The sequence below is a fragment of the Choloepus didactylus genome, chromosome 1 (assembly GCF_015220235.1).
Source record: "Choloepus didactylus isolate mChoDid1 chromosome 1, mChoDid1.pri, whole genome shotgun sequence".
Taxonomy (NCBI): Eukaryota; Metazoa; Chordata; class Mammalia; order Pilosa; family Megalonychidae; genus Choloepus; species Choloepus didactylus.
The window spans coordinates 146,530,722-146,674,900 of NC_051307.1; the positions used below are offsets into that span (position 1 = coordinate 146,530,722).

Sequence of the window (144,179 nt, forward strand, 5' to 3'; positions counted from 1 at the left end):
TTTTTAAAACTTCCACTTCTTCCACCCACATTTGAGCCAACTCGCACCTGGATTGCTGTAACAGTCTCTTCTCTGCCTCCCAGCTTCTGCCCTTGCCCCACCAAAGTCTGTTTTCAACCCACATCCAGAGTGAGTCTTTTAAACAAAAGCCAGATCATATCACCTGTCTTGTCACTCCTTCCATTGACTTCCCATCTCACTAAGAGCAAACATCCAAATCTCCAAAATGACCCCACCACCTCTCTAATCTTCTCTCTTATTCTGTTCCTTTTGTTCTGACTGCTCCAGCCACATTGGCCTCCTTGCTTTTTCTTGAACATGCCAGTGATCCTTTCATTTTAGGTCCTTTGCACTGGATGTTCCCTCTTTGTGGAATAGTCTTCTAGATACCCGTGAGGCAAAATTCCTCACTTCCTTCAGGTCTTTGCTGAAATGTCACCTCAATGAGACCTTCCAGGACCCCTCAATTTAAAATTGCAACCTCCTGATCCCATTCCCTTTCTCACTTCTCTATTTACATAGCAATTATTACCCTCCAACATACTATATGACTGATTTATTTATCATGTTTTTAAAGTTCATCTCTCTCCATGAGAATGTAAGCTCCACAAGGGCAGTGATTAATTTTGCTATTTTTTAAATTAATGTATCATTGAATGAGTTCCTAGCAAGTTGTCAAATAATGAGTCACATTTGATTCACCAGTTTCACTTCTAGAAACTTATTCTATGACATACTTGTATATGGGCAGAAAAAATATATACATCGATAATCATTGCAGCAAAACATTGAGCAGTTATCCAAAGAGATTGAACATTACATAAAGGGACTTTTTTTTTAATTATTCATTTTATTGAGATATATTCACATACCACACAGTCATACAAAACAAATCGTACATTTGATTGTTCACAGTACCATTACGTAGTTGTACATTCATTACCAAAATCAATCCCCAACACCCTCATTACCACACACACAAAAATAACCAGAATAATAATTGAAGTGAAAAGGAGCAACTGAAGTAAAAAAGAACACTGGGCACCCTTGTCTGTTTGTTTGTTTCCTTCCCCCACCTTTCCACTCATCCATCCACAAACTAGACAAAGGGGAGTGTGATCCCTATGGCCCCCCCCAATCCCACTGTCCCCCCTCATAAGCCACATTTTTATACAACTGTCTTCGAGATTCATGGGTTCTGGGTTGTAGTTTGATAGTTTCAGGTATCCACCACCAGCTACCCCAATTCATTAGAACCTAAAAAGGGTTGTCTAAAGTGTGCGTAAGAGTGCCCACCAGAGTGACCTCTCGGCTCCTTTTGGATTCTCTCTGCCACTGAAGCTTATTTCATTTCCTTTCACATCCCCCTTTTGGTCAAGAAGATGTTCTCTGTCCCATGATGCCGAGTCTACATTCCTCCCCGGGAGTCATATTCCACGTTGCCAGGGAGATTCACTCCCCTGGGTGTCTGATCCCACGTAGGGGGGAGGGCAGTGATTTCACCTTTCAAGTTGGCTTAAGTAGAGAGAGAGGCCCACATCTGAGCAACAAAGAGGCATTCGGGAGGAGGCTCTTAGGTACAATTATAGGGAGGCCTAGCCTCTCCTTTGCAACAACAGTCTTCCCAAGGGCAAATTCCGTGGTAGAGGGCTCAATCCATCAAACCACCAATCAAAGGGACTTTTTAAATTAAGGAATTGGACAGAGTTTCAAACCAGAAAGGACTAAAAGATGATTTTGGTTCTGTTACTAAGAAGTTGGAGTCTGATGAGGAATCAGTTCGGTTATGTCCAGAACAGTTAGAGTCAAAACGAACTACATTTTTTTTGCACTTTTGAATAAAATTTTGTAAAATATACATGCCTATGGAGTTGGGATTTTCTTATTACTCCCTGTTTTGGTTTGCAAAAGCTGCCAGAATGCAAAATACCAGAAATGGATTGGCTTTTATAAAGGGGATTTATTAGGATACAAATTTTTGCAGTTCTAAGCCATAAAAGTGTCCAAACTAAGGCATCAACAAGAGGATACCTTCACTGAAGAAAGGACAGTGGTATCCGGAACACCTCTGTCAGCTGGGAAGGCATGTGGCTGGCGTCTGCTGGTCCTTTGCTCCTGGGCTCTGGTTTCAAAGTGGCTTTCTCCAAAATGTCTCTGGGCTTCTGTTTTTACTTCTCTCTCTCAACTCCTGTGCATCCTAGCTTATTCTCCCGGGGCGTTTCTCTCTTAGCTTCTCTGGGGCAAACTCTGGGGCTTCATCTCTTAGCTTATCATCTCCAAACATCTTTCTGTTTGCATCTCCAAGTGTCTGGGTCTGTGGTGGCCTCTGAGCTCTCTTGAGGACTCCAGTAAACTAATCAAGACCCACCTTGAATGGGCAGGGTCACACCTCCATGGAAATAATCTAATCAAAAGGTCTCACCCACAGTTGGGTGGGTCACATCTCCATGGAAACAATCTAATTAAAAGATACCATCCATAATAAGTCCATATCCACAAGATTGGATTAAAAGAACATGGCTTTTGTGGGGGACATAATAGATTCAAACCAGAACACTTCCCAAATGGTGAATGAGGCCCAAAGTTGAGAACAAAAAGTGCTAATTCTCCACCTACAAGAGAGCTCTGAACACTTAGGTCTGGGACTTCCCTTTGGGCTTACCAAGAGGGGCTGAACTAGTGTTGCTATCCACAACCATCAGTCCTGCTTGTCCCCAACTGTTTATATTATAAGATTAGGGAAGAAGCCAGGTGATCAAGGTTCCCCCTCTCATGGAAAAATGAAGGGGCTCCAGGAGACTCACTCAAAGGGATAAGCATCTTGTAAGAAGGGAGGAGGGTGCTGGCCTTTCTTCTTCTGGATGGAAATGGTTAAATCTGGAGGCCCACATGGTATTACTATTGGGGTGGTGGCCACATCTTGGGAGAACGTGACAGGTGATCCAAGGGTTTGGAGGCACTCTGACCCCAAGAACTACTACTTACGTAGAGATTTCTGCAAGCAGGAGGCCTCCAAGTTCATCCACTGGAAAGAGGTGAGAAGGAATGTGGTGTAGTTTGTATGGGAAGAGGAAAAGGGCAGCCCCGCCCACAGCTCCCTGTGTCCTTTGGAGAAATGGGAGATGAATTGGCAGGATACCGCATCTCCATGTAAATGAGCATGAGGGAGAGTTGAGAGTACAGGCCACACGGTCGTCTGGGCAGCCTGTAGTCTGAGTGGATGTATTAGGGAGTTGGGCACCTTGTCGTTTAGTGAGGCTGAAGGGAGACACAACTGCCCTTTCCTGAGGTGGCTCTCAACAATACAGGAAAACATGGGGAAGCTGAGCACCATTCCATGAAAGTCATCTCAGCTGTTGGGGAGACCTCCACACCAGCAGAGGCCACAAGTAGCAGGTGGAAATAGTTTGAGAAAGAGCAAGACCAAGGGAGCCCTGCAAACATGCATTGTTTGCCAATAATAAGAGGCTCCCTTCTCTGATTCCTTCTCTCCAACCCCACCCCAAATCCCAGGGATGTCTGATCCAGGAAAGGAACCAGTCTCTCCTTCCTCCACCTAATTAAAGAGACGACCCTCTTCCCAACTCCAAGTCCCTTGAGGCAATGCCACATCTTAATTGGAAGGAAGAGAGATGACATGTAAATTGGATACGAAATAGAAGGTTTAAATTGAACTAAAGGGAACTTTAATTGAAAGTGGTAAACAAGTTATAGGACAAGGCCAAGAGGTTTATAGGAGGAGGAAGGGGATTCTTTAGAGCTCAGTTGAATTTAGTGATTGGAAAACATAAAACCATCTCAATTTAAACTCCACAGAGTTGATACTTCTCAATAAACTGGTTATCTCTATCTACTTACCTACCTGTCATCTATTTAGCATCATCATCATTATCATCATCTTTTTGTCTTCTCCTTCTCCTCCTTCTCCCCTCCCCCCCTCTCTCATTTATCTGTATAAATAGAGGACAATGTCTTGCAGAATACAGGAAACTTTTTAGCACTTATTTCTGGGGAAGTGGGATTAGGGATTGGGGGTTGGGGTGAGAAGGAAATGTACTTTTCACTATACCCTTTGAACTTTTTTTTTTTACTATACTATGTACATATATTACTTTAAAAAGAACTCACACAATTTAAAACTAAAATAACTAAGGCAGTATAATACTGGTGGAACAGAAAACTGAGTTAAGAAATAGTTCAGAAATATTTCTGTTAACTCTATATGTGTCAGAGGAGCTTCTTACTAGTGGGCAGAATAAATGTTGTAGGGTGTACTAGGGAAACCCATAATGGAAAGAAGGTGGGATGTGGATTTGGTGGCCTTGAGGAGGGAACATTTTCTATGCATTTGGAGGAAGACCTATAGAAGATGGAGTGGAAAAGTTTAGACCAGAGCTCAGAGGTAAAAAATCACTGTGAGCTGCTGGTGCTTTTGCTTGAAGGGAGATAAATGTTGTGACAGATGCCTGCAAAACTCTTGGCACGGAATTGGGTTCCATTTGGTGAGATGCGTTTCAAGGTTAAGTTCTTTAGTGTCATGTAGATGTGGCATGTTTTTGGCTCAGTGCTGAACCATGGGGCCTGGCGCTTATATAACTGTGAAGGCATTAAGTCAAGAGGCAATGAACAATGGCTTGGCCAGTGAAATTTGATATAATTCCTCACATATATATTTAAGCAGTAGAAACCACCCCCAAAGTGCCAGTAAAGGATTCCTGCAAAATAGAAAGAAGAGAGAGGTCATTTAAATTTATGCATGTCATTCAGTTCACCACACATGATTAATTCTATTCTTGGGTGTGTTGGGTAAATCAAAGTTGTGAAATCATCAAAAAGGGATTCTGTGTGTATGGAGAGTAGCTTGGCAGGGAAACTAGATCCATCACCTTCCTGGGACTGAATTAGGTCCAAAGAAAGGAGTTCTGATAAAACGAGGTACAAAGCTAGACAGACAACAGACTGGATGAGGGTGGGGGAGTCTATCCAGAATCGAGCAATATAGAGGAAGCATGGAGTAAACTGCGTCCTGATGAATGTTTTGAAACTTTTAATCTAGCTATGCCTGAAACCAAGCCTAAAGGTGGTATTTTCAGTAATGTGAGTTAATATATCACCTCCTCCCTTTATTTTGCTTTAGCCATTTTGAGTGGGTCTCTGTTACGTGCAACAGAAGGATTCTTACCTGTCACTATAGAAAATTATGAGATTAAAACAAAAATTTGAGAGATGGGAAGAAATTAAAGGGAAAAATGTAATCTAAAGACAACAATTAAATCTCAATAAAGACAAGAGGTTAAGAAGTAAAAGTATAGATAAAATAGATAATTTAAAATAAAATATAAAGTCAAAGATTAAAGATATTAAAGTAACAGAGATTAAAAATTAACATAAAAGGCTAAAACCCATGATACAGAAATTTAAAAAATAGAAGTAGTAGGGATTACGAGTTGAGAAAAGGAACTGAGAACAAATGGAATATTAAAAAACCTTAGAAGGAATAAAAATGGTAATGGGGAAATACTTCACAAAAATCTTAAAGATTAGCGAGGTAGGAAAAAGAAAAACAGTTCAACGCAATTCAGTGAGAATCCATACAAAGTTCACAGTGCTGAAAAAATTCTGTTGCTGTGATGCTGTTCCTTGCAGGCAAAGAGCAGGAAGACAGAACATGTTTAAATTGAACAGTTAACTGTAAATACACAGGGTATGTCTACTTACTACTGACATTCTAGGAAACTTCTGAAGAGGAAAAACATTCATCTCATCCTTGGGAAATTTGAAAAGCAACCACCCTCCCCCCACATCTCCCTCTGCCACCACCACACACATGACTTGCTCATCCAATTTTTTATTGACTGGTCCTGAAAATTGACACATTATACATAGAGGCAACAAGGGACAATTATAGTGAAGTAGACAATTGGCAGGAAAGCAGGAGCCACTGGATAAATTCTTTCAAGCTATTTAAAGAAGAAATAATTGGAAAAATATGGTCAGTAATCAAATAGCCCAGCTAAAATTCCAAACATTCATAAGACTATTTATGATTCCATTTGAGTTTTTGTAAGTTGGATGCTGATTTTGTTTTGCATTCAACAGTCATTCAGTTCTTGAAATGCAAAAACAAGAGAGAGGTTCCATATGCAATGGAAATGAAAAAAATTTACACTAATTTTGCATAGTTGATGCCAGAACAATGTGAAATTCAAATTTCTTCATTTTCTTCTGTTTAAAAAATATAATCTAGAATATTCAGGAAAAATATCCATTTACAAAAACTATTTTTTTTTTTTCTGTACCAGCATATACTATAGAATTTATCCTGTTACACATAGGGTTAATTTCTTTCCTGGTGGAAGTATTTCCTGAAATATTTTACTGATGTTTCATATATTTTATGAAATTTATTCAGAAGAAATATCTGAATCTTTTCAAAGGCAGAGAATTAAAGGAAATTTATTTTGTTTTATGGGAAATGCACTTGGCTCAGAAAAATAAAGATCAATTCTGATCATTAGAGTGCAATGTCATAGTGATATTTATAGCACCTCTGAAGAACATAAGTAGCTTACCTCTTTTCCTCCATTAAAAAATTCTTTAGTGAAACACTCTGGATTAACTTCTTAAATTATTATGACTAATCCCTGGGATTTAAAAAAGCAAAGCCATATCTCCTGCTCCCACCCCAGCAGTCCCTTATGTTCTCATCGAGTTCCAAGTAGAAGAGTTCCAATGTTTTGCTGATACCTGCAGCCATTTGTTTAACAACATAAGCCATTATTTAACATTTTTATGCATTAATTTTTAACATTCTTTATATTACTTATTTAGAAAATATAATTTAAAAATATTGTTTTTCCTCTAAATATTAAAAAATTCTCTTGAAGTTATTCTATTTAAGATCTTCTGGTCCAGTCCTTCATTCTAGGGGAAATAGAATTCAAAATAATATTTGTTGGATTAATTAAGGAATAAATGAGCTTTGTTCCTCAGTTTCTGGGTGAATTTTGGACAGCATTTAACCTTAGGTTTCTTACTGATTGATATTTATCACCAGCAGTTTGGTCACTTAATGAAAGTTCAGCTTCAGAAATAAATAAAAGATTTTTGATACTATTATCACTGTTGAGCTATCAGAAGACAGAACCACACAGATGGCATAATACAAAATTCATACGTATATTTTAATTTTGGGATTTAAAGAGGGTTTTAGGATGGAGTATAAACTGAATAAGAAGATACAATTTTTTAAAAAAAACTAGCAGTGTGTTCAGATATTACTGAAGTTAAGCTGGTATCAAAGAAAACAAGATTGCTACAGATTTAGGATGTTAAATTTAAGCCTCATGGTGACCACAAAGAAAATATCAGAGAACGTGGAAGTTCAGGGCAAACAGAAAGTAGAGTACAGATTACCAGGAGTGGCTTGCAGTGGCCATGGGAGTTAATGCAAAATGTGTTTAGGTTTTCTGTTGGGCTGAAGGGAAGGTTTAGTAATGCACGGTGGTGAAGGTACTATAATGCTATGAATGTGATTAATCATGGTGAACATTATGCTTAGGAGGGATTTGGATGGGAAGCTCTATGTTGTGTGTATGTTTCCACGATTGAAAAAAAAGAGAGAAACTGAAGAGATGACAATTAAATGCTGGATGGGATTTAAGAATGAAGGAGAAAAATTCAAAAGTACATTTTTGGAACATAAGAAAAAATTGAAATATAGAATGTAAGGTTTATATCAATGCTAAATTTCTTGAACTTCACTGCATTAAAGATGATTATATAAATGAATATCCTTGTTCTTAGGAAATTTACATGGAAGTATTATGTATTCAAGGAGTTTGATGTGTGCAACCTGCTCTCAAATGTTCAGAAAATAGATATATAAATAGATAGATAGATAGATAGATAGATAGATAGATAGATAGATGATAGAATGATACAGAAAATGTGGTAAAATGTTAAAATTGGTGGATCTGGGTATCTGGTGGTGGGGATAGGGGTATATTGTAGTTCTCAGTATGGGATTTGTATTATTTTGGCAACTGTCCTGAAAGTTTGAAATTATTTCAAAATAAAAAGTTAAAGTCTAAAAAATCAAGTATTATTGAAGATGAGGGAAACTAGAAACTCTATACACTGCTGGCAGCAATACAAATTGATATGCCATAAAGGAGACCAATTTGACCATTTCTAATAAGATTGAAGACAATGCTTACAAATATGCTCTTTGGAATAGTACTTGTAATAGACAAAGTGTATATGCAACATATTAGTAAAGGAACAAATAAAAATTGTGGCATATTGAATAGATATAGCAGTTAAAGTGAATAAACTATTGTAAGCATCAGCATGAATAAATATAGAAAAATTAGTTTATTAATTGAAAAAATATTCTGCAGAAAGATTCAAAATACAGCTTTTATGTAAATATTTAAAAATACTCTATATTAATATATATTATTTTAGGGCAAATATACATGTAGTAAAAAGCATAACAATGTGGACAGAAATAGACACAATCTTCAAAGCAGGGGAATAGGGAGGGGTAAAGGATTTGGGAAGTTACTGCTGGGAAGTCACAGACACCTGCTCTGGCCATCTCCTAGCCCTCGCCTACTTCTTCCTACTCTCCTCCTTTTCTATTGTTTCAGTATGTTTCCATTAGGCAGCCCAGGGGGAGATGTTAGATCTAATGAAAGGGCCTGACCATGGCTTGAAGTTGGAAACTGGGAATAAACAGCCCCAGCTGCTTATCAGGGTGGGAACTCTCAGTTCAGGGCCCCCTCCCCCTGGGTAATATAAATACCCCACCTTTGGCAGCACAGATTTTTCTCTGCTGTCCGACATGAAGTGGTGCATGTGGCACTGCCATTCACGGACACTGACGCAAGTAGTTTGGCTTCCCAGGGAGACTGGCCATGATGGGATCTCTTTCTCTGCTCTTTTGGACCTTTGGGCTGTTAAGTAATAAAGCAGTCATTTGCTGAAAGTTTCTGTTGTTCCTGAGCCTGTGTTCCCATGACATACCGTGTAGAACAGCCCCCCCCCCCAGTTACGAAAAAGGTTTCAATGTATCTGTAAAGTTCTTTTTCTTAAAAAAAAATCTGATGATGATGGGATGGAAGTGGAGGAGGAGGGAACAGACCTCAAAAGCTGCTTTGCAAGCAGCACTGTAGGAGTAGACGAACAGCCGCTCTGTTTTTGTTTGGCAGTGCCTTTGCATTCCCAAGCCAGGACAGACAGCGGGGAGGGGCAAAGCATCTTTCTACCTTCTTTTAAGTCAGCCGGCTTTCTGAAACCCAATGCCAACACATTCTTGAGCAACCAATTATATTTCTCAATCCAATTCTAAAGGTTTGGCAAATAGTGGACATTTCTCTCAGATTTCAGCAATTGAATAATTGCAAGTTCTTAGTCTTCACTAGTGAGTTTCCACCATCTTCTCTGTCATTTAAAATACTACATAGTCAAGGGAGAACCTAAGATGGCGGCTGGGTGAGACAGGGCAAAAAAACACCTCCGTGAAAAATACTAGATAAAAGCCAGAAAGTGACCCAGAACACCAGTTCCAGCTATGCACCAGCCAGACAAGGTCTGATAAATCCACAGGGGCCGTGCATTTGGTAAAACCAGGAGTCTGCATTCTGAAACGACAGGCTGGGAACGCCACTGCATGGCCCAGCAGCCCAGGGCTTCCCTGGAGGGCTGGTGCACACTTGTGACATGGCACAACCTTCCCTCAGCAGAGGTCCTGGAAGAGCACAGCTGAGAAGGGGGACCTGCTTGGAAATCCCGGGGACCCATAGCCAATACCAAGGACTTGTGGGTCAGTGGCAGAGACAATCTGTGGCAATACTGAAATGAAGGCTTAGACTCTTGCAACAGCCTTAAATCTCCAGGAACACCTAGGAGGTTTGATTATTAAAGCTGCCCTGCCTCCCTAACCACCCAGACACACGCCCCACATTCAGGGGGACAGCACCAACAACACACCCAAACTTAGTGCACCAATTGAACCCCACAAGAATAAGATCCCCACACACCACAATGACAAAGTTCGGGAGAACTGACTTCAGGGGAATAGATGACTCACGGATGCCATCTGCTGGTTAGTTAGAGAAAGCGTACGCCACCAAGCTGTAGATCTGATAAATTAGAGATCGGTATTTTTATATCCCGAAAGAGCCCTATCAAGTAAAGCAAATGCCAAGAGGCCAAAAACAACAGAAAATCTTAAAGCATATGACAAAACCAGATGATATGGAGAACCCAAACCCAAACACCCAAATCAAGAGATCAGAAGAGACACAGTACTTGGAACAATTAATCAAAGAACTAAAGACAAACAATGAGAGCATGGCACAGGATATAAAGGACATGAAGAAGAGCATGGCACAGGATATAAAGGACATAAAGAAGACCCTAGAAGAGCATAAAGAAGAAATTGCAAGAGTAAATAAAAAAATAGAAGATCTTATGGAAATAAAAGAAACTGTTGGCCAAATTAAAAAGACTCTGGATACTCATAATACAAGATTAGAGGAAGCTGAACAATGACTCAGCATCCTTGAGGACCACAGAATGGAAAATGAAAGAACAAAAGAAAGAATGGGGAAAAAATGAAAAAAATCAAAATGTATCTCAGGGATATGATAGATAAAATGAAAAGTCAAAATTTAAGACTCATTGGTGTCCTAGAAGGGGAAGAGAAGAGTAAAAGTCTAGAAAGAGTATTCAAAGAAATTGTTGGGGAAAACTTCCTAAACCTTCTACACAATATAAATACACAAAGCATAAATGCCCAGAGAACTCCAAATAGAATAAATCCAAATAAACCCACTATAAGACATATTCTGATCAGACCATCAAATACTGAAGAGAAGGAGCAAGTTCTGAGAGCAGCAAGAGAAAAGCAATTCACCACATACAAAGGAAACAACATAAGACTAAGTAGTGACTACTCAGCGGCCACCATGGGGGCAAGAAGGCAGTGGCATGACATATTTAAAATTCTGAGAGAGAAAAACTTCCAACCAAGAATACTTTATCCAGCAAAACTCTCCTTCAAATTTGAGGGAGAGCTTAAATTTTTCACAACAAACAAATGCTAACAGATTTTGCTAATAAAAGACCTGCCCTATTTCAGATAAGATCTGCCGTATTTCAGATACTAAAGGGAGCCCTACTGACAGAGAAACAAAGAAAGGAGAGAAAGATATAGAAAAACTTAACAGACATATATAGAACATTACATACCAAATCACCAGGACACACATTCTTCTCTAGTGATCATGGATCTTTCTCCAGAATAGACCATACGCTGGGACATAAAACAAGCCTCAATAAATTTAAAAAAAAATGTATTTATTCAAAGCACATTCTCTGACCACAATGGAATACAAATAGAAATCAATAACCATCAGAGACTTAGAAAATTCACAAACACCTGGAGGGTAAGAATGAGGGGGAGATGAAAACATTCCCAGATAATCAAAAGCTGAGGGACTTCATCACCAGTAGATCAGTCCTATAAGAAATGCTAAAGAGAGTTGAGCAGGCTGAAAGGAAGGGACACTAAACATTTGACTGAAACCACATGAAGAAATAAAGATTTCCAGTAAAGATCCCATGGTAAATATAAATACCAATACTACTGTATTTTTGATTTGTAACTCCACTATTTACTTCCTACAGGATCTAAAATACATAAACTGTAATGAGAAATCAGTGGTTTTGGACTCAATGTAAAATATGTAATTTTTGACAAGGACTACATAAAGGTGGGGGAATGGAGGAGTATAGGAACATAGTTTACGTGTCCTATTGAAGTTAAGTAGGTATCAAGAAAAACAAGATTGTTATAGATTTAACAGGTTAAATTTAAGCCCCACGGTAAACACAAAGAAAGTATCAGAGAATATGACCATAGAGATGAAAAGTAGAGTGTGGGTTATGAGAAGTGGGGGAAGGGGCAATGGGGAATTAAGAAATGAGTATAGGATTTCTGTTTGGGGTGAAGGGAAATTTCTAGTAATGGATGGTGGGAAGGTGATGGCATTGCAACATTCTAAATGTGATTAATCCCATTAATGGACTGCTAGGGAGGGGTTGGAATGGGAAGATTTAGGCTGTATATATGTTTCCACAATTGAAAAAAAAAAAAAAAGGACAGTCTAAATAGATAACGACAATTAAATGCCAAGGCTGATCCTGAATGGGATCTGAGGATGGAGGAGAGGAGGCTCAAAGGGACACAGCTGGGACATAAGGGAAAAAAAAAAAAGGAAATATAGAATGTAAGCTTTTTATCAATGTTGAATTTCTTGAACTTCTTAGCTGTGCTTAATGAGATTGCATAAAAGAACGTTCTTATTCATGGGAAATGTATATGTGAATTATATTGTTTGTTCAAGGATGTGTGCAGCTTGCTCTCATATGTTCAGAAGACAGAGCAATAGATGATGGATGATAGTGAGGGGGGGAAAGAAAGAAATGGTGGTGTGACAGGATGTTAAAGTTGGTGGATTGGGTATCAGGGGAAGGGGGTTGGGTATGCTGGAGTTCTGTGTATGGGGTTTGTATTGTTTTTGCAACTGTTCCTGTAAGTTTGAATTTATTTCAAAATAAAATTAAACAAAAAATAGGGAGAGGAGAAAGATACCAAAGGGGAAAAGCAGGTTATTGCAAGAGGAGAAATTCCTGGTATTGCCAGAAAGAAAAATATGTGTTAGGGACAGGCAGTTTCATGTGCTCCGTGAAAAGTCACAGCCAACAAAAAGCTGCATGGCAGTATTTAAGTGGTTGGGGGAAGGGAGTGATGTAAATACAACCTCTCCACCCTACCCCAAATTAATCACTTAATTCCCCACACCTAGAAAATATATTTTAAAAGGACACGGCTGGTGCTCACTGCCTAGACACCCCTGAAGATGGGGAAAGAGCAAGTGAAAGGAAAGGGTAGTAACAAACAAGATTAGATTTAACAAAGTTCTTTAAATACTGAAACTTTATATAAATATATGTATATTTTTAGCTATTGGGATGTTGGAATATCTGGAGGGAGGTACATAACATAGTGGAACTGTACCCTGTAACAGCCTTGAAATTTGCTCTATTGCTACTCCTTGAATTGTGCTTTGAAAGTCTTCACCTTTCTATATATACCCTATATTGCATAACAAGGAAAGAACTAAAACTGTGGAAGAGTAACCCATAACAATTTTTGAAATTACCTATATAACTGCTTGTTGAGTTGTACATCAAAAGTTAACACCTTTCTGTATGTATGTTATATTTTACAACAATGGAAACAGCTGCAGTTGTGGAACTGTGACCCATGACATTCTTTGAAATTTATTTTCTAACTTACTTGTTAAATCATACTTTGAAAGTTGTCACTGTTATGTATATATTTTAAAGTTGACAATAAAAAATTCATTAAAAAATACTACATTAGTCAGGTTATGCCAGGCTATGTTTTAGTAATAAATAAACACCCATATTTCAGTGGCTGAACTCAAAGAAGGTTTCTCTCTAACTCTTGAAAAATCCAATTGAGATATTCTTGGTCAGGAGGTCTCCTGGGTGCTTTTGCTTCAAGGAGGGAACTTAATTATCTGGACTTTATATATCATATAACTGCCACTTTAAGAATGGAGGAGGAAGATGATAGAAGATTGTAAAGGATGTTTTATGGCCAGGCCTGGAAGTGGTGCCCTTCATTGGCTGGAGCTCATTCACATGGTTCCACCTGGATACAAGCTTCTCTCCATACTTGAAAGGAAAATGAAACAGGTAAAGGCATAACATTGCCTAGCTACCACATCTTATAGGGAATATAAGACCCTGAGAGAGATGACATTTAAAACCACTATCATTTTAAATGCAGTTTTATTACGTATATTCACACACCATACAAACCATCTGAGTGTACGATCACTGGCTCACAGTATCATCACATAGTTGTGCATACATCCCCATGATCAATTTTAGAACATTTTCATTACTCCAGAAAAGAAATGAAGATAAAAAGGAGAACCTAAATCCTCCTATGCCCCTTATCTCCCCCTATTATTGACCAATAGTATTGGTGTGGTACATTTGTTACCACTGATGAAAGAATATTAAAATATTATTGTTAACTATAGTGCATAGTTTGCAATAGGTACATTTCCCCCATATACCTCTCTATTATTAACTTCTTGTAATAGTGTCATACAGTTTTTCTAGTTCATGAAAGAACTTTTTTTATATTTGTACAGTTAATCATTGTCCACAAGATTCACTGTTATACATTCCCATGTAAAACCACTATCTTTTATCAACTTTTTGCTTTTAATTATTTAATTATTATTAATTATTTTTAATTATATAATAAGGACCTCAAAACCTACCACCCCAAAGAAAAGCTAGGATCTTGCTACCAATAACCTACAACTAATTACAAGGTATTTATTATCTTTTCCCATCCCTTGCGTCCCTCTACCCAAGCTAAACATCATTCTGAAATTCGTGTTTATCACTCCATGGCTTTTTTAAAAAAAACGGAGTCTTTTATTTTGGGGTAATTCTAGATTAACATTCAGTTGTAAGAAACAACGCAGAGAGATCTAATGTACTCTTTACTCAGATTCCTCCAGTGGTAACATCTGCTAAAACTGTAGTACAATATCACAACCAGGATGTTGACATTGATGTAGCCAAGATACAGAAATTTCCATCACCACAAAGGTCAGTCCTGTTGCCCTTTTATGGCCACACTATTTCCCTCCTGCTTCTGTCATCTCCTTGACCTTACTTGGTAACTACTAAATTGTTTTTCATTTTTATAATTTTTTCATTTCAAGGAAGTTTTATAAATGAATCATACAGTAATAGCCTTTTCGGATTGGCTTTTTTTTGTCAGCATACTTCCCTGGAGATTCATCCAGATTGTTGTGTGTATCTCATTCCTTTTTATTGCTGAGTAGTATTCCACTTGTATTAATTAGGGTTCTCTAGGGAAACAGAATCAATGAGAGGTGTCTATGACTATAACATTTATAAAAGTGACTCACACAACTGTGGGTATGCAGAAGTCCAAATTCTGTAGAGCAGTCAGCAAACTGTCAACTCCAAGGAAGATGTCTGATGAACTCCTCAGGAAACGAACTGGCAACTTCTACGAACTCCTCAGGAAATGAACTGGGATCTTTGACGAATGTGTCCAATGAACTTCTCAGAAAATGAACTGGCAACTTCGACGAACTCCTCAGTAAACACTTTGCTGGACAGCTAAAGAAGAAGTGAAGGTCCTCTATCTGTCATGCTTAAAAGTCTTCAACTGATTGATTGGATTAAATCCAGCCAATTGCATTCTCTCATTGTGGAAGACACGCCCTTTGGCGAGTCATCAGTCACAGCTGCAGTCAATTGACTGATGATTTAATAAACCAGCCCGTTGATTTATTAACCAGCCACAAACATCCTCACAGCAATTGTTAAGCCAGTGTTTGCTTGACCAGACAGCTGGGTACTATCACCTGGCCAAGTTGACACATGAACCTAACCATCACACCATTGAAGGACTTCTGGGTTGTTTCCAGTTTGGGGCTATCCACTAAAAACATCCATGTACAGATTTCTGTGAACATAAGTCTTCATTTCTCTGGAACAAGTACAGAGGAGTGCAATTGCTGGATTATATGGTAGCTGCATATTTTGTTTTCTTAATAAGCTGCCAAACTATTTTCCAGAGTTGCTGTACTATTTTACATTCTCACCAGCAATGTCTGAGTGATCCAGCTTCTATGCAATCCTCATCTGTGTTTGGTATTGTCACTATTTTTCATTTTCATTATTCTGATAGATGTGTAGTGATATCTCATTGTGGTTTTAAGTTGCGTGTCCTAATGGCTAATGATATTGAACATCTTTTTACATGCTTATTTGCTATCTGTATGTTCTTTTTGGTGAAATGTCTCTTCATGTCTTTTGTCCATTTTCTATTTGGATCATTTGCATTTTACTGTTGATATTTGAGAGTTCTTTACATATTCTATGTAATAGTCCTTTGTCAGACATGTGTTTTTCAAATATTTTCTCCCATTCTTTAGCTTGTCTTTTCATCATGTTAACAGGGTCTTTCTTGGAGCAAAAGTTTAAAATTTTGCAGAAGTTTAATTTATCAATTTTTCCTTCTATAGATTGTGCTTTTGATGTCAAGTAAGAATTCTTCATCTAGCTCAAGGTCCCAAAGTTTGCCTCCTATATTTTTTCTTACAGTTTTATAGTTTTACATAATCTGTAGTTCATTAGTTCTCGCTGCTAAGTATATATCAAATGATCTATTCATCCAGTCTCCTGTGGGTGGGAATTTGTGATGTTTCCAGGTTTTTGCTGTTGTGAACAATGCTGGCAGAACAACCTTGTACATTGGTCTGTTGTACATGTGCAAGAGTTTCTCTTGATATATACCTGCAAGTGGAATTGCTGGGCTACAGGTTATATAAATAATTAACTAGAAGATAATATCAAATTATTTTCCAAAGTGGTTGCACCCCCCACTAGCAATGTGTAAGTGTTCCTGCAGATCCTTTTGAGTCTGAAAATTCCGTCTAGACAGTAAGCTGAGGTAATTGTGGGGCTGTCCTCACTCATTTCCTCTCTTTCAGGGATCACTCTTGGGTATTGCCTGATGTCTAATATCTGAAAAACCACTTTTTCATATATTTTTAATGTTCTTTTAGTTGTTTCTGGCAGGAAGGTAAAGCTAGTCCTTAATTTTCCATCTTGGTTGGAAGAAGAAGTCTTCTTATTGGTTTAGCCCCTAATTTTTTCTGTAGTTTTTCTGTCTACTTTCATTTATAAAATCATGGTATGTCCTCTCTATTCTGATCTGGATTAATTTTGCCAAAGTTGTTTATTTGTTAGTGTGATAGTTTGGAGCTGTTATGTAACCCAGGAAACCCCATGTTCTTTTAATCCATTCTTATGGGTACAGAACTATTGTGGGTGGGAACTTTTGATTAGGTTGTTTCAATTGAAAAGTGACCCAGCCCATTCAAGGTGGGTCTTAATCCTTTACTGAGGGGATAAAAGGCAGAAACAGTTGGAGAGAGCTTAGAGAGAGAGAAATGCCCCAGAGATGCTAAGAGAGAACCCACAGATGCTCAGAGAGAAAGCCACTGGAATCAGAAGCTGAAAGCAATGAAACCTGGGAGTGAAGGACCAGCAGAAGCTGGCCATGCATCTTGCTATCTAACAGAGGAACCCTGAACGCCAGCAGCCTTTCTTCAGAGAAGGTATCCTCTTGTTGATGCCTTAATTTGGACACTTTCATGGCCTTAGAATTGTAACTCGTAACTTAATAAATCCCCATTGTTAAAAGCCAACCCATTTCTGATGTATAGCATTCCGGCAGCAGTTTTGGGCTTTGTTAATGTTTATCTTCTTTTTTTCTTTCTGCTAACACTTCCTTTGTATTTTCTTTGGTTTTATCCTGTTGTTCTTTTTCTAACTTTCTAAGATGGAGAACTAATTCATTACTTTTGAGGATTTCTTTTATTCTTTAAAAAAATGCTCATGTTTAAGGCTATACCTTTCCCTTGAACCACTGCTTTTGCTTCATCACACAAATTTTGTTATGTAGTTATTTACTTAATCAGTTCTAGGCATTTAAAAATTTCCATTATGGTCTCATTTTAACCCTTGAATTATTTATCAGGGCTTTTTAAATCAAATAAGTGGGAATTAAATTTTTTTTTTTTTTTTATGAGTATATAACAATTTTATGCCTACTTTTATAAACTTCTTTATAATTTCTTTATTGCTAGGTAAGTACACGTCTATAAATAATCATATGTACTTTAGAAAATTACATACTATTCTAATTGTTGGGTATAGAATTCAGTATATGTTCATTAGGTAAGGATTTTAAATTGTGTCATTCACATCTTCTATATCCTTGCTGTTTTTTTTTTTTTAATCAACAATTGAGAGAATTGTGTTGAAATCTTTCATTACAATGGTTGATTTATTACCCTCTACCTGCAGCTTCAATAAAATTTGTTTCATATACATTAAGGCACTTTTTAAAGGTACATACATATTTAAAATTAATTTATCTTTTTGGAGAATTGAATTATGTAGTGAATTGAATTATCTATCCATAACAATACAGTTTACTTTAACATTTATTTCATCCATTATTAATATAACAACAACAACTTCCTTTTGACTGTATTTGTGTGGTATGCCATTTCCTATTCTTTCATTTTTAAACTTTGTGTGTCCTTATTCTTTAGGTATGTCTTTTATAAACAATCTATTTTGGATATTTATAAAATCTTATTTGTGAATTTTGTGTTTCCAAGTTTAGTCAATATTCTTTTACACTAATTTTGAATATATTTGGAGCAGTTTCAAATATCTCAACTTATTGTTTCTGTTTTTTTTCTTTTTTTTTAACCTTCATTTTATTGAGATATATTCACATACCACGCAGTCATACAAAACAAATTGTACATTCAATTGTTCACAGTACCATTACATAGTTGTACATTCATCACCTAAATTAATCCCTGAGACCTTCATTAGCACACACACAAAAATAACAAGAATAATAATTAAAATGAAAAAGAGCAATTGAAGTAAAAAGAACACTGGGTACCTTTGTCTGTCTGTTTGTTTGTTTCCTTCCCCTATTTTTCTACTCATCCATCCATAAACTAGACAAAGTGGAGTGTGGTCCTTATGGCTTTCCCAATCCCATTGTCACCCCTCATAAGCTACATTTTTATACAACTGTCTTCGAGATTCATGGGTTCTGGGTTGTAGTTTGATAGATTCAGGTGTCCACCACCAGCTACCCCAATTCTTTAGAACCTAAAAAGGGTTGTCTAAATTGTGCATAAGAGTGCCCACCAGAGTGACCTCTCGTCTCCTTTTGGAATCTCTCTGCCACTGACTCTTATTTTTTTTTTTTTCCCCCAGAAGCATTATTTTTTTTTATTTTTTCCATTTTTATTGAGATTGTTCAGGTACCATACAATTATCCAAAGATCCAAAGTGTACAATCACTTGCCCCTGGGTACCCTCATACAGCTGAGAATCCATCACACTTAATTTTTGTTCAATTTTTAGAAACTTTTCATTACTCCAGACAAGAAATAAAGTGAAAGATGAAAAAAGAAAAAAAGAAAAGGAAACTCTAAACCTCCCCTATCCCTAACCAACCCCCCTCAATTGTTGACTCCTAGTAGTGATATAGTACATTTGTTACTGTTTATGAAAAAATGTTGAAATACTACCAACTGTAGTATATAGTTTGTAATAGGTATATAGTTCTTCCCTATATGCCCCTCTATTATTAACTTCTAATTGTATTGTCATACATTTGTTCTGGTTCATGAAGTGATTTCTAGTATTTGTACAGTTGATCATGGACATTGCCCACCATAGGATTCAGTTTTATACATTTCCATCTTTTGACCTCCAACTCTCCTTCTGGTGACATATATGACTCTGAGCTTCCCCTTTCCACCTCATTCACACACCATTCAGCGCTGTTAGTTATTCTCATATCTTGCTACCAACACCCCTGTTCATTTCCAAACATTTAAGTTCATCCTAATTGAACATTCTGCTCATACTAAGCAAGAGCATCTACATTTCTTCCACAAGGCAGGAGGGAGAGTCAAAGAAGGTAGAGAGGCAAAAGAAAGAGGAAACAAAAAAAATGACAGCTAGGAAGCAGCAAAAGGAAAAATAACCTTAAATCAAAGTAGAATAAAGAATCAGACAATACCACCAATGTCAGGTGTCTAACATGCCTCCCCTATCCCCCCCTCTTATCTGCATTCACCTTGGTATATCACCTTTGTTACATTAAAGGAAGCATAATACAATGATTCTATTAGTTACAGTCTCTAGTTTATGCTGATTGCATCCCTCCCCCAATGCCTCCCCATTTTTAACACCTTGCAAGGTTGACATTTGCTTGTTCTCCCTCGTAAAAGAACATATTTGTACATTTTATCACAATTGTTGAATACTCTAGATTTCACCAAGTTACACAGTCCCAGTCGTTATATTTCCTCCTTTCTTGTGGTGTCTCACATGCTCCCCACCTTCCTCTCTCAACCGTATTCATAGTTACCTTTGTTCAGTGTACTTACATTGTTGTGCTACCATCTCCCAAAATTGTGTTCCAAACCACGTACTCCTGTCTTCTATCACCCTGTAGTGCTCCCTTTAGTATTTCCTGTAGGGCAGGTGTCTTGTTCACAAAGTCTCTCATTGTCTGTTTGTCAGAAAATATTTTGAGCTCTCCCTCATATTTGAAGGACAGCTTTGCTGGATACAGGATTCTTGGTTGGTGGTTTTTCTCTTTCAGTATCTTAAATATATCACACCACTTCCTTCTTGCCTCCATGGTTTCTGCTGAGAGATCCGCACATAGTCTTATCGCTTTTCTCTTGCTGCTTTCAGGATTCTCTCTTTGTCTTTGACATTTGATAATCTGATTATTAAGTGTCTTGGCGTAAGCCTATTCATATCTCTTTTGTTTGGAGTACGCTGCGCTTCTTGGATCTGTGATTTTATGTTTTTCATAAGAGATGGGAAATTTTCATTAATTATTTCCTCTATTATTGCTTCTGCCCCCTTTCCCTTCTCTTCTCCTTCTGGGACCCCAATGATACATACATTATTGTACTTTGTTTCATCCTTGAGTTCCCGGAGACGATGCTCATATTTTTTCATTCTTTTCTCCATCTGCTCCTTTGCATGTAGGCTTTCAGGTGTTTTGTTCTCCAGTTCCTGAGTGTTTTCTTCTGCCTCTTGAGATCTGCTGTTGTATGTTTCCATTGTGTCTTTCATCTCTTGTGTTGTGCCTTTCATTTCCATAGATTCTACTAGTAGGTTTTTTGAACTTTTGATTTCTGCCATATATATGTCCAGTTCTTCCTTTACAGCCTCTATCTCTTTTGCAATATCTTCTTTAAACTTTTTGAATTGATTTAGCATTAGTTGTTTAAATTCCTGTATCCCAGTTGAAGTGTACGTTTGTTCCTTTGACTGGGCCATAACTTTGTTTTTCTTAGTGTAGGTTGTAATTTTCTGTTGTCTAGGCATGGTTTCCTTGGTTATCCAAATCGGGTTTTCTCAGACCAGAACAGGCTCAGGTCCCAGAGGGAAGAAATATTCAGTATCTGGTTTCCCTGCGGGTGTGTCTTAGAAAATTGCTCCACCCTTTGATGCCTTGGGTCACTGTGCTTTTCTGCCCAGCAGGTGACGCCTGTTAGCCTATAATTCTTGACTGGTGTGAGGAGGTATGGCCGTGTTCCCCCAGGCTCTGGGGTCTGGTTCTGAATGGAAAGGGCCCCACCCCTTTCCTCCTAGAGAAGACAGACCCCCCAGGTGGAGGTCATTAGCATTTCAATGGTCTCTCTCTCTCTGCTTGTGCTGTCTCCACCCTTCTCCACTTCACAGCCCTGGAAACTGGAAATGACTGGGGCTTTCTCCACTGAGCCGAAAAAGAAACAGACAGCCCGCTTCAGACCCAGTCCAAGGCTCTCCAAGGTCAGTCGTCACCCAAAGCCTCTGTCTGTTTTTTGGGGATGCGTACCTGTAGTGAGCAGTTCACACTCGCTACTTAAAACCCCAGTTGGAGCTCAGCTGAGCTGTATTCGCTTGCTGGGAGAGAGCTTCTCTGTGGCACCACGAGGCTATGCAGCTCGGGCTATGGGGGTGGGGGTCTCCCGACCTGGTTCCGCAGGTTTTACTTACAGATTTTATGCTGTGTTCTCTGGCATTCCTCCCAATTCAGGTTGGTGTATGATGAATGGATGGTCTCGTTTGTCCCCCCCGCAGTTATTCTGGATTATTTACTAGTTGTTTCTGGATTTTGCAGTTGTTCCAGGGGGTCTACTTAGCTTCCACTCCTCTCTATGCTGCCATCTTGCCTGACCAATCTGAAGCTTATTTTTAACTCTTCCTTTCTTTTAAATTGACAGCTATATCTACTCAAATTGGTAATCAAGGAATTGTCTGTGCTGACCCACAATGAGGTAAGTTTCTTATGCTGGAATGTAAATTAAAGTGCTGCTTCTTTCATTAAGAAAGTCTTCATATGGAAATCATGTCAGCTGAACTAAGCAGTGTTTAGTGATGTAGTTGATACACATTCTAGAGCAGGATCCATATCTTGTCAAGGACTGATAACAGTTTACAGATCAGCAATGGCAGACTACACTTTGACAAATACTGTTTTAGCATGTTCTTATATTCTTTGTCCCTTCCCTCATACTCAACCTTTAACATACTGATAGTATCTAAACTTTTAAGGGAGTTATGATTATTTCCTCTTTTCCTTTGGCAATAGCTTTCTTTCTCTCTTTCTGTCTCTCTCTCTGTCTCTCTCACTCATTAAGATAACAACCAATTTTGCCAAGGTATTTGATCCCTTTTATTATTTATATTTGCAGCATCTCTTGTATTTGTTTCTTTCCTTATTTGAGAATTTTATCCTCACATTGTTTTCAACATGGGTCTTTGTGTGGCAAACCACTTGAGGCCTTACAAACCTGAGAATATAGAGTTGATGCTCATTTGTGTTTGTTAGGTCCTATGAAGTCACCACAAACACTGAATTAGTGAATGCTGAAATATCGCTCCTAGGGGAAATACAGAGTCACGTTACTGTGGGACTTTGGTAACAATATTTCACCAACTGATCAATATAAAACCTTGTTTTATGTTTGTTTCTGTTTAAAGACACCTAATTTAATACAGTTGATTCATTAATATTGACCTCATGGCCATTGGCATTATAACTCATGCCTGAATGTGGACTGTCTAACACATATTTTCTCTGTAGGGTACATCACAGCCTTCTTGCATTTTGGGACATTAGGCAGCATGTCAGCTCTATGCCTGGGGGCCATTTTGAACAGCAAAATCACCAGTAAAAAGCACAAAACTGCAAAAAATGTGGTACTAAATATTCTGTGATAAGGATACTTGTTCATAGTATGAGAGTTGAAACAAGAAGACAGGTTGTCACTGTTTTAGTTCCCTGCCTGCTCAAACAAATATCATATAGTGGGTTGGTTGAAATAATGGGAATTTATTGGCTCATGGTTTTAAGGCTAAGAGAAGTCCAAAATTGAGGTGTCAGCAAGGTGATGTTTTCTCCCTGAAGACTGTGGCATTCTGAGGCTGGCTGCTGGAGATCCTTGGTCCTTGGCTTTTCTGTCACATGGCAATGCACATGGCAGTATCTTCCCCTTTCTCTTCTGGGTTCCCTTGACTCCCAGCTTCTGGCTGCTCCTCATGGCTTCTCTTTCTGTGTCCAATTTCCTTTGCTTTTAAGGACTTTGGCCATTCGGTTTGGGTACAGCTTAACTAATAACATCTTCAAAGGTCCTATTTACAAATGCATTCATACCCACTGGACCAGGGGTTGGGTCTTGAACATACCTTTTGTGGGGGACATTATTCAATACCTAACAATCAACTTTTTTGACCTCAGCTGGGAATGCGCATGTTGGGTGACTAAAATTTTTTGCTGCTCTGTGTACGTCTACAAATGACTGTGAAAGAGCTGCGACTATTGACTTTGGGATTATGAACAAACTTTAGTGGGTAGGTGAATTTGCAAATATGGAATCTGTGAACAATGAGGATCAACTGTATTTATCAAGTGCTCAGACTTGAGTCATATTTGGGCTAGAAAAAACTTTTTAAATTCTAAGCTTTTTTCCTTCAATTATTTGGAAATTCTGCTTTCATTGTTTCCTTGCAGTCAGTGTTGCTTTTGAGTAATTTGATTCTTATTCCTTTAATATGATATGCTTTTCTTTTTGTTAGCTTTTAGAATTTTCTCTTTATCTTTGTTATTCTTAAATTTAAGTATAATGTGTTGAGGTATTGTTCTAGTTTGCTAATGCTCCCAGAATGCAAAACAGCAGAGATGGATTGGCTTTTATAAAATGGGGTTTATTTGGTTACACAGTTACAGTCTTAAGGCCCATAAAGTGTCCAAGGTAACATCAGCAGTCGGGTACGTTCACTGGAGGATGGTCAATGGTGTCCGGAAAACTTCTGTTAGCTGGGAAGGCATGTGGTTGGCATCTGCTCCAAAGTTCTGGATTCAAAATGGCTTTCTCCCAGGACATTCCTCTCTAGGCTGCAGTTCCTCAAAAATGTCACTCTTAGTTGCTCTTGGGATGTTTGTCCTCTCTTAGCTTCTCTGGAGCAAAAGTCTGCTTTCAACGGTTGTCTTCAAACTGTCTCTCATCTGCAGCTACTCTCTCAGCTTCTGTGCATTCTTCAAAGTAACCCTCTTGGCTGTAGCTCCTCTTCAAAATGTCACTCACAGCTGCACTGAGTTCCTTCTGTTTGTCATCTCATTTATATGGCTCCAGTGATTTAATTTAGACCCACCCTAAATGGGTCGGGTAACACCTCCATGGAAATTATCCAATCAGAGTCATCACCCACAGTTGGGTGGGGCACATCTCCATGGAAACACTCAAAGGATTCCAATCTAATCAGCACTTAAACGTGTGCCCCACAAGATTGCATCAAAGAATATGGCTTTTTCTGGGGGGCATAATACATTCAAACCAGCACAGGTATGGATTCCTTCTTTCTGCTCTTGGCACTCCACAGACACTTTCAATACTAGGCTTTTTATCTTTTTAAAACACTGGTACACTTATCTACATTATTTCTTCACTATTTACTTTTCTCTTTTTATTTGCCATTCAGTGATTCCTATTATGATTTTAGCACTACTGTTGCTATTCTTTACACCTACTGAGTTTTCTTTTATATTTCCCATTTCTTTGCCCTTTTCTTGTTTCTTTTTCAGGTGTGGCCCCCTTTTTGAACGTTTCTTATCTTTGTGTTGTTTATTTCCACTATTGCAATTTTACCTGCTTGGTTCTTTTTTAATGTATTTTTTTTCTTTTATCATATTGATACATTTTTTCATTGTTTCTTTTAATATACTCTTTAAGCTGATTTAAAAACCACTGGTCTAAATATTTCTGCTTTTAATAAGATCTGAAATCCAGATAGTTCTACTTCTCAAATATCTTGTCCTTTTGGCTCATAGCTTTGTCCCTAGAGGGTATTTTCTACTCTGTCAAGTGATGCATATGGGGGAAGGACAGACCCCTGTATCTATACAAAAATCAGCTCAGGAGGTGGGCGTGGGGGCATGAATGAGCCCTGGTATGAAGATACACAAACAGTGGAAAACCACGGTTAATCAGTGCTTACAACAAAAAATTAATTCAAAGCAGGGATTTGTTCTTTGTCCCTCAGAGAAGCACTGCTTTAGGCAGGGCTATTTCTTAAGCATAGCAACTCTGCTGTAGATGTGGAACAGGCACTATTTCTCCCAACGGTGCCTTTTCTGTTTTATCTTCTCTATTCTCCACTGGGCTTCCTCTTGTGCTGACCAAAACTATGCCTTCCCTCCCACATCAATCAAAATAGACCTTTGCCTTCTTCATCTCCAGGAGTTCTCAAGCTTCTCTTGCTGTCTCTTGGTCATGGGGGAGAGAGCCAGTGACAGCACCGGTTCACTTTTATGGTAAGATCTACACATGGACCCACCCATCATTTGCTACTGTTCTTAGGAACCAACATTTATTTTTCAGCACAAAGTAACATATAGGTTTGTCTGATGGTTTTATTTTTAACAAAAGGTGTTTGCATCATTATAAATTTAGAATATAAAATACTACACCCAAGCTCTTTTGTTTGTGTTCTATTTCCAATCTTTATCTACATGCAATCATGTTTTTTTTTTTATGCTGTGAGTTTATCACCTTACGTTATTTTCAGTATGCTTCTTTTGGCTTATTTTTTGTTTATGTTCATGGTTCTATAGTGCTTATTTTTAATATATTGCATAATTTTCTTTAAAATTTATATACCAAAGCTCACCAAATCTCTCTTTTATTGTAGAATGTTTATATTATTTTTACTTTTTTACCATTAAATAATGAATCTAAAATCTTTGTAAAAAATTTTTTTCTTTTGATTTATTGGTTTAGATTTATTCCTAAGAATGAGATTAAAAGGTCCATTAATGTAAACACTTTGACTCTTGATAAGTATTACCAAATTGCCCTTCAAAGAATGATGCCATTCTTTGAATGCCTTTCTATACACTTATTCTGATGTATACTTAATTGCATATGCATAAAATTGTTATATATCACTTAAGACAAATCCTCTTCTGTCTTTGGCACTACTCTGATTACATTTTTTAAGGATACATTAAATTAAAATGGTGATAGACCATCTCCTTTTTTTAAAACCACTATTACTTCCAAATAGCCCTGTAAAATCCTCTTAATTCTAATTCTAATTGAAGTAATTAGGAATATAAGTATAAATTAGGACAATGGATGACATTTATACCCTCAAGAGATACTAGCAATACAGACAGCATGTGTTACACATATATTTCAAGTTCTTAGGTGTCCCAGAAAGGTAGAAAATATTTTTGAAATCAATGTTATTTCTATAAATTGTCTTAAAGTCTGACCCACCCCCTCTCTTTGGAACTATGTAAGACTCAGGGTTTGTTTTTTTTTTTTTAATTTTTTATATTAGAGAAGTTACAGGTTTACAGAAAAATGTCGAAAATACACCGTTCCCATATACTCCCTCTCCCTCTATTATTAACCTTTTGCTTTAGTGTGGTAGCTTTGTTACAATTGATGAAAGGATATTATAATTGTATTATTAACTATAGCTCATAATTTACATTAGGGTGTATTTTTTCCCCATATACCCCCTATAATTAACACCTCGCATTAGTGTGATACATTTGTTTTACTTCATGAAAGAACATCTTAATTATTATACTATTAACTATAGTCCGTTGTTTACAATAGTGTTCACTATGTTGCACAGTCCTATGTTTTCTATTTTAATTTTTATTCTAGTAACATATATACGACCTCAAATTTCCCCTTTTAACCTTATTCATGTCTATAATACGGTACTTTTAATTACCCTCAAAATGTTGTTCTACCATCACCACCATCCATCACCAAAACTTTTCCATTGTTCCAAAAAAAAAACTTGGTACATTTGAAGCCTTAACTCCCCATTCCCTATCCTGACCCCATCCCCTAGTAACCTATATTCTATCTAGATTCTGACCCTATGAGTTTACTCATTCTAATTATTTCATATCAGTGAGATCATACAATATTTGTCCTTTTGTGTCCGGCTCATCTCACTCAACATAATGTCTTCAAGGTTCATTCACGTTGCTGCATAAACCAGAACTTCATTCTTTTTTTAATGCTAAATAATATTCCATTGTACGTATATACCACATTTTGTTTATCCATTCATCAGTTGATGGACACTGGGTTTCTTCTATCTTTTGGCAACCGTGAGACCCAGTGTTTTGCATTATGCAAGGGAGGACAATGGTACTGAAGAAAAGACAGCTATTAGACTTTTTATCAACCCTAGTGCCTGGTGCTTAAACTAAATTTAACTTGAATTTTAAAAATGTAAAAAATGTGACATTTTGTATACTGAAGGTCATGCAGTACTTCAGACATGCTATAGACCCATCTTGAAGAAAAGACTGAATGTTATCTACATTTTTATAGTGCAATACAATTTATAAGATTCCTAAAATAATTATGTTTACTATGTGCCAAGTAATGTTTTAGATGCTATACATGATTATCTCATTTAATCCTTGTGTTAATTTTTGCTGCATAACCAATGAGAACCAGATCACAGTATTGCTAACAATGAACATTCACTTTCTCTCATGGATCTATGGGTTGTTTGCTGGTTGGCTGAGCTCCAGAATTGGCTGGTCTTGGTTCTTGGCTGTGGGTTGGGTACAGATCTGCTTCCCCAGTGACATGGCTACCTGGGGCAAGCTCTCATGGCAGATCACAGGAATGCAGGGCCAAACCATGAAAACACATTTTGATCCCCCTTTTAGGTCATGCCTGCTAACATTCCATTGACCTAAGCAAGTCACATGGCTAACTCCAATATCAGCGGAGTGGGATTTATACTCTGCCCACAGTGTAAGACACTACGTAGTTGTATGGGAGAGTGTGGATGTATAATTCTATTAAGTAGGCAGTGAAGAATTGGGAACAATAATCTTATGCATGACAGTCCTCAAAGCCTTTGCACTGTCTGTCTATTGTTAACTCATCATCATCCCCATCATCTATATTTTATTAAAGGGGCCTATAACGTGGCATTTTAGGGGAGAAAGCCTGGGGACAACATTCCTCCAAATCTTTGCCAACAGGGTTCTGGGTTAGAGTCTGTCATTGAGAAACACATGAGATATCGAAAGTAGAAAATTAAAAGGCAGTATACTCTGCCAGAGGTGGTGGGCAGAAAAATGGCAAATGGCAGGTGCATGGGGTTTGCTTTGGCTTCTGGGCATTCTTCAGTGAGCCACTTGGTTTAGTGCTGCAAGCAGCTGGGATCATCAGCAGGAGTTTTCTGTAATTTCTTAAGTCTTTTGACCTCTGAAAACCAATGATGGCCTTGAGAACTTTGCTTCTCCAAACCTTTCAATTATTTTGTAAATGCTTGTCATATTTTATTGAGTTTAAGATGCCATTGATTGTGTCACTAAAAAAGAAAAAATGCTATTAATTCAATTCAAAGTCTCTTCTTATCACCAAGATTTTTATTCTATATGTTTTTTTTTTTTTTTGAGTGTTATGGTAAAAAGGATGTTTTTATTGTGGAGCGTAAAATACATATAGAACAGTGGATAAAATATGTCTACCATTTAACAAATAGTTTTTGAGTTATACTTTGTGTATTGTGCTTGCTTGCTTTTATTCAACTTTTGTTTGTAGGCTGCAGCTCTGCTGTTGCTTTAGCATTCTCATTGCTGTGTAGTAATCTATTTCATTGTATTTTTGTGTGTGTTACTGTAATTTTTTTCCCTGCAATTTTATTGAGATTTAGTTGCATATCATACAATCATCCAAAGTATACTTTTTAAAAAGACTCTTTTAGATATATTCAGACAGTTTAAAAGGCATATACCACATTGTATATACATAAAAATACAAATATGAATGCAATAAATTTTTTCGGTTATTCCTGAAATAACTTCACATTCAGAATTTTACTCTTGTGAATCATATTTTCACTCAGAGTCACCAGCGTCCATATTTTTCCACTCAGCCGGAGGCATCAGGACAATTGATAATGGATCGTTTCTTAAAAAGAGTGCTACATTTTTATCTCCTGGCTTTTTTTCCAAGCTTCTAACACCTATTTTGCATGTTTTGCTGGTGTTATCCTGATTTTTACCAGATGCCAACTCATATTCCATCCTCAAAGAGACCTTAAATGGCTTGTGGATTGAAAGTTTGAGATTCACAATTGTTCAGTCATGCCACCAGCAGACCCCATAAGGTTCTACACTTTTTTTTAAATTCAATTTTATTGAGATATACTCACACACCATATAATCCATCCAAAGTATACAATCAGTGGCACACAGTATCATCATATGGTTGTGCATTCATTGCCAAAATCAATTTTTGAGCATTTTCATTACTTCCAAAAAAAAAAAATATATTAAAAAAATAAAAAAAAAGAAAAAATGAAAAAAATGAAAGAACACCCAGGCCATCCCACACCCCTTATCTCCCCTATTATTTATATATTTTTTGTTATTATTTTATTACTCATCTTTCCGTACACTGATTAAAGGGAGTGTCTGTCACTAGGTTTTCACCATCACATGGTCACACGATAAAAGTTAAGTAGTTATACAATTATCATCAAGAATCAAGTCTACTGGATTACCATTCAACAGATTCAGGTATTTCCTTCTTGCTATTCTAATTCATTAGAAACTAAAAAGGAGTATCTATATAATGTGTAAAATAACCACCAGATTGACCTCTTAACATTATTTGAAATCTCTCAGCCACTGAAACTTCATTTTGGTTCATTTCTTTTCCCCTCTTTTGGTCAAGATGGCATTCTCAATCCCATGATGCCAGGTCCAGGCTCATCCCTGGGAGTCATGTCCTGTGCTGCCAGGGAGATTTACACCCCTGGGAGTCATGTCCCACGTAGGAGGGAGGGCAGCAAGTTTACCTGCAGAGCTGTCTTAGAGAGAGAGAGGCCACATCTGAACAACAAAAGAGGTTGTCTGGGGGTGACTTTGAGGCATAATTATATGTAGGCTTAGTTTCTCCTTTGCAAGAATAAGTTTCATAAGGGCAAGCTTCAAGATTGGGGGCTTGACTTATTAAATTGGAATTCCTTAATGAATAAGCTTATTTTTTACCTGTCTTAACACGTGTTCCTGAGATGCAGCAAAAACTAACCTAATTGGTGGGTTTTGTGGACTTCTGGATATCTATTCCAGAAGACTTTTAGCTAGATCAGGAGCCATCCATCTATAATTTTTGAGAGCGTACAATAACATCTTTGGGGAAGATCTCATTTTTGTGTACCATGTTGTGATTTAAAATTAAATATAAAATAATAGTATCATTGGCAATTATGCATAGATAAATTGATTTTTATAATATGTCATGATCTCGATCTCTTCAGCACCTTTAGCATTGATAGTATAATTTCAAGAAATACTGGGGTTTCTTTAACATTTTCTCTTTGACTAAACCCATTGTTTTATTATTTTCCTCAGTTGAATGACATGTTGCAGGAAATTAACTTCTGTTCACAGTCAGCAATTTGATACTTGAGGCCTTGGGTGACGTATGGATTTAATCACAAAGCCTCTATTTCACCTCTCCTTTGTGATTTGGCAATTATTTTCTGCCTTCATTTGCATTTTAGATTGGGTTCCCCTGAAAGCAGGGCCTGAGACAAGGATGTGGTATAGAGAGAGCATATTTCAGAATTAATATCTGGAAGCACAGTGAGCACCAACTCTGGGAGCATTGACTTCATCCCTGGAGGCGTTTACTTCCCTCACCCCATTCTGTTTCCAGGTTGCTCTGAGATAGAAAATCAGAGACACCTTTATCTTTTTTAATAAAGGAAAACAGCAATGATGAAGACAGGGAGATGGCTATTGGGAAGCATTTTGCTGTTTTTTTTTTCTCCATGTCACTTTTCAGATCAAATGCATGAAGTTGAGACTTGGCATGATCTTACAGTAAATTTTCTCCCTGTCTGTTTGCATTTCTGCCTCTTAAATAACTGCTTGGATTGGATGCTATCCACTGTCCCAAGTATATCTCTCTGCATTCTCTGATTCACTCCAAACTCCTATCGGCCCATTGTAAATTAATAATTTGGCAGTTTCATGTAGAAGTCAGTCCCTAGTGAGTCTGGTTGACATGCATTCATTTGGAAGAAACTGTTCACTCCTGATCCCATTTCTGGGATCCCATCAAGTTTTGGACTGTGGTTACTCCACCTGGGTGAGGTCACCCCAGGAGACACTGTTGAAGCAGCCTGCCTGTCTCAGCTTTATTTTTACTACATTATAGATGTGTTAGGTGCTGTTTGCAGTAAAAAGAGAGTCCTTGCAGTATTGGCTGATCTCCAGGAGTCTAGTGCATGCTGGGCAGCTAATGAGTATGCACCAAAGTCAATGACTTAAACTCTGGGAGCAGTTGAGAGAGAAGAGTGCTCATGTGGACTGGAACCTCTTGGGAAATTCCCATGTAGAGGCCAGGGCTGAGCAGTGCCTTGAAGAATGGGTAGAATTAGAATTGGGGGAGCTGTACTGATAAGTGTCCCTAGGATACCTTCCATTTGGAGCCTGGAACTCCTAAGCAAATGCTACTTTATCATGTGATCTTATATCTCCTTGGTGACCACACTGTCCAGTAAGTTAGATGAAGCTGTAGGCCTAATATTAAGGGCTGGCAATTTGATTATGGGGCTGAGGTTTGAATGTAGGTCCAAGTCCTATGTTTGCAGAGTAAGTGGGTAAAGGTAACATTTCTCTTTTTTAAAAAATTCAGTTTTATTGAGATATATTTACATACCATAAAATCATCCACAGTATACAAACAATTGTTCACAGTACAATCATATAGTTATGCATTCAGGGTGATGGACTTTTAGCAGTGTCTTTGGAGAGGCTTGAGGGGCTACTTGTTCATGGGAAGCTCAGTTTCTAAATTCCTGACAGCTCTGGATAAGAGCTATAGATGCAGTTGTACTCATAGAGGGGACACCCTGATGGTTCTGTCTCTGGAGCCACTGGATATACACTGGACCCTGAACTTATTGTTGCATATTCTGGAACTTGCTGGGAGGACTTGCTGTCCCTGCCCTGACTGGATGAGGCTGACCAGCTCCTGGGTGGACCTGCCCCCTATGGAGCCGTGCTCAGCCTATTCTTCCCCAGTGGAGAGCTGTAACCATTTGCTTTCCCTTGGGCTACAGTGGGATGGGGAAAGGAATTTATAGGCGGTTCAGAGAGGCATTTATTTTGTTTGCTCATTTCTTGTGAGTCTATTTTGTCTGTGCAAACTCCCACTTGTTAGAGGGAAATGGTTCACTTTCACTTCTAGAAGTTTCAATGCTTATACCACATGAACTTATGCTCACTCTTGGAAGCCATTCTGGTTTGGCCTCAAACATGGGTTCAAATCCTAATGCTGCCACTCTGGTGATAACCATGAATGATTTTCTTAGATTCTTTGAGCCTTGGTTTCCTCCTCTATAAACCATGGTTAATTATGCCTGTCTCATAGCATTGTTGTAAGAGTAAATAAAATTGTGCATAAAGCACCTGGCACAGAGCTCCAGAAACATCATTTCCCTTCTCTTATAGCTTAATATGTCAATTGTGCTACCAGAAGCTAAAGCCTTAAAACATCCACTTTAAATTTAATGAAAAAAAAATAAGATATTTATGCACTATTATAAAAAAGAAACCATATGAGAAAAAATCTTTAGTTTTAAGTTGAAGAGTTTTGAAGGTGGATTTATAATCTTATTTCTTAAATGCAGTTGTTTTTTAGTGACTATATTACTCACTTTATATAGAAAAAAGTATGTCATGTAGAAGAGATAGCCTTGGTACAGAGGCATCTGATGAAATGCAGCTAATTAAACACATAATTTGGTACAGACTGTGTACCCAACATATTTTGGCACATAAAATATTTACTCTGATAGACTGAAGCTGTTACTCTGAACTGGGTCTGAGTTGTTATTGAGACTGAGTGTTTTTAATCTAGTGAACGATAATGACTTCATCACTTCTGACTTTGTGTGTTTCAGCCCGGAATGAGATTTTATTGCTGTGCTTTCAGCTTTTGTAAGAGTGTTTGATAGACTATCGCTGCGAAGATGCTGTTTTTGAGAAGAACATTAAATATTTGTTAATTTATATTTATGTTAAAAATTCTAAATCCCTGCTAACCACAAGCAAGTCTCCTAATTATGAAGTTTTCCCCTATTTTCAATTTTATGTGAGAGCCGTGAACTTGAACAATGCAAAAAGTAGAAGAACTCAAAGTTACTTTTTAAAATGCTTTAATATTTTGTTCTCTGTCCCTCCTCTTTCTGTGGAGCTAGTTGCTACACACTGTGTCTTGAGAACACAGGCTCAGGCACAACAGAAACTTTCAGCAAATGGCCACTTTATTACTTACACAGCACAAAGGGGCCAAAAGAGCAGGGGAAGAGATCCCATCGTGGCTGGTCCCCTGGGGAGGCCAAGTGCTCAGGTCAGGGTCAGTGGATGGGAGCTCCACACGCCCCACTTCATGTCTGAGATGAGAGACAAGTTTGTATTCCCAAGGGGGCTATTTATCCACCCCAGGGAGAAGGGGCCCTGCTACTGAGAATTTCCTGCTGTGATAAACATCTGGGACTGTTTGTTCCCAGTTTCCCAGCTTAAGGTCTGGTCAGGCCTTTTCATTAGACTTAACATCTCCCCGAAGTTGTTGAACTGCAACCGACTGAAACATCATTGCGCAACAGAAGCGCACCACATCTTTCATTAAATTTGGGAAGTTTTCAGCCGTTTTTCCTTGAATATTGTCTTTGCCTCTTTCTCTCTATCTTCTCCTTCTGGCATGAGAGTTACTCTGTTACCTCTAGAATTGGGAACAGGGATCTGCACTGGAAGCGCCGACTGGCTCCACACAGAGATGGCAAGAGGTAGGGGAGGGGCCAGCCAGGGTGCTGGTAGATCTTACCATTTTAAAGAAAACTTTTCCTTGATGAGGTGCTTGCCCTGCCTTGGCAGTCCTTTAACTGTTTTCTAGAGCCCTGAGAAAGATGTTTCTGCCAGTTCTTGCTGTGTTCCGATCTTTTGTAATGGAACCCTGAAACGTCTCACTCTACCATCTTGATTGGGTGGGGCCATATACTTCCTTTTGTAAAATCACAATAATTTAGTGACACAAGTACCATTACCTGCATTTCACAGAGGGGACAATGGACCATGACTAGTAAGTGGTGAAGCCTGTATTCATACCTGTCTTTAATGCATTCTCCATTATATCTATTGTACCTTCAAATGTCGTTCCTGTATTCTTATTTATTATTTGAAATTTTATATCAGAAACATTTGGTTTAAAATAAGATAATGTAATAAAAGAACTTTGACCTCCATAAGGTTATTTAATAAAAAATAAATAGGTAAATAGGGAATACACAGTACACACCAGAATCATGGAATTGCCCTGGCCCAAGGTTTGGGGAAAGGCAACTCACCTCAATTGCTTTCTGTAGACAAAGTGAAGTGGGCAGTTGGGTTAAAATGAGGTTTATAGGAAGAACATCCAGGTAATTCTGGGAGAGGATGGGGACTGGGAGAAGGGGTTAGGGAAAAATTTGAGTTTAGTACTTCCTGATCCTTTTCTTTCCATTCTCCTGCCAAAACGACCAGACTACCTTTTTTTCTTTTCTCTATCTTTGTACAAGATTAATTGGGGTGGATACAATTGAGCTTTGTCAAATGGCAACATCAAGTGATGCCTGAACATAAGAAAGTTCTCAGATTATCCCATTATGCTGTCTGTGATTTTTATGACAGCCAAAGAATCATATCAGCTGGAATCTTCTCCTTACATTGCATGAAACCAATGTTATTAACTCCAACAACATTTCTGCAAAAATTTCTCACAGAATTTGCCCAGTTTTACTACTAAGAAATCTACACAAAATGTGGTATATACACACAATGGACAAGAAAATGTCCAAGAAAAGTTCTCACACATGTGACAACATGGATGAACCTTGAAGATACCATGTTGAGTGAAATAAGCCAGATGCAAAAGGACAAACATTGTATGTTCCCACTGATATGAAATAATTAGAATAAGCAAATTCATAGAGTCAGAATCTAGAATATGGGTACCAGGGTATGGGATCAGGGTAGGGAATGGAGAGCTAAAGCTTAAATTGCACAGAATTTTTGTTTAGTTTGATTATAAAGTTTGAAAATGGATAGTGGTGATGGTAGCACAACATTGTGAACATAATAGCACTGAATTATATATTTGAATGTGGTTAAAGGGGGAAATTTTACGTTTTATATATGTTACTAGAATAAAAAAATATAAAAAAAAAGCCTGGAAATGAAGAACACAAACAGTAAACCCTAAGTTAAACCATGGATTATAGCAATAATGCAATTATAAAGATGTGCTTTCATCACTTGTAACAAATGAGCCACACCGGTGCAAGATGTTAGTAATAGGGTGGTATAATGGAAACCTGTATTTTATGCATGATTGTCTTGCAAAACCACAACTTCTTTAAATAAATACATAAATAAGTAAATAAATGGAATGGAATGGGGGACAAAAAAGAAAGGTACTGCTCACTGCCAGAGGAATTTTTACAATGGTTTCCAAACCAGAGTTTCCTCAGTGGACCTAGCCATAGTGAACCCGGGCCTCAGTGGCAGTCACATTTTTTTTTTGTATTCTAAAAATAGATTTGGATATGGGATTTTTAAAAATTGAAACCTTTTAAAATTTAATAAATTGATAAATAAAATTTTGGTGGTTTGAACCTGTTGTATATCCCAGTAAATCATGTTGTTAAAGCTAATCCATTCCTGTGGGTGTAGACCTATTATGGGTGGGACTTTCTGATTAGGTTATTTTAGTTAAGGGATGTCCCAGATGGGTCTTAATCCTTTTACTGTAGTCCTTTATAAATAAATGAAAAACAGAAACACACAGAAGCTGAGAGAGAAGGACACAGAAAACAGAGAGGAAACCACTGAAGTCAGAAGCTGGAAGCAACAAAACCCAAAAGAGAAGGGAGAGACCAGCAGATGCCGCGTGCCTTGCCACCTGACAGAGAAGGCCAGATGTGATGTGGTGAGGCATTGATTTGGACGTTTCACAGCTTCAGAGCTGTAAGCTTGTAAACTAATAAATCCCCATTGTTAAAAGCCAACCCATTTTATGGTATCTGCATTTCATCAGCTTTAGCAAGCTAAAACAAAAATATAAAATTTAGAAATAATAAGTAAGAAGAAATTAATGCCAATTATCTTAAAATCTGTAGCATGAACAGAATTTCAAACCAGGGACCCTTTATTATAATTATTTATTTCCATATATTTTTCAACTGTTTTAATGTTAATGAATCTAAAATTAAAGATGTGTTCAGATACCTTGTTTTATTATTTACAAACATTTTTATAGAAATTAAGTATTGAGATGGAAATAAACTTTGTTTTACCTATTTAATTTGCCTACAATTAAACTGAGGATAAAATCTATGAGTAAATAAATTTTGCAAACTGCACCATTCAATAAAGAACACTAATTGTATTGAAAACATTAATAATCATTGAAAAACAAAGGAAATCTTGGAATTATTCTGTATCAGTGGTTCTCACATTGTAGTATCAGCATCACCAGAGAACTTGTCAGAAATGGAAATTCTTATGCCCCACTCCAAACCTACTGCATCAGAATCTCTGGGGGTGGGACCCAGAAATCCCTGCTTTGTCCAGCCTGCCAGGTGGTTCCAGTGCACTCAAGTGTGAGAAGCCAGAAAAGTGCCTGGTGGGTCATTAGGGTGATGTACCTTTAGTGAGGCTTGAGAATTAGAACCTAAATTGGTGACTCACAAATTAGTCTCTTTTTCTGCCTACTAGAAAAGCAACTATCAGTGGGCAGTGCAGTGCAATGGAAAGAATTAGAATTTTGAAGTGCAAGGATCTCCTTTCAATTTGCAACTTTTTGTTATGCAAGTCACTCATGTACATTGAGCCAAAGTTTTTAATGTGTAAAATGGGCGGTTGTAATCAAATGAAGACATGCATGTGAGGGCAATTTAAAAATTTTCCAGTGTTATGCAAATGTTACTTTCATATGCTCATTACTGCCAGTATGATTGCAATTATCAAAAATTTCCCTTCTCATCTTCCTTCTCTTTGCCCCATTAAAATTTAATTACCTCTTGAAATTTTTTTCTAAGCAGAATTTTTGAGAAAAGCAATTGGAGACTTTTAAGTAAGTTTCTGTTTAAATAAGAGAAATTTAAGTTCTTGCAATTTATTTTATATAGGAAATAATACCTATGGATTTTTTTCTTTGTTTCATGATAGTCTTTTAAGCCTTTAATCCACTTTGTAAAATGAATCAATAGCACACTTCAGTGATACCATGGCAATAATAATGCATTTGGAAACATTAAGTGTCAGATTTCCTTCACATATTTCAAAAATTGTTTTACATTTTTCTGGTTTAACCTCTCTTGACACCAGTGAACTTATGGCTTGTAATTGAAGGATAAGTGAGCAAAAAGCAGTTCAAGTGATAATATATCCATTTCAATTCCTATTTTCTGGACGGAGACCTTTTATGCTAAGTTCATGTGAGAGTAAATCTTTATGACAAAATTATAACCCTCAGATAGATGTTAGGCAGGCTGAGATCTGTCCTGGTATAATGGATTTTTGTGACAATGAAATGCAAGAAAGTCTCCCAAAAGCTTTGCCTAAGGAAATTCTGACAGTAGCCTATATGCTGCCAAAATTTTCAAGATGCTATTATAACTCATTATAGAAAAATGACTTGGTATCTTAATCATGAAGTACAATTGTGTTATAATGGAGAAAAAAGAATAAAGGCATAATCTCTGAAATGTATTCATGTTAGCCATTTACTCATATTAGCCATTAACAATTTAGAAAATCTTGTGGCTTTTAATGTGTTTTTTACATAATGTTAAAATATTCTTTTGGAAGGGCTCTTGTTTTTGTTACCCCAAATTTAAGTCTCACCCGTAATTTTCTGCACACCACCAGTTGAATGAAAAGGAGGTATTTCTGCAACCACAGGCAATTTAAACTTCATATCATTACTTTCTCTGTAAGCTCATTGTTCCTTAAGTGATAGAATACACTCTTTATTTGCAGTGTTCTGGGTTGATTTTCTAAAGGAAAATACCTAAAGTTATCTCAAAAATTGTAACATGAACAGTTAAAAATACTACATCAATATAAGATCCACAATTTTATCAAAAATAAATTGACAGTATTTAATCATTTTGTAAAATTTTAGAATATTTAATTTTCTTGTTTTTGATAATTGGAACAGTGTTATCTTTTCCAGAAATCAAATGTATACTTGACTTTTTTTCTGAAGACCATTAAAAAAGAAAGTAATATCAATGATAACAAACAACAGCAACAAAAAGAGGTAAATAACTACAAAAACTGTGAAATCCCCTGAGTTGGAGTTAAATGTTGCTTTTATGTGTGAAAATATTATTTCAAATTATGTTGGCTATTGCTTTCATTTGTGCTTAAACTTTTGGAAGTCAATAACCCTCAGATTGTAAGAGTATAATGAAATCTATAGACCCAGGGAAATGTGCACGTGCACATGCCCACATCACCTTGCTACTTATCCACAGCAGAGCCCAAGTGAAGAACCACACTTGACAGCAGGAATTGTGCTGCTTGTTTTTGTACCACCCAAGACCTACCTCAAGCAGGAACCACCTGAGCCAACTCCCTTTAATACCAATGTACTTTCTCTCAAGTAGAATCAAAATAGAGATCAGTGGGTTAACTTGGTGCACATCTATGGTCTCAAATCCTAACAAAAATCTAGGAGATAAGCAGTGGGACAGAGTGGTTAAGTGACTTGCTGGATATCATTTCAGGTGGTAGATTCAGGATTCTAACCCAAACCTCCTGGTTTCTAGTCCTGTGCTTTTGCATAAATCATATCATCCTCCAAGGATTTCTATCCAGGATACATCTGGAAATGTTATGCCAATTGTCCATGGCCCATTGCATCAGTTAAGGTTAGGTTTGGTTGGGAGAAACAGTGATCCAAATCAACACTGACTTAATTGACATAGAACTTCATTTCTTTCTGGCATTTAATCCCAAATTAGGGATGGTCCAAGCCTTGATTGGCGGCTCTGTTTGGTGAAATTCTCAGAGGCCCAGGCTCCTTCTATCATTTTCTCTGCTTCAATCCCTAAGATCACTTTATGATCCAAGATGACTGCTCAGCATCAGTCATTACAATTGTGTTATAGCTAAAAGGAAGAAGGAAGGGAAGAAGAAGAATAGCAAGTGCATGTGACAGAGGTCTTTGAAGTTAGCTTTCTAGAACTTTGTTACATCATGTTTCCTCTTATAACTCATTGGACGGAACAGTCCAACAGCCACCTCTATTTGCAAGGATGATTTGGAAAGAGAATCTTTATTTTGAGTGGCCATGTGCCTAGTTTAAATTTGGGAAATCTATTAGTAGGGAAGAGGAGAAAATAGATTTTAGGGCACGAAGTCCAGGTGACCAGCACAATTTCTGGATTCCACAGTTTCTGGAGTCCATTGCTTCTTATAGATGCTCAAATAAATGAATGTTCAAGTAAGATTGCTTATTGCTGCTGCTTTGCATTATTTGTGTGCAGGGAAATTCAACTTCAATTCAATACTGCAGTGCTTCATTGTATATTTTTGGGACCAATACATATTCTTCTTTAGAAAAACTTCCATTTACATTTCCTATATTAAAGGTAAAATGTTAGCTTATAGTATTGAGAACCATGTGGTGGAATCAACGAGAGTTCTCTGTGCTTGAACTTTTGCCATGTCCAGGAAAACCTAACATCCATCTATTTGGAATGCTCAAAATAATTTAAACATATTTGCTAGTACAAAAAGGCTAGGGGAGAACGAGAACAGAGAGGACTTGTCTGTTCTCAGTGACATGTAAGTTTCTCTGGGGAATACTTTTTTTTTAAAAAACTCTGAACAAAATTGGTCATAGATGTTTTGTTAAATGAGAAACTAAACTCTTGGCTATCAGCCTAATGTTGACTTAACCAATGAGTACTTCTTGTTCACAGCACACATCCACTGTGGAAGGCATGGGGGCCTTTTAAAATCAGTCTGTGCTTTTAAATGTGGATATGACATTTTAAAGCAGTTTGAAGTCAAAGTGCTCACTGGAAGCTCATTAATTTGCACTAGTGAATAATCAATATGATGTTTTATTTTTTATATAATGGGGATATGTGGCTCAGAAAGTAGACCACTCTGTAAAATAATAAATTCTCAAAATAAGATACAATGCCCTGCAAGTATATTTGTTAGTAAGAAAATTGGAAAACTGACTCTTTAGAAGATTTTTTTTGTAGGATATATTGTTAAGAATATTGTAAGAGACAGCACAATTTACAAATTGGGTACAAAGCCCTTTTATTGACAAGGGAGGAATCATATGTAGCATCGACTACTCAAACTTTCTCATAAAAAAAGAAGCTTTAAAAATGTTAGTGTAGATATTTTTCTTCACATAGATATTTTGATAATTCATATGATGCCACAGAAGCTAAATATACTAGGATACAGTTCAAAAACTATTCTCTTAGGGTAGGAAATGGTCTTTTAAGGGTTTTTGATTTTTTTTTAGCCACTCAGATTAGTTGTTTTGCTCCAGCTGAGAAAAGAAGTATAAGACTATGCAATAGCTTAAATAAAATGGTATGGAAAACTTTTGTATCTTTTATAAACTGAATAATGGATGGAGACAGGACAATATTCAGCAACTGGGGTTATCTCCCTCACCTCCTTCCCGTAAAGAGCAGTGGAATTAAGATATTTATGTAAATTTGAGTGTTAGTTTATTTCAATCTTTTCTCAGTTAATTAAGTGTGAATGAATATATAATTCCCATATGGCATGTTTAATGGAACAAAATTTATGTTTCCATGTTCTGAGTCTGCTGGGAATTTTAAATATTTAGGCATAGAAACTATGTTTATAAGGAATATTTAATCTCATAATCATAATGTTTTGTCTTTTCCTTTCTTCACTCTGTAATTCTCCTCTCTTCCACCATAAAAAATTTTGTTAGTTTATATTGGTTTCTTCTACAAAATTTTCCGTGGGAAATTTTGCCAACCCCATGAATCTTAGAAACATCATCCCCTTGTACATTTGATGGCATCCTTTGTTTTATGGGTCTCTGAAGGATTCATGAGGAGTGTCACAGCTTATTTTTTGACTTGGTTTCTCAGGATCTTTCGGGATTCTCAAAAATTGTACCTAGAGTGTTTTCAGAAATATATCTTCAGGAACTCAAGGAACTCTCTATCCCTCAAATTCTGATAAGCTTTAGGGTGGGCATCTGTATTCAGGATTTATGTAACATAGAAACCCTCATTGTCACATGATTAATGATTGAGGAATTGAGATAGAGGAGGTGATATTTTGTCATACCATCTGAACAGTGGAATTGTAAACAGTGTAAAGGTAACAAGCTATTCTTATCGCAACAGTCACATGACTTTCTCCCACTTGTAATGAATTTCCAGGTTTCCTTTCTACCCATTGGGATGGTAGCGGTCACAGCTGGCCTGTCTTGGCTGTGTCTGTAACTACTAAGAGATATTTTGGCAGGTGGTTTTCTCAGATTATGGCAGGTTAAATTAAATTATTTTGAATTTAATGTACATTATTTTGATGAGAACTAAATTGGTTGTTTAAAGGATGGAGATTCATCTTTATACAAACCACTTTATTTCCTGCTAGAACATCCTTTTACTATTGTGAAGACATAAACATTGTCTACTTCTACTGAAATAGAAATAAATATACTGACAAATTACATTTTTGAAAATTGAAGATACTCTTATTAACAGACTAAATGAGAGACATTAAATACTTGATTATTAATGCTAATAGAAAAATGTAAAGGATATGGTTTGTTAAAAACAGAAGATGCATTGTTAAAGCTTTGGAGTGCATTTTATTTTTATTATATTAGCACATGAATTGAGGAAGCCATATGGTGAAAATCTGATTCTGGAGAAAACTGAAGGTTCTCATTTTTTTCTTGTGTCCCACTGTTCATCACCTTTCAAAATACTCAAAATAGTACTTTCTGCTGCATCCAAACTTTACTTGAAGCAAGGAAAAGTAGTTAAAAGCTTTCACTTAAAATTACTTTGCTCGTTGCTACTAAATATAAGTAAAAGCAAATGGAAATAACATAGAACTTAAGTGAGCAAGAGAAGGACATCTTCAGATGATGTGGATGCTGTATCTAAGAATAATTGAAGATTAACATTCTGGTGAAAGGCACACACAGAAAATAATTAACTGACTTATTCTAAACTGAAGACAGTTCTTTATGATGCATGCTTGAGGATATACTTGGCGATAAATTGGACAGCTAGCATGGTCTCTTTACAGGTTGACTTTATCCGAGACTCTGGAAGGAGAAAACAAAATTTGCCTTTATCTCGGAGTTCAAAGGCAAATGTGTGTTTGATGCCCAGATCGTAAGCCCAGTCTAAAGAAGAACCTGATGTCGGGTCTGTAAAACATAAGCAGTAGATATGTAGTTAGAGACAAATGCTAATGTTTTTCTCAAAATGGAAATTCACTGGTGTAAAATTAGCAATAAAAATAATAACATGTATATGGTCAGTTGTACTAATGAATGGGAGTAGTGGTCTGAATAGTAAAGTATAGTATAGTAAAAATAATTGTGGCTTTGGAATCTACCATCCTTTTTAAAATTGTGTTGCATCTTTTAAATTATATTTTGGTTAGGTCAGTGCCAAACTGAGCTTATGTTTCCTGGGCACACATTGTTGGAGATGGAGGTGATCTGAGCAAGTGCAAATATCAGAGAAAACCAATTGAGGAGGAGTCACTGGTCACTGAAAACTAAGGAAAACTACACATACAAGCTTTACAAAACTGCATCCTTGCTAATAGTTCAGTTCTCATGCTATTCATGTTACTAGGATAAACTATTTTATAGTTAAAAGACAAAGAAAGTTTAAATCAGTTATTTAAAGGAAGAAATTAATCCCTAGTCTGATTTTTCTATGTCCAGTTTTATGAAATGTCATTAAGGATGCTATTAGTTGGTAATAAAGATCAAAAAAATAAACACACGTCTAGAGGTTGTATACATATATGATTTACACAAGGGCATATAGATACTATAAAATGCAGTTATGTGTATTTTGCTTTATGTAATAGAGAAAAATATTTTGTTGTAAATAAAATCATTTATATTTTAGAACAAGTAAATGAGTTTAACTGATATCAACATTTTAGGTTTGAAAGATAAGAATTCAAAGCTGTGAGGAAGAAGTACAGAGAAGGAATATTTTGGTGGAAAGCAATAGGGTTGGTTCTTAAATTATTCAAAGAAGAGTTATTAAGCCTTTAATATGTATAATATACCTTACTTGGCACTGCAGGGGTGGGTGGTTCAGGAACGAAGGTGAAGAAGATGCTATTTGTGGGCTTGGGAACTTCCAACTTAATGGGGAGAAGTCAACATGCAAATCAAAAGAGACAGGGCAGAATATACTCAATACTATAGGAAAAGTACAATATCTTATGAAATTTAAAGGAAAAAAGATATTAGGCCTGGTCAGAAGAATGGTATTTCATGCTGAAAGCCTGCTCAAATAGCACCTTCCTGATGGAGATGGTATTTGAGTAGGGCCTTGAAGAAAGAGTAGTATTTTTTCCTGGTGGAGATGGAAGAAAGACCTTTTGGGCAGTGAAATACAAGGATGGAAAAGCATGGAGATCATTTGGGGGGCCAGTAGGACTGGAGTAAAAATAGCAGAGATTTTGTGGGCAAAGCTTGGAATACCTGGTTAATCAGGATTAGGGGTTTAGATTTTGTTTGGGAGGCAATTACAGCCACTTTAGTGCTATAATTTAGGACAGTTAATCTACATGGGAAAAGGCAGAGACCAGTTAGAAGGTATTGTGAAGTGAAAGTCTGAACCAAGATAGAGTCATCACACTGGAAACAGAATTGAGGGGCTCTGTGTAAGAAACATTGGAATAGAAGAATCATAGAATTTAATAAAAAAAATTGAGGGTTCAATATGAGTGGCTGGAAAAAATGGCATATTATTAACAAACAGGCAGTTATCAAGGATTTAGGGTGGTAGTGGGGAAAAGACAGGGCAAAGGAAGATAAAGGGTCACATCTATCAGGCAATCAGTCATTCAAGAAAATGGTGGGGAAAATGAATTCTGAAATTATTGGTAGAAGCATGTTAGGTGAAATTGGTGTGCACACATTTAGGATCATTATGTCTTTCTTGGTGGATGGATCCTTTTAATATCTAATGTCCCTCTTTGTCTCTAGTAAATCTACTTTATCTGATCTTAATATAGCCACTCCTGTTTTTTTTAAAAAAAATAATGTTTGCATTGTGTATCTTTTACCATCCTTTTACTTTCAGCCCACCTAGATTGTTATTTTTGAAGTGAGTGTCTTGTACACAGCCTATTGTTGGATCATGTTTTTTATCCACTCTGTATTTTAATTAGTATATTTAAATCATTTACATTTAAATAAATTATTGATGTGTTGTGGCTTAAATCAACTTAATGTTGATTTAATAATGCTTAAATGTTGCTTATTACCTTGATTTCTCATCTCCATTTTGTTTGGAGAACTTCCTTTAGCTATTATTTAAGGTTAGGTCTGCTGGTGACTAATTCTCTTAATTTTCCTTCATCTGCAAATGCCTTATTTCTCCTTTGTTTCTGAAATATATTTTCACCAGATGTAGAATTTGCGGTTAACAGTTCTTTTCTTTTTCACTCGAGAAATCTTTTCACTTTTTTTTTTTAAATTATATGATTTTATTAAAGTGTCTCACACAACTGTGGGGATGCATGAGTCCAAATTCCATAAGGCAGGAGGCCTGATTCCAAATTCTGTAGGGTAGGCAGTGAACTGGTAACTCTGATGAAGGTGTTCAATGAACTCCCCAGGAGATACTGGCTAGCCAAAGAAGAGGTGAATATTCTCTCTCTTCTCCCTTAAAAGTCTTTAACTGATTTGATTAAATCCAGCTGATTGAATTCTCTCATTGTGGAAGACATACCCTTCATTGAAGTAATCAGTCACAGATGCAGTCAATTGACTGATGATTTAATAAATCAGTCTTCTGGTTTATTAACCAGCCACAAGTGTCCTTGCAGTAACTGTTAGCCAGTGCTCACTTGACCAGATACCTGGGCACTATCACCTGGCCAAGGTGTGTGCTGTCACTTCTTTTTGGCCTCTATGGCTTCAGATGAGAAATCTACTGTCATTTGAATTGCTTTTCCCCTATAGGTACTGTACTGTTTTCTTTTGGTTGCTTTCAAGAGTTTTTTGTCTTTATTTTCCAGAAGTTTAATTATGATGTGTCTTGGCATGAGTTTCTTTGAGTTTATTCTGTTTGGGTTTCACTTGGCTTCTTGACTTTGTTAGTTTATGTCTTTTGCCAAATTAGGGAAAATTTCAGCCATTATTTCTTCACATATGTTTTCAATCTCATTCTATTTCTCCTTTCCTTCTAGGACTCTGATGACATGAATGTTGGATATTTTGTTAACTGTGCTACAGGCCCCTGAAACTCCAGCCTGCTGGGGCAGAGAGCACTTTCCTGAAGGGAAAAGGTCAGAAAGAAGAGGAGGGACCTGAAGAGAGAAACTTGGAGAACATATATATTTTTGGAAAATGTCTACTTTTAGAGGCAATCAGCAGAGACAGTAAAAGGAAGGAGGAGACTGAAAATCAGAGAGTTCAGTGTCAAGGAAACCAAGGGAATGGCAAGAAGGAGCGTCAGCAGGGTCAAATGTTGCGGAAAGTTTATGGAGCATGTGAGCTGTGATAACAGTAATGGCTTCAGTGATCAAGGAAGGTGACATTTTTAGCTAGAGTTGGGTTTATTTTCATTAGAAATAAAGCACATCAAGATAAGTCTTCAGAATTGTGTCTTGCATGATGATTTAGAGTTTAATCTAAATCTAATCTAGCTGCACCAGCTATCCATTTACAGTTAAGCAGACTCTTAGATTTCAAAGGGTTAAAGTATATTTATTCCATTCTGAGAAATTTACTGTATGTGAAATTTCTCATTAATAGTGCTGATTGAGCACATAGATTATTTGTGATTTTTTAATAATTGTGTGATATTGAGTGTAATAGAGTTTCAAGATATCATTTTTGAATCTTCTAAACCTTAATTTTGCAAACAAAAACCTGTATTAAGGCATACAATTAATACAATATCCAAAGCTTTCTTTTGTAAGACACACAATTATAAAGCTTAATTTGTTGAACATATTAGTCTTTTATTTATCTCCATGTGCACCCACTAAAATATGAGTATACCTTTATAAAATGTAATAGCAATGACTTACCATACACAAAGCACCCTCCTAAGTGCCTTACATATGTTAACTCATTTAATTAATTCCTATCACAAGTTTATGATACAAGCACTAATAGGCATTTTATGTCTGAGAAAATTTAGACACAAAAAGATTAAGTAATGTTCTCAAAGACATCTAGCTATCAAGTGGTGGAGTCAGGATTCAAACCTAGGCTGTGTCTCCAGAGTTGGCACTGTTAACCATTGTACTGCACCATCTAATGAATGTCAATCTATAGTACACCCAGTGCAAAGTCTTCATTGAGTTCTACAAGATAATGTTTTGTTATTTTTTGACAATATATTCTTTATATCATTACTAAAAATTGTTTCTACTTATTTCAAGGCACAATCTTAGGCTCAGGTAACTTACTAGTATTCAAGAAAAACATGTTAAAGTAAAACTCTACCAAATGAGAAATACGGTTTCAGCCCCAAAGAACCCACTTAAAGTGAAACTGGTGACTCATGTTTGTTGCATCTACTACCTACTTGATAGCATGTCTTCTAGAAAAGTATAGCTCTTGTTAAAAATATTATGAACATGAATTAAACATACTAGTCCACACTTTTATGTCAACACTAAGTGATAATTCTATTTGAAGCAAGAGCAAATTGAAATATTTTCTCTGTACCTCTGTTTCCCCTTAATGTAATCTCAGAATGTGGAATGCAGAGTTTGGGTTTTGTGGGCTACAAATTTGAAGTCTTGACTTTCTCCTTTTCAAAATGTGGATTGGTATAGAGTAGTGAAAATAGCAGTAGGTTGAGAATAAGGAGCAGATGTAGCAGTTTTGGTGTGTGTGGGACTTTGAAATAATGCAGGCTACCTGATTCCTATCAATTCAAATAACTATTCTTGCTAACTAGGTGCTATGTTCAGTTATTTCTAAGATGGTGAAAGATTGAATGTGTTATCAATGTGCAAATTCAAACATTTCACATTCTTTCAAAATGACTATTTAAATTTTGGTGCCATCTAAATTTTGCCGCTTTTTTTGAGGGCAAAGTGATAGGTAAGTCATTTTGATCTGTAGAGCTGAATTTTGTACCTGGTCTGCTCCAAAGTGATAAAAATCTTTTTGTATCTCAATTTCATAGACTATAAAATGAGGCATTTAGAGTACATGACTCTCAGTCCCAGTTTCATTTTAGAATTACTTGGGGGTACTTAAAATGCTAGTTTCTGGGCTCCACCCCAGAACAATGAAATCAGAATCTCTGAGGATGGGGCCTGGTCATTCATATATTTAAAAAGCTGCATTATTCTAATGGTAAGCCATAGACTAGATCATCTCCTAGCTTTTTCCTTGGTTTCACATTCTATGATTTTAAAACTTATCTTCTGTATTTGCTTCTTATGTTCAAATTGCAAGCTTATATCTACTTTCTTTTCTGAAGGTCAGAGATCTCTCTGCAGTTTGGGTTTTACAAATGCTCTCTCATCCCTGTTCTGTTTCTATCAGTGTAAAAACCCAAGAGAGAAAAAATGCTAGATGTTTTCCCCAAATCTTGGGACTTGGTAAGTGACAATCAGGATATGTAATGACTACACTTTAATTGTGGGGTGGCCTCATTTTCTATTCTTACCAAGTCAACCACTCTCCTACCCCCTGCTTCTCATGAATGTTTGATTAACATTCAATCAGATGCTTTATGAAAGCAGTCACTCCTAGAAATTTTGAACATTTATCAAGCTGCTGCAGCCTGTATGGAAAAGACAATTCTTTCTAAATCTGAATTCTTTTAAAGATGTTTTAATATAATACAATAAAAGATTTAGCAATACTGCTACACAATTGTACAGAATAGTAATTTCTCTTGACCCTCTCCTCCCATTTGCCTTTGCATTTTGCAGGTGTTACATGAAGGTAGGATCTATCAATGTCTATTTGGCCATATACTCCTTCCAGTTAAAGTGAAACTTTCTTGAGAGCAAGTCTTGTGACTTGACTCTTCCCATTTCTCTCTCAAAGCTCCAAAGTGCTTAGGTCAGTGCTACTAATTCTTGTTCATTAGTAAATACTATTGCTACATGTGTAGGTACTACATAATTTATTGTTCATTAAAATGAACAAGTTTATAGGAATTAAGTAATCACAAAAACAGGAATAAAAAGATTGTGATGAGATACCATACATAGTTCTGGTACTCTCACACTTTGCATATAAGTAAAATGATAATCCTTTGAAGCTCTAGCTGCCACTTGCAAATTTTGTTCCTGTTTGTGACTCTTTACTCTTTGCCATGAAGAATATCTTTGTGGGTTTTCCTGGCTCAGGAGAGTTGCTCTTATTTTATGTCTGGATGGCGTATCTGTCCCTGCTCTTTCTCAGTATCCACTAAGCAAATTGCCCTTTTAAACTGGTGTTCTAATCTGTCCTCCTGGTTTTCACTTTGCTCAGTTTTCACTGCCTCATCTTGTTGGGTGTATATCACCCATTTTAAAATCTCATCCACCTGTATATGTAATAAGTCCCCAGCATGGCTATATTGCAGCAAAATCTCTTTGGGTGCTGGAGACTGGCTGTGTCACTTAGTTTCTCTTCGGACTTTTAACAAGGAAGAGTAGTTGATAGGTGATTGCTGATGACTTTTCTCAGGGGATGTCTTGTGTCATCACTTATGACACCAATGGAGCCTCCAAAAAGTAGGGTCTAAATTGTATGTGATGACTCTTGCTTTTTCAAATTTCACAGGAATTGTTGAGGATGAGGACTTTTAGTTCCCAGTTTACATAGCTTGGGCTAAGGAACTGGCTTAAAAACTGTGTCTAGGTGGAGCTATGGGTCCACATGCAAATATTTATTTTCTCAATCCACAGATTCTAAAAGTATAATGGAATTATAAGTGTATGTTTGATGGTGATGGGATGGTCTATAAAATGTTTACAAGTAAAAAAGCAATTTTCATGCCCCAAAATTTTGGGTATTATTGTTCTAGACAGTGATAGGTGCTAACTTAAGTGCAGTCTGCTGTGATTTCAACCCATGTGTACTCCCTTTAGGTAAGCCAGGATACCACTTTCATTGATCAAGTTTACAGAAAACAATTCTGCTATTGTTTCATGCCCCACACTAGGCTAGACATTATATAGGACTCAGAGGAGATCTAAAACATAATCCTTGCATTTGAGGAGTTAACAGTTTTACTAGGAAGTTAAGGTTTTATGAGCAGTTTCATTGGAAATTTTGTGTAAAGTTTGGGATTAAGAACTGAAGCTCAAAATTTGGTTTGGAGAAAAGGTGATTTTACTAAAGTATTCCCAAACTAGGATCAGTAGGGCTTGCTATAAAAGCATAAATGATTTCACCTTTCATGGTCTGAGTAAATATAATAAATTTGAAAATAAAAATATCTTTCATTGTGAAACTGGCTGCCTACCCATTTTCCCACCAGAAAAGGGAAAAGACTAGTTGCATGAGGGCAATGCCAAGGAAGAAAGAGTTAAATTTAAATATTTATAAAAATTAGAGAAAGACATAAAATGTCACCACTGAATGATGTCATAAGTGATGACCCAAGACATCCTCTGGAAAAGTCTCCCTCAGAATCAGCTATAAATGGACAAATCCCATTTGCTTCAAACTCTGAAGTATGATAGAGACTAGAGTAGGACTACACAAATACTGAATTGAAGGAAAAGAAAAAGAAACACCCAAATCAGGTAGGACACTTACTGCCCAGACCTGCTAGTCTGGACCATTCCCTTCATTTGGTCCTGCACAGCTTGGGAGTTGCACAGAAGCAGCAAGGCCTCCTGCTGTGGATGCAGACTATGGAGCCATTTACAGCAGTGAGTTAGAACCTCACACATATGCAGGCACAGAGACCCAGGGCAGAACAAAAGAGGCTGAGGAGTGCTGCATATAAAAGTGCCTCCAGGGGGGAAAAAGAGACTAGATCAATCAAATCACACTCAATCCAGTCTGTCTCTGTTTGCTGGACTGCCTAAATGCAAAATTAGGTTTTCTGGATGGATCCCTTCTGGGTCTCCAGGGCAGGATACTCTAACAGGGAAGAAACTGGAGGCAGAAAAGCCTCACAGAAAAAAAAATTGCGGGTGGGGGGAACACTGAACTGTTGTAAGACAGGATCGGTCACAGAACTGAAAACTGGGATTAAAAGGGGTCACTGAGTGAGGGAGAGAATTTAAACAAATCACAGGAGCTGGGGAGAAAATTCTGTGGGGAAAAAACAAACAAACAAACAAACAAACAAAAACCAAATAGAATAGATAAAGATTCCCAGAGAAGGGACAGACAAAAGGAAACTTTCTCCTGGAGGTGAAACAGTTTCACAAAAAAGGGTAGTCTTAAAAATTTTACTGCATATCCAGGACAAGAATCAGTTCCTCATACAAGAATGGAAGCAATCTGAACAGCCAAATATGGGTTACTCTAAAGGTCCAGAATAAGTTGACCAAGCTTCAAAGAAGATCCTTACCATAAAGCCAATCAACAATAAGACCCTAAGCAAGAGGAAGAAACTGACCTTCAGAGTTTCATCAAAATAATTAGATGACCAGACATCAGCAAAAAATTATAAGCCATACTATGAAACAGGAGGATATGGGTCAGTCAAAGGGAAAAAAAATGAAAACTTCAGAAGAGACACAGACTTTGGAACAAATAATCAAAGATGTTCAAACAAATCTCCTAAATCAATTCAATTCCTCCTTGAAGGAAAATATGGATTGGAATAAACTAAGGGTGGGTATAAGACAAAAAGATATTAAGAAGGCAATGTGTGAGCATAAAGAAAAATTTGGAAAGTTTAAAAAGAAGCATAACAGAAATTATGGGGATGAAAGGCACAATAATGGAGATTAAAAAGGCACTAAAGACATACAACAGCAAATTTGAACAGGCAGAAGAAAGAATCAGTGAACTAGAAGACAGGACAACCAAAATCACACAGTCAGAACAGGTAGAGAAAAGAATAGAAAAAAATTGAGCAGTATCTCAGCATGAAGCATGCAAATATACATATCATGATTTCCCAGGAGATGAGAAGTGAAAAGGACCAGAAAGAATATTTGAGGAAATAATGACTGAAAATTTCCCAACTCATTTGAAAGACATAAAAATACATGTCCAAGAAGTGCCACATACTTCAAACAGAATAAACCCTAATAGACCTCCTCCAATACACATACTAATCAGAATGTCAAATGCCAATGATAAAGAGAATCCTGAATTCAGTAAGAGAAAAGTGATTTGTCACATACAAGTGATCCTCAATAAGACTAAGTACTGATTTCTTATCAGAAACCATGGAGGTGAGAAGACAGTGGTATGATATATTTAAGGAATTGAAATAGAAAAACTGCCAGCCAAGAATGCTTTATCCAGCAAAAACTGTCCTTCAAAAATGAGGGAGAGTTTAAAATAGTTATAGATACACAGAATCTGAGAGAGTTTGTCAACAAAAGACCTGCCCTACAAGAATTAGTAAAGGGATTTCTGAAGGTTGAAAGGAAAAGACAGGATAGAGTGGCTTGGAGTCATGTGAATAAGTGAAGATCTTCAGTAAAGGTAACTATAAGGATAAATGCAAAACCCAATAGTACCGTATCCTCAATATATAACCCTACCCTTTATTAAATGGAGAAGTTGAATGCTTTTTAAAATTATTATTAAACAGTTTCTTATTTTGCTGCAAGGCTGTTGCTTCATTGTATGAAAATAGCACCAGCAAACATAGTATATCACAAAATTAAGATAACATTGTTCCTCATCAGACACTGTACAACTAACAAAAACTTATTTCCACTCCCAGTTATTTCTAATATTTTAATTGGTATTATATTAAATACTTAATATTTTAATTAAGTATTTTGACCCCAATCCAGGGATGAATGTAAGCAATGTTTACCATATTATATGTTACAATATAATATAGTATCTATATAATATATATATAAAATTATATATATATTATATATTAAGATAACAATGTTACGTTTGAATTACATAATTTTTACAAGTAGTTTTTATCTCAGATAATTTCAGAAATTTTGAATATAAGAACTAGATCCTAGCCTACAGGATGATGTGAAAAAAGATGTGTTTCTTGTTTGTCTGCTATCATTAGAAAGTTAAGGGGTATTTTCTCTCAATAACATAGTTGGAATGAGTAGTTTCTGCTTTTCTATTGGTATTGCTAAAAGCTGCTATTATAAATCTCTATCCACCACTAATTTAAAATAGTGATTGCTACATTAAGTTGTTTCAGATTAGTTTATATAGGGGTTCCATTTTCCACCCCTCAATAGATTTTATGTATTTTTCATATACATCTTCACTCATTAGTTCATCAGGTTCTGAAGGATTACTCAGTGTCATCTTGATCAGCCAACCATCTTCAAAACAAGGTTTGTTGATAAGTCCAGGATTTTCTGCAAGAACTTCATTAATTTCTATTACTTCTCCTGATAGAGGAGAATAAAGTTCACTAGCAGCTTTCACACTTTCCAAAGTATCAAAGTCATCTTGCTTCAATTTTGTCCCAACCTCGGGCAGACTACAGTAAGCAACATCAACCAAAGCTTCCTGTGCAAAACTGCTGATCCCCATTTCTCCAATCCCATTTTCTCTTGTTTTTCATTCATGTTTGCCTGGTAATGTCCACCCTGAGAGCAGAGCGTGGCTAGTGCGCAGGGTCTGGATGACACCTGCCCACAACCCCCAGCCATAGTGGGGAGGATGTGGTGGGCACTGTGGCTGTGAGCAGGCTGCACACAGCAGCCTGTGTGCTCCCCACTGTGGGCAGTGCTGTGAGCACAGGGGAGTGGAGAGTCACTGCACGGCAACTTGGGTACCCAACTGGCAGGGACCATAACTCTACCCTTTAGATCCTATAAGAGTCAGAATACAATTCAACAGGAAAAAGTCATATTTCCTGATAATGGACACAGAAACTATAAAGAAGCAGTATGGGGTGAATACAACATAAAGAGGGGAAATGGAGAGATATTGGAGCAGAGAACATATATGCTGTTGGAAGCTAAGTTGGTGTCTTTTCAAATTAGTAGGTTACAGACATAGATTTTATAATCCAAACCCCAGGGTAACCACAAAGGACTTAAAAAGTATACAGAAACAGAAATGAGAAAGGGATTAGATATATCACAAAAGATCAACTATACAGAAAAGGAGGCTGCAATAAAGGAAAAGAGAGACAAAATAGATATGCCATATAAAAACCAAAGGACAAAATGGCTAAAGTAAGTGCCACCTTTACAGTAATAGCACTCAATGTAAATGGATTTAACAACCAGTCAAAAGACATAAATTGGCAGAATGGATAAAAAAATATGATTCAACTGTACGTTGTTTGCAAGAGACTCCCCTTAGACCCAAATACACAAATAGATTGAAAATGAAAGGATGGAAAAAAGAAAAGATGATTCACGCAACTGGTAACCAGAAAAGAGCTGGCATAGCAATACTAATATCAGCCAAAATAGACTTTAAATAAAAAAACTGTTAGAAGATATAAAGAAGGAGACTATATATTATTAAAAGGGTCAAACCATAAGAAGAAACAACAATCATAAATATGTATGCACCTAATCACAGTGCCTCAAAATACATGAGGAAATCACTGGCAAAGGGAGAAATGGACATCTCTACACTAATAGTTGAAGACTTCAATACACCATTCTCATCAATAGATAAAACATTTCAACGTAGGATCAATAAGGAAACAGAGAACTTGGATAATATGATAAATGTACCAGACCTAACAGTTATATACAGAACATTGCACCCCAAATAGCAGGATATACATTCATATCAAGTGTACATGGATCATTTTCTGGGATAGACCGCATGTTGGGTCCCAAAATAAGTCTCCAAACATTTAAAAAAAAGATTGAAATTATACAAAGCATCTTCTCTGACCACAATATAATGAAGCTGGAAATCAATTATAGGTAGAGAACTGGAAAATCCATAAATACATGGAAATCAAATAGCATACTTGAAACAATCAGTGGGTCAAAGAAGAAATTGCAAGAGAAATCAGTAAATATCTCAAGGCAAATGATAACATACGAGAACACAGCATATCAAAACTTACGGGTTGCAGTGATGGTAGTGCTGTGAGGGATATTTATAGCCCAAAATGCTTACATTAAAAAAGAAGAAAGGGCTAAAATCAAAGACCTAATTGCATATCCGGAGGAACTAGAAAAAGAACAGAAAACTAAACCCAAAGCAAGCAAAAGGAAAGAAATAACAAAAATTGGAACAGAAATAAATGAGAGTGAATAAAAAACCATCGAGAGCCTTAACAAAATCAAAACAAAATCAAATTGATATTTGATGAATTTCTCTTATGAATACAGATGCAGAAAGCCTCAAGAAAATATTAGAAAATTGAGTCCAACAGCACATTAAAAGAATTATAACCATGATCCAATGAGATTTACCCCAAGTACGTAAGAATGGTCAACATAAGAAAATCAATTAATGTAATATACTGCATTAACAAAACAAAGGGAAAAACTATATGATCATCTCGATTGATGTAGAAAAGGCACTTGAGAAAATCCAGCAACATTTCTTGATAAAAAACACTTATAAAACTAGGAAAAGAAGGAAACTTCCTCAACATGATAAAGGATATGCATGAAAAACCCCCTACTAATATAATAATCAATGGCAGAAGACTGAAAAGTTTCACACTGAGATCTGGAACAAGAAAAGGATGCTCACTGTCACCACTGTTATTCAACATTGTACTGGATATTCTAGCTAGAGGAATTAGGCAAGAAAAAGCAATAAAAGGCATCCAAATTGGAAAGGAAGAAGTAAAACTTTCACTGTTTGCAGATGACATGATCCTATATCTAGAAATTCCCAAAAAGTCAGCAACAAAGCTACTAGAGCAAATAAATGAATTCAGCAAAGTGGTGGGGTACAAGATCAACATGCAAAAATTAGTAATTTTTCTATACACTAGAAATGAGCAAACAAGAAAAAAAAGATCCATTTACAGTGGTAACTAAGGAGGAAGCTGTGATTGGGTTGGCTACCGAGGCTGTGGGGAGGAATGTAGGGCTAGGGGACCTAGAATCATACACATAGGGATACATTTAACCAATAATGCAAATGACTTATCCACAGAAAACTACAAAACTTTGCTTAAGGAAATCAAAGAAAATCTAAATAAATGGAAGGACATTCCATGCCCATGGATTGGAAGATTAAATATTAAGAGGTCAAGTCTACTCAAAATGATTTACAGATTCAATGCAATCCCAATCAAAATTTCAATAGCTTACTTTGCTGAAATGGAAAAGCCATTTGCCCAATTTATTTGGAAGGGTAAGTGGCTCCAAATAGCCAAAAACATCTTGAAAAAGAACAAAGTTGGAGAACTCATACTTCCTGATTTTAAAGCTTATTACAAAGCTACAGCTGTCAAAACAGCTAGCACTAGCACAAGGATAGATATCTAGATTAATGGAATCAAATTAAGAGTTCAAAAAGAAACCATCACATCTATGGCCAACTGATGTTTGACAAGGCTGCCAAGTCAACTCAATTGGGAAAGAATAGTCTCATCAACAAATGGTGCTGAGAGAATTGGCTATCCATATGCAAAAGAATGAAGGAGGACCCCTATCTCACACCATATGCAAAAGTTAACTAAAAATGGATCAAAGACCTAAATATAAGAACCAGGACTAAAAAACTCCTAGAAGAAAGCATAGGTAAGAATTTTCAGGATCTTTTGTTAGGCGATAGACTTTACACCCAAAGCACAAGCAACAAAAGAAAAAAAATAGGTAAGTGGGACCTCATCAAAACCAAAAACTTTTGCACATTAAAGGACTTTATCATGAAAGTGAAAAGACAGCCTATTAAATGGGGGAAAATATTTGGAAACCACATATCCGATAAGGGTTTAATATACAGAATATATGAAGAAATTCTACAACACAACAATAAAAAGACAAACAACCCAATTAAAAATGGGCAAAAGACTTAAATAGACATTTCTCCAAAGAGGAAATACAGTTGGATAAAAATCATGTGAATAATGTTCAACATCATAAGCTATTAGGGGAATGCAAGTCAAAACCACAATGAGATACCATTTCACACCCACTAGAATGGCTACTTTTAAAAAAACAAAATTACAAATGTTGGAGAGGATGTGGAGAAAAAGGAATGCTCATTCATTGCTAGTGGGAACATAAAGTGGTTCAACCACTGTGGAATACAGTTGGGAAGTCCTCAGAAAGTTAAGTGCAGAATTGCCATATGACCTGGCATTCCTGCTAGTAGGTATATACCCCAAAGAACTGAAAGCAGGGAATGAATAGTCATCTGCCTACCAATGTTTATCATGACATTATTCACAATTGCCAAAAGATGGAAGCAACCCAAGTGTCCATCAACTGATGAGCAGATAAACAAAACATGGTATAAACATCCAATGGAATATTTTTCAGTATTAAAAAGGAATGAAGTTCCAATTCATGCAACAACATGGATTAACCTTGAAGACATCATGTTGAGTGAAATAAACCAGACATGAAAGGACAAATATTGTATGATCTCACTGATATTAAATAATTAGAATAAGCAAACTCATAGACTGTGAATCTAGGATATAGGCTACCAGAGGGTGGGTTGGGGGTAGGGAATGGGGAGTCAATGCTTAAGTTGTACAAAATTTCTATTTGGGTTGATAGTAAAATTTTTTAAATGGATGGTGGTGATAGTAGCACAACATTGTGAATGTAATTAACAACACTGAATTATATATGTGAATGTGCCTAAAGTGGGGAAATTTTAGGTCCAATATAGGTTATTAGACTAAAAATTAAAAGAAAAAAACATGGGACTGCACAACACAGTGAACTCTACTCTAAATGATGGACTATAGTTAATAGTACAATTATAAAAATATTCTTTAATGAATTCTAACAAATGTACCACACTAATGAAAGGTGCTAATAGTAGGGTGGTATATGGGAAAAAATAATACACCCTAATATAAACTATGGGACAATTATGAATACAATTAAAATATTCTTTCATCAGTTCTAGCAAAGGTACCACACTAATGTAAAGTGTTAATAATGGGGGAGGGGTCGGTATATAGGAACTATATTTTCTGCATGATTTTTCTGTAAACCTACAACTTCTCTAATTAAAAAAATTATTTTGAAAAAAAAAGAGAGAATAAGGAATGGAAACTCCTCCCCAACTAATTTTCTTATTTGTTCCTGTGAGGATAAAATGTTGATGGGGCTGGGGTGGGCAACAGGTAGGTGGGCATATTAAACTGTAAATTTCCTTAAGTTAATAACCTCTATTGACCTTGTAACCTTGTTGTAAAAGTTCAGTATAATTTGTTCCTAGAACATTTTGATTAAAAAAAGAAAATGGCAGAATCAATCCCCTAGTTTCACATATAATTCAGAATCTTCTGTGGAAGCCAGAATTTAAATGAGAAATTCCACAATTCCAGATATCTTAACCCTAATTTGTGAATTTTACAATATTCTTTACTATATAAAGAAAATCATTAGAGAAAATGACATAGTCAATAATAGAGACAAACTTACAAATTGTTGATGCTATTGGGCCGTAGATGTAGCGGGTTTCATATCGAGTTGACAGAACATCTGTGCCAATCTTGGCAACTTTGCTCTGGAGAGAATGGAAAAGTTAGAGTGGAACAGTAGAATATTATGTAAATGCCCTTAGTTTACTGGAGATTTAAAAAGTCAATTTTACTCATTATGTATGACTCGATAATCAAAATAAAATGATTCAGTGAGAAAGTTCTTTTCAGTAAGATGTCATTGTAGAAACTCTTCTAAGTATATTATCAATTATAAACAATAATGCCATATCTCATTTTGTATTTCTACTCCTTTCTTTTCTCCATTCTTTTTCCTTCCTCCCTTCTTCTCTTTCCTTCCTCTCTCCTCCTTTCCTTCTCCCCTTCCTTCCTTTTTTCCTTCCTTCCTTCCTTCCTTCTCCCCCCTCCCTTCCATTCTCTCTCTCTTTTAAAATATAAATTCTTTCTTCTAAGATCTTTTCTGGCTTCAGATATTTCTCTCTTCCAAAGTCAATTTCTCTAGTCTTTTCCATATTCCTCCTTCCTTTGTCTTTATAGGTCCCATATTGCCACAGGATTTTTTTCCACTTGTCTGCTTTAAGCATGCCAAGGGAAGAAAGATGGTTGAGTCCTCTCTGAAGTATTTCTATTAGACTAGGGCTTCTCTTCTAGAGTGGAATTTCATGACCTTTAATAAATATTTGTGCATTAATAGACTAGACTATTCTATATTAATATTATAGAATTTAGTCATTAACATATTTGCACTCCAAATAAAGATTTTTTAGTCTATATGTATAATGTGTATAACCAAGAATTAAATTTTTTCTTAATTTAATTTCTGTATAAGAAGTTATTTTACCCAGAGTGGTCTGTTGTATATATATATGTATTTTTTAATCATTTAATATCATTTTCCTAAGGGTGGATTGAAATTTCATCACTGTATCTTTGTATAAATTAATCAAACCTATTGGTTCATATTCTCAGCAGACTGGTTAAAAAAATTAGTCTATGGACCACAATTTGCTTACATATTTGTTGTATATACACAGATGGTTTTATGAATAGGTCAAATCTCTACACCAATTCAAAATTAAATGTTGTTGTGCTGACTATAATTGACTGAGGTCAGTATACTTGTGACCTTTTGAAAATTTTTTTTTTTTTTTGGATGAGATGGTATTTGAACCCCAGCTTTTATGGGATGGGCTATAGTTTTTGACCACCATGGGATCTAGGACACTAAACTTTTATCTGCTTTATTTATTAACAGCTTTTCTTCTACAGATATTCAGAATATTTATCCATCTGTCCTTCTGTTTACCCTGTCAGTTCTTGGAATTTATTGGAACCCATATGCAGAGTTTTTTTTTTTGCTTCTTTTTAAAGGTAATATGATCATATCAGTTGTCATTGAAAGTAAAAGGATGCTTAGTGGATCATAGTTCAGGAAGGACAGTGTGTTCGTCATGAGGAAACTTCACAAACATTTATGATGTTCTTTGGATAATAAAAGAATATCATTTCAAGTTGATCAGGTGGATAAATATACAATGGATCTCCTTACATCTGGTGTCTGGGGGATGGGACTAGCAGAGGTCTTTGCTGTTCTATGAGGCTCTTGTTGTGTGTGGTTGTATGAAAAAATTTAAATTGCGAAAAGGAGCTGTGTAATAATAGAAATCTAATCTGGATCACCGGCCTAGACTTTATTCTCTATTGGCTTTATCATAGAATCACAGTTAAACATTTCATTATCTTTTCTCCAATTAAAAATTAATGTAAGGATTATAATTTTAACTCCAAAGGAAATTCCATTAGTTCTTTACTTTGGGATGAAAATGTTAACTTCTTTCAACAGGACCCAAGATGTTAATGGAGAGCAGACTGAAAGTCAAAGATGGTGTTAATGCATAAACCTCAGATTGTTTTCTACCTACCAGATCCTTGTGGTTAGGTGCCGGTTTTGAAGTGTATCCATAGGGAAACAATAGCATCTGGGAATAGGAGTGGAAGGTGATGTAGGCCTTGATTGATTCCAGGTGGCTTCGAATGAAGTCAGTGACCGCTTTCGTCTCTCTCTCGGACTCTGGTGTGTGTCCCCGATAGGTGTCAGAGCATGGGTCATCGGTGTCAGGCAGTGCTGCAGAGGACATGTGGATGAGAGCACTATCTGCTCCCCATCAGTGCAGCCCCCTCCTCTTCTGTTGGGGGTTCACCAAATGTTTAAACATTTTAGCCCCCCAGGTTCATAGGGGGCTTCAGTTTCTCTCTTGTCACCATCACTGCAGACTAACTTTGTATACACACCAGACTGTAAAAGATCTAGCCCATAGGAACATTCCAGCCTCATTTTATTTCCTCTCTGCTTACCAAGGACACAAGAATAGTACACAGAAGCAGCGCAGGGGTTGGAACCAATTCATCAATTCAACCCCATCTCTTCGCAGCTGGAGACTGGTGTAAATTATCTTCTCTGAGCCTGAGTTTCTGCAACCTGTTTCAGCCAGAAGCTCTCAATTAGGGATAGCTGCTGCTATCATATTCATTATAGCAGAATAGAATTAAAAGCTAGGGTGATATTTTCAACAAAATTAGGTAATGAAAAAAATATATGAATTGGTGCAGTGGTGAATATATTAACCTTGTATATATTTAATGATATATTTTATATCACTATTCTAAATTTATATTTAATGATATTTTGTATTTAATGATAAAGTCATATTTATGTAGCAAATACTGCATCACCTAATCCAACAGGCCTTTGCTTATAATTGCATTCTTTGTCTCAGCAGGTTGCTAAACATCTGAAGCACTGCCTCCATGTTGGTTTTAACCATTGGTTATTGTTCATCTTTTATTAGACCAGGGAGAGGACCTGAGGGCTCTCTCTGCAGATGTGCAGACACATCTAGATTGTGTCTGATTTTTAGCAAGTAAGACCTAATAAGAAAGAGATGGGTTAATAAACAACGATCCCACACACTCCCTCCTCTCCTCTTCCCCTACAAAGCAAGAACATTCATCACCACTCTATGGTAGTGATGGTTATTTTCTAGTTTATGGATAAGACAATTAACATTCTGAGAATACCTATCTTTAATGAGATAAGTAGGTGGTTTAGTCAAGTTTGGTAGTTAAACATTCTTTAGAGTAATTTTTCTCAAGACCAAGTCTACTACTCACAGCTCCATGAGGCATTAAAATTCCTGTTGAGGTCAGTGCCGATACATCTGGAGTTTTGGTTCTTGGAACGGTTTTTCCTCCACAAACGGTTCTGCAGGATTGAATGTTGGAAGTATTTATACAAGATCAGTTTGCATTTTTCAATTTGATCATTTCAGATTCTCTCTGCGGGTGTCCACAGCTTTATTTGAAATCTATCTAGTTAATTCGAGGTCCTCTATTATTAAGAAAGAAATCTTTTCTTATAATTTATAATATTTTTGGAAATGTAGTTTCTTGTATTAATATTCTTAGGCCTTGATGAAATAATTCAGTTAGTTTCAAAAACTGTTGATTAGTTCTCAGTATCAGAAAATGACCAATGGTTCTGAAATTACCTATAGTTGAAATGATAAGTTCATTACATCTTCCACTATTTGTAGATTCAGATATAATGTAAGTCAAATTGTAACTGTTGGAGCACAATTTTCAGAAAATACTTTAATTTGATAGTATTTGAAAGTTTAGTATTAATCTTACTTACCTACAATAGGACATTAAAGGATCCTGTTAAAAGATAGACAGACAAAAAAGAAAAAATAAAAGAAACAAAAAAAAAATACAAACAAAAACAAAACTAAACAAAAATGCAAAAAAAGAAAAAAAAGAAAAAAAAAGACAGATATCTCTCTTTATGTATTTTTTAAATACAATGAGTCCACCTCAAATCCTGTCCCAGTATGAAGGAATATAATGATTTTTGTTTTGAAATCAATGTGTCTATAATTTCTTTAAAGGCCATTTATTCTTTGCTTGAATATGCTTTTACCATATCGCATATGCATACATTTTCTTTATAATGATTGTTTTATTTCATTTTTCCAAGTTACTTTTGCAGTAGCAAATATTTCATATTATTTTAAGGACATCAGTGCAACTAAGAAATCATGCTTATTTTCATCTGAAACTGAGGCTTTAAAATATACACTTTTTATAACTGGAATTAACTTGTTACACAAACCTTAAACTTAAAGCATAACAATCAATGTCCATTAAAGTCAGTAAATAATATACATTTAAATACAAACAAGTGGATATAGAGCAGTACCTGTGTCCATGACCAAATATATCCATCAACGTTGAACACAGGAAGAACATAAAAATTCATTCGGTCCAGGAGTTTGGTCATAATTTTGTGTTTCCCATAAGTTTTGGTTGCCTGTAGGGGTAGGAAAAAAATAAAGCTATTGGTGTGAAGATTAGTTGCCATGAGGAAAGCTGTATTTTTTTTTCCTTAATTAATACTTGTAACTTTTTATTTTGAAGTAAGTATACACTTACTAGAAGTTGCAAAAATAGTCAAGTCCCATGTACCCTTCACCCAGTTTCCCCAAATGGTAAGGTCTTATATCACTACAGTACAATTTCAAAACCAACAAATTGGCAATGGTACAATACTGTTAACTAGACTACAGACAATATTCAGTTTTTTCACCATTTTTTACATGCATTCATTTGTATGTGTATGTAGGTGTATGTAGTTCTATGTAATTTTTACACAGGTAAAGATTCATGTAATCACCACCACAATCAAGATTCAGAACTGTTTCATCAGAGGGACTCCCTTGTGTTATCTCATTATAGTCGCACATAGCCCCCTTTTGTCCCTGTCTCTGGCAACTGCTAATCTGTTCTCCATCTCTGTAATTTTGTCATTTCAAGAACGTTACATAAATACAATCATACAGTATGCAACCTTTTGAGATTGTCTTTTTTCACTCAGCATGATGCCCTTGAGGTCTGCCCATGTTGTTGCATGTATCAATAGTCTGTTCCTTTTCATTGCAGAGTAGCATCCCGTGGTACGGACGTAACACTGTTTAATGATTCATCCATTGAAGGACATTTGGGTTGTTTCTAGTTTTGGGCTGTTGTGAATAAAGCATAGGAGCTTTTGTGCAGACATAAGTTTTCATTTCTCTGGGAAATGTCCTGGAGTGTACTTGCTGGGTTGTATGTTAAGTGTACATTTAACATTAAAAGAAATTTCCCAACTGTTTTCCAGAGTGGCTTTACCATTTTATATTCCCATCAGTGATGTATGAGGGATCCATTTTGTCCATATACTCAACAGCATTTGGTATTATCACTATTTTCAATTTAGCCATTTTGATAGATGTGTAGTGATATCTCATTGTGGCTTTAATTTGCATTTCCCTGATGACTAATGACATTCAACATCTTTTCATGTGCTTACTTGCCATCCATATTCCTCTTCAGTAAAATGTCTTTTCATGTCTTTTGCCCTTTTTCTAATTGGATTTTTTTTTTACTGTTGAGTTTTGAGCATTCTTTATATATTCTAGATTGGTAAGCTATAAGATTGGCAAATGATTTCTCTCAGTCTATAACTTGTCTTTTCCTCTTAAGCTTTTCTCAGAGCCAAAGTTTTAAATTCTGATGAAGTCCAATATATCAACTTTTTTTCTTTTATGGATTGTGCTTTAGGGGTAAAGTTCAAGAACTCATTGCTTAGCACTAGATCCCAAAGCATTTACTCCCATGATTGTTTCTAAAAATTTTATAGTTTATGCCCTACATTTAAGTCCAAGATCCAATTTGATTTAATTTTTTGTATAAGGTATGCGGTTTAGGTTGAGGTTCATTTTTTTTGCCTAGGGATGTCCAGTTGCTCCAGCACAAAGGATAGCCTTTTCAACAAATGTGTTGAAAAGTCCATACTTCCTCCATTGAATTGTTTTTACACCTTTGTCAAAACCAGATGGATGCATTTTTATGGGTCTATTTCCGGGTTCTCTATTCTGTTCCGTTGATCTCTGGGTCCATCACTGCCAACACCATATCATCTTACTAAGTCCTAAAATTGGGTAATGTGAGTCTTCCAACTTTTTTCTTCTTCCAAATTGATTTAGCTTAATTAATTATACATCTTGATGTTTTCATCTTTCCCCATTTTGTCTCCTGCCTTATTCTAGGAAAGAAAGTTCTTGCATAAGTTCCTCCTTTTCTTATTGCAACTCTTGCAAATGTTGTTGGTTTTGCTCCAGTCTGTCCTCCATAGATTCATGTAATCACCACCACAATCAAGATTCAGAACTGTTACATCAGCACAAAGGAACTCCCTTGTGTTATCCCATTATAGTTGCACATATCTCCCTTTTGTCCCTGTCTCTGGAAACTGCTAGTCTGTTCTTCATTCTCTGTAATTTTGTTGTTTCAAGAATGTTCCATAAATACAATCATGCAGTATGCGATCTTTTGAGATCGACTTTTTTCACTCAGCATAATACCCCTTAGGTCCACCTAAGTTGTTACATGTATCAATAGCCTGTTCTTTCTCATTGCAGTGTTGCTTTCTTTTGGGCCTGTACGGATTGGAAGCAAGTGCAGAGTACCCAGCCAGTCTTTGTGTTTTTATCTTCTATGAAACAGAAGGACAGGAAAAAAATAAGTCCTACAAAGCCTTGATCCATCAGCTGGTATATGGCTTGTGTGCAAACATTGGCATGTGAAGGCCAAACAATTATATGAGGGTGGGAATGACACCAGCCCACAACTCTCATGGGGCAACCTGTTAGTTCAGCCAACCTCCACCTCTGTTGAAGCCGCAGACAGCTGCTCTGGAGAAATTTCCACTTGGTCCTTCCTCTTATCAGAATATCGCAAGATGATGGCAGAAGGAATGTGAACAGTTTTCACAGTGTCAGTCTTTTCAGCAACTGTGTGCATTTCAGTTCTAGTATATGCAAATTTTGAGTCACTCCTTGGATCATCACCCCCTCCTTTTCTGTGCTCAGGACATGGTTGAGACAAACCAGGAAAGCATCAGACTCCAGATGAACTGCCTGCACCACTATCTTGGTTCGACCTTCGAAGGCCGTAGTTTTAATTGTCATAACTACTACTCCTGGAGTAATTTGCCCAAGATCACACAGGTAGATTTCAAATATATTTTCCCCAAACTGCACAAAAATAAATGACCCATAAAGAAGACCAAAAAAAAAAAAAAAATCACTTATTCAGACTAGTGAAATTAATTGAATGGTACATTCTTTAAAAGATCACTTAATGATTGACACTTGTAGCAAGTACAGCTTGGAAGAAGCATTTCATAGGAAGAATGAAGGCCAACTGCAAAATGAGCACTATAACTTGTTTTAAATGGATTCTTTCTGTCTTATTCTTCAGGTAAATATAGATTGGGTCTGTCAACAGGAATATAGAAAAATTGGAGAAGAGTCGGAGAATATTTATAAATAGATATAAGAAAAATCTATTCCATTAGCTAAAACAAAAACAAAAACAAAACAAAACAAAACAAAACAAACTTAACAACTTAGAGATTGACCAGTCAACTTTTTTTCTCACATGTGACAGAAATTTTCCTTAATTTCCTGACTGTCTGTGGCTACCTAAAGTCTCTATCACTATTTTTGGAAAATCTCTTCAGGCACATTTTTTTTTTTTTTTTAATTAGAGACATTGTAGGTATACAGAAAAATCATGCAGAAAGTACAGAGTTCCCATATACCTCCCCCTCACTTGCATAGTTTTCCCTATTTTGAACAATTTGCATTCATTTGGTAATTTTGTCACAATTGATGAAACAATATTATTATAATTATACTATTAACTCTGGTCCATAGTTTACACTAGGGTTCACTGTTTGTGTTGTACAGTTCTATGGTTTTTTAAAAATCTTTTTCTGATAACATATATAAAACCTAAAATTTCCCCCTTTAACCAAACTCAAATATACAATTCAGTGGTGTTAATTATATTCACAATGTTGGGTCACCTTCACCACCATCCGTTTCTCCAGGTATATTTGCACTTGTAGCAAGAGATTTCTTGTAGCCTGATGATGTGTGCTTCTTTATGAGGCTAAGTAAGGGGAGCTCGCAGCCTCATGGGGAGAGCGGAAATAACCACAGGAATAAATCCAGTCTACTTGCAGATTCTTTCCTACTGAAACTCTCCATGCACATCAGTGTACAATATGCAATAGCTGGCAGAGAGAGAGCAAGTTAAAAGATAGTAGGAATTAGTGTACAAGAAACTAGAGTGAGAGGAATAACAAAGGCATCTCCTTACAAAATGGATTTACTTTTTTTAAAAAAGCAGTCATTTTTCACCAGGAAAGGAAATTTAAGTAGAAAAACTCCGAGTACATGTGTGGCCAACCAAATATCTAAGAGGTACTAAGGATCTGTTCTTTGGGCTCACTGGAGTAATGTCAAATTTATAGGTGGTAATATGAAGTTATTTTCAGATTTTCCATATCTGAACATTTTTAGAAAAAACATTCACATTATGTCAGAAAAAGTTTCTTTTGGTTTCATAAACTGTCTGCTGAAGTTCAAGAAGTTTGAAGGAAGGTGTCAATTTTATAAAAACTGCAGCGATGAGTAAAATCCATATTATTTATTTCCTGACAGCACCAAGTGTTGGTTTTCCTAGTTAAGTGGAACTGCACTCAATTGGAAAGGGGTGTGGCCATGCAGCGACGTGCTGGAGACTTGACAATCAAAGAAGAATTTTGAATGTTCTGATTCACTTACCTGATAGACAAACCACTGGCAGAATGCTGGGGAGATCCATTCTCGTGCATGAATGCCACAGTCCATAAAGATAGCCTTCTTTCTTTCATCCTTTTTCCCAACCTATTAAAAATGAACTTAAGATATTATTTTGCAAGAAATCACAATTGATCCCTTGTTGTTCAATAACTCATTCAAATTCTTTTCAAAGCAATTCTTTTCTTGTCTGTTGTTGAATGAGTAACTGTGTATGCACAGAGAGGACTGTGACACATATCCTTAAATGTCTATACATAATTCATAAACTATTAACATAGTTTGGTTTTCAAAATTTTTTTGCTAGTCAGATTTGCTTTTAGGATTTTAAACATCACAATATATTGTTTTTCTTATTTTATTGATAGTGTCCTTTGGTCTGAGAAATAGATTATAAAATCACTTCTGTTTCCACCTTTTGCTTTTGTTTGTCTGGCTTCACAAATGGGGATATTTTGCCTGGACTAGAAAAGATTCTGGAGTTGTGTTTGAAATGGGGAGAAGGAGGGGTGGGAGAGAGTGACTAGGTATTTGAAGGATTGTTATTTTGAAGAGAGTTTATATTTGTTTTGGGTGGTTGGAGAAAATGAAGGGATAGAAGTTCAGGGTAAGGAGAGGTTTCCCAGTTATTAAGGGTTGTCTCAGGGAGTGGAATCGTTGGATGTAAAAAATCCTGCAGCAGTTGAATGGCCATTGCCAGCCCAGTAATAGAAGGGGATCCTCCATCAACCTGGGTTGAAATGGTTCATATTTTCATAAACTGTAGTCTCATATTTCTATAATACTTAAATTTCTTTTTTCCTTTTGACTGTCTTTCATCAGTTTTATCAATTTTAATGGGTGGAAAACTGTTTTATATACCCGGGAATTCACAAACTTTTGTGAAGAGAGATATGGGATGGGATTTTTGTCTGGGTTTTCCACTGTGTAACCTCTGACAAATGATTTATTCAGGCACTTTCTTGGCTCTGCCTAAAACTGCCTGCCACTTTCTCTCTTGAATGTATGTCTAGAACTTAAAAGTTCTTCAAAAGGGGAGACTTTCTATTGTCTCAAAATTAGCCCAAAGTGTCACAAAGTACTTTTTTTTTTTAAATGTAATATTGTTTATTTAACTTCAAAAACATTTCAGTGTTCTACATATACAAAAAAAAAAAAAAAAAAAAACAGCGGAATGTTGCAAATTGTGTTTAAGGACAGATAATTCTTGAACTTTGATGCAGTGGCCTTCACTTTGCTGACAATAAAGAATTCTACAGTTTGCTTTAAAACAAACAGTTTCAAAACTACCAAATTTAACTAAAAATAAATTCAAACACTTCTCATGCCAGCTGATTCCCCCTGCCCCTCCTCTTACCACAGCCACAAATGGCAGCAGACTGCTATGTCACTATATACAAAAACAGGATCCCACTGCAGTGTCAACAGGTCCAGCTTCCCAGTGCAAGCCCTGACCTGCTGCCCTGCCCAAAGCCATCTCCACCACCACTCAAGGCCAAGCATAGACCATCCAAGAATTTCCCTCATGTCCTTCATTTTTACAAACTATAGGTATGTATATAGTCATAAAGTACTTTTAAATTATTTTTTATAACAGTAAGAAGAATCATTGGTTTTCGAATTATTTTTACCTTGAGAACATATAGTGGATTATCTTCAACAGTAGTTCCAATTTTAAGACGAGAAACCATTTTAGGGTGCTTATTCACCATTTTTTCAGTCCAAGCAACAATCTTGGGAACAAAACCAATTTTGAGGAATTAGAATAAAAGAGAACTCAATGACAACAAATGCTGAAGGTAACTTTTTTCAAAATATGTATATTTTATACTGTACCTTGTCCCAGTTATTGTATTTTGCATAGCTGTGATGGCCTGGTCTATCTTCAACATCAAACTGTTTCTCGATCTCTTCTTGCAGATCGTGAATCAGAATTCTGTTTGACGGAAGGGTGATTAGATATACATTTACCAGAAAAAGAAAAACACATTTATCTTTCATTTGCAGAAACTTTCTTTTCCCTTTCCTCTATCTGTGATCAAGTATGTCCTGTTTCTTCATTATTCTCCGCTAGCCATCTCTCTTAGATGTGTCATGTGTCTGGCTTCTTATCTCCCCATTTATCTAGAGCTGCACTCTCCCATGTGGTAGCCACTAGCTGCAGTGGCTGTTGTGCAGTTAAAATGTGACTCATCCAAAAGTAGACATTGCAGTACTTGCAAAATAGATTTTGGATTTTGGAGACTTAGAATAAAAAAGGAAAGTCAAATATTTCATCAATAATTTTTAATATTGAGTCCATGCTATAATGATATTTTATATATATTGGGTTAAATAAAATACATGTTAAATTAATTTCACCTATTTCTTTTTACTTTTTAAAATGTGGCTACTAGAACATTTAAAATTACTTATTTGAGTCAAGCATAAAAATACCATATGACCCAGCAATTCCACTCCTAGGATATACACAAAAGAATTGAAAACAGATCTTTGAACAAATACATGGACATGCCTGTTCATAACACCACTATTAACAATAGGTAAAGGTGGAAATAACCAGGTGTCCATCAATGAATGAGGGGATAATAAATTGTGGTATATGTATACAATTAGATGTTATTCAGCCACACACAAAAAAATGCAGTGTCAATATGTGCTGCAACATGGATGAATTTCAAAAGCATTTTGCTAAGTGGAAGAAGCCAGGCACAAAAGACCACATATTGTATGACTCCATTTATATGAAATCTCCAGAACAGCTAAATCCATAGAGACAGAAATCAAACTGGTGGTTGCCAGGGCTGGGGGGAAGGGGAATGGAAAACAACTGCCTAATAGATACAGGGTTGTCTTTTGGAGTGAAGAAAATGTTTTCCAACTAAATAGAAGAAGTGGTTGCTCAACATTGTGAATGTACTAAATGCCACTGAATTGCTCAATACAAAATGGCTAATTTTGTATGTTATGTGAATTTCACCTCAATAAAAATTTTTTGCATGTGGCTTGCACTCTTTTTCTATTGGTCAGTCTGAACTACAGCCACCCTCACCCTTCTCCAAAGCACACAAATTACCCCAAACACACAACCTAGGTAACCATGGATATCCTTATGCACAAATCTACAGACCATCCCTTATAGTCTCATACTTGGAAAGCTGGGAGAAACTTGAGCTATAATAACAACGATAACAATAATAATACTAAATACTTATTTAGCCTTTACCATGTGACATAAAGTATAACTCATTTGATCTCTGCATGAGATTATTATCCTTATTTCACAGATGAGGAAACTGAGACACAACGTATTTAAATAATTTGCCAATTGTCAGAGAACTAGAAATTGGCCAGAACGGTTTGGACTGGGTGGGACAGGGAGGAAGAGTTACTGGGAAGCTAATGTAGGGAGGGCAGAAGGCTGAGGCGTCCACCCTCTTCTTTGCCTTCACCTCTTCCAAGTCATCTCATGTCAGGATCTCATCATCTCCTACTGAGGATCTCATTCTCTGATAGCACAGTATGAAAACTTGTGTTTATAATAATACTCTTTCAAAAGAAAATATACTTTTAATATATTCTGTATTGCAGGGCATATAACTGTGACTCATAGTGGAAATGTTCCAATAAAAATATTTCAATAAGGGATTAGAGTCGCATGGCTCAGATCAGATGACCTGACTGTCATCCCGCCAGCTGTTATATTCATGACACCCGTATTTGAAGCTTCAGCTCTGGCCTCTTCCTCAAACTCCTGGCAGGTTACATCCTGACATTTTCACTTGGATTCAGATAATGACTCTGAATGTGAAATTCATTTTACGGCATTGCATGAGGCTGAGCTCTGATTAGGTTTATTATCAAATAGTTTACTAAGTGTTCAAACAGATTATAATACTAATAATAATGCTATCTAGAATACTAATAATAACTGCTATCTATTATTGTTTCATATGGCCCAGGTATTGCTTTACATACATTATTGTATTTAATATCAGTATTATCATCATTTTATCGATGGGGAAATTGTTGCTCAGAAAGCTTAAATACTCTGCCTGGTTGCACAATTTGTAAGTGGTAGAGCTGGGAATTTGAATGCAGCCTTGTCTGCCTTTAACATTTAGGTCCCCAAAATGTCATCTTTATCATATACACACATATTTTAGTATATATTGTCCGTATGGGAATTTTCTATTCTGCTCCACTGATCTACTTTCCTACTCTGGTGTAAGAATCAAACCATATTTAATCACATTAAATTTTAATTTTGGATAAATTGTCTCCTTTTCAAAATATTCATGAGTAATTTCACCTGTCTATGATGGTTTTATGAGAATAATTTTGTCAAATTAGGGGCAAATGGGCTTTTGGATGGAATTGTATTAAATTATGAACCTATTTGAATAGTAATTTTTTACTACAGGAAGATAATATAGTTGTATGTTTATTTAAGATGTCTTTTCCATTCTTCAGTAAAATTTTGTATATCTATTATTATTTATTCATAGTTTTCATTACTATTGAGTAATTTCTTTTCATTAATTTTCAAACTGCTTATCATTCATATATTTTCAAAAGTCATTGATTTGTTTACATTAATCTATTGGCCACTTAATTTTTAAAAGCTATCTTTTACTTCTAAAATTTTTTAGTTATGTCTTTAGGGTTAGCTCTGCTACAAATAATTATACTTTCTACTTCATTTCCAAAGCTATTTTGTTTTCCTCGCTTTATTGCATTCCCCAAACTATCTGAACAGTGATACATAACATGAAAGGTGGCATGGGAATACTACGAGTCTTCCACCATTAAGGATGACCTTCGTTTCCATTTTGAGATTAATCTGCAGTATCTGTTGATATGATCAAATTATTCTCCAGTGATGCTTGGGTGCATTAAATTTTGTTATTAGATTCCTCACTATGTTAAAATTATGTAACATCCACAGGAGATTTACAAACACTTTCACAAAGAGCCTAGTTAGTTTATTTTAGATGCAGTTCTAAAAAGTTTGTTTAACTTAAAGGAATGTATTGGACATAAAGGTAAGTGATTCACTGGTAGAAAGCATACTGATAGTAGGTGTAGCTGACAGCAAATAATGAAAAGAAAACTACAAACATAGGCAGAGTTTAACAAGCACAGGGGTCAGTGGTCCCTTACTGTTGGGCCAAACAGCTCAATATACTTTGGTAGTTTCAATGGCCCTTGAGGATATCATTCCCTTTTAGAACAGTATGAAAAATTGGTGTTTATAATATAATGATAATTCTCACCCCAAAAAGTAAACTATATTCAATATATTCTGCTTTGTAGGACAAATAACTGAGGCTTATAATGGAAATATTTCAATGAAAATATTTAAAAGAAAATTTTTTGAAGATGCCTTATCTGTGCAATTACCTTACATGGATTATGTTATTTCCCATTAACTGCGTATAAAAAAGGCACTACCTTATTTTTGTTAATATTGTTCACATGTATTTTTCTTGTATTTTATCACTGAGCCCTGTGTAGGGAGATGCTGCCTGTTTTTTTAAACATGTGTTCTAATAATTTAGGACAGTATCATACACTTTTTCTGGCTCCCTGTTTTGTCAAAAAAAGGAACAGTGACTCAGTGGGAAGAGTATCAGCTCTGTGGCCATTCTTAGGTTCCAGACCCTGTTCGGCCACTTAGGAGTTAATGTGTTAATTTATGCCTCTGAGCCTGTTTTCCCACTTTCACAGTGGGACTAAACCTGTCATCCAGGCTTGTGGTGAGAATGAAATGACGTGAAATATGACAAGTGCTTTGCACCCAGTAGGCACCCATTGAATCTCTGCATAACAGTGAAGTCCAGTCACAAAACCAACAACCACTTTACAGACTTCACATGTCATTGAGCCAGGTTTTTGACTGTATGCAGTTATTTGGTTCTTTGATTTCTTCAATTTCTTACGATAATGAGTGGTGACTCTGCAGAACGCCACTCTACCTGTTGGTTTCTCCTTGCTGATTGACTTGACTGATCTGAGTTCTGATGCAGAGCATAAACACGGTGTACTCCTAATTAGAGTTTATTTAGCACATAGGATCAAGTACTGCTCATGAATATTGATTCCCACTAAGAACACTGACAAGCAGATTATTATGCACGTTATACTGAACCCACTGTATGCTTTGCTTTTGATTTCTGATGAATCTTGGATTTTTGAGAAAATAAGTTTGTGACAATAATTTTGGAGTCAGATGAGGCATGTTGCACTAAAATGCACACAAAGCCTGAGAAGATTTGAAGTTATATTTTGAGTGGTCACTACAGACATATTTGTTTTAAACTCTAAAAAGGATGTGTGGCCCTTGGTCTACCTGCATTAATAAAAGTAAAGGAACCAGGCAAAGAGAAATTTGATGGCCCCAGATGTTGATTTTTATCATAAGGCAGTATTAATTAGTCAGAGGAAGCTCGTGTCTAAGACTATTTTTAGACTTACACATATCAATTTAGCTTTTGTGTTAACAGCAGCAAAAGAAAAAAAAATGTGTGAGCTGAAATACAACCTTTCTGCAAATGCAGCTGCATGAGGACTTTGGAACCAATGCCAGATTGTTGCCGACAGGGACTGGAAATTAAGCCTGAGGCTGGAAATTAAGAACTAGGGCCAGATGTTATTTTCATGAGCCCTTTCACTAACCAGTAGCCAGGCTTAAGCAGATGAAACCAAATGACTTTCTCTCAAACATTATTTTAGTGCTCCAAGCTTTGCTTCATTTGTTAAAAAGAATTCCTAAATGTAGGTGGAAGGATAAACAATTATCCATGGGGATTTAATGACACAAATGACTTATGTTTATTGAGTCTTTCCTGTGTGCTAGGCACTGAGCTCAGCACTGTATTTACATTTTCTCCTTCACATCGACACTATTAATTAGGTACGATTATTATCACTCGCATTTCAACAGAAGTTAGGTAGATTCCCCAAGTTGACATAATTGGTAAAATGCAGGCATTGGGATTTCAACCTAGAATGTGTGACTCCAGGATCCTAGCTGTTCACCATTATAGACTGATGCTTCCACTGAAGAGTGATATCCCAGGAAGTTACCCTCAGAGCTGTCCTCTCTGTAGTCTACTAAGACTTATGAGAGTTTTGCCCGGTTGGCCAGCTCTCATGGAAGTCTGTGTCCCAATGTCAGAGAGCAGGTAAAACATTCAGAGAAGTAAGATGGATCCTACTTTGTAAATTTCAAGGTTCCCACCCTCTACTGCTTTTAAAGAAGGGCTAGAGGGCTGAGGATCAATGTATGCAACTGCCCTAGGCTCTGTTTGTGTGTGGGTGTGCGTGTGTTTTTTTGTAGGAAAAGGATGTTTCAGGAAGGCAGATCATTGTTATGGTGCTTATGAACTGGACTCTCCCTAGGCCCACATCTCAACAGGACTGGGACTACTCATAAAAGTACGATTTCATGTTTGCCTAAGATCCCATTTGACCCCAGTAACTCCCTAATTGGGTTATTAGGCATCACACTCTGCATTTACTGATGCGGATTTCCCAACATTTGAGGCTTAGCTTTGTGTAGGATAATAAAATTTAAGGTACTAATTTATCCATCAGGAGGAAAAGGGAGCCACTAGGGACAGCCTCTAGTCATCCTCTGTCATGCATTGTGTGTGTGCACACATGCATGTGTGTGTATGTGCGTGCTCATGCAAGCATATATATAAAAGTGGTCTTTGTTTAGGGGTCTTGCATTAACAGAAGTAAAGGATCCAGACGGAGTGATTTTATGGAACCAATCCATTTCCAGGAAACCCTTCTGAAATAGGTTCCATTATTATCTCCATTTTACACTGAGGTAAATGAGGTTGAGAGATGTTAAATACATTTCAAATACCTAATACATGACTTTTTTATCCTACCACACTCCTCTGCTTTCCCTTATGACTAACATATCATGGGCATTTGTAATAGACATTACCATACTTGTTTTACTCTTGAGCAAGTAATAATGTAAGTATATGTGGGATAGAAGGAAAAATGGATGAAATGGCACTTTATAATGATTTATTTGATTGAAACACACATTTGATTGGACTGTGTATATACTTGAAATGTGAATTTGTGTCTGACTGAACATTATTTGGTAATTAGACATTAATATGAAGTGTTGATTATTGTAATGTCAGTTTGGTGCATATCTCTTTGGTATTTCCCACATGGTCTCATGTGGATCTTAAGATTTTGCTTAATCGTAATTTTTAGGTTTTATTATTATAGTAATAGTTGTTTTCTGAATTTCCTTTCACTCACTCTTGTTTTCTAATTTCAACTTTTGACCACAGAGAAGAGAATGTTAAAGATTGACTATATAAAACATTTAAATGTTAATAATAAAACAAAGGTTTTTAGCTACTGAATTGAAATTTCATGTCTGTTCTGCTTGGCTCAGTCCAATGAATGTGCTTCCATTAGACAGTTATTCACCAGTCTGTTCAGGTTTGTTAGTCTATGCATATAATTTGATTTTTTGACTTGGCCTTTCATGATTTGGAAAAAGTGTAGATTAAAAAAAAGCAAGCATGCTACTTTAAAATCAAATGTCTCACTAATTTAATTTTCTGAAGATTAAAAAAAAATATCACACACAGATGCTTTAAACTAAATAGTGGCTTATATGCACTGTCTAATGAAGGGTGTCTAAGTAAATCATTGTGTCAAACCAGCCTCTTAATATAGTTTTATTCAGCCTGGTGCTTGGGTCCAACCAGATGTTTCTGTTCTTAGAACCCTCTTCTGTTACTGACTGACACCAAGTAACACATATAATTAATATGCAAATAAAATTATCTATGTAATTAGTACTTGGAGACAAGATTTTAAATAGTTCTTGTCTGCACAGATCACTTTACATATTTATATTTCTGAGAAAGGTAGCTATCTAATTATGTGGCTTTCCCACAACTGTGGATAATTTGAGCCAATTTCTAGAAATCATGTCCTAATTAGATAAAACTAATTTTTAGAGGTAGTTTAACACTTCAGTTCTTGATGTAGATAGAAAGAAAGTATTTTTGTGTAAGACAGTGAAAAACACACTGTGAGGATCTGGGTGTAGACCTTTATTTGAATCAGCATTGGCTCAGGCTAGGTAAGGCCTAGAGGACCAACGAGGGGAGAAGGTGACGTGCGTTATTTGGTAAATTGGGATGATGCTTCCCGCCTGCCTATGTGTCTTCCTTCATAGCAACTTATTCTACCCTCATGTCAAGCAACTAGCTGTTGCCTACATTACCTGGCTATTCAGGAAAACATACCTCATTTCACTCTGTTGCTAATGCCAAATATAAAATTTGGCCAGAGCTCTGCTTTATTTTAGCTTGGGCTGGATACTTTGGAAGAACTAATTGGTCATCGGAATCCAGATCTGGTCTCCCTTAAAGAAGGTAAGGGAATAGTGTCTTCACCGAGGTACCATTTGAGACTCTGGCTATTAAGTGAATCACAGGGACATGGTGACCAGAGGGTATATAGGGCGTAGGGCTGATTTCATTTAGATGAACAATCAAGACACCATCTGAATCTTTGCTTAAGGAGATAGTCTATTATGTATCATTAATTTCTGGGATCTTGGAGATATATTATAAAGTGTCTATTTCTAATTTCAATGGTACAATTTATGAAAACATAGAGGAGAGTATACAGATATATTAATTAGAAAGGTTAAAATACTGGTATGAATTAATTTTGAATTATGTTCTCCCGATTTATTAACTTTTAAATTTGTATCACAACCTTCCCGAAATAATAGCAAAAACAACAACAAAAAAATAGTGACCAACAACCATCACAAATAACAGCCTGCTATTTTTAAGCTATGAACAGGGATGTTTGTTTTCTTGTCTTACATCTGTCCTTCCTTAATTTCAATAGAGTTTATATCTATTGAGGATATTGTAGCAATATTATAAGTATAATCAAATCATGTTGAGCAATAGTAAATCCTCCTCTGCAGTGTGACATTACTGACATCAGTAGGATCTCTGGTTATCTCAGCCAGAAAAAGATGGCCTTCTAAGTTAGAGCACTGAGTTACCCTCCAGTAGGAGGTATGAAATGGCAAGTTTGGAAATAAAGAACTAGTGCTTAGCCATGTTTGGAGAGATGATGGTTTCAACAAAGAGGGGAATCCTGGGGTGATGAGGGCTGGGGAGAGTTAAAACAGGACCCTCAGAACATAAAACCACTAAATTTGCCCCAGTATGAAAACACACTTTGTTTTTCGAAATTATGTGCTGACTTGGGATGTTCATGGTTGGGGCTGCCTTTTTGCTCACTGCCCCAGGGCTCAGAACTGTGCATGGCCCAGGATTGGTGCTTAATGAATTTTAATTTTCCCTTTCTTCTCCATGGGTCCAGGATGGCTCTTTTCTGCTCCTTTGGCCATTTGAGATTCTCTCTCTCCCCTTTGTTTTAAGCATCACTCTATTGTTTTGCTTTTGCTTTCCCTAAGGGAGAATTACTTTCATATTGAATTATTTATTTAATATATATTTCTCATTCTCACTTCTCTAACTTAACAATAAGCACTTTGAATTTTTTCTCCTTTTATATATTGGGAGAATTCAAATACACGCACAAGGTCCTGGTAACCACCAGCAACCGGTGAGCCCAGGCTGACTACTGGTCATGGGTGGTGATGTGTGCCAACCCATCCACGCCCCCGTGCCTGCTCACATGGGCTCCCTCCTCGTGAGGGGCTGGTTGTTAGAGATGGCAGATGTAGGTGACTGCCTTATTCTTGTGGATTAGAGCAAATATAAGATGGAAGTTGAGTAGCCAAGCCTGCTCTCATCACCACTACAGTACTCAGCAGTCTGTCTGAAAGAAACTGAATTCTACCTTACAGATAAACAGCTTTAGGTTTCTTGGGCTCAATTTAAAAATGGTTCAATTATCATCCGTTCCTTTCCATTTCAAAGCTCCTCCAAACTTTTGAGTATACCACACATTTGAATATTCATGTAGGACTTACTCATAGTGCATTTGATTTTGATCCAAGGCAGACTGGATGATGTGGGATTCCTTTTCACTAACTCGGAAATCCACCGTTATGTTAGCAGCTACGTGGTGGGTGGCATCTGGATACCAGAAGTCAAGCTGCCAAGATGAATTCAGTGTTAGTCGCAGTTATTTATTTGCTTGCCCAACACATTTATTAAGAAGTGACTATGTGCCGTGCACCACAAAAGGAATTAAGGGTTCTCTTGTGACTAAGGTATGGGCCATCTTCTTAATGAGCTTATGCGATTTTTGCAATATATTTAAAAACTATTGAGTGGGAAAGAAACAGTTTATATTGGTCACATTTTTCATGATACAGTTTCTATAAATGCAAAGAGTGGGCAGATTTTGCTTAAACTGTTTTCTTCCACCATTTTGGGGTTGATTGGGATTGTTTCATGGTTGATTTAGCCATACCATCTGTCTGTACTTGGGCATTTAGATTAAATAAATGGCTTTATCCTCCTTCTCCCTCCCTGTCCCCCAAATCAGGCCTCAAGACCAGATGCTCCCGGGGGACTTTGGAATTCCTGGAAGCTTTGTGTCTAACAGATGGTGTAATCTCTCAACTCTGTCATTTTTCTAGTGGTATGTCCTTGAGCAGGATGCTGAAGCTGAGTTTCAGTCTCCTCCAGTGAAAAATGAGGGTACTGTGTCTCCAGCGGGCATGTCATGAAGACTGTGAAGTGTGTGTGAAGTCTGGGACAACTGCTAATTCTCATCTCGTTCTCTTCCCCTAACTGGGAATTTCAGAAATTGGGCAAATAGGCCCAGAAGGATAGCATTCAGGTAAAAATAACTTTGAAAAGATTCCAATTATTGTGGTTTTTCAAAATCATGCTCAATTGTTAAATCAAATGAAGCACAACTCTCCCAGTCTGGGAAATGTGAAGGAAATGCTCAGTTTCCACCAGGCACCCCAAGCTCGTGGCCATGACTAATTCTGCCTGGCTATTTCTTCCCTGAGTCCTACACTACCTCTCATTTGATCAATTATGTGACAATGGGAGCTGCTATGAACCAACAAATATGTTTGTTTATTTTGATTGAAAGGCTATAGCAAGGGTGGGACATATGAGAGAGGTAGCATGATTTAAAGGTGACTTAGGCAGGGCCATCAAATCACAATAGCAATTTCTCTGCTCTAGCAGGGTAATGCATGGCAGGAATTTAGAGCTCAGGCTGTTTTCATATGCATTCATTAAGCACCAAGCACAGAGCTGGGTGCTCCAATTGTAGAGGCCAATAGGAGACTTATGAGAAGCAAAATGTTTAGGGTGGGAGACAGAGCCAGATACGAATGTTTCCAGGAGGATGCATGCTCGGTGTGTTTCTGGAGGAAGAGGAGCAACCCAAACTGGGTCAAGAGAGCTGACTTCCCACAGGAAACTCTGCCCGAGAGTCTAGTCTTAAAGAATAAGTAAGAGTTAGCCAGATAAATAAGGGAAGAAACATTTCTCATGTGAAAAGATGTGAAGGGCTAAGGTGGGTGCTTTTTTGGTGTCCCTGGAGTTTGAAGGATGAGGTAGAGGGTGGGGGAACAGGAAACTGTAGAGGCTGGCAAAGCTTAGCTCATGAAGAACATTCAAAGAAAGCCACATCAGTACAAATTGCAGATGCTTCTACAGATTTATCATGGCCAGGTCTGCTTCTCAGTGCTACCCAAATATTAGCTTACTTAATCTTTATAACAACCATATGAAACAGGTATGATTATTATCCCCATTTTACAGAGGAGGAAATTGAGACCCAGAGAGGTTAAGTAACTTGCCTAATGCCTCAGAACTAGTTTAAAGCTGAGATTTGAACATAAGATTTTGGCTGTGAAGACTGTGCTCTTTCCACATTTAGTTTCTTCTCACTAAAGAGCTTCACGTGGAGGAATAAAACTGTCAGGTTTGGGAGAACAATCAGACTACGGTGTGGACTTGGCTCAATGGGAGGCAAGACTAGGACCCTGAACACTAGTTAAGAGGCTATTGAAACTGTCTCAGTGAGAAACAGGGAGGACAGGAACTGGACAGTGGTAGTGGAAGGGAGAATAAAGTATGTATTTGAAAAACGTTTGGGAATTAGAATAGGGAGAACTTTTGATTGATTTGTGTGGGAGATAAGGGTGTGTGTGACTAGAATAAATCCCAGATATGGTTCAGTGTTTAAATCTCTGATGTGTAATCTTGAGCATTTAACTTGCTGTCTCTGGACTTCAGTTCTTGTTTTAAACAGGGATCATAACACAGACATTGCAAATCTGTTGAAGAATTTGAAATGATGTATATAAAATGGCTGGCACATGTGCTTTGTGTGGTAGTAGCAGCTGAATAAATGGTAAAATGATTATTTTAGCCCTTTAGATTTTAGAGGACTGATCAAACTTTGTCTGGCTTAAAATTGGACCTGCTCTTCAAAAGAGTTCATCTTGATATCATTAGCCAATGCCTTGAAAGTATCAGTTAATACTTTAACAGAAATTACTGGAGTTAATTACTTCAGTTAATACTTTAACAGAAATTACTGGAGATGGGGGTGGGTGGGTGGGGGTAGTGGGGAGAACTGAGAAGGCAAAGCATCAGCAGGGAGGGGAAGGAGGCCCTGATAAAGGTGTCAAGAACTTCCCCTCACTTCACTGTTTTGCCTAGAACAAGCTTTTGTTTGTAAGGCTTTTGCAAGAAAAATATGATTGGGAAAAACAAAAACAAGTCAAGTTATCCAGGTATTTGCCATCAGTTCCCCTTATCTATGACTGGCTTTGGTGGATGGGTAGAAAAAGCCAAAAACAAAAGGAATCAATGTTTAGAGAACAGAAAGAAAAGAGCAAATATCCCTCTATATGTTTACCTGGTTGGTTTTGGCCAAGTCCTTTATGATGTTTGCTTGTTTTTCATCCTGGGGCTTCACACGGAACACCTTCTCCCTTTTAGAATGCAAAAGATGAAAAATGTGGATTGTAAAGAAGCATTCCTTAATCCTCTTCCCACACAGACACTGGACCACAGAACAGGGATATTTACCTGTCAAAGCGGACAGGAGCGAGGGCAAGGGTGGCAGCGATCAAACCCACAAGCAGGATGAGCTTCATGGTTCTCCTCCGCCTGCCTCCAGACCCTCTGCCAGTTTTATGCCTGAGCTCTTATCTTGAGGAGCAGCTGATTTCCTCTTGGGGTTCTGTTGGACTGCTGTGCCCCCCCTCCCCCACCGCTGTTTTTCTTCTAATTGGGAGTGAGGGAAAGGGTGACAATAGGGAATACCTGTTCTACAGAGAAGGGATGGGAGGCAAATTACTTTAGCAAATAACTTGCCCAAGTTGGCAGAGCTAGTGTGTTCACCGGAGCTGGGAACTGAACCTACTTCTGTTTGTTCTAAAGTACTACTCTTCTGCTAAGCTTCAACTGAACAATGCAAAGAATTGGCATTAAATTTGCACTTGGAACCTGAGGTGAATTTAGGTATCATGACATAGAACCTTGGTGGATGGTTCTTAAAAACGTGAAATATGTTTTGGAAACTAGATTGTAAATTGTTAAATTAAAAGCATTTAAATTACAAAATACTTTGACTATTCTAAAAATGCTGTAAGTGCTATAGAAAATACTGATGTATTCATTCTCTAGATTTTATGATGGTAATACTTTTTCCAAATTTGCTGTGTACTTCTCTTTGTAAAGAAATAAACATTATAGAAAGCGCTAAAGCACCCACATGGCAACTCGTATCCCCTTCTCACCCTCTGTCCTCAGAGGGAATCATCACGCCTAAAGCAGCTTGAGGACCCTTTGAGGACAAGATGATAGTGATGCTCAAATGTTTATTCTTTGGAGGCTGCCCTCAGAGTCTGGATGCTATAGGTGCCCAATAATTACTTTTGGAAGGCTGAATTAACAAAAGCCATTTATAGACCACTTTAAACAATTTCTGGGAATCTTTAATCATGAGAACAACTAAGTTAATCATGGATTCTTTGGGAGAAGGCAATGCTTTCACCCAGAGCCATAGGTAACCTATCAGAATGAGTGAATTTGTCTAATCAGATCTCCTACGAGAATTTCCTATTAAAAACGACCTCTTCACATTGGCAAATATACAGATGGTGGCATATGAAACCTCTCAAAGTCATGGTTGTGTATTTCATTTATCAAAACAGTGTTTGGAGGGAGACTCCCCTGTTATGTGTAGAGCAGTGGCAGGTTCATCCCGCTCCACCCTGACAAAGGCCTTCTTGTTCTTGACATCGGGTGAGCTCATCAGCATTAGAAACACTCAAAGCAAATGCTTGCTTCATTGCATCTGACCAAGGCTGCGTTTGGCAGAGGCACAATGAAAAAGAAAGAGCTTGACTTTGGCGGTAGACAGACATAGCTGCAGATTGTCTCCCGAATGCCAGCTATATTGTCGGGAGCATAATGCCTAGTCACTCTGGGCACCGATCTCCTCATCTGTAAAATGAGGTGTTAACGCGACTCTAACAAGTGGCTGTGAGGGTTAAATGAAGTATCCTGTGTAAGGGACTTACTAACTTGTAGGTGCCAAAAAACACGCCCCTGCCCTTAAGGCAGCTGATAAAACTGTCAGGTTCTGTGAACTGAGACTCACAGTTGGGGCTGTGGGCTGCAGTGCTGATGAGCATCAGCACAAATCAAGCGTCAGATTAAAGTGGTGGCTGTGACCTTTGAGGGTGAAACATCTCTCTGTATTGGTTTAATTGTGGACTATTTCAAAAAAAGTTTTTTTTTTAATGGTATAGCATTGCTTTTTGGAGCTGTATTTTCTGATTCTAGAAGTAATATATGCCCATTGAAAAGAATTTTGCAAAACACAGAAAAGTGGAAAGAAAATAGAAATCACCCTAAATTCTAGCATTTAATATATTTTCTTGAAGCCTTTTTCTGTGTGACCATTTTAAAACAGCATAGAGAGCCTTCTTTCTGGTTTTCAGGGCAAGTAAAAGGACACATTCAACTTCCATTTTATTTGGGGATCTAGGTAAGTGTTTCGAGAATCATGGTTATCTCTCAGGATAAGACTGATGATAAATGAAAGTACTTCTTTGTCTTAATATCTGGTGCATAGTAACAGTCCTCTGTTTCTGGAATAGGGGGCATAGACATGTGATGTATTTGAGGTCTCCAAGTCCTCCCCAATCTATTTAGCTTCTGAAGAAAAGTACAATAGATGAATTTCAAGAATGTTCTGGAGCTTTTTCTCAGAACGGATGCTATTTCCTGGCAAGACTACTTCAGTGCAACCTTATATTATTGCATCAAGATTTATAAAGGGTCTTGGCATATGTACGGAATAGGGTGAATAGTTGTTGGACACCATATCATTTTAGAATAGACTTATGTAAGACTGTGTGATGTTTTATAGGTTAAATTAATCTCTTGAAAAAGAAATTTAAAATGGAATGCTTCAAACAGCACAATTTTCCATCTTTCTGGAGCTTTGCACTCCTAGAATTTTTCTAGTAGTGTATATTGTGCTACTGTTTAAAAATATCACTTCGGTTTTTAGCAGTGCTTTTCTATATTATTTTTCAAATATTATCACTACAAAAGGCATACACCAGAAAAATAGAAGCAAACATTCTCTTGTGATTTACTCAAAAATTTTAAATAATCATCCACCTTTAAATCAAATACAAAACTTTTAGATATCTCATAAGGATATGTTGAAAGAAACATGTGTTGTCTTTAGTTGTGTGTGTTGGATTCTTGCTGTTGAGATCAAACTGCCCTGCCAAATGCTGCAGAGAATTTTGTCTTAATTCATTGCAGCAAGTGTGGCATTTCTGGAAAAATATGTGAGTGCGTGATTCTAGAAGTATGCACATGGGGGGAAGGCGAGCAACTACCTGCTCAAATGAGATGACCTAAGAGGTGCACCAAGATTTCATTTGAAACTAAAATTACCTCATTAACTTGTCACAGTTCTTCCTTGCCTTCCCTCTAGGACTGAAGTTCTTTCATTTAGGTTAGCCAACAAAGCCTAAGTGTCAGCATATGAACACATGGAATGTGATTCTAGATATGTAAGAATTATTCCATAATCCAGAATGGAAAACCAGCCTCACTATTTTCTACCACACCATTTGAGAAAGGAAAGATTCAGTGAACCAGACTGTGCTGTTGGTTAATTGTTGCTTCAGGGAGATGAGAGCTTGGAGCTGAAGGAAGGGCTCAGAACGTGTCCTGTCCTCTTGGGAGAAGAGACACTCTCACAGCCTGGAGCTCCTGGGCAGGCAAGGCTGGGGACTCTCAGCTGTCTCTGGCTGGCCAAGTAGGAAGGCACGAGGCACTATTGCACTATCGCAGTGGGAAGGACTAAGGCTGATGTCTGCTCTTTCTGTCTGCTACCTTGGGTAAGTGGCACTCCCAGCCAGAGAGCTCTTAACTTCAGTCAGGAAGAGGAATAGTAAAAATGTCTCAGATACAGGAAATTTTGGATACAAGGGGTTTTAAGGATGCAATGGGGTTTTAATGAGAACATTTGTATATTTGGTTTCCTATTCCTTATTCTTCTCCTAAAATTTCTTGGCATTTTGGAAAAGCATATATATATATATATATATATATATATATATAAAATAAATTTAAAGCTCTAGGTTAGGGACTTTGAAGGGTTTTTTGTGTTTCACCCACATGACTGCTCTCCTGTGGCCCACAGCATCCCTTGGTTAGTGTGGATGTTCCCCGCCAGAGGTGGGGGGTGGGAGTGTCCTGTGGAATTGTCCATGCGGATGATACACCTCCAGTAGGGGACCTTCATTCAGGTAGCTATGGCTGAGTTAGCTCCCCATTTCACAATATGGATATGACTTAGAGTGGGAGAAAGACACTTTAGCATAAATTACATTGATTGTTTATTACACATCGAAACTGCCAGAGACCTCATGGGGATTTCTTTTTTGCATTAAGGGTGTCTCTTTCTCTTTCACAATCTATTTATATGATAAATTAACTCAATCTATTTTGAAGATGATTGCTTGACAAATTGTAGCAGCACCACTACTACCACCTACTGGAGAATTCATGAGTTTAATTGTTCTTTGGCTTGGCTACTTCCAAACAACCAATATGACTTCAAATAATTATTTTTTCTTTTGTTATCTTTTATTATCATTTTTATTAGAGAAGTTGTGGGTTTACAAAACAATCATGCATAAAATACAGTATTCCGCTATACCCCCTCTTTTACTAACACCTTGCGTTAGTGTGGTACATTTGTTATAATTGATGAAAGCACATTTTTATGATTGTACTATTAACTATAATCCATGGTTTAACTTAGGGTTAATTGTTTATGCATGAGGTTTCATTGATTTTTTAAAATATATTCTATTACTGAAGATTTCCCCTTTAATCCACATTCAGCTATATATTTCAGTGCTGTTAATTACGTTCACTATGTTGTGCTACTGTCATCACCAAACATTTCCATTGTTTCAAACAGGAACCCAGTACATTTTAAACCCTTAACTCCCTATTCCCTAGCTCCACCCTGTCTCCTGTTAACCTATATTCGAGATTCTGCCTCTATAAGTTTGCTTGTTATAATTATTTCAAATCAGTGGGATCATGCAATATTTGTCCTTTTGTGTCTAGCTTATTTCTCTCAACATGATGTCGTCACAGTTCATGCATGTTGTCAGGTGTATCAGCACTTCATTCCTTTTTAATGCTGAATAGTATTCTATTGTATGTGTAGCCATACGTTTTGTTTATCCATTCATTGCTTGAAGGACACTTGGGTTGCCTTCATCCTTTGGCAATTGTGAATAATGCTGCTATGAACACTGGTGTGCAAATATCTGCTCAAGTCCCTGCTTTCAATTTGTGATTGCCGGGCCGTATGATAATTCTATACTTAATGTTCTGAGAAACCACCAAAGTGTCTTCCACAGTGGCTGCACAATTTTACATTGCCACCAGCAATGAATGAGTGTTCCTATTTCTCTGCATCCTCTTGCCTCATTTCTAATCTGTTTTCCATACCATAGCTGGGCTGGTGTTTTAAAAAAAAACTGATAGTATCATTCACAACTTAATATCTTCAATGTCTTCCCATTGTATTTAGACCAATGCCCCAAATCCTTAATGGGACCTCTAAGCTCTGCCTGAAGTGGTCCCCACCTTCCTGTCCAGCACCCACATGTACCCCTCTTTCCTTAATTTTCTAAGTCCTATCTTCACTGGCTTTCTATTCACACCTCTGGACAGTCACAGGGCCTGCAAGTCCTGCTTCCCTTCATCCACTTAATTGTGACTCCTTCTTCAGGTTTTAGCACCTCCTGAGAGAGCTCCTCTCTTATCCTCCACATCATGTAGGTAGTTCTTTTATATGTTCTCTTTTTGTAGTTAGTACAGCACTATTTACCTGATGAAAATTAAATTATTAATTATTAAATTATTGTCATTAATTAATAGATCATTAATTAACAAATAATTAACAAATAGTTAAATGTCTGTTCCCCCAATGGTCTATATATCCAATGAGGGCAAAAATGGTATTTCTTTTTCATTGCTCTGTCCTCAGTTTCTTGGCATGTAGCAGGTTGCTCATAAAATAAATGGGCTGTGATGAAAGCTAAACCTAGATGGGGTTGTTTTTCTTTAACCTGTACCACATTTTACAAACAAATTTCCCATTATATTTCTTCTTACTCTCAAGCCTCCTGTCATAACCTGTGTATCTCTGCACTTGGTTATTGGCCAACACCCCAAGCACTGTAACTCCTGTTTGACTGACCTCATTATCACCTTGTGCATGCTTTGTTTGTTTACGCCATCTTTTTCCAAAGAAGTAGACAATCTGCCAGGTTTTCCATTATAGTGACTTGTTTTAATTATGACTGTTATTAAAAGATCTAAGTAGTTTAATAGACCCAGAGGCTTAAAAGAAAGGCTGAGATCTGGAAAACCTCCAGGCAAACAAAAACAAGAATTCAGGTTAGAAAAGAAATGAAGAGTGAGCACTTTGAAGTAAGGTTCTCCGCCTTCTCAACTAGTACAGATGTTCTAGGATGTAGTTGGCAACGTGCTTGATTGCCAGCAATGTTTCCTCACAGGTTGGCTGGATCTGGGACTCAGGGAGGACAAAGCCGTATGTGCCTTTATCCCGGAGTTCAAAGGTGAAGGAATATTTTATTCCTTGGTCATAAGCCCAGTCATCAGAGCCTCCAGCAGCAGGATCTGAAATGTGGAAACAAACAAACAAGAAACCCTTTAAATCAAGGAAGGAGATTAAAAAAAAAACCAAAACATCCTTTTTTATAATTACAAATGTTTCACTGTGCAAAATATTATAGGTAGGCCAATATTCTAGGAAACTGGACCATAAAGAATGAATGAAGAATATGAAGGCTGTTTTTAAAAATTAGTCTAATCATACCTTTAAGATTACTTTGTGGGAGCAATGTATTTAATATACTAGAAAGTATGTAATTTGTAATTTAATATGATTATAAATATTGTAATTTGTAATTTAATCAGTATGTAATTTGCTGCAATATAATATAAAACTCTCAGTATGCTTGTATGCTATATTAAATTGTACTATAGTGTATGTAATTTGTTTGTAAGATGTACATAATTTTTGGGAAAAGAGTCTGAATCTCCTAGGAAAATAAGGAAAACTGCAAGCTTAGTGGGTGAAAGGAGAGGACTCCAAACCGTGCTGAAGCTGCTGAGTGATGAAACTGGAGCAGCTTGAGGGCAGAGCTGTGCCTTCATTTTTGTATCCTCTGTGTAGCATAGCTCTCTTATGGATTAGGCGTTTGTTCAGGTATTAATTCATTCAATAATTATGAATGAATTATGTCACTACCACATTGATTAAGCACCCATCCATCCATCCATCTGTCCGTCCGTCCGTCCATCCGTCCATTTATTTATTTAGTTAACATTTGTAAAGACTCTACTGAGCAGCACGTTGGGCACAAATCTGGTGCCATGACAAAGGAAAGAGTGGGCCCTGCTCTCCAATAGCTTACAGTATAATGAGGGGAAAATCCCTCAGTGAGTGAGTCTGAATAAAACATAGAGGGAGTTCACAGTATATGAACAGGTTTGTTATTTCTGCTAGAATATCCTTAAAGAGATAATATACTCCATCTGATTCAGAGCTGTTAAAAAAAAATGACAAGAATATAGAAGGAAAAAAAAAAAAAGAATCTCAAGATTGGAGCCTCCCCAGCTGCACTGGAGGCCCTTGATGACAGGACCGGATATTCTTTCTTGTGTCCCTGTGTATATTCTTATCCCAAAAGAAAATAAAATTGAAAATGATGCCTGCAGAATGTGCTTCCCAATGAAATCTAAACTCTGCAGCATCTAAAGCTCTGAGGTCCAGACTTTTCTCAACTGTCTCACTGTGAATCTCGTGTCACTTCCTCAAAGTGAATAGTGGTGGGACGGTCCTGAGCCCTAGCAAGGTGGCTTGTTCCACAGGTGGCCCTCACAATTACTGTTTGTTTAGCTTGGGAAACCTTCCCTTTCATGCTTTCAGCCTGCAACTGTCCTTCAAGATTAAGCTCGTGTCATCATCCTTGGCAAACAAACCTGATACTCTTGGAGTGGGTCCTTTCACCCTTGGGTGTGATCGTTGCTTGTGCTTCCTTCTGTCACAGCACTTAGCACCTGTGTTCTAATTCACTGTTTGCTTTTCCTGCTTCCTTTCTGTGGGTTCCTTGAAGGCTGCCCCAACTCCCTCCCTCACCTCTCCTCTCCCCCTCCCTCCCTTCTCCCTTTCCTCTTCCTTCTTTCCATCCTTCTTTCCTTTCTCCGCTAGCACCTCCTGAAAGTCTGGCGTGTAGTAGGTGCTCCATAGATGTTTACAAAGAGTAAGTGTTTTCATGGGTTGAAAGGGATATTTTACCTCTTCCTTTTTTGAACAGAAATCTGGTGATACATTTCACAAAAATTTCAGCCAGGCAAGAGCCTCATGCTGACCATTTAAAAAGAGAGCGTAGATGATCAAAAAGGAAAGGCTCTGGGAACCATTTGTCAGCCTTTTAGGCGTGTGGTTTCTTTGCATAGTTCCGAAGCCAAGACTCACAGATTGTTGAAGCGCCTGGGCCATATGTGTACTTGGTGCCGTGCAGTGAGGCGAGTTCTTTCACAGCAGCTTTAGCCAGGTTGTTCTGCAAAGAAACAGCAGAAAGCAAGTCAACGAATAAATAAAAACACACACTGCCTGTGGTAGATTGAATCATCTATCCCAACAGAAGTCATGTTCTTAATCTTAATCTGTATTCCTGTGGATGTGAACCCATTTGTGAAAAGGACCTTTTGAAGATGATATTATTAGCTAAATTGTGGCAAAATTGAATGAGGGTGGGTCATAACCTGTATGACAGAGGCTTTATAAAAGGGGGAAATTTGGGCACAATCGATAGAAACCAGAAACCAGGAGAAGTCAAAAGACGAAGAAGTCAGAGAAAGCCACAGGAGGAGTCCAAAGATGTTGCCACGAGACAGAGGCAGAGATGCAAGACAAGGAAGTTCAAGGTTTGTGGCGAGCCATTGCTGGAATGCTACCGACTCCGAGAGAAAGCGTGATCTTGCCAACTCCTTGATGTGCGATTTCTGGCCGCTAAAACCATGAGCCAATAAATTCTTGTTGTTTAAGACAGCCCATTGTTCAGTATTTGTCAGAGCAGTCCTTGCAGGCTAAGACACTGCCAAATAAATATACAAACATTCCATTTGCATTTAAGATATTGAAGGTGTTTAAGTCACAATTCAGTTTAGTATTTTATACTTTTTCAGTGTCCATTCCAATTTTTCCAGTTAACTTAATTCTGGGATCCAAGTAATTCTTGTGAACATGTCTTCCCTAATGCCCTCTCACGCACACACTCTGAGCTTTCCTCAGTTTACCCAGAATGTGCCATATCATGTCAATGCCTTGCGCCTAGAGCCTCTGCAATTCTGGGTGACGTTTTCTGTCTTTTATCTCAGGGCCTAGCTTAGGGCTTACCAAAAAATTATTGTTCAGTAACTGTTGGAATGATGATGGTGATTAGCACTCTTCTTACCCTATTGTTTGGGAATTAATTTCTTTAATTCATTTTAAATCATTGCTGCCATGATGGGCTCTAGCCCTGTGTTCCAATTTAGTCATAGGACAATTTTTTTTACTTCATTTTCCCCTTTTATTTACATAGAATTTAGTTTCTCTTTTTTTCTGGAATTCTTATTTAGGCTTGTTGAAAAAATTGTTTTTAACTTTAGTTCATGTTGGAGAAATGAAGCTACTGTGATCTGTAACAGACATGATGTATTTATTGACATAGCAAAGTATCAGTGTGTGTTAAGAATTAGATCATGTCCAAGAATTAGCCTGGGAAATCTATCTCATCTCTGGAGCTTGTAAGAAAAAAGCAGGAGGTTGGGATGCCTTTAACGGCTGAGTAAGAGAGGTTGTCTGCTTATTACAGGCAAACAAAAATCACACAGAAAATAACCCCCAAAACAAAACAAAACAAAACAAAACATAAACCACCTGGAAATGTGTCAAGTTATAAAACTAAGATTAATCATGATAAGTACAGCGAGCTAGGGCAGGAGTATTAGAGAGCACACATAAGAATGATGGATAGTCAATGCAGCCCTCAGCGCCAGCACAGAATTGCTTAGCAATGATCAGTTCCAAGGAAGAGTGGGTAGTTCCAACTCGGAGATTTTTTAGACTAAAAAATTAGAGAACACATGTTTTATTTCAAAGTGTAGAATATTTGAATTCCAGAATAAAGAAAGTAGCAAGTAATACTTACGTGCATTCTTTTTTCTTAGGAGCAGTTTCACCCTCTCCTAATGTCTACTGCCCTCCAGCTCTCTGCATGCAATTCCCCAAGGAGAAGGGCACCGTAAACCCTCTGAAGTCCACTGACATACTGCCTATTTAAATGAATCACTTGAAAAGCAAGGCCTGAATTGGCTGTCTGGGTTGTACAGATTTGAAAAACGGATTGTTTACTGCAGGAGAATTGCCATATATCAGTCTGGTTTTGAAACTTGCTGTAATTCATTCTTTGGCATTATAATTTCTTTTCTTTGTACATAAGCTTCAAAAACTGTGAGGTAGGTGATAAAATTAGAAAAATCTTGTTTTTACAAAGTAGGAAATTCTCTTATTCCTGTTTTAATTTTAAAACCAGTTTAGTGGTCTTATGCAAATTGATGAGGGTGTGGTTAGAAGATCTGAAGGATTCCAGCTCCCAAAGTATTAGTGTTTCGTCTATCAAGTGGTATATTAGAAAATTTCAAAAGAATTATGAAATTTAAATCATAATTTTCTGTCCTAGGCAACAGAAATGATGAAATCTGTTTTCTGGAACTAACCTGCTGTTCTTAGAGTTTTGGGTCTGCAACTTGAAAATTTTAGGGTTCTATTTCCTTATTTCCAAACTGATATACTAATATATGCTTTCTCTTTCCACATGGACTCTTTATTTTTGTGCTTTAAAATATATTGCTGCTGTTGTTTAATTTAATTCTAACCAGGACACTGGATTTTGGACTTCCCTTGAACATTTAGTATAGAATAATCAGAATAATCTGCAAACATTGCATAATGCTCAGAATAGATTCAAAACCACTTTTTAGAGATGTGAAACATGGGTGAAATGTAAACAATTTCTCTAACTTGCTATTCATCAAAGGAAATCTCTAGTTTCTGTAAGGCAGAACCTCTGACCCTAAAGAACTCTTGATCCCTTCCCTAGCTGCCTTCTTCAGGCTTTTCTTTTGTTCTTTTCCCCCCTTAAATCATGAATTATTATTTGTAGTTATTAGAAATATTGTTTTTCAGAGTTAGTTCTAAACATGAAAAATTATGAACCCAGAGAAGATTTAATAGTAATTGTTATTATCCCTTGAAATCATGTTTGTTGATTGATCACCCAGCTTCTCAACACCTTTATCGGTGTAAGACAATGTTTGAATTATCCGACAAAACCGAAGGGGCCTACTCGTGATCTCTTATCTCTTTTGACTTATCAGCTTATCAATGTAGTCATAACTGCGGTTAGGACCACACAAAAATGTTCAGTTTGCCACTCTTCAAACCATGCTCTGGGCATGTGAAGTGTAAATCAAGTGCTTTCTAATCCTTCATAGGCATACTTGGAAACAGTTGCTCTGTTGTGCTGCTGAAGCAATAGCTATGATTGATGTTAGCTTATAAAGGCTGTTATTTTATTCCTGTCCCTTGGGCATGTCAAAGGAGCATTCAGCTTATACCTCAGCCTCAGCTCTCCCTTGTCCTCAGTTGCTCTCTCACTCCTCTACTGAGAATACTTCATCACCACATCTTTCAATGGCTCTATAAACTTCTGTTGAAGTCTGGCCTCCTCCCTTCGTGATCTAGTCCTTCCCCTCTCTCAGGCCTCATCACTTGCTGGGCAGCCCCACATTTCTTCTGAGCTTGGTTGTACTTGCCTGAACACTCTTCCCTGTCTCTCCTACCTCTATGACTTTGTTTTCATCCTTCTTCCTTTGCTGGAATCTTCTCTCCCTTTTTGTCCACATGGAGGAATGCTATTTTTCCAGTTTCAGTTTTTGTGAAGCTGCTCCTAACCCTCTTAGGGAGCACTGGGCTCCCTCCTATGTGGGGTTCACCCCTCTGTGAATTCCCATCACTCTGTGCTGTAATCAGCTGAGTTGTTTTTGCATCTATTTCCTCTCTGTTCTTCCTGCACCTCCCCCTCCTGCCCCAAACTTTAAGCTTCTTAGCTATTCATTTTGTTTCCTAACACAGCACCTCATGCATATGGGATAATGGAGTCCCATGCTAGGGCATGGTGCATAAGAGATGGGCAAGATTTGGATGGGGGTGTGTGCAGAGTGCTGAACTCTGACCCCCCTGAGTGGAAAGTAGGGGTGCTTGTGGGAAGGTGGGGGCACCATATAGTGTGGTTGGTGGGTTGCCACATTCATACACTGACCTCTGCTCTGCACTTTACTTATTTCCCTTGATTTAACAAATTGAAGTCTCTGGACCCTTTTTCCAAGGTCAAGAAACAAAAAAGTCAGAAGAGATGTTAAACAACCAAAATATCATATTTCAAATTCCAATTATCTTAACAAAAATCCTTGGAATCAGTGTGGGTCTTTTCTTTAGAGAAGTTCAAATAATTTCACAAATGTTAGTCATTTATCTTCCCAACATTATCTGTCCACATTTCATCGACAGAATTTTCTAGCAGAATGGAATGACGTGAGGCCGCACGCTCAGTGGGAACATACTAACCGAGATGGGTGACTGACCCCTGCCAGGAAAGGTAGAGAGAGAGGGGATTCTTGCATTTGTCAAAATGTCAGAGTGGTAACTCCTTTCCCGTTTACGTTTCTGTTAGAAGGGACCAGGATGGCTGATGGTAGACCCACAGAAGCAGCAGCATAGCAGAGAGCATGCTCCACATCCAAATAATGACAATTTCTTTTCAATACAACCTGCCATTGAGGAACCTCTTACATCCTTGCTCATGGGTTCAAAATAAGAACTAGCATTTACGTAAAACCTTAGGCTTTAAAAAGAGCCCTTGATAAGAGCTTGGTATTTTTATCCCCATTTTACAGATAAAAGAACTGAAACTCAGAGAGGATAAAAGAACTTGCCCAAGGACACACAACTCCGTGAGTAGCTGACTTGAGCTAGGTTCTTCTCATTTTAGATACTGTGCTTTTTCACGTCTTCTGATGGCCTTCTAATACTTCAAAAGAAATGTTGCTGGAGCTAGTTTAACCAATTGTGAAGAACAGAAGGAAGCTAAATATAAATCAGCCTCAGAAATCTTTGCTTTCGGTAAAGACCAAACATGGAAGCCTTTATTAATTCGTAAAAATGGAGGATTTCCTATCACATCTTATGCCTTGTTCCCTTTTGCCACCTGTTTCCTTAAAAAGAGGTCTTGGTCATAGAGCAAAAGGCAGAGAGAAGCTAAACTGTGACATTTAGCTCCAAGTCCATGAGACAAAGAACAGATGGTGTAATGTTTCCCCAGGCTCCAGGCTCCAAGGGGCTTGTGAGATGAATAAGGAGGTGTTCTTTCCCACTGACCTGCATTTCCAGGTAACATATGGTGAAGAACCCCCTACCTCACAATTGTGTACATCATCCTCCATCCCACCTCCGTGCGCACACCCAGCATTATGAAGGGGACCGCCTCTTCTACTCTCCCAGTGGTCCTTTATTACAGTGTAAGAAAACAAAAGCCCCAAACCAGCTACAAGGAATAAAACTATTCAAAGGAAATTTTCTTCAGAACTGAGTTTCTAACTTGAAGCCCTGAGTTTAACTATCCCTATGGGTGAGTATCTGTGATAATGGAAACATCAAAATGATCTTTAACAGCAGTTTCCTTCCTTCGGTCCTGTGATAATGGATAACTTAAACCAAGGGAACAATGAGAAATTTAACTTTGGTAATTTTGGTGCAAAAGGAAAAGTCCTTAAGGCCTATAAGCAAGACACTGAGGACAAAGCATTTGGGACTTGAAAAAACAAATACATTTCTGAGAAAAATGAGGAGGGTAAACAGATTTAGGTGTGGGTTATAAACCTCTGGGATTAGAGATGGGAAAGGAGCTGGGAAAAAGCTTGGCTTCAGAGAATACTGCCTGTTTGTTTCTGCAGAACCTACGGGGGGTGGGGTGTGGGGATGCTTTCACTGATTTAAACCAAATTTTTTCTTTGGCTGGTCTGCAAACATATTTTTAAGCTTCAAGGAAAATGTGAAGCATGAGTCAGCTGAAGTTACAAAGTCCAGAGAAATTTTTGTTTTGGTGGAAGTGGTGCCTCTGTCAAATAAATATTAAAAAATAAATGGTTTTTAATGGGGATATGCAGGGTCTCCTGAACTTCAGATTTATGGAACACTGTAAACTATTTGTGAGGAGTGAACAGTTATAAGATTTTGTGAAAGCCAAGGGCCTGTGGCCAGGAATGTGACTCTGCTCTTATCTTTGTTTAAAGCAGGGTTTCTCAACCTCGGCAACTATTGACACTTTGGCTTGATAATTCTTTGTTGTGGGGATTGTACTGTGCCTTGTAGGATGTTTACTGCATCCCTGCATCCCTGGCTTCTACCCATTAGATGCCATTAGCCGTCCTCCCCTCCACCCCATTAATGACAACCAAAAATATCTCCAGACATTGAAAAATGTCCCCTGGAAAAAGGGTGGGTGTGGGAGTGGGGCAAAACCGATCCTGTTTGAGAAACACTAATTTAAAGGAAAGTGCTATGAAAGACATAATCACAGAAAACTAGAGTTTTATTTTAGGGGAAAAAATTAAAAAGGAAGACAACCACTTTTAAAAGGTTCTCCAAATGCCTTATTTTTCTCTGCTGTTACTATAGGTGTCTCCTAAACACCTCTGATGGATCAACCTTACTAAATGTTACTTTACCAGTTATGGTTGCCAGATTAAGCAAATAAAAATACAGGCAGACGAGTTAACCTTGAATTTCAATGAAAAATTTTTTAGCATAAGTCTATCATATGCAGTGTTTGGAACAGGCACACTAAATAATTATTGGCTGTTTATCTGAAATTCACATTTCAGTGGAGTCCTATATTTGACCTAGCAATCCTTTTTACTAGGTCACTGGCTCCACAGCCCGTTGTGACACTGGATTCATTCTGACATTCAAGTCCTTCCATAATCTGGTCACTTTATTGATCAAACCTCACCCCCTACTCTTCCCTAACAAGAATATTAAAAAAGCTGACCCCTTCTGCTTGCCTCCTCGACTCCATTTTTCAGTCCCACTGTTGCGTCTTTGTTGGCTCTTCTGTCTGCCTAATATGCCTTTTTCCTTCTTCTGACACACAGATCCTACCCATCCTTCAAGACTCAGAACATATTCTGCCTCTTCTCCAAAATCTTCCTTAAACAGCTTCACCATGCATTGCCGTTTTCCTGCCCTGGATCCTACCGCAGTGCATAGTTGGAAATGCCTAATTCTGCACTTCTCTTAAATGGTTTCTTACATCTGAGTCTTATTGTTCCAATAAAATCCTAAATTCTCAGTGACAGGGACTGAGAACTGAACACTTAATAGATGCTCGATAAAATTGCTGGTGATTGTCTGATGAGACCTTTACTGACTAGGCCCAGCAGGAGAATTTTAACAGGCCAAGAAGTTATTTAAAGTGTATGGTTATAAATCAGCAACTAGTTTCTTTAATCAAAGATAGTTTGCAATTTTCATTTGAAATTTTTCTGTCTTTTAAGTGAGGTTAGAAATTCTGAGAAAATTCCTGGAGCTGATGTTCTGTGCTGTAAGAACTTGTTGAGGGTCCATCTCTGTTCGACTTAGCTGCTGGTAGCCTGCCTGATAGTAGGACTGTGGCCTCATCACTTTCATTATTAGGCAGGGCCATGGTGACAGCTGCAATACTGTATGTGCATGACCCTCCAATTGTCCACCTCCTAATCACAGTATTTCCTCCCTTTGATTTTAATGTTCATCTCTAATAATGGTCTTGCTTTATGGTCATATGCTTTGGGTGGAGCAGTGGCCATTTATCTTGGTGACTCATTAACTAAAGTTTAAGTAAGAGGTGGTGAGGTGCTACCAGACTGGAAGCTATTGGACTTTAGAAGTGGATTTCTATCTTTTGGTCAAATTTAGTAATTTTTCAGAGAGACAGGGCTCTCCTAGAGATACTGTCATCTTTCTCCTGGTTAATGAATATATATCCATAGAAAGGATGGACCAGGGGTCACAAAGGCTGGGCCCTACAAAGTCAGCCATCTCAACTGACCAGTGCAACTCCTTAGCAATGGCCAGGGCCAAAGATAAGAACACCGTACTTTGTGGGATGAAATAATTTGATGAATATTCTACCGGACAGCTGTTTGGAACACCACCACAGAGCTGGCCACACCGATATGGGTGTGTCTTTGGAAATTAGGGCAGACTAGGAAATTCCTGAGGGGCCAGGGTTTCTGGGTCTGGGGCTACCCCCTCTACTGGTATTGGCTTAGCCAAGTCTTCCTTGTCTCAGCTGGAAAACAAGAAGGCAGAACCAGAGAATTTCTAAGAATTTTGTTGCTTAAAATTTGTGTACTTGTACTGAGGGGATGTGGTGGGAGACTCATGCCCTGGATTGCCACATTTGTGCAGTGCACATTGGCTTTCCATTTGGTCAATTTGGGGAGTGGGACATGACATTTAGTTGGCTGGATTTTCCGCTGGCTTCTTGTTTTACACTTTATTATTATAGTGACATGTAGGTCTCTTTGAGGGGAAGGTGGTACATTAATTGTTGAGATATGCCTAGGTTTGGGGAAACTTTTCCATCGTGTCTCCTAATTTTTATTGCTTCTGACAATAAAGAGATCATATAATCCAATATCTCATTATCCTTCAGAACTTTGGAAATCTAACTTCATTTTTTCTCTTGGTCTTGAAATTTCCTTTGAAGACAATGGTAGCTCTATATTGAATAAGTCTATACTGGGGAAGTGGACAGTTTACAATGCCTTTGGAAACTCACAGAGCATGTTGTAAAAACAGCTTGCAAACTGAAAAGTATTAGATGTGTAAGATACTCTTAAACTTTGACTGATCTTCCAAGGGTATGTTTTCTGGTAGCCCTTTTTATAATTCATGCTAGGACTTTCCCTGTTCTTTTACTTCATTGTTATTCCCCACTCTGCCTTTCTTCCTTCTGAAGCTTGTCTCTTGATATGAGCAATTGTCGCACAATATACATGTAAGATCTTTTAGACATGAAGCCACGTATATTTTTATCATGATTCAGACATCAAAAGATTGCTGCTTATGGTCCTAAATTTGGGCTGACAATGCTAATATAAATGCAGAATAATTTTCTTGGGTCTAGAGCCTTATACAAAGTCTTCTTTCCTACAAATATGATTTTATAAGTTTTATAAGTATAGAGGAAAATAAAATAAATATATCAGTTACTAGGTAGAATTACTAGCCAGACTTCTGTATAAGACAAGTCTACATTGTATCCCTTTAATAAAATTGTGAGTTTTTTACAAGATGGTATTATGTCAAGAATTCACTTCATTAAACTTTTACTTCCTTTTTGTTTTCTGCAGCAGATCCACATTTTTCTGCTCATAAATTAATATGGAGTCACTAAATTTTGGAGAAGATGGAACATCCATCTTTCTAGATCAAGGTTTTTAATTTTTTTCTTGAAATCATTACAAATAAAAACTGAAAAAGCCAGTATTTTTCTTTTCGAGAAATTCAAATTCTCTTTGGGCTATACATATAATTGTAGTGACACTATGGTTATGAATTTGTTCTAGCAAAATATGCTTTGGAAGTAACTGAATTGGAATCATACAAAGTAAGAAAAAGGTTGAAAGGAAATTTCTAGGTACTCAGAAGATTTATGTTGCTTTGGAGAGCTGAACCAAATTCAGATCCTGAATGAATCAAATAACCAGATAATGTTGACCGTAGGCTTTACTAATGGCATCTAAATATTTAAGACACTATGCAAAAATTCAATCATAGAAAGAATTTATTAATAATTAAAATAACTTTTAAACTTAAATATGATTGACATGTTAATTGTATAAATATAATTAAGTTTTGTATATTAGTCATCTGTATTATCAGGCTCTGGGAAAGATAAGAAGTGGAATGTTTGTTTCCTTGAATGCATTAGTTTTATGGGTATAAAGATAAATAAACAAGATAAGATAATTTTGTGGCTTGTGCATTTTTTTCTTTTGAAAATAGATGATGGATATTTGATATAATTCTGCTTATTCCACTTCTTTGTTAATTAGAATTTTAAAGCAATTTTGGAGGACAGGATTCCTAATAGTATCTCTCTTACCATTTTCTCACTTTCCTTGATTTTAAATGAAGAAGTGATTTTTAGACAAGGGTGTAAGTGGCTCACATCCTGCTGGAAAGTTTTTGCTCCACTTGGGGCACACATGAATTGGTCCATTAAACCCACTAACTTTGAATCTTGGGTCTTTTCCTGGATAAAACTACACTAGGAAGTAGCAAAATTTATGCATGAGATTACAAAGGCAGAACTTACTTGATTCTCTTTTTTAAGGACAATTTGGGGACTTTTAAAGTAGCCCAAGACACTAGGTTATTATTGTATGGATCCAATGGGGCAACAGTCTTATCTCATTGCCCAAAGGACTTAAACTTATTCATGAAATAAGAAAAGCTTTTGAAACCTTTGTGAAGCAGCTCAATTCTAAACACTTTAAGATTTTCTGTTAGTATTAGCCTTTTGTATTAATGTTTACGACTAGTTGATATCGAACAAATTGGATGTATATGTTACACTTAATGTGTTTTACAATTTTAATTTTGATATTTCACTTATTAACTCAGTGTCTAGTTTTTATGACTCTTCTTCTCTGCTCTTTGGTACAATTTAGACATAGTCACATGAATTAAGTAAACAACATACCCCACCTCCTCTCCTCTGGGGGCTACAAATCTAGGACAGAAATGAGCAGCTGGCCACACCCATCTTTGAGCCAGCAGGACTGTGAGCACTCACTGGGAACCCTTACAGACCAAGTATCGTTGGAAAGCGGAAATATGTAATGGTTCCAAATGATGTTTTCTTTCATTTTTTGGCTACAGATAGGGAAAATTGGAAGTTTTTTGAAAAACGGTATTTTTCAAATACCATTTGAAAATTTTTTTTTTTTTTTTTAGGAAATGGACCAGGCCCACTATTACTTATGAATTTTTCTGGGAGGCTGGTGTTATTTTCACATTGTGCTCTTCACCAAACATTTATAGCATTACATGTTTTATTTGGTCTCTAAAATACTGAATCTGAAAGTACAAAACAACAATTTTCAGTTTTAAAGTTACTAGGTCTTCAAATTTAAGCTTTTAGGTAAGCCAAATATCTATGTCATTGTCCAAGTGGAATACTTTTCTTTCTTTTTTTGGCATAACTCAAAAGCTTTAAATCTTATGCTTGCTCTTTTAGATCATTGGTCCCAACTTCTGGCAGCCAGGTGTCTCATAAATCAAAAAATATATTTTTTGAAGAATTCAAACCTGCTTATTTAAAAAAATACTCAGACATTGATGTGTAATATTGGTTAATGGGAATTATTATACAACATTTAAATTACTTAGCTTTCCATGTGATTATTTCTTGATTCTACAACAAGATTGTTAGTGCTTTGAGTCAGGGATGCAAAAGTATCTTTGGATCATTCCCTTTATCTACTTAAGTTTAATTCATATCATTTGTGTTTGTCATCGATTGGTTTAATTCCATGTCTCACCTGATCAAACAGTGGAATAAACAATTTTAAGACCTCACCGCTAAACCCAATATCAACCAAACATGGAAAAATCCCTAGTGACATATCTTGCTTTCTGTCTAGCTCAAGACATCTTGACAAAATTGACTCTCTGACAAGGATTATGTGTGAAATCAAGGAACTTTGTTGATTATCCCAAACGCATCTGAAATCATCATGTGAATCAGTATTGTGGTGAGGCCAGAGGAAGTGGAATATTTTGAAGATTGACTAATTAACCACATGTGGAATATGGTTCTTGCATCCGTCATATTTCTTTCAATCAACTTTTCAAGCCAACTCAAGATTCTTTGTAAATCTGTAATAAGTTTTTCACGTCTGCTACCAAAAATCAATAATGGAACTTCCAGAAACAGTTACTATAATTTTTTCAGGATTAGAATTAAAAATACGTCAACAGTGAAATACTACATCTACTACTGTGACGACTTACCAACTCCTCATTGTTATCAGTAAGCTTGTAAGCATAGGAGTAAGGGTAGAGCATCATCTGCGAGTATGAGTGGATTGTCAGATACCCCTTGATGGAAGCGAGGTTCTTATGGATGAAATCAACCAGGGCCTTGGTCTCTTTTTCAGACTCTACATATGGCCCACAGTAAGTTTCATCACAAGGACTTTGTGAGGCTCCAGTCTCTGGAAAAACATATATTTTTGTTAATAGCAGACAGTCATCTATGGAAGTTCTCACAGGGGATGTTTCAAACTTTCAAATGAGGGAGCTAAAAAAAAGTTGTGGTTTTACAGGAATCCTTATAGTCATTCTCAAGTTTGCATGCTTTATAAATATATCACAATACATACTTCATCACAAGATTGGGTGAATCACAAGATTAGGGTGGTATGTTTTTAAGCTAAGGTGGCAACAAGTTGCATGGGAAATTACCAATGTGTTCCTGTGTAGTATAACACAATGTAGTATAACACAATGTGACCAATATAGTATAAGAAAATCAATAAGTAGGGAACAAACTGATGCCACAAAAAAAAATTCTACTTTACTGCAATCATTTTTGAGGGTTCAATTACAAAATTCTAATGACATTGCAATTTTAATTAATTATCTGTATAGCTATTAATTTAATGACTGTTTCCCCCTCTAGATTATACATGCCATGTCTGGTGGGATCATGCCAGCATGTGCGCTCTTGTGTTTCCAGCATCTAGCACAGCAGGAAACACAGTAAGTCCTCAGTACATTTTTGTTGAGTGAATAAATAAACTGTTTATTGTCTGTGCATTCAGAAAGCAAAATGATCAGCCAGATACTTACTGCACCAACCAGCATCAAAATTTCTGTTGGGGTCTGTGCCAACGCAGGAGTTTCCATCATGGATGGAGCGGGTCTTTCTCCACATTCGGTTCTGAAAGTGGATCATTTGATTAGGACAATTATAATAGAAGGTGGCTGACTTTAATTTTATGGGCTCTTCTCAGTGTGGGAACCTGGATCACATATACCTTGGTCCAGGTGTAGACGTAGCCATCAATGTTGAACACGGGCAGGACATAAAAGTCTAACTTGTCAAGAAGATCTGTCATGCGGATCTCACGTCTGTAGGTGCGAACAGCCTGTGTATGAATCACAAAGCAGAATTCCAGGGAAAAATGGTATGCATAAAATGCTGAAATTTACATAGACTGGTGAATGTTACCTTTGGTAATGAAAGTGGTATACTCTATTGGGGTACATATTATTAATATTTAAAGAAGCAATCAGCAAAATATTATAAAAGTTTTTGTTAAAATTGATGTTTCTAATTCTCCTCTCCTTCTGGGATTCTTCTGTTTGATCCATATACGACTCACATAGTTATTAATTGTTATTTCAACTTTTTACTTTAAAAATGAACAGAGTTAACAAAATGAAAGGCTTTTAAGGAACAAATATACTCACACTTCCTCTGAGAGAGCAACTGCAATAATTTTCTTTCATGGTTAGTAGGATATGAGTATAAAAGCTAGTCCTAGGGAATGGTAGAATTTCTATGCATGTTCCTAATAGCAGCATCTGGAAATTTATTTTCTATGAAAACTCCTGTAGATGATCTCACTAGAGGGAGTGTCCAACATGAAAGAGAAATAAGAAAACGTCTCATTACTAAGTAAGCTCTCACTGATGGATTTTGGCAAGACTCCCTGAAGGCTCCAAGATGCATAATGGTGGAAGTCTCCTTCTTAGCCCTGTTGCTTGAGAAGAAAAATTCCATTAACGGGCCAGTTCTCCTTGCATCATGCACATTTAATATTTCTCTTAGTCACAGTTCCTCTGCTCCTGGATGATATTAAACTTAAATTTGACCCTTTTCTAGGCTTGTTCAATTTGACTAAAACTGTCTGACACATATTTAAGGTTTCTATGTATTAACAGTTTTTATATACTCTTTGTGAATTATATGTATTTAATCGTTTTCATAATACATGATAAAGCACGTACTTTTTAGGTCGGATGAGCTATAGAACCATGTTCTTTAACTGGAGATAGCTATAGTAATTATAAAAGGTCTGTCTTTCTATAGGGCAACTGGTGAGCTACCCATTGAAGTTAAATGATGCCAATTGGATGCGTAACATGTATGGAAACCAAGACCATGACAAATAAATAGAGGGGCTTCAAGTATTATGAATCACAAAAGAAATCACATTGTAAATAATATATTCTGATATTCTTCAGTACTTAAATATTTTAACTTTTAATTTTGAAATAATTTTAGAGTTACTGAAGAGATACAAAAATAGTCCAGACAGTTCCTATGTCCCCTTTACCCAGCTTTCCCAATGTTAACATCTTAACCAAGGTATAATTAGTAAAGAACAGAAATGAATGTTGTACAGTACTATCAACTGAACTATTAGCTTTATTCAGATTTCACCTTTTTTCCCCCTCAATTAATGTTCTTTTTCTGTTCAAGGATCCATCCAGGAACTCATATTGTATTTAGGGGTCATATCTTCTAAGTTCCTCCCGTCTGTGACAGTTCCTCAGTCTTTCCTTATCTTTTATGGCATTTACATTTTTGAAGAGTACTGGTAAGGTTATTTGTGGAATGTCCCTCAATTTGGGTTTAATGATTTTTTTTTTCATGATTAGAGTGACATATGCATTTTAGGGAATAATACAACAAAGGTGATGGGCCTTTTTTGTGCATAATATGAGGGGTGCAAGTTATCACTACGTCTTATTACTAGTGATAAAAAATCCACTGTAAATTTTCCTTTTATACTTAATACATACTTGGGGGGGGGGATATTTTGAGACTCCACAGATAACCTGTTTCTCCTTAAACTTACATGCTCTAGTTTTAGCATCCATTGGTGGATCTTGCCTGAAACAATTATTACTCTGGTGTTCTAATGGTGATTTTTCAGTTCCCTCATTCTTTTTTCCTATTGTTTGTAATTCTTCTGTGAGAAAGAGGTGTTCCTTTTCTCCCTTCTATTTATTTATTGAATTATCTATTTATATCAGTGCAGACTCATAGACAATTGGTTTTATAACACCATTTTTTAAAGGGCATTCACATATATTTTATCATTAGAATCATAAGGAATAAAAACCAGGATCATTTGGATTAGGGACTACTATGTACTGTTTTCTTTTATTCTGAAGTTTACAATGAGTATTATCCAGGGGATAGTGATGAGTTTGGTGGTTTATCTGCCACCATTAATTTTCAAATAACCTATCTATTATACTACCTGTGAACATCTCCACCAAATGTGAGAGAGAAGATTCAGATGACTGAAATGCAAATAAATACAAATTGTCAACTGTTTTAAAATGTTGCCTTATAAACGTTTATTGGTGAAGGTTGAATCGAATTCCCAAAAATGAGAATGTGGGATTATAACTATTTTCTAATTTTATTATTCTCCTTTATTATAGCTAGGTTATGAGGAATTGGTTGAAATCAAAACATTTTCTATATCTCTCTGCCAAAATTGAATCTATGTACTGACCTCTCTCACAAACCACTGGCAAAATGCAGGGGAAATCCACTCTCTGGCATGGAAACCGCAATCCATAAAAATGGCAGGTTTATTTGTTCCAGCTTTGCCAACCTATTGCAAAAAAAAAGGAAAAGGGACACTGTGATTCAGGGGTTAACATCCACTTCCTGTCTGGGATTTGGACTCAACAGGTGAAACCTGACAGCAGCAAGAGATATATCCCATGATTAAATTAAAACATAATACTAGCACAGTATGTTCTTGCCTCTAGATACTTATAATGTTTGAGCTGAAGGCTTACATGGCTGTTTATTATTTTTAGTAAGCTTGACAAGCTCATACTTTCAGAAGATGCTTGATTACGCTGCTTAATTGTACTAATGTGGAGGTTATTTTCAGCTGCTATTATTAGGTGACATGACCAGGACAACTGGATGAGTAATTAGAAGTAATCATGATTGGTGCTAATCCCATAAGAATTTTTCCTTCTCTCTCATTTATTCCTAGTCTTTTATTTTCTTCATTAGAATTATGTGACAGAAATGGCATTTGAGGATGACAGAAACAAATTGTTGACACGCTTTGTAATGTTGTCTGATAGATGCAAAGTTTATGAAGCTCTTTAGCAAATGGATATGCAAACAACAGCTGGGAGAGAACTGTTTCATCAAGGTAGATGATCATTTACATTGCTTACAGGAATGTAGTTAAATTTATAGGACTTCTCTTATTTTATTGCATTTTTCCTGTTGAATAAATCAAAATAATGATTAAAAATCCACATATGATAAAAGAAGTTAGGGAATCTGTTTGATTCCCTAGGGATGTAGGCAGGGAAAGAGTTATAACAATGTTTGGGTTAGCATGTCTGTGAAACAGACGGTAATGCATTAGGATTCATTGATTTAAAGTCCTCAACCATGGCAAGGGCAAGGTTAAAAAATTACCTTGAGGAGGTATATAGGGCGCCCTTCAAATGTGGTTCCGATAGTACTGCGAGAGATGAGGTCTGGATTCTCAGTAGCAACTTGTTCAGTCCAAGCCTCTATCTACCAAAAGGAACCATTTATGGGTTAATGTGACATTCTTGGTACAATTACCAGAGCAATGTGTGAATCAAGTATGTGTCATACCGTTTCCCAGTTGTTGTACTTCTCATAGCTGTGCCCACTTGCACGGACTTGGCTATCAAACTGAGCCTCCACTGCAGATCTCAGGTTGCCAATCAATACCCTGCAATGAACCAAAGCGGGTGCTCTCGTAAACATAAGCATATTCTTTCCCACTGAATACAAGTGAAAGCCCAGAACCACTGCTGTGGGGAACGGGACCATGCACTCTCCACGGAATCACTTGTTGTCTGGTGGTTCCTGATGCTCTTCAACCTGAGCTGCTCAAGGGAGAGTCTGATATCATGTTATCATCACAAAGAGAATAAATCACTGAAACACATCATGGAGAGGGCGAGCAATGTGAGCTCTTCCTTGGACCAAACGTCACACATTTGGGTGTCCTTGAGTCCTAAACTTAGAAAATGGTTTCCACTGGTACCTTGCACAAAAAATATGTAATTGAGGCCTATCAGTGATGACTTTCTCAGGACTTTTCTGGTTAGAGCACTAAAAGTCTCATGTCCCGGGGACCTATTCAATCCCAGGCAAATTGGGACAGTTGGTTCAACTGAGGCCTTTTTCTAGGTTTTGAGGAAAATATATTGGTGGTTGGAAATTCTGAAATATTAATAAGCTAAACATTTTATCGGCATAAGAATATTAGGTTTAAAGAACTAGTTGGTGCTTGACCTTCTTTTGGATAGTTTAAAATAATGTAAGAATGGTTCAATAGCCATGTAATATGAAAATTGGTGATGGAAACTGCTTCTTTCTATGAACAAATTGTTCAGGTGAAAGTTTCTATTGTAAGAGACAAACCTGAAAGTGTGGGTGTGTGTGAGTGTGTGTGACTTCACTTCCCTTTGCCACTTTGAATGAAAAGTGTGGCCAGGAGGGATGAATTGTATGAGCATTTATATCCTTGATCACAGAGTCGTGAATATTAGAGAGGCCAGTTTGTAGAAACGTCTGTTATATCCACAGACGAGCCTTGAAATGGTTTTATCTGACACATGGAACAGCAGCCGTACATCAGAAGTCTGCTTTCCCTCTGGCTGCCCCAAGGGCATTCTGATGAAGTATGTCAGGGACATCCTCTGAACCTCCCTCATAGTCTCTCCTTCGGTGAGCTTGGGCAGGAATTGTGTCTATTCATGGAAAATGCAATAAACTAACAGCAGATGTATCTGCTTCCTAGCAAAAGGCAAATTCTAAACAGCCTTAAGGTAGTATTTAAGAAAAAAAAAAATAACAGAAATGTAGCAGCTTTTAAATTTTATTCTGTGAAAAGAAAACTTTCCATTGAGTAGCCATCAATACTTCGTTAGTTTAGTAGTTTGCTACGACTGCTGAAAAAAATCAGCATAAACTCTATAACTTAAAAGAGCACGAATTTATTATCTTACGGTTCTGTAGGTTGAAGTCCAAGCAAGGTCTCACTGGGCTAAAATCAAGGTGTTGGCAGGGCTGCATTCCCTTCTGGAGGCTGTAGGGGACAATCTGATTCATTGTCTTTTCCAGCTTCTGGAGGCTGCCTTCCCTCCTTGGCTCACAGCTGCCCTGCTCCACTTCAAAGCCAGCAATTGCAGTAGACGCCTTCTCACGTCACATCACCTGACCTCCACTCTGCCTCCTTCTTCTACTTTTAAGGACCCTTATGATTACATTGCCCAGAGAGTCCAGGCTATCTCCCTAAAAGTTTGTTGATTAGCAACCTTAATTCCGTCCACAATCTTAATACCCTCTTGCCATGTACTCTACCGTATTCACAGGCCTCGGGGTTAGGACTTAGACATCCTTGGGGGACCATCTTTCTGCCTTCTGCAGTTAGGAAATGATTGGTAAGCACTATAATTATACACAACACCCAAACTGGATAGTAAGGGAATAGGGCAGAAGTAGAAGGAATCCTGAACTAGGAATCAAAATATCAGGGTTATAGTTTTGCCTAACTTGTAACCTGGCCTTAGAAAATTCTTTTAATCTCTGGACTTTAATTTCATAAATTTTAGGATGGGGGCTTTGATTAACTGATAGTCAATGTCCTTTTCAGCACTAAAAAGCAATGATTTGATGCAGATCCATAGGCTGTGGTTATTCAAGTAGATGTCTTCCAGGATTTAAGAAAAAAAAAGTTTTAAATTATGGCAGAGTTGTCAGTTACCACTTTCATGAATGCCGGGGAAAAAGGAGAGAGTTTAGGAAAATGATTTTCAAGGATAAATAAAACAAACAAATAAGCCAAACCAAACTCAGCACACTTTAGGCTGGAAAACCTAAAATATTCAACTGGTGGAAGCCTTAAGGAAATGACAGTATTCTAATATCATCACTTTGAAAGAACAAATCCTACCTAACAATCATAAACTTCTCTGCCTGAAGGATGAAACTAAAAAGCTGAGAGGAAATGGCAAATGGCATTTACTTTTGACTTTAACAAGATATTTCATTGTCAATGAGCAAGTAAAGTATCATCTCAGATGCATGGCTTGTTAGTGGATGCTCAGAGAAAAGAAGTCATCAGTTAATTGCTTCCAGGCTACTCCACAGCCTCCAGAATTTCAACAGACATCTGTATCTAGGGCTGTATCCATGGTTGTCTCTGATCTAGCAGGTGCCAATTCAGGGTGGAGTGAGCAGCAAACCACAGCACATCTCTGCCCTTTCACCTGCACCCAATCCTAAAGTTCAAATTATTCGGGAAAATCAGTGACTATGTGGGAGCTAATGTTTTGTTTGGTACTAACAAGAGGCATTCTGTCAGAGCTATTACTAAGTTAAATATTAAACATTTTCACCAATAACCTGGACAAAGAAACATTAAAAAAAAAAACAGCTAAATTTAAGATGACACCCAAGAGTGAAGGTATCCTCTAGTAACTTGCAAAAGAGCATCAGAATGGGGTTGAAATGTGGTGTGGACTTTTGCTTGAAGGCAGGGAATTGACCTCAAGTGATCCTTTCCAGCCTTATGATTATTTGATTTTGTTAGATTCAGGGCAAAGCACTACTTTAGCTGTATTACAAAATATTATTACTAAATAATGAGCTTCTATTCTAGAAGATTAAAACGATGCCTCTTAATATAATAGGGACCTCATTACAGCTCCAAAATACAGAGGCATGTACACTATTTTATACTTTTAAATGTTCCTTTTATAGTGCCATCCAACTTCTCCTTTTTTTTTTTTTTTTCAAACAAGCAAGCAAATTAGATAACTGGGACAGCCAGTGAACCAAGAAACACAAAGTCTGAGAAGGAAAGAAAAACATGACTCAGTGCCCTCCTCCTTTCAGATTCCTGGAAGTGGAGGATTTGGTCAGCTGCCTGACTATGTGCCTACTGCTATCCAAGGACACTTTTCTGTGTGATTCCGAAATATGCAGGATAATGATGTTATCGTCAGGTGACAACAATCAGTCACTCCCTGGACTGGACAGGGCAAAGACAGCCTTCCTGCACCTTGCAGAAAGGAATTCTGCAGAGGGTCAAAAGGTTTTGTCAACTGGGCTTCAGAACTGTAGATTGGAGATTTACTCCATCCAATTCCTAGTCTTTCTGTACCCAAGAGTGTAACATCTGTATTTAAAGTGTTATTTTTCTTTTTGCACACAGTTTGAATTTTCCCCCCATGATAATCCAGGATCTTAATTAAATGATGCAGGGATCAGCAAAGAGGGTTTGAACTGCTGTAAATAACAGAAAAGCTATCTTGGTGAAACTTCTGCAGTAGATGGTTCCTATTACATACATACATAACTGCAAATACTTGCCAGCAGGAAATCGTCTAAATACAAATTAGTTACCATATGAGGTAATAATGGGGTACAAGGATATTGCTGGTGCACTTCTCCAGGATTTCTAGGGACTTATTATTATTTAATATTTAGAAAATTATATGCAACAAATGTGCTAAGTGGTGAACAGAGAAGCAAAAATTAACAAGATATTAGCCCTCAGAGAACATCCTGTGTTCTAGATGAGAAAAAGTTCATACACAATTCCCTAAAAGTTTACCACTATAAAAGGAAAAAAAGGAAGAATTTTCCATCTGATTAAAGAAGATTGATTTGCAATTAGAAGCCATTTTACTTTTTTTTTGATATGGGTAGAAATGGGACATCATTCAAGTGGTTAGGGTTAGTCTATGGTTGATCTTCCTTTGTTCTCAAAGAATTAGAAAGAAACTGGTATCTGTTCAAACATTATTGAACCCTCCAAAAGACCAGGATTTTAGAAGTCCTTCCTAGTGTACTTAGAAGAGCAAAATGCCACAGACATGAATCTTAATCCCATTTTGAAACTTACCGAGTTATATCTTTGTTTTAAAAAGACAGCTGGTTCCTAAGGTCACATTTTGACATTTCTCTCAGACAAAAGCAGGTAGCTAAGCTATGTGAGCCATGATAATGGGGTTAAACATAACAGTTTCTGTTGACCCTTAAAAAATACATAATCTCCCTCCTTGTACATTAGTAAACCATAATAGCCTTCTCAGCAATAGTACTATCATTTGCCATTTATTTACGTATTGAGTTATTTCATTTTTGCAACAGCCTTTTGAGGAAAGCATTTTATCTTCATTTTATGGGTAAGGAAACTGAAGCTCAGAAGGCTAAGCAAATTACCCATGGTCATACAAATAGGAAGTTGCAAAACCAGTACTTGAATCCCAGCCTGTTTCTAAAGCATATGCAGCTTGCACTATGCTATGCCGGTTCTCATGATGGAGGCACAGATTGTATAGGTGACAATTATGACATCTTCACTGGCATAAATAATAGTTTTCTATATTTTTAAGATGTGAAGAATAAGAGAACATTTCTAATCTCAATATTATGTAGGCTACATTTTCTCAAAACAATGAAGGCTTGTGCTTGTAGTGGGAGTATGTGGATAAACATTCTCATATTTAGGACTGGAGTTCAAGGCTTTGTCTTTGCTCCTCATTGATCTATTCCCTGGAGGAAGGGCTCTGCTTTGGGTCAGGACTAAAGGCCTCATCTCTTCTTTCCCTCTCATGCAAATGTCTCTGGGTCAAACTTGTTGTCTTCCAACTCTGATCCTTAGCATATAGTCTGTTCTTTGCCTATAATATGTTGTTTCCTTTTCTTTGCCTGGAAACTCCTATTCATCTTTCAGGACTGAGCAGAAGCCTCATTTCACATGATATTTCCAGCTCTTTACCCTTTTTGATGTCTATTATACATTATCGCAATTCCTTATTTAAGTTTTGTCTTCTCCTAAAGTGGATAGAGCCATATCGTTCTGTTCAGTACTTGGTACATGTAGACATTCAATACCTATTTGTTGGAACAATAAATGGGCAATAATCTGTACTTAGGAGAACATTCTCATCTTGAAAAGCCTAGATGGACCAGGATGGTACTTGGGGAGAGAAGTCATGGGTGATGAGCTTAGCCAGCATTACTCAAGTCCCTTGAGAAACCACTTTCCTTCTTTGGGCTCATCTCTCTTTGCCTTCTCTTACTGTTAGAGAGAGTGGTGGGGCCCTGGTATGAAAAAAAGGACAGAAGGGCTACCGTCTGGCGCCTGTCTTTAGCTTAAGGAAGCTGAAAGAGAATAAAGAGCACCTCATGGCTTACAATGGTCTTGTCTCTTACCTGGAAAGAAGATCTGAGAAGATTTTGGGCTAAAGCAGCATTTAGTGCCTAATAGCTTGTCCATTGGTTTGACTTGTCCTCTGTATATCACTTCTAAACCAATAGCAGGGTCAGATATCATCCGATTGAAGATTTGGGGTTCAAGAGTCAAAGCCATTTTCATCAGAGCAATGACTAAACCCCAAATCTACCAGGCCTGAAATCTTAAGGTTGTAATACAGGGCCAGCTCTACCATTATATTGTTTGTGGGGCCCTGGGCAAGTTGTGTAACTTCTTGGACTCAATCTCACATTCCCAGGGATATTCAGAGGCCTGAATGAGATCATACATGGGAAAGAATTTTAATGGCTGTGAGACACGGACTTACTCAAATGGTAGCTCATTCTGTTCCAGAAAGTCCTCCACAGTGAGAATATCTTCTGCTTTAGCACGAAAGTCAACTGTGCTGTGAGGTTTGATTTGTGTGACAGAATCTGGTTTCCAGAAATCAATCTGAGTAAAGGACAAAATATACTGTATTGAACAGCTATAATTCAGTGGGCAAATTATCATCTTTGAACACATTATTGCTCTACTCCATTGAATTATTTTCAAAATTAAATTATCCATAAAATCTCTTAAAAAATATCTCCTTTGAGTGAACAAGTGTTGGGAACAAGCAGTAGAGTTCAATAAAAATATTTACAAATATGTACACAACCTTAATTGATTATCAACAAGCATGAAGAGCCTATAATTATTTCTCATAATGTTAGTTAATTGTAGTTTTCCACAACTGCTCTTTACTATTTATTAATTTTTCTGGAATACTTGCTTGTTATGATAATGAATAAAGGTGCTGAATGAGTGATGATGAATTAACCAGAGCCACAAAATTGAATGGAAAGAAATTGAGCTTTCCCTTTTGCTTTTTGATGGCCTGATTTATGAATTTATTTTGGAACTCAATGCATGCAGGTCACAAAAGTGTGCGGAACCAGGAGCATCCCTGACCTGCGGAAGATAGATTGGGGAAAACAAAGGCGTTTTTTCCGTAGCGGGTATCTTGGTACCATGGCCAGAAAAAAATACCGTCAGGGATCCAGTAGTATTCTGACATTTTCATTTAATCAGTTATTCATTAACTATTACTGAGGACCTACTATGTGCTAGGCATTGTGCCTGAGACGAGGAATATACTAGTGATCAAATCAAACATGGCTCTGTCCACCTGGAGCTTACAGTCTCATGGGGAGATGAAAGAAAATTATGTCCCCAAAGAACAAAATGACCTATTGATAATTCTAATGCTTTTATTTGTGGAAGTATGATTTTAAATCTTCCTTTCCATGGAAAAATATTAGCAGACACATGCTGCCTCTTGTAATGTCTGCTTTCCTTATACTGAATAGAGTCTTAGAAACCTGAGGCAAGCCTGACATGGAGCCTTTCTCTGACCCTGTGTCTCACCCAACCACTTTCAAGATGTTAGGGGGCTGGTCTCAGGCTGGATATGTGACAGGTGGTGATTTTTAGGACCATTTTTGGGGAACTTAGAAGGGAGTTTGGGCATATGTAGAAGGTGTGAGGTAGGAACTGTTGAGATAATATCTCAAAACAGTTTCAGATATACCTAAGGATAATTGAGTAACCTGTATCCCATCCTGGCAATTTTCAAACCACTAAAGAAGTCCAGCGGGAGCTGTGTCTTGAGTCAGGACCATAGCAAATATCAGAGCAACAGGAGGCAGGGACACTGGGATTGCATCAAAATGGATTCCAAAAGAAAAATGTGAGCGTGGTTGTCACAAAGGGATTGAAAAGAGAGAGAAATGATAGGATAAGGATTGAATCCCGAATGTGACTGAGTGGTCAAAGATGAGATAATAAAGATGAGAGGTTAAATGATGGTGGAGGAAGCATAAAGCATGATAAAGAATTAGCACAGGGAAAGCAGAGGGGTGGTGATAAATTCTAGTTAGCCAACATTTTGAAGCAAAGAGCTTCAAAGTGAAGATGAGCACATTATAAGAGAAAGGCTATTAAAAAAGTTAGCTCCATATTTTTGTTCCTAATAAACAGCTGTCATTCCAAGGTAGGGTGGGAGAGGTAGTTATGTCTTTTATTATAGACACAAAGGTTTACATTAGGGAAAGCATGTAAAATCTTTAAGTATCTGTAGCAGACCTATCAGTGCCTCCCCCATGCATAACTTCTAGCACCTTTTAGTGTGCTCAAGAGACACTCCACTGCCAAGATCCACACCCCTTTTGCAAATCAAAAGAGTGAAGGGCTCTTTTCCCCAGATCTGTGAAAAACCAAGCTATCAGCTTGTGGCTGGCTGGGAGCACCGAGGAAATATCTCCCCCGAGAGGTCCTAAATCAATGACTTTGTAAAATGCATGTATAACTACTTCCACCCCCTCACCTCTCAGGTGGGATAAATTCTGAAGTATGTGTTTTGCACCCTTTTCTTGAGTTTCCCTATGGGAATAAGCTCCAGTTGCCCTCTAAGACTGCCTTCTTTTTTCTGTATCACTTCCATTTTTTACCAGTGTTTCTGAACTTCCCAAATAAAATCTTTGCCCTTGAATCCTTGCTTCAGGGACTGCTTCTGGGAGAATCCATATTAAGATCCCAACTTTCCACACAAACAAGAAATGCCTGCACTATATCCCTGGTGATGATTCAAATACAAACTTGAGCACATTGAGTGCCATTTCAGAACAGTCTAATTGGCTTCTGAATCGTTTTTCTTCCTTACGTTGAGCTGAAAGTTGCCTTTCCTAACCTTTTGCCGTTGGTTCTAGCTCTACCAAGCATTGGACGACATATATCGTATTACCCTTAAGATCCTGCTGTGAGGTACTAGAAAGATGGATTCTTGAAAAGAGGGTGTAGAAATCTCCTAAATATGTTTGACAGAACCTAACCTGAGATCATTTAAAAATTTCAGTTTGACATGGAGAAACCTGCCAATGTCCAACACTATGGAATGCTACAAGTGTGAGCAGACTTAGGATGATAGAGGAAGTCCCTGGTGCTTGGATAAATGAAGTCGAGAATCAGGAACACACAGCCTCAAAGCTGTTTACCAATGTATATGAATACAAATAGCAAACTCAAAGTATTAATATAAGGAGATAAATATGAACTTTTGGGAATACTGAGATCTAATGGATGAGTTTTATGTCAGAAACATGGAAATTGAGTAAAATGTATGACATAGATGTAAAGAATTGAATTATGTGTCAGGAAGTTTAAAACTGAATGTAAATCCAGGAAGCTAAGTAGAGAAGAACAATAGAGAACATTTGTTGAAAGATAGAAGGATATCTTTAAGCCTGGGAATATCAGCTTACCCATTTAGTTGGCTGATAACTAAAGTCCTTCCCAAAATACATCACAGAACTAGCATAAAAACAAAATAAAGTGGTAGCCTATCCACTTTCAATTCTTTGGGGAATAAGGTGGATATATAAAAAGTAAATTTTGGTGTTAGGGATCTTTGATTCTTCACACATCTATTACGTTGCATTTGACTATAAGCAAAGCATATGATAAATTCCTCATTTTTCCTGATAAAATTTTCATTTGTTTTTGGAAGAGGAAGCAACTTCTACTCTAGGCCTAATTCCAAACAGCAGGGAAAAATTTCCTGGTGTAGTGGGGTGATGGGAACACTGGAAGATAGTAATTGTGTTACTCTGGGTATAGATCAACACATACCTTAAACTCAAGGAAAACCAGTTCAAAAAGTCCAAGGAAAAGAAACTATGTTTCAATGTGAATGTCTCCTAAAAATGTATGTGTATAACCCTAATTACAAAGAGATAAAATCCTTACTATACAAGTATAGATGATCTAAATGAGAAGGGGAAGGCTGCTAGAGCCCAATGCAGTCACGGAGCTCTCCAATATGCTCAACTTTTAAAAGGACATGTTCAAAAGCTGGGAGGAAGGTCATACAGCCAAGGGTGAATACAAAGACTAGACGGCCTTGTATTGATCTTATCAGGAAGGCTACACCCAGAATATGCTTCACTCACAGGATCGCTCCCGGGTCGGCATGGATTCCGGCAAAGTTGCCGAGTAAACTGGAAGCAGACGGATTGTGAATGCTCAGAAATGGAAGCTGTCATCTCTGGGAGCCATCATCATTTAAAGCAAGAATCAGCCAGCCCCAGCTAACTTCATCTTATTATTGGGAGACTTGGTAAAATGCTGAATCTTGGTCTCTGTGAAGCTTTGGACAGAGTCTCTGCATTGCTCTCCATTACAAGTCAGAAGGCAGCATAGTGTTAGGTGTAAATAATGCTCCCATAATATAAGTAGTTAAGCAAACTTATCCTAGGAGAGTTGATTAATGAATCACTTTCAGTACTTAATGCTGTGCTGGCACATGGGAAACTCATGATAAATGTATATTGAATGAGTGAACCATGAAGAAGGCCTTTGATTCTGTGCTGACCCCTAACCTACTTAATATTCTTCATCAGTGACCAAGATTAGAGTCGAGAAGCTATGCTTATTAAATTTGCTGGTGATGCACAGTTAGGGGAAGTATTATTTCCCTGGTTGACTGAATTTGTTTTAAAAAAGGACTCAACTTGCCTAGGCTATCAGGGTAAATTTTAACAGAATAAATCTAAAAACCTGCATTTAGGTTAAAAAATCAATTAAGCAAAAACCTTGTTTGAGGGTGATTCATGTGGGAAAAAATAAACTAACAATTATGATTGACCACAAATTTAATATAAGCCAAGAGTGTTCTATGACGGCTCAAGAAGTTAAAAGGAATCTCAGGCCCCATTAATAAATGTCTGCTTTATAAATGAAAGTGGGCAATGGACCTGCAGTATGTATTAATCAGAGCACAACTGGAAGACCATAGTCAATTCTGGTAGCTACATTTAAAAAAAGAAACACAGACAGAAAGACTGAGCGGTAACTAGAGGTAAGCAGAATGAGCAAGAGTCTGTAAACCAGTACTAAGAGAAATGGCGGAGGGCCTGAAACAGATAATTCTTAGCGGTAACACAATATTTGGCTTAGCTAGGTTCAAAGGGTCAAAGAGAAAGCAGCTTTCTGCTCAGTATTGGAAAAAAAAATAATTAGAATGATTTGTAAGGCAAATGGGCTACTCTGAAAAGTAGTATACCTACTATCCCTGGAAACATAAAAAAGGCATTATTAGCAATCATGATGTTATTTCCAGGGAGACGACTGCACATTTGAGGGGAAGGCTGGAGTAGATGACTTTATGTTCTCTTTTAATTCTTAACTTCTGAGTCGGCAATTGTGACTCTCTCCTCCTTCTTCTTCCTCCACATTGAAACTTAAAAAATAACACACACATACATAGATTTTTAAAAAGATGTTTGGGAACCTCCATTTGAGTTGCCTTATATATTCATGAAGAAACAGCATTGGCTCAAGTGGAACTATTTGTGGCCAGCAGTAACTTCCAACCATGCTACATATGTAATGAAGAAAGTCAGTTTTCACATCAGTTTTCATTCCGTATACAGTGGATGTTTGTTTTTTATAAGTAGCATAGAGATTTTGGTTGTTGAAAGCAAAAGAAAATATGGAAATCACTCATGGTTTATTTAATCTTTTCCCTCTGTTTCATGTCATACCATTAAGGAGAACTGAATCAAGGTCATGAAAGCCCAAGCTGTTTGATTTGGAATGAAAGAAAATCAAAGGGAACAGATGATACATGGGATGTGGAAATGAAGTTCAAGTTGGACAAAAGCCCAGTTTCTCAGTAATATCCAAGTTGATCATTTTTCTCTTTTGCTTTAGAAGGGAGGTGACTGCACATTGGATGTTCTTATGACCTTCATGACAGTACAAACTCATGCAGTTGTCAAGCTCTGTCAACTCTTTTAACAGTTACCATGGATTTATAATACTCTAGGGCTTATGGCAATCTTATCTAAGCAGGAAAAAAAGGTATTATGGCACTAAATATTTTCTAAGTTTTAATTTTTTGCTACTGAAAATACTATAGTTTATATTTCACATGCTTCTTCCCTTGGTAGAATCAAATGTAACCTAAGATTTTAAAGTAGGTGGGAAACAAGCATAACGTTTGCTTTGTGTTTGTATTTACCTGGTTAGTGCTGGCCAACTCATGGATCAACTTGACATGATTTTCATCTTCAACATAGACACGGAACACCTTCTCGCTGAATGGTGAGACAGCAGAAGAAGAACAGAAAATGTAACATGGGCAATGTATCCAAACCTTTGGGGCTTGCACGGATGAAGGAATTGCTCATTTTGGAAGTGGCGTACTTACCCTTCAAAGTGCTCACCAGAATGGTGAGCCGAGGCCAGGGCCACAGTCACAAGAATCAGGAAGGTCAACATTGTTACTTACTAGGTCTGCTGAGTGGGTCTCGCCGGCTTTTATAATCCAGGGTGTGTTTTCTTCTCCTGATTACAAGTAGGCACTATCAAATCTTGATTTAAAGTTTTTCCTGGCATTGCTGCCTTGTTAGCTGAATAAAGTCTGAGAGGATATCTCTCTAAACACCTGTGGAAACAGAGCAACTAATCTCAAGTTTAACTTCTCTAATTTGGATGCCAGACCTTGAATAGTCTAGAGGTAAATAAATAAAATCTATTTGGTAGTTCTTTTTTTCATGTATGTGTGTGTTTTGAACTGAGGTATAATTACATCAATAAATTATATAGATTTTTGTGTAAAGTTTGATGAGCTTTGACAATGTATATACCTATGTAACAAACACCCCAGTCTAGATATAGAACACTTTCTTCACCCTAAGAAGTTCCTTCGAGCACCTTTCCAGTCTATTTCTGCCTTCCTCTATTCTGATTTCTAGCCCCATACATTAATTTTACCTGTACTAGAACTTCATACAAATGATATCATACCATGTATATTCCTTTTTGTCTGGCTTCTTGCTTTCAAGATAATGTTTTCAGGATTCATTAATGTTTTTGTCTGTATTATTAGTTTGTTTCTTTTTATTGACAAGTAGTATTCCATTGTATGAAAATACCACAATTTGTTTATCCATTCACCTGCTGATGGATATTTGGGTTGTTTCCAATTTTGTGTTATTATGAATAAAGCTGCAATAAGCAGTTGTGAGCAGGTGTTTCTGTGGACATATGTTTTCATTTTGGGGGTAAATAACCAAGAGTGAAATTGCTAAATCCTGCCAAACATTTTCCCAGAGCAGTTGTACCATTTTAAGCTTCTACCTACATCCAGTTGCTCTGCATTTTCTCTAACATTTTGGAGTTGTCAATCTTTTTTATTTTGATGCTTCTTGTGAGTGTGGGGTAGTGTCTAATTGTGGTTTTAATTTGCATTTCCCTGATGACTAAAGATGTTGAACACCTTTTCCTGTGTTCATTGATTATTGTTTATCCTCTTTTATAATGTGTCTATTGAAGTCTTTTACCCTTTTTCAGAAATTGATTGTTTTCCTTTGTATTATTCTTTTGCAGCAGTTCTTTATATATTCTGGTTACAGAATTAGAAATATATGTTGCAAACATTTCTTCTCAGTCTGTGACTTGAGTTTTCATTTTCTTAATAGTATCTTTTGATCAGCAGAAGTTTAAAATTTTGATAAAAGTTCAGTTTATCAATGCTTTTCTTTTATAATTAGTACCTTTTGCATTTTCTTTGCCTATCCCAAGTCCTCAAGCATATTTTCTTACGTGAGCTTTCTAGTTTTAGATCTTTATGTATGGAACAATGTATGAGTCAATATATATATATTTTTTGATACAGATATCCAGTAGATCTAGCATTGTTTGTTGAAAAGGGTTTCCTGTTCCCGTTGAATTGCATTGGTTTCGCTGTCAAAGATCACTTGATCATATATGTGTGGGGTTATTTCTGGACTGTCTATTACTTTCCATTTATCTATTTGTCTAATTTTTGTATAGATACCATGCACTCTTGATTACTACAGTATGTAATCAAGTCTGAAGATCAGGTACTATGCAAATCCCCCAACCTTGTTCCTTTTCAAAATTGTTTTGACTACCCTAGATCTTTTACATTTCTGTATGTATTTTAGTATTAGCTTGTCAATTTCCACCAAAAAAAAAAAAAAAAAAAAGAGAGAGAGAGAGAGAGAGAGAGAGAGAGAGAGAGAGAGAGAGAGAGAACCTGCTGATATTTGTTTGGGAATGTATAGGTCAATTTTTGGGAGAACTGATATATTTACTTTCACTTATAAGCATGGTATCTCTCTCTCTCTATTACACTGGGTCTTTGTCATAAACTGTGAAGGGTCTGAGGTTTTACCCTACTTGCAAGATCACAAGTTACCTGACACAGCTTTATAGATGCTGGCTGAAGATATGAGACTCCTGGGTCAGAAACAAAACACTGGCATTTTAGGCAGCATGAGTTTCATGTTTGCATTAATCCCTTGCTCCCCAAGTCCCATAGGGATGACGTGGAGGTAGGCTCAGGTGGATGCTGTGTACTTAATAGGTTTGTGTCACAACTGAGGACTCCTGAGCTTAGAAAACTCCCAATCATATGAGGAGGCTGCTAGCAAACTTGTCTAACCTGTGTCCCAGGGAAAGACATCTTAATTAACTTGGATAACCCAAAAATCTTGTTTGCCCTAGAAGGAGACACTATCTAAATCTTCCAAGCTGTATGCTGTATAAACATCCTTGAAAAGACAGTCCAGGACAAAAGCTGCTATAAGATGCAGAAACATGAGGGGCCCATGGAGAATTGTCTCCCAACAATAGTTACCCCACGTATACCATCTTGCCTTTTGGTGAATTTTCCTGAGAGTATGCTACTCTGTAGGCCACTTTAATTAATCTGACCAACAGGGGATGGAGTTAAATCCATTCTATTTGTTTCATGCAGCATTTAATTAAGGCTTATATAGAGAGAGCTCCAAGTAGCATGATAAGGCTGATCTGCAACACTGACCTCAGCCATGAACCCCAGATACCACACCCAACCAGGTGCACAAATCTTGTAAACCAGTAGGTCTTCCTTAGAAACCCAGGGGGCTTTCTCCTTACCTTTCTGTAGTGACTGCTCCACTTGGCCCACAGAACGAATCCAGGTACAACAATATCAATTGGCTACTGTACAAACTCCACTTTGGCCTGCAAGGAAGAAGTCTGGGGCACCTCTATTATCCACAACAGCCATGGCTGGCAAGTTGAGGCTGAGCTGAAGGTCTTCCAGGGCTAGGACAATATCTCATACATTTTTTTTTTTTTCTGATCCAGGATCTAATCCGGGATTGCATTCAGTTGTCAAGTCTCTTTAACCTCCTTTAATCTGGACCAATTCCTCAGGCTTTCTTTATCTTTCATGATATTGACATTTTTGAAGAATACAAACCAGTTGTGTACTACGTCTTTAGTTTGGTTCATCTTCTTGTTTCCTTAGGATCCCATTAACAACTTTAAAAAATAAAGTCCAATTGCATAAATTCTGAATAGAAAGGATATAAAAGGTCTATATATCTATATTTTATCAGCACAACTAATAAATGTTGAAAATCCAGGCAATCCATCTACTTTGACAAGCCTGTCTCTTTTGCAGGTGTTATTAATTATTCCCTTCTCTGCACCCCTCATAGTGCTTTGCTTTATCTCTGCTTGTTCTTTATTTTTGTATTCTGGCTGAATATTGTGACTCCATCTCCTTTCATTAGGATTGCAAGTTCCTTGAGAGATCAAACTATGTCTTATTCACATTCATTTATTTTGTAGTATGTGCCTGGTGCTTTGTTGAATGAAAGGATGCAATAATAGCAATAATCTGATATTTTCAAAAAATGCCAAATTATTGTAGCATTATTCACCAGCCACATTACAGCAAGGTTAATATTAAGAGAGATCTTGCTTTCTTGGCAGGGTCAAGTTCCATTCTTCCCTTGGGTTAATGGCAAAAAATGCTTAGAAAATTTCCTTTTGGCTTTATGACTATATGAAAATTCATATCAAAGAAAAATTATAAACTCATCTGAAATCACAAAGCCATCAATTCTCCCCACTCATGTATGCATTCTTAGAATTGTCAGTTTCTTCTGAAAAGCTCTTGCTTCTTAAGGTCTTCTTTATATTCAGAATTGATCACTTGGTAACCTCGTGGGATGTTTTTCTGATTATCAATCATCTTATCCTATGCCTGAGTGCCAAATAAATGGTAAATCCCAACATTTGATCATTATTCACTGATTTATTCTAAATTACTTTGCTTTTGCTAACCCCACCTAGTCTGCATACAACATTTTAAATTGGTGCTCATGCTTCGGAGTTTGACCTCATTGCCCACTGTTCTTTTTTTTTTTGTTTGTTTACTGACCTTGGCCTTTTGAATTTGGTCTTTGTTACTGTTTCCTAGCCTCAACCTTGGCAATGCATCAACCACAATTTGGGTTCTTTCTTCACTTCACTTCCCTAGGATGTCCTAAGTTAGAGCTCTTGATTGCAACTAAGACTAAAACTGAACTAACTAAAAGAAAGAGAGAACTTTTTATTCAAATAACTGGAAAAATGCAGCAATTGTGCTGGCTTCACAGGTTCAATTACTGATGTTTATTAAGCCTGGGTCTTGCCCTTATGGAAACAAGATGGGCACTAATGGATCTGTTTTTATCCTAGTGGATTGGCAACCCTATCAGAATATAATTTCCTTTTCTCAAAAATTCTAACCCAAATCCTTAGATGGACTCTTAGTGGACTGACTTGGGATATGTGCCTATTCTTGAACCAGTTCCTGTGGTTACAATGATGGAATGTGCTGATCATATCTAGGTCATATGATCACTTCTCGAACCTTGGCATCAACCCCCTCCCCCCCCAAAATACCTAATGCAGCTACTACTGCTGCTGCCACCACTCTGCACAGATCCTGAGAAGTCCTCATTTCTGTTTGTCGCCAGCTCCCAAATCAAAGTCAAGGTCAAAGGCTCATGCCCTAGCTACAAAGGATGCTGGGAAGGTGAGACTGACCTTCACATTGATACTGGGAAAGGCCTCTGCCTCCTATGACTTCTTGGGTAGAGCATTTTCAAACTTAGAGAAGGGGTTCAGATACTAGAATGCAAAAAAGAATAACAGATATCCACTAAAGGAGAACACAATCATTTCTGGATGACTTGTGATACTGTATTTGGAACTATGAATATTTGAAAGAGTTTATTTTAATTGATGTTTCATGAATCCAAGTAGAGGGCAATTAGGATTTTCAGTGAGTAGTTAAAAATTGTTTTGGTTAATTGCAATACTTTTTCCATAGCTATTGAAAGTTCTGCTTTCTCATCTCATGTTTGTATTTTTAAATTCCTCTTTTTATGCGCAGCACTGGTGATTAATAAGCCAAGAGGCAGGCACCTTTTGTGTCTGTGTTTCATGTAACAGTGTGAGATTTTGGAGATACCATAAACTGCCCCATGGTGCTATAGTTCACTCTAGTTTCTGGAAGAGCATTTCCCCAAACATGCCCCGTGGTGTTAAGTAGAAAGTGTTCTGAGGTCAAATGCATTTGCTTTAAACTAAAACAAGCTCCTTTATTGTAGGACCTCTTGGCATCTTTGATACATACTGTAAACCATTATAAAGGGGCTCTGGCATATAGCATTTCCCAAATGTATCTCCCAGTAGAGTGACAGGCTGTCCAAGTCCAGCTCGATCAGAAGACTTGGGACCATCTCTACTATTCCAGTGCATTTGGCTGTGGAACATATTCTTCAAAACCATCACTGAGGACCAGTGTTTTGGGGAACATATTTTGAGAAATTGACTGTGAATTCAAGACTGGAATCACGTTAACTTAAAGAATTGGCCCTGTGGATTTCTGGTCTGTTTGTTTATTGTGGTTTCCATGTTAAGACCACTGGGCTAGGTGCTGTGGGGTGTTCAGAGATGAAGAGGACCTGATTTCTGATTCTTTGTTCTGCTGTGCCAGCTATGCAAGTGGTTAGGCACAAATATTAATGAATATTAATGAAGCACTTTCCTCTTTGTTTTAAAGTACGGGTTTAATAATGGGGTTGATTGTGATTCCAGTCAACAGTTCTCACCTAGATGTGAGGGGTGAGGAGTAAACAACCTCACTATTAGAAGACCTGAAAGATACCAGGGGACAGAGAGGAATCAGGGAATGTGTAATTTCCTTTAAATCAGGGAAAACAGCTCTGATGACTTTGGAGAGTTCAAGTACTTTCTTTATGTATTTTTGTCTGTTGAATATTGGACAGGAAAAGTTTTATATAAACATGATTCTCTCAGAAATAATGCTGCTGCTGCTGCATTTTCTGTGACAGAAGAGAGACACTCCTAAATGGGGAATTATTTCCGAAAAGAGTTAGCTTTTGTTTTTGTTTGCACCCAATCAAAAGAACTGATTGGCTCAATCAAGTCAGTGAAAATGCTCCTCACATCCTCTTCTCTTCTTTTTAGCTGTCTGCTTGTTTGTGAGGCAAGCAGTATCTCTCCATAACTGCCTGATGACCCAGTCAGCTTCTATTGTTCCAAGGAGGGCAAAACAACTTGAAAGTGTATACACTTGCACTGATGGTTTTGTGTAATTATATTTAATACTGGAATAAACTGCCTTTTTATGGGTATGGAGAGGGAAGCTGGTAAACATGTTCTTGGCTGGCTTGTTTCTCTTGTATGTACTGATGTTGGTCTGTATACATATATATTGTCTGCATATCTCTGATGGGAATATTCTTTGTTACTGAATTGCGGAGTAGTATTTTTGAAAGCTGAGAGATAAACATGACTACTTTATCCCATAAATCTTACCACCTGACTCATCAATTTGAGGTTCCTTATTGAAACAAGGAAAACATCTTTAATCATGCAAATATTTGGAAACTGCAAGCATGTATCTATTTGGAATTTGGGAGATAATTAACACAGACAGGTTATGATTGATGAACACATGAAGAATGGGTTAGTTAAAAGGCAGTTTGTTCTTTTTCTATCCTTATATCAACATTCCATCAACAGGAATTAAGAAAACAGCATAACTAGTCTCTAGCTTCTTGCTGAGGGCAATTAATCAGGACAGAAGAGTGGGAAGGTAAAATGGAATGATGCCAAGTAAATCAACATGTTTTTGCACCTACATTCATCTTTGTTAATTCTCATAGATCATCTTAATATTTCAATCTTTTATTTTTGTATTGTGATGGATTTTAGGGAAAAAATTCCCAGATAGTTTGAATTTTTAAATGAATAAATCACTTACATTATATTACCATATTAACATCTTTGTTTTACTGGAAACAAACTTGTAAAAACATGTATGTTTCTACTTTTAATTCAGCTATGAGAAATATTTGTTTTATTCTAGTTTGTAAGATAATGGGGCACTATTTATATTTTTTAAATGCTGTAACAGAACATTAAAGCTCCTTAAGACCTTTTGGGAAAGGGCAGAGTTTTAATAAATAAATGTTAATAATATAAAATGCCACCTGAATAGAGAAATAAAAGCATAAAATCAATTCAAAAAAGAAAATGTCAATATTTTCTGACAATCTGTTTACTATTTACCTGGTATGAATCTTCAAAAATGTTTGTGTTCTACTTTGCATGGTTCCAATTCAATTTCAATTTAGGCTTAAAATTAGTTTGGAAGGGCAGCACCCCAGGCATATGGATAAAGCAACTGGTGCTGTCATTTGGCAATCTGGTTCTAACCACCTGATTTTTTTTTTCTGTTCCAAGATTCTAAGCTGTTGAGACTCTCATGGTTCTCCCTACTATATTACCATGAGGTAATTTTATAAGCTAACCCTATAATGACCACTCTGGTTGACATTTGAGAGAAACAGTTTAACAATAGATTCTTCTGTAGTTATTTCAGAGCATTTGCATTTGAGTGCTCAGAAATATGATCAATACTCTGGATGTTAGGATTTGGATTTTTGCCCCTTACGAATGATATATTTTAATGCTGTCCTGTTTCATTTTGGATGACTGTCATGATATCATATTTTGAAATAATAAAATCCTCTATCAGATTCAATTAAATTTCTAAATTGACACCTTGATTGAAATATAAAAGCATATTCCAGAATCCTTAATTGTTTGGTTCCTTTTTACCTCAGAGTTTTGGTCTCCAAATGCAAGGAACCCTCACAATTAATGACCTAATTTCTCAGCACTGCATGTTGTTCCCCAACATTGATTTGACTCGGAGACAAGTCTGTTAAACCTGATATTGGCAGGAATTATTTTGACAGCTGCCGGAGGCAGTAACATAAGACTCAGGAAATTTTCAGTTCAGAATATGGTGGTCTAGAATATTGGTCTGATGTATAGATGAATGGACAAAAACAGTCACCCAGTTCTCAAGAATAGAACTCACGAGAAAAAGTGATCACAATAAATAATCAAATGAAACACCAGTTTTCTCAGGGAAAATTTGGAAGTAAGGCTGAAACACACACAAATATTCCCTCTATTTCCAAATTAGAACAATGGAATCAAAGGCACATTCTCTTCCTCTCCACAGTGTCTGCTATTGCTTTACTGTCATGAGTAGTAATTCCAAACCACATGAAATGCCATCCCTGATTCATGAAGTGTTGGCTGTTGACAGGTCCCACTTAGAAGAGAGGGACTCAGCGGATGAGTTACATTTTTCATTCTCAGGCTTGATGGTCCAGCATCAGATTACATGACAAACTTGCTGGAAGCATGGTCTCATGTTTTCTGACAGCGTTAGATAAACATGCGGTATCTGCATGTCAGAGTGGTAACACAAGGATAAATCAATAGCAAATTAAATTTAGGTATGCCATCTGCTGCCTTGATTTTATGAATTCCAGCCCACAGGACATTGACTGGGCATGAATGTATAAGCCATTGTCTTTTATTGTCGGGCTTAGTACAAACATTGGACAAATGTTCCTCCATGCTGTTGGTGCTCTTGAAAAGAACAAAATTCAGCAGAAGAGAATTTTTTTTTTGGTTGTGAGTTTTTTGTCTTAATAAAAATGAGCCACAACAGAAGAAAAAACAGCATGTACTCATTTCTTCTAGTGCAGGATCACAGCAGGTTTTAGGAACTCATCTACAAGGGGTAAATTGTTTAACGCATAATTGTAAGAAGAACTGTAAAAAGCCGTTATTAGGTCTCCATGATTTTATTCTCTTCTTTGGGTAAAAGATCATTACTTCTCCCTGGGCCCCTAATGGTTAAGCCTCTTACAACTTTCCCATTTCCAAGCAAGTTCTTGATTTCTTCTGATGGTGACTCCTAGACGAGGTCTTTAATTCACAGTGTTTCTTTAAGAAATTGTTTTTCCAATGTTTCTGATGAAATCTTATTTTTCTTTCAAAAACCTATATTTTAAAAAGTCTCCATACTTTCTTAGAGCAGTTAAATGCAATGTATAGATTTTCAGGCATGAAATTACATTTGGGAGCATTTTTATCTCTTTATTTCTGTTGTTAACCTATTTATTTAGCAGCATATGCTCAGACACAGTGGTTACCAAGACTTGTAAGAGCTGCTTTTCAAAGACTTTTGCAGAGTTTTAGCTAACATCATAAAATAAGTTCTCTATCTCTGAGGCTAATAAAAGTCTTAATGATATGTGCATCCAACAGATGGGACAGAGGATTATTTTGGCAGTGGGCAGTTGAAATCTGCCCTCAGTTGTTTGCATAAGGCTCTCACCAAAGTCAATAAAAGGTAATTTTCACACACAATTTAGTTCAGAGTATAAAATGTTGGGAAGAGTGGTTGGTTTAAGTCCAACAGGCATAAGGGTAGCAGGTGGTAAAAGTATTGCTTGATGGAAAATTTTAACTGACAGAATGACAGGTTGATCAAGAGAAGTGTAGGACTGAGTCAAAAAGTTTGCGGACAATAGTAGGGTTTAAAGCAGAGCAAAGGACACAGTGGAAGTAATTATCCCTAACATCTATTGGCTTAAGACTCAATGATTTAAAAAAAAAAAGAGTGTCTCTCTCTTTCTCTCTCTCTTCCCAGTCTTTTTCCTTTTCCACTCACTATCACATCCATTTCTGGAACCATTCATTTGCTTATGTTTCTACTTAGTATTTTGTCAACAGACAAAATGTCTACAAAAGTCAATACTGCATTGTGGGAGCATCAGAACGGCACCAGGCAAATCTGGAACATAATGTAAGCCCCTGCTGTGTGGGTCAGGTGTGTGGCATGGTCAATTGTGTGTGGTGTGTGTGGCATGTGTGGTGTGGATTTCTGCTGTGAAAGACAGACCCTATACATTCTGCCTTGTTATGGTGAGGATATTATGTTTAATGCAGATAAAGCTTTAATGGGGCTGAGAAACAGTCTGGAGATGGGTTCATAAGTAAAAATTATAAACAGAAACCCTTGGTAACTTTGCTCTTTCACACAGTTATGCAATAAATTGATCATAATTTCTGCATATTAATAGCTTACATGTATTTCAGGAATTAAAAAATGAGTCAGTGTTTTGGACATGCATTCTTTTATTTTATGCTGGTTTTCTATGAATGTGATTTCAACATATGTGGCAGGTAGGCAGAACAAGCTCATATTCTGGTTCATTTTTATCATTATGTCTTTGAAGGCAGGTACTCGAGCTCTATAGACCAAGAATACATGATAAATGAGAAGTGATATTATAGTTGTGAAATTAGTAACATTTTGTTAGATTTCTGAAATCTAACATTTGTTAGGCTTCTCTTCCTCAGCACTATTGACATTTGGGGTTGGATACTTCTTTGTTGTGGGGAGCCATTCTGTGCATTGTAAGATGTTTAACAGCCTCTTTGGCCTCTACTAATTAGATGCCAGTAGCAATTCTCCCCTTGCCGCTCTCTACCCTTCCCCCGCTGCCCCCCACCCCCCAAGTTGTGACAACGAAAAATGTCTTTAGACATTGACAAATGTCCCTGAGGTCTAAATTTCTCCCCATTGCGAACCTAAGGTCCACTCGTATGATTATCTTGCTTCCAAATCAAGCGCAGGCTTACGTGAACCTCAGTAAGACTGCGGTCACAGACTGAAAGGAAAATCAGGAAATGGTATTTGTATGGGATACTTAGCTCGGATATTGTCCATGGCTTTTTAAATGGCTCCATCAGCATCTCCTAAGAACCTATTAAAGTATTGAACCACAAGACCACATCAGCAACAAATAGGTACTTAAATGCTGGCATGAAAATGACGCTGCAATAGATTGTTTTCTGGAGCGGTGCAGAGCAGAGAGGCTGGTGGCCTTGCAGGCAGCTGCTGTTCTATGAGGTGAAGTAGAACAACTGTACCCAGGAGCACGACCTGAAGAGTCGAGGCTGAGTTGTGACCAGCTGGAAAATGACAGCAGCTGGCCTACTGAGAGGACAGAAGTTACTGAGTGAGGGGCTTTTCTTGAATAGAGGGTAACTTGATTTCTTTAAAGTTCCTTGGCATTTGTTCCTTATGAATATCTGCAAGTTCTTTCAACCTCCCAGGAAAACTGAGTTCCTGCATAGCCCAGATGGGCCTAGAGGGCATGACCACAGTTAATGGGAATTGAGGTTTTCTTTCTATCCTCATTCACTTGGGTTCAATTCCTTCTCCCCTTTCCAGGTGAAGACAGGCTGGGACGGAGGTAAAACAGGAGCTGTGTACTTATTTCTATTTTCTTCCTGTTTTAGTCATGATACTATCTCCTCAAAGTGAAGGGAGGGGTCAACAACAGTGAGGGGGTAAGGGGTATGGGATGTTTTGGGTTTTCTTTTACATTTTTATTTTTTACATTTTATTTTTCGAGTAATGAAAATGTTCTAAAATTGATTGTGGTGAAGAATGAATGCATAGCTGTGTGATGATACTGTGAGCCATAGATTGTATACTTTGGATGTATTATATGGTGTCTGAATATATCCCAGTAAAAGTGCATTTAAAAAAAAAGTGAATGGAAGAGGAGGGACCCATTTCTTGCTTGCTCTTGTCTCTTTGTGATCAAATTTCAATGTTTTATGTTAACCTGGACATTTTCCCAGAGACCAAAGCACATTTTGGGCTCTGGCCCGCCTAATACTGTTAGCACAAATCTGTGCAAGCACTAGATATTATTCCCTATTTTTGTGTTTTTTTTCCTTCATCTTATTATTATTAGTGAATTCTGTTTCTTTAGAATTCTAAAAAGCCAATGCAATTTGTTAATTTCTGAGTTAAAGATTTCAAAAATCTTTGAATCACTTTTAAATCACTAGGTGATTTAAAAGAGGGTGGGTAGTTTCAAGGCTGAAGTGAATGATGTATCTTCATTTAAAATGAGAATGTGCTGCAGTGAGAGTTTGAATGTAAATGCTAAAGTAAATTTCAGAGGCAACGGATCCAGGATAATTGTTAAAAGGCCACTCAATGGCTTAGATCTTTTTGATGACAGACTGTCTCATGTTGACCTTGGTCGTTCCGGCTGTTGCAGTTGCCCAAAGAGAACATGCATTTTCAAATGTGCACGCTTTTGCTCATTCCCTGCTAGCTTCTTGAAGCATTTTCCTTTCTGAAGTTCAGTGGATGAAAGTATTCACCTCCTTACCATAGTTCATTGAATCTAAAGCACACTCCCCCACATACACATTTTAACCAATTTGCAGTGGTTTTGACAATCAAGAGCATGCCGTAATCAAATTGGTGGCATTATTTTTCTTCCTTAATGTTATATAAACTAATGGTTTACTTTACAATTGATAGTGATTTGGATTTGGTGAAATACTTTCTATGAAGCTGTTTTGTCAATGTGTCGTCCAAGCGAAAGTGTGCAGTAGGTAGTTGGAAGTGAGGGTCTGGGTCTTGGAAGAGGTAAAGGCATTGAAGAGAATAAGTTCAAGCCCCAAGCATACTTCTGTAGGATCACGTAGACTAAGGATAGATGAAGATCCAATGATAGAGCAAACCAGCCTGTCATTGCTGATCTCCGGCAGGGCTGATTAATTGGGTGTTGGTAATGGAAGGAAGCAGAATCTTGTGTAGATAGATCTTTCAAGGAGGTGAAGGGGGGGGGGTGAGGAAATAGGGCAGTAGTTAGAAGGGTTTCTAAGTTTGAGTATTGTTTATAAAGTTGTAAAAGAACTTATATTACAAGAGAAAAGAAATAATTGAGCTGAAGAGGTTGAAGACAGAGGAAAGAGTTGATTATCGACCCCTAGGGTAATAGAAGGGGCTGAAAGGCAAGGAGGCAAGAGGGTTTGTCAGTGTGTAAGTGGGAAGGGGAAATGAGGGATTTTCTGCCAGGTGACCTCTAATCTGTCTTTGAAGTAGAAGGCCAGGCTATCTGCAGACATTGGAGGGATGTGGCTGGGAAAGGGGTTTGAGGAGAGTGGGGTTTGGAGAACAGGAGAGTGCATGTACTGACCCAGGGTTAGCACAGCCAATTCAGCTGAGGTTGGGAACCATAAAATTACAGTGTGCCTGTCCCTATCTTGTGTGAGGTTCTCCAGATCAGTGTGGGCAAAGAAGGTCCATGGCTGTAAAGCTCTAGGGTAAGGAGGCATTGAAGAACTTAAAATAGTTTTATTCTTTTTTCATCTGTTCAGAACTTATCATGATGTTTGACACATGGGAGGCACCAAGTTAAAATCTACTCAGTAGCACTGCCCAGAGGGTAAATTAGAATGTATGGCAGTTAGGGAATGCCTGTTGTTATAATTTCATCATTTTGTTTCCAGAAGAAAATATAACATTTCTCATTGATGATTGTTTTGGTATGAGCAAAAAACATTTTATATTTCACAGGTGTTAGAATGATCGGCTCCCCCCCACCCCCCTAGGGAAACCTTCATAGTCAGCTTTGTCTTCTATAACAAAAGTGTTTAGTTTCTTTCTCTTTAACAGCTTTATTGAGGTGTTTTTTTTAAACTCAATTTTATTGAGATACAGTCACAAACCATACAGTCATCCACAGTGTACCATCAGTTATTCACAGTAACATTATAAAGCTGGGCATTCATCAACACAATAAATTTTTGAACATTTTCATTACCACACAAAAAAAGAATAAGAGTAAAAATTAAAGTAAAAAAGAATACCCAAAACATCTCATACTCCTCCTCCCCCACTATTATTCACTACTTTTTTCTCCATTTTTCTACTCTTCTGTCCATACCCTGGGCGAAGGGAGTGTGAGCCACAAGGTTTTCACAATCACATGGTCATACTGTATAAGCTATAGAGTTATATGATCTTCTTCAAGAATCAAGGATACTGGATTGCAGTTCAACAGTTACAGGTATTTCCTTCTAGCTATCCCAATGCACTAAAAAATAAAGAGGAATATCTATATAATGCTTAAGAATAACCTCCAGAATAACCTCTCGACTCTATTTGAGATCTCTCAGCCACTGAAACTTTATTTTGTTTCATTTCTCTTCCCTCTTTTGGTTCAAGAAGGCTTTCTATTGAAGCATTTTTTACACACCATAAAATTCACCCAAATGTTCAATCCAGTGATTTCTAGTAAATTTACAGAATTGTATAACCATCATCAAAATCCAATTTTAGAACACTTCTATCACCCTACATAGATTCATCTTAGATCCCTGCTCCTACTCCTAGCTCTAGGCAATCACTGATTTGCTATTTATCTCTATAAGTTTTTGTTTTCTGGAAATTTCATATAAATTGAATAATATAATATGTAGTCTTTTGCATTTGACTTATTTCATACAGCATGTTTTTGAGATTCCTCCATGTTATAGCAGATATCAGTTGTCTGTTCCTTTTTATTGCTGAATACTATTTCATTATCTGGATATACCACATTTTGTTTATCCATTCATCAGTTCATGGACATTTGGATTGTTTCCTATTTTTGGTTATCATGAATGATGCAGCCTTGAATATTTTATACAAATCTTTGTGTGGACATATTTTCATTTCTTTTGGGCAGATATGGAATAATTTTGTGATCAAACTATGGATTCTTATCTCCAGAGTAGGATGTTTTTCTATAGATCGCTTTAACATTTTCTTTTTCCTTGGTGTTGTATTGAAACTTTGAGTTATACACCTAAAAATTAAAATGCTAATGGTATGTGAATATGAAAAGTACAGCTAAGAGGCTGTTAAAATTTACTTGGCATCTGATACAATTTACTGTCATTCACTAGTAACTACCTCCAGTCTTCCTGCCTGGAATAAAAATGAAATATACATTATATTTACTACTCTGCTAATAACCACCAAAAAGCCTAGCAATTGTCATTTCCAGACTGCCTGCTGTGAGGCGATGTAGCAATCTAATTCTTTAAACTATGCCCTTGAATGTATCATTTCATCCCCTTGCCCCACCCCCCTCCTTTTTGTCCTTTTATGGTTGAAGGATATTTCACATTTGAACACTGGGATTTAGATTGGTCCCTAAAGGGAGCAAGGAAAGAAAAGTAATTTGTTTTATAACCTTTTCAAGTCCTGAACAACATGCAGGACAGTTTAATTTACCAGAGAAGCCAAGAGATGGAAATCCCCTCCTCACCCCTGATTTGCTTTGCTCCCTGGCTTCTTATACTGCAGAGACACCTAGAGTGCAATTCTACAGCCTGATTCACATTTTTTAAAATGTGAGAATAGGGCAAATGTGATGATAAGGAATGTTAAAATAACAACAACAACATCACTTCTCAGGACAGTTCTTCTAAATTGGTAGTGTCAGATTAAGTTTTAAATATGATTCTTTTCCATTCATTCACTCATTCATTCATTTACTAAAATAGTCTTTTGAAGATTCTACGTATATTTATATGGCAACTTCTACATGCCAGGCACTAAGCTAGGAACCCAAATCATAGCTGTGAACCACAGTTTAAGTTGTAAGAAGAAGGAATTTTCAACTTTTGGTTACTCGATATAAAGGTCTTTGGGGCTTCTCGTCTCTTGGTTGACATTTTTTCCTGAATCACTTGTGGCATTTTGCAGCTTCTAAGATCAGGGAAAACATGACCAAGGACAAGAAGAATTATTCTCTAAGGTGAAGATTCCAAGACCTCCAAGATGAGGTCTTTCGGATCCTCTGTCTCTTGTTTCAGTCTAACATAAAGGAAAAAAATATAAATATTGTTTAAAATAAAATGCAAGATTAATTACCAGCACTTCATACAGAATAAAATACATTGTGCTCTGTCCTATTCATCTACAATTCTTGTACAGTTCTTCACACTCTAGTCTTGTACAAGATGCTTAATATTTGCTTGAATTGAATGTACACAATAGATCCTTAGTTAAAAATGGTGGTTCTCTTGGATACCAGATTCCCAGGAAAAGCATGTTCTATGATTTGATTTTTAAATTCAAACTTTTCTGCATCCAAGTTTGCACTCACTAGTTGCTATCTCTATCTATGCAATGAAACTTCCTGTAAATTAGGGAAAATGCTATGCCAAGTTTTGGGAGGAAAGCCTGGGAAACTAGTGATGCTACCAGAGAGAAGCCATTATCAACATAGGTACATATCAAATTACATTTCAAACATCAAATTCTAACTCATAAGCTTATGAGGTAGTCTACTGACCCCTAAAAGGCAATCCCGCAGTCCACGATCTGAACATTTGCCGAAGTATGGACATCAATAATCCCAGTTGAATTTCACCAAGATCACTCCAGTTCCTTTCTAATCTTTTCTTATGTGACATTAATAATACCTTAGTACTGATCAATGCCAAATTAATAAGTGCTCTTTAAAGATTCATCATTTGTCAATCCAGTGGCTTTTAAATAGAAAGAACTTTGTTTTGGTCCTGAACTATCAGAATACAAACATGGCTATGTTCATTGTGTGCCAGGATTAGTATCAGAGATAATCTGAGTTCCATAAAAATGACCCCATTACTGTAGCCCCAGTGGAGAAAGTGGAGATTCCCAATATCAAAGGGAAAAGGCCCTAAGGAACACTTAGGCTTCTGACTTCTGGTGCTACACATATGCTGATGGTGGCCAGGTGGAGGATTTGGCTAGCCCAGCTAATTGCTTCTATCTGGAGGAATAAGTGAATAGTACAGCAACAATGCACTACCCCTAGATACAAATTAAACAGCACTAAAGTGGAAATTAACAAAGCTCCAGAATGGAAAATGATTTAAAAAAATCATTCTCTTTTTATTTCAATTTTATGATTAATGGGAAATGAATAAATGAAAAGATGAAGCAGAGAGAGGAAATTGTAAGGGATTATTACCTAACTCAAAGCTTTTATGGATATTATATTTGAATGGGCTGAATAAAGGAGATGGTTTTAAAATTATTTCCCTAGTTTTGAAGACCACTTTTACTTTAAACAAATTATTATTTTGGAAATCCCCAGGTTAAGCCAATATACTTTGAATTTCAAAGTACAGAAATCACAAGATTTTAATTTATTCTCCCTGATAGAAACAATGCTATAGCTGTTCTCTCTCTGTCCAGGTGGATGTGATTTTTTTTATGCTATCTCAAGGCAGATGACGTGGTCCTAGGCATAATATGTGATTACACTTGAAGCAAAAAATCATACTTTTACCAACTTTGGTGTGTAAAAATGCCTTAGCATTAGCATACCATTAGTATGTATTTCACCAATATAAGAACAGAATAGATTACTAAACAGGTGAAAGGCATTCCACATTATCTAAAAGTCAACGGTGCTCTTTCTTCTTCAATATTATATTTGAAGAAGCTGGGACTTAAAAAAAACTAACTTCTCAAGGTCACAAGGTTGGTCAGCTGAGTCAAGATCTGAATCAGAGACATCATGCGTATCTGTATTTGAAACAATAGGCAGGGAGAACTACGCAGACTGGAAATGGTTGAGTCACCTGAAAAAAAACAGTGCAAACTTGGGTGCGGCTTTCACATGGATGCTTTTACCTGCCTCCTGAATGGCTCTTCTTCATGATGAATTATGAATATCAAAGTAAGACAAAAAGCTTCATGGCAGAGTATTGAAATAATTGGAATAGATCTCATTTTCTTCCACAAGATAGCTCAGTATTAAGTGCTTTTCCCCAGTTGGCATTCTTATAAATTATCATTCTTTTTTTCAGACAGTTTTCTACCCAGGTGGCTGAGTTTTTTCTTGCAAAATCAGTTAGATGGTCTTATACAAAATTACATGGATGTTGTTACACATGCTTTATTGAAATGAAATATTTAGCATTTAATGAATTCCCTTTCCTCATTGGTAAGTCTAATCTATCCAGCACAATTTAAAAATAAATTTCACTTATGAGTCTCTTGTTTTCCTCTTGTTTCCATATTTATTCAGAATTTTTCTTTAACTACTTACTGGGAGATTTATCAGTCTTCTGGATTACTCAGAGGCAGCCTATAAAATGCTTCTAGAATATTATTTGATAAGGAGGGTGGTAAGTGTGTATGTAAAGTATTATATTTTTTGGTGTTTGTATATGATTGTGTATTTATGGCATGTGGATAACAATTTTAAATAATGGAGATTCCTTCTTGACTGCCCAGAAATATTTTTAAGGTTTTGCTAATACTAATGTCTATTAAGATATGGGATTGGCTAATGTATCCTTGATTTCTGTATGCTTGTAGGAAGAACTTAGTATTTAAGTGATAAAAAAAATTATGTCTGCAAATATTCTACTTAGAAGACTTGAACTTCACCGACAGTACATTTACTCAAGTTAGCAGACAATTGTCCATCTTCATTCTGAGCTGTGGAAGCTGCTTTCTTTCTTTTACTTGTGACAAAGAGGACTGGCCTGGAGCAAGCCAAGTCCATCCCATACCTTGGCTGTGTTTCATGGTGCACTTTCCTTACTGCCCAAACCTCCACTGTTTGCCATTGACAGGCTGACTCCAAGGCCTAACCCTGATGGACCTGCTCATGTGCTGAGTGTATAGAGCAGGGGGTTATGGGAAGCAAGAAAAAGTGAAGTGAAGGGAAGGGAAACAGTGGGAGGAAGAAGTAAGGAAAGAATGAAGGGAAGTAGGATACAGAGAGAAGAAATAGAGGGAGAACTGTAGGAAAGGGGAAAAAAGGAAGGGAATTATGAGAGACTCAGGCAAGTCTGGGCAAAGGGAATAATAGAGAGCCATAAGAAGACTCTTTTCCTGTGGCTTTCTTCTTCTAAACTAGGGTTCTTAACCTGGGATCCATGAAGAAATGTCAGGGGTCCATGTGTTTGGATTTGAAAAAATTACATCCCCTTTCTCCAACCTCTAACTGAAATTTGGCATTTCCTGCAATTACGAATATAGATCACAGATCCCTGTAGTATTAGCAATACCCATGACTTGTTGTAGAAACCTAGAAATATTGTTTATCCTCTCAGCTACTTCAAAATTATGGTAGTTACTAGACTCACCACTAGGTTTTGTTATTTAATGCTTTAATAAAGAAGCACATACATTACCATATCACATTTTTTGTTGAAATATTTGATGACTGCATTTCAGTGTAATTGGTTTCCTTTCTAGTCCTATGACCATTTTATTTTATTAATATTTTATTTAGTACCTTATTTTTTATTATATAATATTTTATACTTATTTGATTTTATACCTTAAAGATATTATTCTGAGAAGGGTTCACCAGGTACCAAAGGCATCCAGGACACACAAAAGATGTTAAGAGTTCCTGCTTAACATCAGTTTCCCACACAACGGGCTTACAGTGTGCCTGAGACATTGATGTGCTCAGTCCTCAGGATGGCAGGGTCTGGAGCTGCTGGAGTAACTCCAGGCAGGTTGACTGGCCTCAAACAGGCTTGTCCGTCTGTATAAATATTGACTTTTTCTATGTACTTCCATGACATGAGAAGGGTTGGGGAGCATTGCTATAAGTTTCAACTTATTTGACTCTTTTAATGTTGGTTTTCCAAAGATACCATACTGTTTCAAATTCTCTTGTACATGAGATAATGTTAATATCTTTATTTTAAGGAGAGAGAAGCTTTATTACAGAAAGGAGCAAGAATTTAAAGGAACAAAAAGCTCTATGAACTGGGAGGCCCAAGAGTTCATGAAGGAGACCCCTCTGATAAGCACAAGATCACTCACTGGCCAGGGAAAATGGAGTCCCATTTTTAAAATAAGGGTTTCTTTTAAGGGACTGGAGAAGATTGCACATACAATCTTCCTAACAAATGTACTACCCCTGAGTCCCAGAGATGCTCACCTACGTGTTTCGTGCAAAAACTTTGATCATGTCCCCATTCATGCCTGACCTATAAAATTTTTAGTTCATTAAGTTTCATCTCCTAGAGGATAATACTAACAGGACAACTTGGGGGGAAATATCAGTGTCTTTAAAAATAGATAGCTATAAAGAGCTACTTTACTAATGCCCAAAACTTCTTGTGAGAGGTTTGTCCAGTAGCTTTCTCTTCATGTGTCATTTCCCCCCTTTATGTAATATTTAAGGTCAAGTTTTAATAAACCAAGAATCATACTTCATATGTCATTTGATAGTCTCTAGTCTAGTACATGTTTACATTTACATTTCTCTTGAGTTTTTGAACAATGAAACTATTAGAAAAAAGCGCATTTAGTTGAATGGATTGTTGGTTCTTTTTATAGACCCCCGAAGTCCCTTCTGACTGTGCTCATCTTCTCTCCCTTGGTGTCCAAGTACCAAACTTTGCAGCAAAAGGTTTTAAGGAAACCTTTTTCTCTTTAAATTATAGCAAGCCATGATGATAATCCAGCGACTTTATAGAAGTGTCATACTCAAATGAGCAGTACTGAAGTGTCAAACAAGATCACTAACTGGCCATCGATGATCTTATTTCTTGGTATCCAGGAAGCTGAATATCATTTGGTTTTCTTTATCTAGGCCACAGCTGTCTTGGGCCTGATTCCAATCATTTTGATCTGGGGAGGATTCTTGCTGGCAGCATAAATGCAGTTGGGGGGAGGGGGTGGTGGTGGCTGTAATGACATGGTAGTGACAGCTGAAATGCGTTTCCTCATTTTGATCTAGGTGAATGTTCTCAGTAGCATTGCTTGAGGACCATTTACTTTTACTTTTCCCTCCCACACTTCTAGGAGAAGATTTTTTTTAAAGGGACCAAAAGGTATTTTCTTTTCTCCATTAAATTCTGGACAAATAACAATTATGAACCAGTGTTGGTTAATCTGTCATATTATAAAAATCAACCAACAGGAAAAAGCAAGGCACCCTTTGCTGCCCCCCTCTTAATCTCCAAGGAATTCATTCATCAGGAGAGGCAGCATCACAGCAGATTTGTTAGCCTAATTATGATGTATTTCCTCTTAAACAGTTTGTACACAATAATTGATCAAAAGTCTTCATAACAGGCTTCCCAGAGCAATTCATTAGTTCAATAAAACAATGTGAGCAGTAGTTGGAGCACACTTGCTTCATAATTATTTTGTTAGGAAAAAAAAAAAGCACAGCAGCTGCAGTTCCACGTAGACGGCCATCAGAAACAGTTGTTTTATTGAAATGGATTGATCTTGGCAGTTACCGTTCCAGGGCTTAGGTAGAGAAACACAATTAGAATTCAGTGCTGCTCATGTAGCTAGAACAAAGTAATGTTGGTTCATTTTCCAGTAATGTTATGTGTTATACCGTGATTAGAAAGGGAATTCAGAATGTATCCAGTGGTGAAGATTAAGCCTTAGATCTAAGTGACCAACAAACAGGGGTAAAAGCATTCCCTGCTCTCCTTCTATAGGAAAATGACAGATCAATCCTTTCTTTTAAACTTGGACCTGCTATCTCATCCCAAAACACAGAACATCAATAGTAATAAAGCACATTCCGGCATACCCAGACGACAATGACCTGAGAGAGTTACAGCCCTTACAAAACGACCCCCCAGTGAAATGAATTACTGCTCTGACCCTCCATATGGTTGCACTTTGGGAAATCCTTCAGCCAATTAGTGCTTATAATCCTGGTTTTTAACCATCTATCATAGCCTTGCACAGCTGCACAAATTCAAAACTTTTCTATCCTTTTCCAATATACTCTCTCGCCCGTCTTAAAAACTGTGACTTGAATCATTGGTTTAGCAGCTGCCTCCTTGCAGCACTTGCCTCCCAGATACACAGATTACATCGATAACTGGCCATCTGTGCTCAACAGACACTGCACCAGCTCCAAATCTTTTTGGCTTCTCTTTCTAAGCTCTCAGTGGGATACTTGACCCTCAGGTACTGGGAAGCAGTCAAAGTCGTCAAGAACCTTTGGATCACTCACAGGATGTATGGCCAAATGACTCCATGAAAGTGGTCTGGGTGGGTTTATGGCATTTTTTTCAAAATGCAGAAAGATTTTGCAGATACCTAAAACTTATTTTCACATTACCTACCTTGTCTTGCCTAAGAGGAGGCAGGTTTTCCAGGCCAAGGCTTCTTTGCTGTTGCCACTAAGCTTTTAAGGTCCAAATCAAGCTTTTCGCTCCCACACTGCCAGGTGAATATATTATCCACTTCCAGCATTTCCTCATTCTGGAGGCTTTGTGGTCTGCCTAACTATGGCGCTGTGGGTGCCAAGTCTGTTCTGTGGGGATGAATTGGGGAGCTCGGCAAAGAGACAATGAACGCTCTCACGTGCTAGGAAAGTCACGGTCACAGGGCTGAGGGAAAGCAAACCAAACCCCAGTACCCCACTGTGAAAAGTCCTTGGTTTCCTGCTGAAGGCAGGAGTTGAAGGGCCACGGGTAGCCTTTGTTTAGATGACGGTGTTACTGGAAGGAATCTCTCAAAGTCCCAAATCCTCTCAGAAGCCCTAGGCCCTGCTTTGGCCTCCATTACACTCCAATTCAGGCAATGTTAACTCCCCAGAGTTGCCAAGTTTTTAATGATCACATGTGTTCATGAACCACAGTGCAATGGAAATAAGTTAGTGTCTGGGATAAACAGAGAGAAGACTAGAGATTTGATTTGTACACCGTTTCACTTTGTTTTTAGAGTAAGAAAGAACCGTTACCATACACCTTTATGAGCAGAAGGCAGTCTGATCAATCACATGGTTATGAGGAGACAAGGATTGGAGCCATGGTCTGCCTCCAAGCTAATCTGGGCTCCAACCTCCCCCTTCTCCGTGTTCTTAGCGTGAGAGGTGTTTGGGGATTGGTAATGGCTGAACAATGATGAGCTCCTCTCCTTAAAGGTCTTCAGATCAGGTGATTTCAGGGTATTTTCAGCTTTTAACCCAAAGGCCTTGAAATCGATTGACAGCCCTTGTGGCCGATTGACTCTCCACTATTGACCTCTCTCAGCTAAAATTTCCTCATGTGTGTTGTTTTCTACATATTTACACATATCAGTAGGGCTGCCAGAGGATGGCCAGAGGGAGACAGCATGGTTGAGCTGGGGACAAGGTGGACTGGGTAGCTGTGTGATGTTGGGTGAGTCACTTAACCTTTCTGAACACAGTGTCCTACTCTGAAAAATGAGAGGGTTCCTTTGACAGTAAGATCCTATTTGTGATCTTTAGGCAGAAAAAGTAAACACACCTAATGCTTTCAGCACATACAAAAGGATCACATTAGCGTTTGTAAATATAAACTACATGTGTTAGCATCAACAAGATATAAATAGAAAAGGAATGGTGTCTTCTTGGTAGGTAATAAAAAATTGACATGCATCCATTCATTCTTCCATTCTATTTCAGTTCATAGCTTTTCTGTTCCCCAGGAATTCTAAGGATAATGTTTACTAGGAGCAGGAATTGACCATAACTGGGTATTTAGTGGTGTAGTTGTCCGTGGTGGTTGTTAGTGAGAAAGGCTGTCCCCAGCGACGTGCTTGTGATGTTGCAGTCTCCTCTTAGCCTGGGGCCTTTCCTCACCTCCCCTATTTCAGAGCGGGTGTCAGCAGCAATGAATGCTTAAGTAGATTCTGTCAGGAAAACTCTCTGTGACCCTGGAAACGGTATTTAACCTCTCTGTGGATCAACATCCAAATTGCAAAGCAAAAATGACAGGAGCTGTCTCTTTCACAACTCTATGAATTATGACTAAGGAAAGGGATCGTAAAGCACTCTGAAAATCTGAAATGCTACACACTGGTCTGGTAACGTGAATAATCTACCAGCTACTGCTAATGGCCATAGCCAAACCCTAAAAGATGGTTGCTCTGTGGCCTGTTGGAAATCAGTGTAGTTCAGGTCACTTCCTACTAGAAACAGCAAAAACCTGAATGACAAAAACTTTCATCAGTGTTAGATGATTTTTAGCAGGAAAACTGGATTTTCTGAAGGTGTCAGGCAGACATCTTCAGAAATATTTCATGTCTGTGGATTAACATATTATAATTATAATATAAACATAATTATATACTATAATTATAATATAAACATATTATAATTAGTTCATTAGTTGCTATAAGGAAGTTTCTCCTCTGGTCAAGCAGAAGCATTAACACTGCCACTGAGGCTCCTTCCACCAGCATTACTTTCATAATATCTTTAGAACAGGGATTTTTTTTCAAGAAGAAGAAAACAGATTTGGGATAAGTTATATGACAACCACAATGAGGCTTTCTTATGTATGAAAGACATTGACAATCAGCCCCATAGGGTTAATGTAATTTGAGAATATAGCTTTAAAAATCATATTACACGTGGCAGTACTTAAGATTAATACAGAGGCCATTTACCTTTTTATTATGTGTTTTATTAGCACTTAGCAGCTTGATTTATGAAAGGAAAAAAATAGAATATAGTGTGTCAAAAGAGAGAGACTGTGCTATAAAAATTAACTTAAGAAGGAGGCACTAAGATCCTCAGTTTTAGGGGAGAAAGTTGTTGAGAATTTTCCACACATAGTGTGGCTGTGGGTTTCCTGGGAGATGATTTCTCAAGAATGTCAGGAATGTCAGACAGGACTTCTCTATAGAGATGATGATTGAGAGAAGAACGAAAGGGGTGTGTCCTCTGAATAGGAGGTAGAGGGAAAGTGGAGGACCATTTCATAGGATCCATGTATGCAAGGGCCTAAGGAAAGAAACAGGTGGGCATGTTCTGGGAACAGGTAGAACAGTGTGGTTGAGCATTATCAATAGGGCGGGTCATGGCAAAAGGAAAAACTGAAGACATATGCAGGCATCAGATTATGAAAAAAATGTGTAAAGTAAAATGAAAATAAAGTAAAATAAAATCTTAGTTTACTTGATGAATTGAAAAGTCGTACCTATAATAAAATTGTTAGATAAATTTTAATGCAGCAATTAATTCCATTTCTAGGGATTCTAAGGATATGATCTCATATATATGCAAAAAGGTTTCTATCCAAGGCTGTTAGCAGTGTTGCTAACTTTTATTCTTTTAATTAGACTTATTCCATTTCCTTGGCTATATTCTTCTACCTAGCTTTCTATACAATTGATCACATTTTTGTTTTCTTCACTTTTCTCTCTACTAGTCCGGGAGTTTTTCATTCTTTTTCTACTTTATGCTATCTTTAAATTTTTTTAAATTTAATTTTATTGAGATTGTTCACATACCAGACAATTATCCAAAGATCCAAAGTGTACAGTCAATTGCCCATGGTACCATCATACAGCTGTGCATCATCACCACAATTATTTTTTCCCCCAATTTTTAGAACATTTTCATTACTCCAGGAAGGAAATAAAGGCAAAAAAAAGAAAAGGAAACTCAAATCCTCCCATACTCCTAACCACCCTCCCTCCATTATTAACTCATAGTATTGGTATAGCACATTTGTTACTATTGATGAAAGAATGTTAAAATACTACTAACTGTAGTACATAGTTTGTAATAGATATATATTTTTCCCTATATTCCCCTCTATTATTAACTTCTAGTTATAGTGTCATACATTTGTTCTAGTTCATGAAAGAGATTTCTAATATTTGTACAGTTAATCACAGAGATTGTCCACCACAAGATTCACTGTTTTATATGTTCCCATCTTTTAGCCTCCAACTTTCCTTCTGGTGTCCTACGTGACTCTGAGCTTCCCCTTTCCACTACATTCACACACCATTCAGCACTGTTAGTTATTCTCACAATAACATGCTACTGTCACCTCTGTTGATTTTCAAACACTTCAGTTCAACCTAGTTGAAAATTCTGCTCATAATAAGCAACCACTCCCCATTCTTTAACCTCATTCTATATCCTGGTAACTTATATTTCATGTCTATGAGTTTACATATTATAATTAGTTCATATCAGTGAGACCATGCAACATTTGTCCTTATGTGTCTGACTTATTTCACTCAATGCAGTGCCCTCAAGGTTTCTTCATCAGTCCGTTTTTTTTTTTTAAAGAGGGTTTTGTTCACCCACTATACTTTCCATCCTAAGTAAACAATCGATGGTTCCCTGTATAGTCATATATTTATGTATTCACCACCGTTACCACTATCTATATAAAGACATCTCAATTTTTTCCACAAAGAAGGAGGAAGAGTCAAAGAAGTTAGAGTGACAAAAGAAAAAGAGAAAAGAAAGAAAGAAAAAAAACCCCATGACAGCTAAAAAGCAACGAAAGGAAAGAAAGAGTTAACCTAAAGGAGAATAAGAGTCAGACAGCATCACCAATGCCAAGAATCCCATACTCCTCCCTTATTCCCCCTCTTAAAGGCATTTAGCTTTGGTATATTGCCTTTGTTACATTAAAGGAAGCATAATATAATGTTTCTGTTAACTATCGTCTCTAGTTTGCATTTTGTATTTTTCACCCAATCCCACCCTATTTAACACCTCGCAAGGTTGACATTCATTTTTTCTCCCTCATGTAAAAACATATTTGTACATTTTATCACAATTGTTGAGCACTCTAAGTTTCACTGAGTTATACAGTCCCAGTCTTTATCTTTCCTCTTTCCTTTTGTTGTCCCACATGCTCCTAACCTCCCTCTTTCAACCATACTCACAGTCATCTTTGTTCAGTGTACTTACATTGCTGTGCTACTGTTGTGGTTTGCTAATGTTGCTGGAATGCAACATACCAGAAATGGATTGGCTTTTATAAAGAGGGTTTATTTGGTTACAAAGTTACAGTCTTAAGGCCATAAAGTATCCAAGGCAACAGGGGACCTTCACTGAAGGATAGCCAATGGTGTCTGTAAACATTTGTTAGCTGGGAAGGCACGTGGTTGGTGTCTGCTTGCTCCCAGGTTGCATTTCAAAATGATGTTCTCCAAAATGTCAGTGTCAGCTTCCAACGGCCATCTTCAAAA

At 37.2% G+C, this 144,179-nt stretch overlaps 2 protein-coding genes and 1 pseudogene across 2 annotated transcripts; all 3 read right to left on the bottom strand.

Moving 5' to 3' along the window:
- Positions 1-42,121: 42,121 nt before the first annotated feature.
- On the bottom strand, positions 42,122-81,150 carry CPA3 (carboxypeptidase A3). Its single transcript, XM_037827574.1, has 11 exons — positions 81,083-81,150; positions 80,910-80,985; positions 78,043-78,167; positions 68,862-68,961; positions 68,657-68,758; positions 67,011-67,112; positions 62,537-62,647; positions 61,450-61,540; positions 60,201-60,403; positions 58,259-58,343; positions 42,122-42,791 (listed from the first exon to the last, which is right to left on the bottom strand). Exons 1-11 carry the CDS (start codon positions 81,148-81,150, stop codon positions 42,604-42,606), a joined length of 1,251 nt encoding a protein of 416 aa, XP_037683502.1. The 3' UTR covers positions 42,122-42,603.
- Positions 64,753-65,345, bottom strand: LOC119510025 (annotated as a pseudogene).
- Positions 81,151-86,923: 5,773 nt separating the features above from the next.
- Positions 86,924-117,430, bottom strand: CPB1 (carboxypeptidase B1). Its single transcript, XM_037843050.1, has 11 exons — positions 117,360-117,430; positions 117,171-117,246; positions 111,438-111,562; positions 105,466-105,565; positions 105,280-105,381; positions 104,342-104,443; positions 101,843-101,953; positions 101,655-101,745; positions 100,815-101,017; positions 89,121-89,205; positions 86,924-87,256 (listed from the first exon to the last, which is right to left on the bottom strand). Exons 1-11 carry the CDS (start codon positions 117,428-117,430, stop codon positions 87,069-87,071), a joined length of 1,254 nt encoding a protein of 417 aa, XP_037698978.1. The 3' UTR covers positions 86,924-87,068.
- Between the last annotated feature and the right edge of the window lie 26,749 nt (positions 117,431-144,179).

Coding starts and splice junctions, on each gene's coding strand:
- CPA3 (XM_037827574.1), bottom strand. CDS start 81,150: ATGAAGCTCATCCTGCTTGTGGGTTTGATCGCTGCCACCCTTGCCCTC. Junction 78,168..80,909: donor ACTTGGCCAAAACCAACCAG/GTAAACATATAG, acceptor TCATCTTGGCAG/CTTGACTTCTGGTATCCAGA. Junction 61,541..62,536: donor ATATTTGGTCATGGACACAG/GTACTGCTCTAT, acceptor TCAATCCTGCAG/AACCGTTTGTGGAGGAAAAA.
- CPB1 (XM_037843050.1), bottom strand. CDS start 117,430: ATGTTGACCTTCCTGATTCTTGTGACTGTGGCCCTGGCCTCGGCTCAC. Junction 104,444..105,279: donor GCCCTATATACCTCCTCAAG/GTAATTTTTTAA, acceptor TTTTTGCAATAG/GTTGGCAAAGCTGGAACAAA. Junction 101,954..104,341: donor GCCAGTGGTTTGTGAGAGAG/GTCAGTACATAG, acceptor ATTCATACACAG/GCTGTTCGCACCTACAGACG.